The sequence below is a fragment of the Schistocerca nitens genome, chromosome 8 (assembly GCF_023898315.1).
Source record: "Schistocerca nitens isolate TAMUIC-IGC-003100 chromosome 8, iqSchNite1.1, whole genome shotgun sequence".
Lineage (NCBI taxonomy): Eukaryota > Metazoa > Arthropoda > Insecta > Orthoptera > Acrididae > Schistocerca > Schistocerca nitens.
In genome coordinates this window covers 421,526,866-421,671,044 of record NC_064621.1, presented here as the reverse complement: position 1 = coordinate 421,671,044, position 144,179 = coordinate 421,526,866, and positions in this window count along the sequence as shown.

Genomic DNA, 144,179 nt, shown 5'->3' with positions numbered 1-144,179 from the left:
GAACTGCTTAAAAGTGTGTGTAGTTGCGGAGAAGAGTATAAGAAACTACACAAAGGGATCGCAGGAAGAAAAGCGGTTTGTCAACCGCATCACCACAAGGCCGTAAATAAAATTGCAAGAAAGGTAGCAGAGCCACAAGTGGAGCCGAAGGTCATAGATGCTGGTGCCAGCATGGGGCTCCATGGTGCCAACATGGAGGTCATCTTCAAGCCCCTATACACGCCATGTGTAGATAATCAGGCATATTGATACTTGCATAACTCGATACGTCAGCATTTGAGTTTCATGAACTCATTTTTGGAGTGTTTACTTCTAACATCTGACAAGTCGTCGAAGTAAACACTTCAAAACCGATTTCACGGAATCCAGTTATTGACAAATTCAGTGATGCAAATATCGATATATCTGACTCTCTATATATGGACTGCACAGGGGCTTGAAGATGTCGTTAATGAGTTGCCGAAATCTGTCGTCTAAATATAATAGCTACTGCAAACATACGGCTCTTTGGCGACTTTTCTTTAGTTAATATTTGTCTTAAAAGACTTAGAGGAACTACATTAACCTCGAATATAGCTCCAGAGCTGACGTGTTCTCTGCGTATATTTTCTTACTTTACAAAGTTTTACAAATATTTTGGTTCTGGGAACAAAGATCAACAGGTAAACTGAATCCCAGTAAAGCCAACGATTAAAACATCACTCGCTCACCCATCGCTTTACCTCGAGATCAGGTTCCCCAATGGTGGTGCTACCTGTTTGGCAAATAGCGGAATAACCGGATAAGGATAGTGGATCAATCCTGATTATGCCCTTCCCAGAATGCAGAGCGTTCTATTCAGAACGATCAATCTATGTGCCGTGTACGGGAGGCGTCGACTCCACTGTGCGCCATCCATAGCACGTCAGAGGAGTGCAGCAAGCATTTCGGTGTTCGCTGGCTGGGGATCAATGCGGCCGTTATCTTCACGCTTCAATGGCAGCTGAGCTACGGAAGTGATAGCAGTCATGTTATGGGTTGTCTACGAGCCGGATGACGTTATCGGGATACAAACATCCGCGAAACGTAGTCCCTCCACCGAGGCAACGCTTTGTGGTAGGAGATGCATATTTAGATAGACGCTCTGGGATTTGTGACAGCACAGTTCTATAAACAAACAGTACACGAAAAAAAATTCTCTAACGGCTTTGTACACTTTTTCGCTTACCGAGCTACTTCAGCTACGAGTTAAAGAACTTAAAAGAGCAATACTGAAAATAGGTCTAAATACACTCCTGGAAATTGAAATAAGAACACCGTGAATTCATTGTCCCAGGAAGGGGAAACTTTATTGACACATTCCTGGGGTCAGATACATCACATGATCACACTGACAGAACCACAGGCACATAGACACAGGCAACAGAGCATGCACAATGTCGGCACTAGTACAGTGTATATCCACCTTTCGCAGCAATGCAGGCTGCCATTCTCCCATGGAGACGATCGTAGAGATGCTGGATGTAGTCCTGTGGAACGGCTTGCCATGCCATTTCCACCTGGCGCCTCAGTTGGACCAGCGTTCGTGCTGGACGTGCAGACCGCGTGAGACGACGCTTCATCCAGTCCCAAACATGCTCAATGGGGGACAGATCCGGAGATCTTGCTGGCCAGGGTAGTTGACTTACACCTTCTAGAGCACGTTGGGTGGCACGGGATACATGCGGACGTGCATTGTCCTGTAGGAACAGCAAGTTCCCTTGCCGGTCTAGGAATGGTAGAACGATGGGTTCGATGACGGTTTGGATGTACCGTGCACTATTCAGTGTCCCCTCGACGATCACCAGTGGTGTACGGCCAGTGTAGGAGATCGCTCCCCACACCATGATTCCGGGTGTTGGCCCTGTGTGCCTCGGTCGTATGCAGTCCTGATTGTGGCGCTCACCTGCACGGCGCCAAACACGCATACGACCATCATTGGCACCAAGGCAGAAGCGACTCTCATCGCTGAAGACGACACGTCTCCATTCGTCCCTCCATTCACGCCTGTCGCGACACCACTGGAGGCGGGCTGCACGATGTTGGGGCGTGAGCGGAAGACGGCCTAACGGTGTGCGGGACCGTAGCCCAGCTTCATGGAGACGGTTGCGAATGGTCCTCGCCGATACCCCAGGAGCAACAGTGTCCCTAATTTGCTGGGAAGTGGCGGTGCGGTCCCCTACGGCACTGCGTAGGATCCTACGGTCTTGGCGTGCATCCGTGCGTCGCTGCGGTCCGGTCCCAGGTCGACGGGCACGTGCACCTTCCGCCGACCACTGGCGACAACATCGATGTACTATGGAGACCTCACGCCCCACATGTTGAGCAATTCGGCGGTACGTCCACCCGGCCTCCCGCATGCCCACTATACGCCCTCGCTCAAAGTCCGTCAACTGCACATACGGTTCACGTCCACGCTGTCGCGGCATGCTACCAGTGTTAAAGACTGCGATGGAGCTCCGTATGCCACGCAAACTGGCTGACACTGACGGCGGCGGTGCACAAATGCTGCGCAGCTAGCGCCATTCGACGGCCAACACCGCGGTTCCTGGTGTGTCCGCTGTGCCGTGCGTGTGATCATTGCTTGTACAGCCCTCTCGCAGTGTCCGGAGCAAGTATGGTGGGTCTGACACACCGGTGTCAATGTGTTCTTTTTTCCATTTCCAGGAGTGTATTATTTGCAATAACAGTAACGTACTGTATAGCCAACGTATCGAAAAATTTCTAGAGGGTCCTTATACGAATTTTATTTAACAGAAACACCCCCAAGAACCATGGACTTTGCCGTTGGTGGGGAGGCTTGCGTGCCTCAACAAAACAGATAGCCGTACCGTAGTTGCAACCACAACGGAGGGGTATCTGTTGAGAGGCCAGACAAACGTATGCTTCCTGAAGAAGGGCAGCAGCCTTTTCAGTAGTTGCAGGAGCAACAGTCTGGATGATTGACTGATCTGGCCTTGTAACACTAACCAAAACGGCTTTGCTGTTGTGGTACTGCGAACGGCTGAAAGCAAGGGGAAACTACAGCCGTAATTTTTCCCGAGGGCATGCAACTTTACTGTATGGTTAAATGATGATGGCGTCCTCTTGGGTAAAATATTATGGAGGTAAAATAGTCCTCCATTCGGATTTCCCGGCGGGGACTATTCAGGAGGACGACGTTATCAGGAGAAAGAAAACTGGAGTTCTACGGATCGGAGGGTGGAATGTCAGATCCCTTAATCGGGCAGGTAGGTTAGAAAATTTAAAAAGTGAAATGGATAGGTTAAAGTTAGATATAGTGGGAATTAGTGAAGTTCGGTGGCAGGAGGAACAAGACTTCTGTTCAGGTGAATACAGGTTTATAATTTTTTTTTTTTTGTCATCAGTCTACTGACTGGTTTGAAGCGGCCCGCCACGAATTCCTTTCCTGTGCTAACCTCTTCATCTCAGAGTAGCACTTGCAACCTACGTCCTCAATTATTTGCCTGACATATTCCAATCTCTGTCTTCCTGCGCAGTTTTTGCCCTCTACAGCTCCCTCTAGTACCATGGAAGTCATTCCCTCATGTCCCTTCTCCTTATCAATGTTTTCCACATATTCCTTTCCTCTCCGATTCTGCGTAGAACCTCCTCATTCCTTACCTTATCAGTCCACCTAATTTTCAACATTCGTCTATAGCACCACATCTCAAATGCTTCGATTCTCTTCTGTTCCGGTTTTCCCACAGTCCATGTTCCACTACCATACAATGCTGTACTCCAGACGTACATCCTCAAAAATTTCTTCCTCAAATTAAGGCCGGTATTTGATATTTGTAGACTTCTCTTGGCCAGAAATTCTTTTTTGCCATAGCGAGTCTGCTTTCAATTTTCTCCTTGCTCCGTCCGTCATTGGTTATTTTACTGCCTAGGTAGCAGAATTCCTTAACTTCATTGACTTCGTGACCATCAATCCTGATGTTAAGTTTCTCGCTGTTCTCATTTCTACTACTTCTCATTACCTTCGTCTTTCTCCGATTTACTCTCAAACCATACTGTGTACTCATTAGACTGTTCATTCCGTTCAGCACATCATTTAATTCTTCTTCATTTTCACTCAGGATAGCAATGTCATCAGCGAATCGTGTCATTGATATCCTTTCACCTTGTATTTTAATTCCACTCCTGAACCTTTCTTTTATTTCCATCATTGCTTCCTCGATGTACAGATTGAAGAGTAGGGGCGAAAGGCTACAGCCTTGTCTTACACCCTTCTTAATACGAGCACTTCGTTCTTGATCGTCCACTTTTATTATTCCCTCTTGGTTGTTGTACATATTGTATATGACCCGTCTCTCCCCATAGCTTACCCCTACATTTTTCAGAATCTCGAACAGCTTGCACCATTTTATATTGTCGAACGCTTTTTCCAGGTCGACAAATCCTATGAAAGTGTCTTCATTTTTCTTTAGCCTTGCTTCCATTATCAGCCGTAACGTCAGAATTGCCTCTATCGTCCCTTTACTTTTCCTAAAGCCAAACTGATCGTCACCTACCGCATTCTCAATTTTCTTTTCCATTCTTCTGTATATTATTCTTGTAAGCAGCTTCGATGCATGAGCTGTTAAGCTGATTGTGCGATAATTCTCGCACTTGTCAGCTCTAGCCGTCTTCGGAATTGTGTAGATGATGCTTTTCCGAAAGTCAGATGGTATGTCGCCAGACTCATATATTCCACACACCAACGTGAATACTCGTTTTGTTGCCACTTCCCCCAATGATTTTAGAAATTCTGATTGAATGTTATCTATCCCTCCTGCCTTATTTGACCGTAAGTCCTTCAAAGCTCTTTTAAATTCCGATTCTAATACTGGATCCCCTATCTCTTCTAAATCGACTCCTATTTCTTTTTCTATCACATCAGACAAATCTTCACCCTCATAGAGGCTTTCAATGTCTTCTTTCCACCTATCTGCTCTCTCCTCTGCATTTAACAGTGGAATTCCCGTTGCACTCTTAATGTTACCACCGTTGCTTTTAATGTCACCAAAGGTTGTTTTGACTTTCCTGTATGCTGAGTCTGTCCTTCCGACAATCATATCTTTTTCGATGTATTCACATTTTTCCTGCAGCCATTTCGTCTTAGCTTCCCTGCACTTCCTGTTTATTTCATTCCTCAGCGACTTGTATTTCTGTATTCCTGATTTTCCCGGAACATGTTTGTACTCCCTCCTTTCACCAATCATCTGAAGTATTTCTTCTGTTACCCATGGTTTCTTCGCAGCTACCTTCTTTGTACCTATGTTTTCCTTCCCAACTTCTGTGATGGCCCTTTTTAGAGATGTGCATTCCTCTTCAACTGTACTGCCTACTGCGCTATTCCTTATTGCTGTATCTATAGCGTTAGAGAACTTCAAACGTATCTCGTCATTCCTTAGTACTTCCGTATCCCACTTCTTTGCGTATTGATTCTTCCTGACTAATGTCTTGAACTTGAGCCTACTCTTCATCACTACTATATTGTGATCTGAGTCTATATCTGCTCCTGGGTACGCCTTACAATCCAGTATCTGATTTCGGAATCTCTGTCTGACCATGATGTAATCTAATTGAAATCTTCCCGTATCTCCCAGCCTTTTCCAAGTATACCTCCTCCTCTTGTGATTCTTGATTAGGGTATTCGCTATTACTAGCTGAAACGTGTTACAGAACTCAATTAGTCTTTCTCCTCTTTCATTCCTTGTCCCAAGCCAATATTCTCCTGTAACCTTTTCTTCTACTCCTTCCCCTACAACTGCATTCCAGTCGCCCATGACTATTAGATTTTCGTCCCCCTTTACATACTGCATTACCCTTTCAATATCCTCATACACTTTATCTGCTCATCTACAGCTTGCGACGTCGCCATGTATACCTGAACTATCGTTGTCGGTGTTGGTCTGCTATCGATTCAGATTAGAACAACCCGGTCACTGAACTGTTCACAGTATCACACCCTCTGCCCTACCTTCCTATTCATAACGAATCCTACACCTGTTATACCATTTTCTGCTGCTGTTGATATTAACCGATACTCATCAGACCAGAAATCCATGTCTTCCTTCCACTTCACTTCACTGACCCATACTATATCTAGATTGAGCCTTTGCATTTCCCTTTTCAGATTTTCTAGTTTCCCTACCACGTTCAAGCTTCTGACATTCCACGCCCCGACTCGTAGAACGTTATCCTTTCGTTGATTATTCAATCTTTTTCTCATGGTAACCTCCCCCTTGGCAGTCCCCTCCCGGAGATCCGAATGGGGGACTATTCCGGAATCTTTTGCCAATGGAGAGATCATCATGACACAAAATCAAATAGGGGTAATGCAGGAGTAGGTTTAATAATGAACAAAAAAATAGGAGTGCGGGTAAGCTACTACAAACAGCATAGTGAACTTATTATAGTGGTCAAGATAGACACGAAGCCCATGCCTACTACAGTAATACAAGTTTATATGCCAACTAGCTCTGCAGATGACGAAGAAATTGAAGAAATGTATGATGAGATAAAAGAATTTATTCAGGTAGTGAAGGGAGAAGAAAATTTAATAGCCATAGGTGACTGGAATTCGACAGTAGGAAAAGGGAGAGAAGGAAACGTAGTAGGTGAATATCGATTGGGGCTAAGAAATGAAAGAGGAAGCCGCCTGGTAGAATTTTGCACAGAGCATAACTTAATCATAGCTAACACTTGGTTCAAGAATCATAAAAGAAGGTTGTATACATAGAAGAATCCTGGAGATACTAAAAGGTATCAGATAGATTATATAATGGTAAGACAGAGATTTAGGAATCAGGTTTTAAACTGTAGGACATTTCCAGCGGCAGATGTGGACTCTGACCAAAATCAGTTGGTTATGAACTGTAGATTAAAACTGAAGAAATTGCAAAAAGGTGGGAATTGAAGGAGATGGGACCTGGATAAACTGACTAAACCAGAGGTTGTACAGAGTTTCAGGGACAGAATGAGGGAACAATTGACAGGAATGGGGGAAAGAAATACAGTAGAAGATTAATGGGTAGCTCTGAGGGATGAAGTAGTGAAGGCAGCAGACGATCAAGTAGGTAAAAAGACGAGCGATAGTAGAAATCTTTGGGTAACAGAAGAAATATTGAATTTAATTGATGAAAGGAGAAAACACAAACACGCAGTAAATGAAGCAGGCAAAAAGGAATACAAACGTCTCAAAAATGAGATCGACAGGAAGTGCAAAATGGCTAAGCAGGCATGGCTAGAGGACAAAAGTAAGGATGTAGAGGCTTATCTCAATAGGGGTAAGATAGATACAGCCAACAGGAAAATTAAAGAGACCTTTGGAGAAAAGAGAACCACTTGTATGAATATCAAGAGCTCAGATGGAAACCCAGTTCTAAGCAAAGAGGGGAAAGCAGAAAGGTGGAACGTGCGTTTCTAGGCGCTACAGTCTGGAAGCGGGCGACCGCTACGGTCACAGGTTCGAATCCTGCCTCGGGCATGGATGTGTGTGATGTCCTTAGGTTAGTTAGGTTTAATTAGTTCTAAGTTCTAGGCGACTGATGACCTCAGAAGTTAAGTCGCATAGTGCTCAGAGCCATTTGAACCATTTTGAACCAGAAAGGTGGAAGGAGTATATAGAGGGTCTATACAAGGGCGATGTACTTGAGGACAATATTATGTAAGTGGAAGAGAATGTAGATGAAAATGAAATGGGACATACGATACTGCGTAAAGAGTTTGACAGAGCATTGAAAGACCTGAGTCGAAATAAGGCCCCGGGAGTAGACAACATTCCATTAGAACTACTGACGGCCTTGGGAGAGCCAGTCCTGACAAAACTCTACGATGTGGTGAGCAAGATGTACGAGACAGGCGAAATACCTTCAGACTTCAAGAAGAATATTATAATTCCAATCCCAAAGAAATCAGGTGTTGACAGATGTGAAAATTACCGAACTATCAGTTTAATAAGTCACAGCTGCAAAATACTAACGCGAATTATTTACAGACGAATGGAAAAACTGGTAGAAGCCGACCTCGGGGAAGATCAGTTTGGATTCCGTAGAAATGTTGGAACACGTGAGACAATACTGACCTTACGACTTATCTTAGAAGAAAGATTAAGGTAAGGCTAACCTACGTCTCTAGCATTTGTAGACTTAGAGAAAGCTTTTGACAATGTTGACTGGAATACTCTCTTTCAAATTCTAAAGGTGGCAGGGGTAAAACATAGGGAGCGAAAGGCTATTTACAATTTGTACAGAAACCAGATGGCAGTTATAAGAGTCGAGGGGTATGAAAGGGAAGCAGTGGTTGGGAAGGGGGGGAGACAGGGTTGTAGCCATCCCCGATGTTATTCAATCTGTATATTGATCAAGCAGTAAAGGAAACAAAAGAAAAATTTGGAGTAGGTATTAAAATCCAGGGAGAAGAAATAAAAACATTGAGGTTCGCCGAAGACATTGTAATTCTGTCAGAGACAGCAAAGGACTTGGAAGAGCAGTTGAACGGAATGGACATTGTCTTGAAAGGAGGATATAAGATGAACATCAACAAAAACAAAACGAGGATAATGGAATGTAGTCGAATTAAGTCGGGTGATGCTGAGGGAATTAGATTAGGAAATGAGACAATTAAAGTAGTAAAGGAGTTTTGCTATGTGGGAAGCAAGATAACTGATGATGGTCGAAGCAGAGAGGATATAAAATGTGACTGGCAATGGTAAGGAAAGCGTTCCTGAAGAAGAGAAATTTGTTAACATCGAGTATATATTTAAGTGTCAGGAAGTCGTTTCTGAAAGTATTTGTATGGAGTGTAGCAACGTATGGAAGTGAAACATGGACAATAAACAGTTTGGACAAGAAGAGAATAGAAGCTTTTGAAATGTGGTGCTACAGAAGAATGTCGAAGATTAGGTGGCTAGATCACGTAACTAATGAGGAGGTATTGAATAGGATTGGGGAGAAGAGAAGTTTGTGGTACAACTTGACTAGAAGAAGGGATCGGTTGGTAGGACATGTCCTGAGGCATCAGGGGATCACAAATTTAGCATTGGAGGGCAGCGTGGAGGGTAAAAATCGTAGAGGTAGATCAAGAGATGAATACACTAAGCAGACTCAGAAGGATGTAGGTTGCAGTAAGTACTGGGAGATGAAGGAGCTTGCACAGGATAGATTAGCATGGAGAGCTGCATCAAACCAGTCTCAGGACTGAAGACCACAACAACAACACTTGTAATACCTTTTGTACAGCATCAGACTTTGATACACAACACGAAATTGAGACTGGTAGTGGTTGCAAAAGTGAATGTCAGACAAGAAGAAATGGTTGTTAGTCTGTGGAGATTTCCATGTAGCTTTCTTGAAGAAACAGACAGAAAAAATTAATTGGAATTGTTATTTGAGTAGTTCAACGGAAAATGTGCATTCGACAAGTTAAGGTTTTTTATTTACCTTGTGCAATTAATGTGCAGCATGCAAAAGGCGTTGTTCTTTTCAACTACTGTATATTATATAGTGTTATCCATTGATCGTGACCAGGCCAATTGTCTCACGAAATAAGCGTCAAACAAAATTACTACTAAGAATGAAACTTGTCTAACTTGAAGGGGGAAACCAGATGGCGCTATGGGTGGTCCGCTAGATGGCGCTGCCATAGGTCAAATGGATATCAGGTGCGTTTTTTTAAATAGGAACCCCCATTTTTATTACATATTCGTATAGAACGTAAAGAAATATGAATGTTTTAGTTGGATCACTTTTTTCGCTATGTGATAGATGGCGCTGTAATAGTCACAAAAATATGTCTCACAATTTTAGACGAACAGTTGATAACAGGTAGGTTATGTAAATTAAAATACCGAACATAGGCATGTTTGAACATTTTATTTCGGTTGCTCCAATGTGATATATGTACTTTGTGAACTTGTCATTTCTGAGAACGCATGCTGTTAGTGCATGATTACCTGTAAATACCACATTAATGTAATAAATGCACAAAATGACGTCCGGCAACCTCAATGCATTTGGCAATACGAGTAACGACATTCCTCTCAACAGCGAGTAGTCCACCTTCCGTAATGTTCGCACATGCATCGAAAATGCGCTCATGCTTGTTGTCAGGCTGTGTCGGTGGATCACGAAAGCAAATATCCTTCAACATTCCCCACAGAAATAAATCCGGGGACGTCAGATCCGGTGAACGTGTGGGCCATGGTATGGTGCTTCGACGACCAATCCACCTGTCATGAAATATGCTATTCAATACCGCTTCAACCGCACGCGAGCTATGTGCCGCGTATCCATCATGTTGGAAATATATCGCCATTCTGTCATGCAGTGAAACATTTTGTAGTAACATCGGTAGAACATTACGTAGGAAATCAGCATACACCGCACCATTTAGATTGCCATCGATGAAACGGGGCCAATTATCCTTCCTCCCATAGTGCCGCACCATACATTAACACGCCAAGGTCGCTGATGTTCCACTTGTCGCAGGCATCGTGGATTTTCCGTCGCCCAATAGTGCATTTTATGCCGGTTTACGTTACCGCTGTTGGTGAATGACGCTTCGTCGCTAAATAGAACGCGTGCAAAAAATCTGTCACCGCTCGTAATTTCTCTTGCGCCCTGTGGCAGAACTGTACACGACGTTCAAAGTCGTCGCCATGCAATCCCTGGTGCGTAGAAATATGGTACGGGTGCAATTTGTTGACGCAGCATTCTCAACTCCGACATTTTTTAGATTCGCGAGTCTCGCGCAATTTGTCTGCTACTGATGTGCGGATTAGCCGCGACAGCAGCTGAAACACCTACTTGGGCATCGTCATTTGTTGCAGGTCGTGGTTGACTTTTCACATGTGGCTGAACACTTCCTGTTTCCTTAAATAACGTAACTATTCGGTGAACGGTCCGGACACTTGGATGATTCAGTTCAGGATAGCGAGCAGCATACATAGCACAAACCCGTTGGACATTTTGATCAAAATAGCCATACATCAACACAATATCTACCTTTCCCGTAATTAGTAAACGGTCCATTTTAGCACTGTCAATGTATCACGAAGCAAATACCGTCCGCACTTGCGGAATGTTACGTGATACCACTTACTTATATGTTTGTGACTATTATAGCGTCATCTATCAAAAAGCGAAAAATGTGGTCAAACTAAAACATTCATATTTCTTTACGTACTAGACGAATATGTAATAAAAATGAGGGTTCCTATTAAAAAAAACGCAGTTGATATCCGTGTTACCTATGGCAGCATCATCTAGCGGGTCAACCATAGCGCCACCTGGTTTCCCCCTTCAAGATAGTCGAGTTTCGTTCTTTGTAGTTTTTCGTTTGATGCTTACTTCGTGAGATATTTGGCTCGTTCACTATCAATGGAGCACCCTTTATACAGCTGCTGCGAAAACGGCCAGCACATGAAACTTTTTATTATTTGAGTGTTTCAGCCTAATTTCTGTGGTTAATTTTCGAACTTGTTTGCAGCAAAATAGAACGATCCCAGATGATAGCATTCCTATAGACTCTGCTCCGGAAATTAATGGAAATAAATAATATGGGACCTATTGGTAGCTTCACACACAGCAGTAAGCCTTATTTATGAGATCAGAACACAGCGTTTCAAGAGTAAGTTAAAGTAGTTGGTATGGGATGAGGCATACATACAAAGAAACGCAATGTCAAAATCCACGTATTGCATAACAAGTTTGTTTCAGTATTTTAAAGAATCTTCGTCACAAACATCATCCACAAGACCTATTATAAAAACAATTACGTGATGGATAACTAACAGAGCTGAAATCTGATGTAGGGGGAAGAGAGAAATCCATATGAAGGCCAGAAAAAGATAAGATCCTATAGTGTTTGCATACTGTAAGTAATATTGCTATATTTTAGGGAAAGTCAGCGAAGACACTTTTTATGTTCAAGATAACACTTAGACCTCTTTTTCAGACAGGTGCAAGTGTCATCCTCAGATCTTTAACATAATTCATGTACATGTACGACAACTACCATTATTATTTTTGTTAGACAGCTCAAATAAGGAAATGGCAAATAAGTATTTACATACCTTCAAAAACATGTTTGGTTGTACGTCATGTTACAGTGTGCATTCATTACTCATATCATGTTAAGTCGTTAGTGAACGGTGTATTTCACTTAAATCTTAATGCAGCATGAGTAATGAACACACAAAGGAACATGACGTACAGGCAAAACTGTTTTTGAAGGTATGTATAACTGGTATTTCCTCATTTGTTGTGTCTAAAAAGAAATAACGGTGGTAGATGTGATAAATGTAAATGCATTATGTTACAGATCTGAAGATGACCCTTGAATCTGTCGAAAGCGGTCAATAAGAATACTTCTGAAGGCGACCTTGGCTATAAAACGTTCCTTTCCATTTCTCAATATTTAAAACTTCAGTCAGAAAGTCATTAAAAAGTCTGAAGGTATGAACAGAATGACAGAAGTGAATAAAGCAGATAATTAGATTAAAAATATATTCAGTATTATTAAATGCGGTACAGAACAGCCACTCAGTACACATTAACCGTTGAAAGGTAGCTAAGTCTTTGGGCTCGCTTCCTTTCACCTTTCATAAATAACCATAACAGAATCATTACAGCCATCTCAGTTAGATAGTGATCCGTCGAAGCAATAATATGAATGTATAACATGGGATGACAGAGTTTGTTTTCCGATAGGATTAATTGTTGGAGGCAGTAGTGTATCTTTTCTTGTATCGGCGAGTGCGCCTGGGAGATGAGTCCATAACACTGTGCAATGGGACGGACACATGGATGAGACGGCAAACGAGGGATGATGTACACTTCTTGGAAGGCTCGGAGAGGCTGTGACAAAAGCAGAGGTAACACCGCATTGTGCGGACTGGCGGCATCCCTGAGTTTTGAGGTTTCCAGATCCTTGCGCGGCAGGTTGTCGGTACTATGAAGGGCATGGATGGGCGCCTTACGTTTCACTACGGGACGAATTGCCTGGATCGGGCCGTGCGACGTTCTGGCACCTTAAACTACCGCTCTGCGAGTAAGAGCATTGTATGCCTTGGGGGACAATTTCTTGCTCGTTTTTTCTGGCGCCAGGATTAGCGTGGGAGTCAAATTCCCGCAGCAACGTTTCTGACGTGGGACGATCTCCGCGCGCGCGGAATTATATCACGCCCTGATTGGAGGACCGACGTTGACTCAAAACTCGTTGCGGAGAGGATTGCAAGTCAAGAACACTTTATGGCTTTTCTAGGAGGGAGCTCTCTCGCAGTGTTATGATTACGCCATCGACAGGAATTTCGATAGCTGCATGTCGATTGGAGACGATAATTTTTGGCGATGCTCGACGTGCAGCGATAGTACCGATAAGAGAAGGAAGGAAAGCCTTTTCTTGGCAATCAGCAGACGTCCGTCTAGGAGGACTGATTTTCCAGTGGGCAGAAACCGTGATTCTCCACTCAACTTCACTGGTTGCAGCATTAGTAGTTGCACACCTTCGAGCAAGTTCCACATCACACACTGAGCAGTACATTGGTGAGCATATCTGCAGCCGGTGCACATTAGGAATTTTCTTTTGTGGAGCTTAGTCTTCACTGCAGCGACTACATCTGACCTGTAGCATCTGTACTCCAGGCGTTACATCTGATACCGAACATCCAGTTAGGGATTCTCAATCTCTGTGAGTTACACACACACACCACATATATCAGTCAGATAGCGTTCGTTGCGATTATTTTGTGGGAGGCGTCGAGATAACTTGATCCCCCATTTCCCCTCAACAACTTTGCCATCCTTCAGTACCATATATGACCGGTTAAAGCGGTATTGAATAGCATATTTCATGACAGGTGGATTGGTCCGCACGCGAGCTATGTGCCGGACATCCATCATGTTGGAAACACATCTCCATTATGCCTTGCAGTGAAACATCTTGTGGTAACATCGGTAGAACATTACGTAGGAAATCGGCATACTTTGCACCATTTAGACTGTCATCGATAAAATGCGGGCCAATTATCCTTCCTCCCACAATACCGCACCATACATTAACCGGCCAAGGTCGCTGATGTTCCACTTGCCGCAGCCATCGTCAATTTTCCGTTGCCCAATAGTGCATATTATGCCGGTTTACGTTACCGCTGTTGGTGAATGACGCTTCGTCGCTAAATAGAAGGCATGCAAAAAATCTGTCGTCGTCCCGTAATTTCTCTTGTGCCCAGTGGCAGATCTGTACACGACGTTCAAAGTCGTCGCCATGCAATTCTTGGTGCATAGATATATGGTACGGGTGCATCGATGTTGATGTAGCATTCTCAGCACCGACGTTTTTGAGATCCCCGATTGTCGCACAATTTGTCTGCTACTGATGTGCGGATTAGCCGCGACAGCAGCTAAAACACCTACTTGGGCATCATCATTTGTTGCAGGTCGTGGTTGACGTTTCACATGTGGTTGAACACTTCCTGTTTCCTTAAATAACGTAAGTATCCGGCGAACCGTCCGGACACTTGGATCATGTCGTCCAGGATACCCGAGCAGCATACATAGCACACGCCCGATGGACATTTTGATCACAATAGCCATACATCAACTCGATATCGACCTCTTCTGCAATTGGTAAACGGTCCATTTTAACACGGGTAATGTATCACGAAGCAAATACCGTCCGCACTGGCGGAATGTTTCGTGATACCTCGTACTTGTACGTTTGTGACAATTACAGCGCCATCTGTCACAAAGTGAGAAAAGTGGTCCAATTAAAAGATTCATATGTCTTTACGTACTACACGAATATGTAATTAAAAATGGGGGATCCTATTTTTAAAAAAAACGCAGTTGATATCCGTTTGACCTATGACAGCGCCATCTGGCGGGCCAAGCATAGCGCCATCTGGTTTCCCCCTTCAAGCTAGACGAGTGTCGTTCTTTGTGTGTGTGTGTGTGTGTGTGTGTGTGTGTGTGTGTTGTGTGTGTGTGCGTGTCTTAGAGAGAGAGAGAGAGAGAGAGAGAGACAGAGAGTGCTTCCATTTCTGACGTTTCAAACGCAAATTCATAACACTTCAGAACAAACTATCTTGACGAATACGTATAATACTTTTGTCAGTTGCTACCTTCGGTGAACTGAGTGCGTAATTTTTATAGGTATTTACAAACCCAGTGGCTACCTTTATGATAGCTAATGATGACGATGATGAAGATGACGACGGTGAGGATACGATGGTGTTAATCATGTCTCCCTCGAGAATACCACAGAAGATGAAGCCGTAGCGTAAGTTGGGATTTCAAAGCAGAGTTCAGTCTTTGATTTTGCATTTGTTCACAGTCGCCAACAGAGAACGACGGCCTGTTTGTCTCCAAGGAGCTATTGTAGGATATGTAATTAGTATCAGTTTCAGGCTTCCATATCTGAAGTACTGCAATAATAGTACTGTAAGTCCTTTTATATTTTTGAGATCGGTCTTCTGTCAGTTTGAAGCGGGCTGCCACAAGTTCCTCTGCTGTGAGAACCTCTTCACCTCACAGTAGCACTTGCAATCTACGCCCTCAACTATTCGCTGGATGTATTCCAATCACTGTCTTCCTCTACAGTTTCTGCTCACTACAACGCCCTCTGGTACCATGGAAGTCGTTCCCTGATGTCTTAATATGTCCTATCATACTGCCCCTTCTCCTTGTCAGTGTTTTCCCCATATTCCTTTCGATTTTGCACACAGCCTCCTCTTTCTTTTCTTTATCAATCCACCTAATTTTCAACATTCGTCTGTACCGCCGCTTCCCAAATGCTTCGATTCTCTTCGGTCTCGGTTTTCCCATTCCCCATGTTTCACTACCAAACAATGCTGTACTCCAAACGTACGTTCTCAGAAATTTCTTTCTCATATTAGGGCCCATGTTTGATACTAGTTGACTTCTCTCGACCAGGAATGCTTTTCTTGCCACGGCTAGTCTGTTTTTGACATCCTTCTTGCTCCGTCCGTCATTGATTATTTTGCTGCCTAGATAACAGAATTCCTTAACTTTTTCTTCTTCGTGACCATCGATCCAGATGTTAAGTTTCTCGCTGTTCTCATTTCTGCTACTTCTCATTACCTTCGTCTTTCTTCGATTTACTCTCAATCCACATTCTGTACTCATTGGATTCTTCGTTCCATTCAGCAGACTGTGTTATTCTTCTTCACTTTCACGCAGGATAGCATTGTCATTAGCGAATCATATCGTTGACATCGTTTCACCTCGAATTTTAATTCCACTCCCAAACCTTTCTCTTATTTCCGTCATTGCTTCTTCGATGTACAGATTGAACAGTAGTGGCGAAAGACCACATCCCTGTCTTAAACACTGTTTAATCCGAGTGTGTCGTTCTTTTAGTTTCGTAGACGACAATATTCCCTCTTGGTTCTTGTACATATTGTCTCTCTCTATAGCCTACTCCTCCTTTTTCACAGATCTTCGAATATCTTGCGCTATTTTACAGTGTCGAACGCTTTTCCAGATCGCCAAATCCTATGATCGTGTCTTGATTTTTCTTTAGTCTTGCTCCCATTATCTAGGGCACCGTCACAATTCCTTCTATGGTGCCTTTACCTTTTCCAAAGCGAAGCTGATCGTCATCTAGCACATCCTAAGATTTCTTTTCCACTCTCCTGTATATTATTCTTGTCAGAAACTTAGATACATGAGGTGTTAAGCTGATTGTGCGATAAATCCTGCACTGGTTTGCTCTTGCAGTCTTCGGAATTGTATGGATATTATTACTACGAAAATCATAGTATGTCACCAGACTCATACATCCCACACACCAACGTGAATAATCGTTTTGTTTCCGGTTCACTCAATGATTTTAGAAATTCTAATGAAATGTAATCTATCCCTTCTGCCTTATTTGACCTTAAGTCCTTCAAATCTCTTCTACATTCTAATTTCAATACTGGATCCCGTATCTCTTCTAAATCAAGTCTTGTTCCTTCTTCAATCAAATGAGACAAATCTTCCTCCTCACAGAGGCTTTCAGTGTACTCTTTCCATCTACCTGCTCTCTCCTCTGCATTTAACAGTGGAATTCCCTTTGCTCTCTTATTGTTACCACTCTTGCTTTTAATGACACCGAAGGTTTATTTGACTTCCTTGTATGCTGAATATGTCCTTCCGACAGCCTGTTCTTTTTTATTATTATTATTTCTTCACATTCTTCACGCAGGCATTTCGTCTTAGCTTCTCTGTACTTCCTATTTATTTCATTCCTCAGCGATTTGTATATCTGAATTTTCCTGAACATCTTTGTACTTCCTTCTTCCATCGACCAACTGAAGTATTTCTTCAGTTACCCTTGGATTCACTACTGCACCTATGGCTGACCTTCAATGGGAGGGTGGGTCCTCCATCTGGACACCTGTCACCGCTGGCGATGGGGCATCTGATGACCTCCCAGGGAATTTGCTGTTCTCTGTCCCATCTGGACATGATGTGGTGTGGATCTGGCATGGCTGGCCCCACTGACACCCTCAGGTCCCGGTACAAGTATAGTCCAGGTGCTCCTGCTCGTCCCCCGTCAGCCACCACGGCCCTGCCATCAGTCTCTTGGCCATCCTGCATTGGCATGACACAGCACACCCTATGCCACCCCTGCCAGGCACCTATAGTAACCTCTTCAGCCGCTGTCTGCTGGCCCACCACCAGCCTGCACTCCGCCAGTCTGCTCGCCCTTGTGTCACGTGATGACGGATTACTTGCCGCCATCCACCTCTCCCTTGTGCTTTCTGTGCCACTGGCTCTTCCTTCCGGCATGCCAGAAATTCCTCAATCCAGTGGCGGCATCTCACAATACTCTGTTGCCCCTGCTGTTCGCCCCCAATCCCATACAGCCACGTGGTCCTTCATTCCGTCTACCTTCCTGCCTGTTGCCAACATTCTGCTTCTTTCTTCTACACCTACTTCATTCCCTGGGCATTTTCTCCTCTGAACGTGACTTTGTAGCACGCCATGTGCCTTCGCCTTAACCCCGGTATGTGTGGTTAAACCCACGTTGAAGATCCTGGGTCCTCTCCTACATCCTCCAGGATCTTCTCCACTGTGAAGAGTGCAGGAACGCCCAAAATTCCAACGTCCCTTTACGATTATATTTGTAAGTGTTCTTGTTCTCTGGGTGCTTCTACCGTATGCCTCCACCATCTCTTCCATTGGGAGGAAGAGTGTTGTACCTTTGTTTGTAGTCTGCAACACAGCCACTGTCTACGCTGCGAGGTGGCTGTACCATTTCCTCTGAAGGGAAAGTGAATATGGCATAGTGCTGGTGCCTCATGATTCACCAATATTTTATTACTTAAGGCATGGAATATTTGGTGGGTGAATGTATAAACAACATTCTCTGCTGAGTAAACCTTCTGGAATCTGAAGTGTCATATGGTAAGAAAATTGTTTCCATTTAAATTTGATACTGCACTTGAGTACATTCCTTTGCAGAATATTTTTGGGAAAGATGTTATAAAGGAAATTGGCCAATGGTGGCCGAGCAACTGGCTCGTCACAATACGCCAGTCACTACTCTTGATGAACTGTGGTATCGTGTTGAAGCTGGATGGGCGGCTGTACCTGTACACGCCATTCAAGCTCTGTTTGACTCAGTGCCCAGGCGTATCAAGGCCGTTATTACGGCGAAAGCTGGTTGTTCTGGGTACTGATTTCTCAGGATCTATGCACCCAAATTGCGTGAAAATGTAATCACATATCAGTTCTAGTATAATATATCTGTCCAATGAATACTCATCTGCATTTCTTCTTGGTGTAGCAATTTTAATGGCCAGTAGTGTATCACTAAGGACATTTCATATTAAGCTGGATAAAACTGTCATAACCCTGAAATTCCATTAACACAACATGAGCTTTTGTACTGTATATGTTTTATAATTCAATTAATTTACGTGTACGACGTTGGTGCTACTTCTAGTGGCTTAATATGTCGTGTAATGTTTTATTTAATACATGCTAAGAAAGTGATTGTTAAATGTGCTAGCATCTTATCAGTCATAACACAGTCATTTAGTTTAATTGTTACGGTACAAAACATTCACGGTGGCTTGGAAATCGTAAGAGGTGAGATGATTTTTACGTTACTCGGATATCTGACCCAGAAACTCCTGCCCACTTCAAAACCACTCTTAAGTCTCACCACTGACAATATTCACACAATGGTCTACACAACGGAAATGCTCAAACTGTGCCCTCTGATTGTGCCCTAAAGCTGATTTTTGTAGTAGAAAGATCCTTCCCTGCTAACGTATCCTCAACTCAGAACAACATTAATAAATGCATTAATGATCGTTAACGGAAAAGGAACAGAAATGAACAATGTTTTGCGCTATCTTACAAGTGGATGTATAGAACTAGAACATTGGTCGAAAATAAAAAGCAAACACGAAACAAATTCAGAGTCAGGAAAAGTAGTCCGAGTTGTACAGAGGATCTTACACGAATACAGTCAACTGATCCACATATTCAAAACAGCACTAGACCGAATGATTCCTGATGACTATAAAGTTATAACTGAAGTCGTCAAAAGACCACATGGAGAACACGAACGTTGATTTAATGAACTTAAGATAAACGACGTCACCATCGTAGGTGTGGACAAAGAAAACACAAGCCATGAAGAAATTGTTCAACGAAAAAGAGAATGACTACAACACATTGCAGAGACAAACCCTTCATATGATGCCCACCAATATAAATTAATATTTCTGCACAGAGAGGACAGATATCATTTTATGTGAGACAAATCCAACCTGAAACAGGCGCAGGAATAAAAAAAAAACAAAAAAAGTCACTTCCAGATAGTTCTACGCTTATCACTTAATGATCAGAGACACTCTCCGTTTATTCCAACAATTCCAGGTAGACATGTATTCAAAAACAGAAGCTGACCTGAAGCTCTACAAAAGACTGCCTCAGAAGGAACTACAAACGGAATGATACATCCACCTTGGAGACGGCAATCATAAATGACGGAAACACTGACGATATTGGAACAGTGGTAATCTTACCCTCACCATGCATACGAAGTCCGAGACGCATACACGAATAAACTCAAGATGCGATGACCTAAATAAGAAAATATGAACCACCTGACCTCTTCATAACCTTCACATGCAACTCGTCGTGGACATAAATCACTGAACAACTAAGATACGGACAAATCCCCGTGTATTGGCGCGACATAATAGCCCGATTTTCTGACAAAATCTAATGAGACTTATTGAAATCATCACAAAATACCGCATCTTTGAAACTGTTAGATGCTGGATGTACACAATCGAATGGCAAAAACGAGCATTCCCTCACTCACACAATATCATATGGCTACAAGACAGAATTCATCCCGCAGGTAACGACAAAATGATCCAAGCTGAATTTCCCAATCCACAAGAAGATCCGGAACTCTACTACGTAGTAGTGAAAAACATTATTCACGGATCATGTGGGCCATTAAATCCCAATTCGACATGTATGACTGATGGATGGGAAATGTGCAACAAAATACCCAAAACGATACTTGGAGACACACAATCCGGAATTGATGGCTGTGAAAAATATAGAAGACGATCATTCAAAAATAGTGGTTTCAAAGCAAAAATACGAATACGAGCCAGCAACGAACTGGAAATAGATATCAATGGATAGTACTAAACAAAGCACTCCTTTCCTCATTGTTCCAAGCATACATAAACGTAGAATACTGCAATTCATTAAAACACATCCAATATGTCTGTAAGCATGTGAACAAAGACAGTGACGTGGTACTATTTCTAATAGTCAAAGACAGCGAACAACAAAACAGAAACGATGAGATCCTCATGTACCAAATGGGGAGATACATCACCAGTAACGAAGCAGCGTGGCTGATTTTAGGTTTTCCCATACACGAACGTGAACCAACTGTGCAACGTCTAGCAGTACATTTGGAGAATGTCACAACCAGAAAAACTGCAGCGTACCATCTCTGAACACAACATGAGCAGCTTTCTACCAAATGTGCCAAACGGATCCATTCGCGAAAACATTACTGTATGTCGACGTTCCTACCTATTATACGTGTAACACAAAAATCTTTCAACGACGAAAACAAGAAATTCCAGTAGAAGGTCATCTAGGAACCATGAAAATCGGTGCACTAGGCCGAGTACACACCGTACATATGAAATACGCCGAAAGTTTCTGTCTCCAGATGTTGGTACACGAAATACGGGGACCAACGTTTCGCAGATTAAAGGCTGTTAACGATTACCTGTGCTAGACGTACAGGAAGCATGCCAACGCTCAGGACTAGTGGAAGCGACAACCATTGCGAATTAACACTACGAGAAGCCTCATTCACAGCCTCAGCTGAACAAATGAGAGACTTATTCGCCATAATTCTAATAACATTTAACTCATTGAATCCAAAACAGCTATCTAACTCCATCAAAGAGAGTATGAGTGATTACATACTGCGCCAGATCCGACAAGCTCATTGTGGACTGACCATCAAATTCAACGACGGCATCTGCAATGAAACACTCATTTACCTAGAAGAAAAATATTTAGCAATAAACAACCAGATCATAGTACAGCTTGAGTGGGAAGCACCACGAAAATGTGCTATCACTGTGCTAAATTTTGAAATTACACCAACGAAATGCTTCAGTAGATTGCTCACTACAAATCACTCGGCAGTGAAGAACAAATGTAAATTTAGAACGTTATCATGGACCGGATAGATAAAAACAGTTGCGGAATCATTTACTTCGACGGACCAGGCGGCACAGGGAAACGCTTCTAATACAGCTATAGCTGGAGGAAATACCCTAAGTGATCAAAAGTATCAGGATACACCCCAGAACATACGTTTTCATATTTGGTGCACTATGCTGCCACCTGTGCCAGGTACTCCATGTCAGTAGTCATTAGACATCGTGAGAAAGCAGACTGGGGCGCTCCGCGGAACTCACGGACTTCGTACGTGGTCAGGTAATGGGGTGTCACTTATGTCATACGTCTGTATGCGAGATTTCCACACTCCTAAACATCCGTAGGTCCACAGGTTCCGACGTGAGAGTGAAGTGGAAACGTGAAGGGACACGTAGAGCACAAAAGTGTACAGGCCGACATGGTCTGTTGACTGACAGAGACCGCCGTCAGTTGAAGAGGATCGTAATGTGTAATAGGCAGACATCTATCCCGATCATCACACAGGAATTCCAGACTGCATCAGGATCCACTGCAATACTGTCATAGTTAGGCGGGACGTGAGAAAACTTGGATTTCATGGTCGAGCGGCTGCTCATAAGCCACACATCATGCCGGTAAACGCCAAACGACGCCTCGCTTGGTGTAAAGAGCGGAAACATTGGACGATTGAACAGTGGAAAGACGTTGTGTGAAGTAACGAATCACGGTACACAATGTGGCGATCCGATGACAGGGTGCGGGTATAGCGAATGCCCGGCGAATGTCATCTCCCAGCGTGTATAGTGCCAACAGTAAAATTCGGAGGCGGTGGTGTTATAGTGTAGTCGTGTTTTCATAGAGGGATCTTGCGCTCCTTGTAGCTTTGCGTGGCACTTTCACAGCACAAGCCCATATTGATGTTTTAAGCACGTTCTTGTTTCCCACTGTTGAAGAGCAATTCTGGGACCTCGATTGCATCTTTCAACACAATCAAGCACCCGTTCATAACGCACGGCCTGTTGAGCAGTGGTTACTGGCCAGCACAGAGTCCTGTCCTGAATCTTACAGATCATCTTTGGGATGTTCCGGAACGCCGATTTCGTACCAGGCCTCACCGACCGACATCGATAGCTCTCGTCAGTGAGCACTCCGTCAAGAACGGGCTGCCATTCGCCAAGAAACCTTCCAACACCTGATTAAACGTATGCTTGCGAGAGTGAAGCTGTCATCAAGGCTAAGGGTGGCCCAACACCATACAGAATTCCAGCGTCACCCATGGAGGGTGTCACGAATTTGTAGCTCATTTTCAGCCAGGTGTCCGGATACTTTTGATCACATAGTGTACGTGCTAGACACCATATCACAGTTGCACAGGTATCATCCAGCATTGCAGCCACACACGCTGGCCGTGGTAGCTAAGCGGCTCTAGGCGCTACAGTCTGGAACCGCGCGACCGCTACGGTCGCAGGTGCGAATCCTGCCTCGGGCATGGATGTGTGTGGTGTCCTTAGGTTAGTTAGGTTTAAGTAGTTCTAAGTTCTAGGGGACTGATGACCTAGGAAGTTAAGTCCCATAGTGTTCAGAGCCATTGCAGCCAGACTTATGGAAAGAGTACGAACTGTCCATTCCGCCCCACAACTACCGTTGAATATAGCCGAAGAACAATTCCTTGTATTTAAAATCTCAAGAGCCTGTTGACGGAGTGAACTTCCAAAGGAACCTGAAATTATCTTTCGGGACGAACGCACAATGCCACATAAAAAATTACTCAAAACCGGGGACTGAACATTAAAGGACTTGTGAGGAAAGTGTGAAGTGATGGGAGGAACTGTGCTAATACTCTCGGGAGATTTTCGACAAACACTTCCAGTTATTCCCAAGTCAACACAAGCAGACGAGATCAATACAGCCTTCAAATAATCATATCTCTGGCCACACATTCAAATACTACGAGTAACAAGAAATATGAGCGTTAAACAATCGAAAGACGTAACGACATCACGTTTTGCTCAACAAAATTTTCTATTAGGCGAAGGCACATATCGAACTGACCAGACGATCGGCCTCATTAAACTCAACAGTGGCTTCTGGACTACAGCCGCTATTGAAAACGAACTCATCAACTTAATTTATTCAAACACTGTTCACAGCTCTACCTACTCGAACCTGTTATTTGAAAGGGAAACTTTGGCAACTAAAAATAATATTGTCAACGGTATCATCTTTAATAATCAAAAGAAAAATGCCGGTAAAGAGAGAACATACAAATTGATCGACACAGTGGTATACGTTGAAAAAAAGTGTGAACTTCCCAACAGAATTTCTGAACTCATTGTAAGTACCGAGAATGCCAATACTCTGATTCTGATTTATAATTGCATCTCAGATCATACTACTCAGAAATCACAACTCACCAAACCTATGTAATGGAACAAGGATGGAAGTCAAACAGCTATCGAATAACATTACCGACGCCGAATTTACGACTCTAAATTAGAAAGGACACAGGCTATTTATCGCCACAATACCACTCATCTCTACTGAATTGCCATTCCAATTTAAAAAATCTGCAGTTTCCAATCTCATTAGTGTACAGTTCTACAATTAATAAATAGCAAGGACAAACTTCAAAATATTGCGGCATCAACTTCAAAGACTTCTGTTTCTGTTACAGGCAACTATGCGTAGCGAGCTATCGAGTAAGGAATTCGAAAATTTGTACATATATACCCCAGCTAACAAAATGGGGAATATTGCTTATAAATAAGTACTGTAAATAGTTACAATATGTTTTCAATAAAAATTTTTACCTCTTAGGTTGATGCTTTTATTCGAACCACCAAACAATCTCGTATCAATTGCCTGAGCTAAGCTGGGTACCCCGGCTAGTGATATAATATTTTAACTTTGATGACAGTACCTTGTATGTGCAAAGCTTGTGTAAAACTATTTGTTAAAAGTTCCACGAGGAGTTAATATCGTACGTGTTTTTTTGCCAACTTTCTTTTTTTTAAATCACCTCAGTTTAACGGCATCAGCTATTTTCTTGACGGAGATATTCGCCTTTCATCATCTTCTATGTATTTTACATACTTTCGGTAAACCGAAATAGTCAGGAGCTATTTTCGAATAAACGTGATCCATGCCTTGGCAATGCACTATAGTTTCTTGTCAGTTGTCAAACAAAGCTATGGTCTACAAAAAGAAAAAAAATACTCTCTCATATATATAGTTAACTTCCCAATATGAGCAGCAAAGCAAATACCTTGTTCTTTCCTTGAGTGCCGTCTCTTTAGAAAAGGTTGATGACTAACGGGTTCTTCATCTGTGTCTTCAATTATTCTAATCGTTACGTAAGTATCTGAGATGTCGCACAGCTCTTGGAGGCTCTGTAACCACGAAACTCATCTCCGACCAGCCCCAATTTTATGCATCCTACCTCATATTAACCTGGACCCACATTCGCGAGGACGACGGTTCAAACCTACGTCAGACCATCCTGCTTTCGGTTTCCTGTGACTTACATAAATTGCTTAAGGCAAATGCAGGGGTTTCTTCGAAATTGCATGACCGCTTTCATTTCCATCCTGCCCTAATCCGAGCTTGTACTGCATCTCTAATGACCTCGATGTCGACGGGACTATAAACACGAATCTCCTCGTTCTTCTCTTCTTAATTCGAAATGAATTGTAATGTGATACATGTGTATGTTACTCAAAGAACACTCACAAAATTTCGGAAACTTATAAGCAAATTTCGCAACCAATGGACTAGACTAATATTGGCGAGTATTTTGATTTCAACATTGTAGGTCATTTTAGTGCCCAGTTCTGTAACACACTTTCCGTAATTGGGTTCCAAGAGAAACAGTAAAAAGGAAGTAAGTATGAAGGAATTGTAACCCTACCCCTCTGTATTCCACTAACAATAATTAACCGTCTTTATGTTGTCTGACATTTAAGGGTAGCCTTAACTGAAACTGGGCTTTCAGTGTTGTGGATTAAGAACCCCGTTCTCTAAAATTCAGAGCACCTAATGTTATTCCTATTATATGCAAAGTTTTCTTCATACTGTTCTATCAGCCAACAATTATGAATACGATGGATTGATTCTCGCTGTAAAAATGACCCGATGAGTTGCAGACAGGCTTAACGAAAATGCTGTTTCACATTGAGCTTTTGGCCAAAGCCTCCTTCAGAAAATAAAGAAAAACACACACATATTCACACATGCAGGGACACATGACTGCTGTTTCCGTCCTCCCTCGTCAGACTACAACTGTTGCGTTGAATGAAAGCATCTATTTAGCAGTGTGGCAGGGAAATGGGTGGGATAGCAGGGTACAGGTAGGGAGAGAGGGAGCAGAGCGCTGTCTGGCGGTGAAATGAGACGAGGAAAGAGGGGAGGCGCCAAAGTCAGTAAATATACGTCGAAGTAAGTATGCGTTGGCAAATGTGTAAAAAATGTACAAAAAACGCAAATAACGACCGAAGGGATCAGGCTTGGGAATATGCGCTTGTTGCGATAAGGGAAAAGCGAGAGGGAGAGTGGTTGGTTATGTCAAAGTACACAAGTTCGTGTGGTGCAAGTCGGTGTAGAAAACAGCATGTGAAAATACGTGTGGATGACGGAGGAAATAGGATCAATGGAGATAACTTAACTTACTTGTAGGGAGAATTTAGAGTATGAGAAACCGCAGCAACATTATGCATGATCGCGTTGCCTCATGCTGTGCGTAGACGAGATCGTTAACAGAGTGTGTCTCAGATGTCAGAGTGTGTGCAGTTTGGAAGGCAATGATAATAAAACCAAGGGAAACAGGATGGCTTCTTCACAATAAGTGTCATCTGGGTCCTTCCCTCCATCATCACCTTTATGAAGTGTGCAGATCAAAGTAATATTTACAACACTCTCTCCTCTCCTGAAATTATCCTGGCCACAACCTAAAGTAACCTGTTCTCTCCGCGTCCTCCACCCGACAGTTTCCACTCCCTCTGTCCTGTCACCTTCTCACAATTCAGACCCACTAGCCCTCATTGTGCTCCACCCTATCCCAAAACACTTACCTGTCTTTTCTCCACTCTTTTTCTCTCCTTTTCCGCACCATGTCCCACCCCCTCCCTCACAGCCTCTTGACGCTGCAGCTGGCAGCCTTGTCCTGCCGCCTTCTAGTCCCTGAATGCTCTGTCATTCGGCGCTCTTCTTTCCTCCTTTTCTTCCAACCCCAGCTTTTGTTCAATGCAACAGTTGCATTCTGGTCAGGGCGTCTGGAGACAGCACTCATGTGTGTGTGTGTGTGTGTGTGTGTGAGAGAGAGAGAGAGAGAGAGAGAGAGAGAGAGTGAGAGGGAGAGAGAGATGTGCCTGCTTGGGTGAATATGCAGTGTGTGTTTTCCTTTCGTTTCTGAAGTAGGTTTTGGCCAAATGCTCAATGTGTGAGAGCCTTTCCTTGAGCAGACCTGTAACTCAAAATGACATCCATTCAGTAAATAGCAATCTATCCTCATTTTACTAAGGTTTGAAGCTTATCTTCACGTTTCTCTTTGTTTGCGATTTAAAAATTGGGTTGTTTTGAAAGTCAGCCTGATGCAAACACAATAATTTATGTTTTCTATTTTTTTGTGTTTGCATAAGGCTGATTTTCAAAACAACCCATTATTTAGCAGTCTATCCTTTTCATAATTTTCGATTTCCAACCTGGACTTTCCATTGTATGATTTTTGCCTAACAGCTTTTGTTCCTGCCCAGCAATGCTGTAATGTTTTCTTCGTCACTATTCTCTAGAGTGTTACTCTACTCACTGTCAATACTCTCTTCTTACCTGTGAATTTTCACTGCCTTCCAAATCATCCACACTCTGACATCCGAGTCACACTGCATCACTGGTCTCGTCCACGCACAACACACAGCTATGTGGCCTCCTGGGTTATTGGTGCAGCCTTTCATAGTCCAAATTCATCCTGCTGATATTTATAATTACTCATATTGATCCTATTCATTCCCTCCTCCTTGCCAAATCCTTCACTCACCTCTCTCTCTTCCCTTAACCCATCACGCTCATATTCTCATACCAGATATGTTGTCGTTTTCTCTACAATTTCTTTTTTCTACATGTACTTTACATTTATTTTGACGTATTTGAGCATATTTCTACATAATTTAACATATTTGGCCGTACTTTTGAGTATGTGTACGTATTTTTAAGCGTCTTGTTCTGTTATCCGCCCTCCTTACAACCCTTCACCTGCCCATTTTCCAATCATATTCAGTTCCCCCAACTGTATCCCTGCCACAGTGGATGTCTGCTCCATTTTTCTGCACCAATTGAAAAGAGTATACCTCTCTGTGGCTAAAATCCAGGGCAAGATTCTCATCTTTAAAAGCTACCTAAACAATGGAATCCGCAAACCGCCTAACCATAAAAACTACTTTCTCTGGATCCCACCACTCCTTACATAATGACCTTCCTTTTGATATTCCGCCATCCCATGTCCTTCACAATCCTGGTTCCACAGAAACACATCTCTGTGGCACATCTCTGTGGCCCCTCTCCCTCTGTAAGACACTGCTACTGTTCAATCCCTCCTACATACTTCACATCTCTGATACTGAAGGCCTTGCTCTCCAGAACATGGAAGAGCATTTCAGGTACTACATCCATAACTTATCCAATCTGCTGTCATCCTATTGTCGCCTTGGGGCATCACTTTGCAGGCTCTATCCTAACTACAGTGCTTTTCTTCCACAGCCCCTCGTAGCACCCAGCTGACGTTTTCGATTTGAAAAATCCTCGAAAACTCCAAACCGACACGCCACGAATTTTCGAATCGAAGCAATCCCAGAGCACATGTGTTAACATTTCCACCAAAATCCTGAACCCCACAGAAGTTTCAGTCCTATCCAAAAACCCCACTTTCAGATTAACATCCAAATTTAAGCACCCCCTTTGCCCTGTAAAAGAAACATCTCTTTGCAACCAGTCCCTCCAGACATAGCCAAACTAATCTCAACATTGAACCCCTCCTTTCCCAATTCACACCATCATTCAACCTTGAACCTCCCCCCCCCCCCAAAAAAAAAAAACCAGTCAACCCCTGGTCACCTTCCGGGAATTCTGTATGTTCAGTCTGGCTTCACTATCCTTCCACGAGACCCTTCTTAGGAACACCAAACTTTCACCAAATGAAATGACAGCCATACACAGCTTCTAAACATTTACTGTCAATATAAATTGCAGCCCCTATCTGTCAGAAGATCTCTAACAAGTCTCTGATTCCTCCACCTACAAACTTTGGTAGAATCATCTGATTCTAGACGTTCAGCATTACCTCCAATGCTAGCTTAAAGCCAAAATTATACTGATTGTCAGTACTGACTATTCGCGCCATTGTAGAAGTATATGTCATGTAACTGTTACGAATGAGAGTCAAGGGAGATTTTTTAGGTACTGCAGTGATGTCAATACACTATCCGATAATCGCAAGAGGACGATGTCCACTTATAAAATGTCTGCAGACACAAGAGGACACCAGCTGAATTACACAATGTATGCGAGAGTTTCTGCTATCAGATATGTAGCAGTGAGGTGTGTCACTGACCAGGTATAGACTCAGATTATAATTTAGTAATGAAGAATAGGCTTAAATTAAAGAAAATCGCCTGTCGATGTATTGAATAATGGTGTAATTTTGAAGTTCAGTGGTTCTGTGATTTGGCTCTGAGCACTATGGGACTTAACATCTATGGTCATCAGTCCCCTAGAACTTAGAACTACTTAAACCTAACTAACCTAAGGACATCACACACATCCATGCCCGAGGCAGGATTCGAACCTGCGACCGTAGCAATCGCGCGGCTCCGGACTGAGCGCCTAGAACCGCTAGACCACCGCGGCCGGCGTTCTGTGATTTTTCGACAGTAAATACCGCAGTTTTCAGATCACTGATGTCACATGAAATCTTGGATCGCAAAAAGAGGTAAATGTGTCGTAAATGTGACACTTCAATTGACTGACAAAAGTAAGAAGCACAAAATGTTAAGGAAAATAAAAAATACAACAGCGTAAATCATTAAGCCACGAAATCCAAAGAAAAAGCAACGAACATGAAGTGAACTGGCTGCGGGAAAAATGTTAAGTAATTGAAAGCTAAAGAATTGTCGAAGGACATGTTCAACACACAGGACAGGCAAAATAATGTTCTGAGAAATTACAAGAAAAGAGTTCAGCGTAAGAAATGGAAATGTATTCCACTGTTTAAAGCAGAGGAGACAGCAGGTAGCTTAAAAGGCTGGCAGAAGTCATCTATAAAGATAATAAAGTGTCTGTCAACACAGATGAAAGTTGTTCTTAATTTTAAAGAGACAGAGCATCTAGTACTGGAGCCAGAGCTGGACAACACAACTGTTTATAGGAGTCAATAAACATTATTTACGTAATTGAAATCAATAAATATTATACAAATACATGTATATATACACTATGTGATCAAAAGTATCCGGACACCTGGCTGAAAATGACTTGCAAGATTGTGGCGCCCTCCATCGGAAATGCTGGAATTCAGTACGGTGTTTGCTCAGGCTAACCCTTAATGACAGCTTCCACTCTCGCAGGCTTACTTTCAATCAGGTGCTGGAGGGTTTCTTGTGGAATGGAAGCCCATTCTTCACGGAGTGCTGCATTGAAGAGAGGTATCGACGTCGGTCGGTGAGGCCTAGCACGAAGTCGGTGTTCCAAAACATCCCAAAGGTGTTCTGTAGGATTAAGGGTAGGACTCTGTGCAGGACAGTCGATTATTAGAGGAATGTTATCGTCGTGTAATCACTCCGCCGCAGGCCGTCCTTTATGAACAGGTACTCGATCGTGTTGGAAGATGCAACAGCGATCCCCGATTTGCTCTTTAACAGTGGGAAGCTAGAAGATGCTGAAAACATCAATGTAGGGCTGTGCTGTGATAGTGCCACGCAAAACAACAAGTGATGCAAGTCCCCTCCATGGAAAACACAATCTCACCATAACACCACCGCCTCCGAATTTTACTGTTGACACTATACACGCTTGCAGATGTTCACCGGACAGTCGCCATACCCTCACCCTGTCATCGGATCGCCACATTGTGTACTGTGTTTCGTCACTCCACGTAACATTTTTCCATCGTTCAATCGTCCAACGTTACGCTCCTTACACCGAGTGAGGCGTTGTTTGGCATTCACCGGCGTGATGTGTAGATTATGAGCAGCCACTCGAACATGAAACATATGTTTTCTTACCCCCCTGCTAACTGTCATAGTAGTTGCAATGGGTCCTGATGCAGCCTGGGATTCCTGTGTGATGGTCTGGATAGACATCTGCCTATTACATATTACGACCTCTTCGACTATCGGCGGTCTCTGTCAGTCAACAGACGAGGTCGGCCTATACGCTTTCCTGCTGAATGTGTCCCTTCACGTTCCCATTTCACTATCAGATCGGAAACAGTGGACCTAATGATGTTTAGGAATGTGGAAATCTCGCGTACAGACGTATGATACAAGTGACACCCAATCACCTGACCACGTTCGAAGTCCGTGAGTTCCACGAAGCATCCCATTCTGCTGTCTCAATATGTCTAAGGACTACTGAGGTCGCTGATATGGAGTACCGCGAAGTAGGTGGTAGCACAATGCACCTAATGCGGAAACATGTGTTTCTGAGGGTGTCGGGATACTTTTGGTCACATAGTGTATTATGTTTCACATCTCCTAAACCACTGGGCTCATTCCAACCAAACTTTCTACATGTATCACAGATTTTCTGGAAACAAAGGTGGAGTTAAAAACTACCTACCTATCAAAGATGTGGGGATGGGACGAGAAAGTATGATAGCCCATCCGGGTGAATACGCATATTTTACTTATCGTATTTTAGAATGAGAGCACTTAGAGACTTGTAACAAACATTTGACATAATTCCAAACATTTAAGAAACTATTTCTCGCTGACAACACTCACAAAAGGATGAAAGGAATAATGTCTATCGCCTGCTATAATTTCGCTGCTGATGCGTCAGAACTACCTCATGAAACATGACTTTTTAATTTTTTAGTTCCTTACTATTAACTGTATTGAGACTCATTGTTCACACAGCATTTTCACACATCACTAAAGTATCAGCAAATTTTTATCTTTGTGCAACACATAGTTCAAGAGGTACGAGATCATAATAACTGAGATGCGTGAAGTACTACCGCATCATGCATAACGTTTAAATTTGTTGCTTCTTTACTACAGACTATATTCTCAAAACTTATCTCGGGAAGTATCAACACAGACCGCCAAATGAACCACAAAAATGTGCCATTGTACGATATGTAGTTCAGCCGATATGAAGTTAAATACAGATTACGTGAAAAACTGCCACATAGGATATGGTGTTTTAATTTATCATTTCTTCACTACTAATTCTATTCACAATATAATATGCAGACATACATACCTCCAGATGTACACTCGACAGCAAAAAAAGTGGGTCACCCCTGAATTCCAACATGTAGGCGGCACCTGAATGTATGCAACCAACACTGCACATCTGTGTTGTACGACGTCACAACCCTCCACAGTACAGTCGTTGTAAGATACACAATGGGTGCCGCTAGAGCCTACTAGAGAACACCGGTCTTTATGACAGTCCATCCAGATGTAAAGTAACACCACGATAGTACAGAAGAAATCAGACTGTCCTTAACGTTTGTAAACTAATCTTAATTTACAATAAGTGACATTTCAAATGTTATGGGACAACTAGTTTTGTCACATAAATCGTTTGCTAATCCTTAGGCACAATTAAATATTTGAAACAGCATATGGATTTATAAAGTTGTATGGCAATTGGAAACACCAACACATGCTGACTGTCGTTCAACGTTCAACAGGGAGTGGATTCGCATCAACTTTATGTAATACTAAGCAGTTAAAAGAAAACGTGATTAACGGCGGCAACCACTCTACGGAAATCCCAACATTAACAGCGAATCACAAGTAATATCATTGTTCACATTACTGATCGACAGTTACTTGTACGCGAAGTTGTACTTTAAATGACATGACCAACGTCTTTGTTCTGGATCCGGATGCAAACCCAGAACGTAAAGCCATTGTTAACCAAGCAAAGCTTTGTGCCTTATCGAGACTCGATCACTAGGCAGAAAGAGACGTCAAATATTGACGTTTGCACCAGTATCAGTTATCAATTCTCAATTTGAACGTAAATGACGATAATGTTTGTACGAAAGCAGGAACCCTAACATGACAATTACCTTCTTGGTAATTAACCTCGAAAGACGTTGTATAGTGTTGCATTGTCAAGGAATAAAGGATGGACATGTCTAAAATTGAAATGCCATCATGTACTGCTGGGGACAAGGATGCGAACCGAGCACCTAATCGGATTGTTGAATAAGTACGAAAAATCATAATGTAGATATCACAGTTTGTCACCAGTAGTGGGGGTTGGAACCTTAAATGACGACTGAAGTTGTATTGCCTGACCGGGATTCGAACCCGGCGCCTACCGCCATCGTTGTCTAACCAGGAACAGACGAGAAATTTCCAATGTTGGTCCACCATCAGCGAGATGTGCACACGTTTAACTAGAAATAAGGTGACGAAAACGTCTATGCTGACTGAGAGTCGAACGCCGCACACATGGTTCTGAAGACACGTTAATAATCAACTTCATATTCAGTAGTAGCTAGGAGTAGCATGTTTAGTTGCAAACCTTAGTAACGTGTTGCGTAATATCTGCGGTGATATGATGTTAATTTACAAGTGGATTGACTGCCGTAAAGAGCAATGTTCTCTAGTAGTCGTGTATCATTGAGATGTAAATGAAGTGCGTCAGCAGAAAGTAATTTCCGTCGTGCAGCACGTATTGTTTCAGAGACACTGAGTACATGTTATAAGTGCACAAAACGTGTATTATATACTAAGTATACACTATTATTTGGAGGAGCTGCCGCCAAACCTGTTTACTCTTACATTCCGCTTAGTTGTCGTGGTTGAATACAGGTTTTCTTAAGGCTACATATAATACACAGTGCTTACAAGAAAGTATAGTTTGCTGCGTCATGCTATTGCTAGCTAGGTGAAATATTTTGTGGTAGCTATGTTTAAAATGAATGTATTTTTGAAAGTATTATTCGTCAAATATTTGAATAAATCGTCAACTGTAGGTGTGCCTACACATGTTATAGCATTATAGCTGTAGCTGCGTTAGTTTGTACTACAGAATTGGGTAGGTGAGGTGTAACTTTTGATCCTTCAAGGGGTGATCGTGGCCATGCGGCCCGGGTCTGTACTAGCCGCGGCTCGCGAGCTACGGGCCAGCCAGGCTGGCCGAGGCGAGACGCAAGTGAGCGAGCTGGCGGTGACGTTAGTGGGCCAACAGCCCGGGAAGAGCCAGCACGGCTGCGCCGCATGCCTCTGCCTCTGCCGTTCCGTTTCACGTAAATATGTTTACCTCCTCTCCTGGAATCAGTATAAGAGCGGCAAGCAGAAATACACATCAGGAAGGTCTTTGAATCCATCCTCTCCCGCCGTATCCATCAGCACCTTGCTCAACACCACCTCCTACCCCTTACCCAGTGTGGCTTCCGACCCTCCTTCTCTGCTGACGACCAACTCCTCAACCTTGTTCACCTTCTGTCCCTCCAGCTCAACTCCCATCGCTCCGCCATTTTTGTTTCCCTTGACCTCCAAAATGCCTATGACGGTGTATGGCATCCCGGTCTCCTCTTTAAACTCCAAACCTACGCCCTGCCTATCAATTTTGTCCGTCTGATCGCTTCCTTCCTCTCGCACCGTCCTTCCTATGTCACCCTCCACAACATCAACTCCCGTATCTTTTATCCCACGGCTGGCGTCCCCCAGGGTTCTGTCCTCTCCCCTCTCCTCTATCTCTTGTATACAGCTGATATGCCCAAGCCACCCCCACCAGTCCACCTTCTCCAGTATGCTGATGACACCGCCTTCCTGGCTCTCTATCCTACCCTTCAACGGTCTCAACGTACCCTCCAAACCCACCTTAACCAGTTCACCACTTGGTGTAACCAGTGGTTCCTCCGTCTCAACCCCTCCAAAACCCAGGCAATCATCATAGGCCGCACCACTCGCTCCTTCCGCCTCCATGATTTCTACCTCACCCTTTATGGTCGTCCTATCCAACTCACCCCCACCCTGAAATACCTTGGCCTCACCCTTGACCGCCACCTCACCTGGACCCCTCATCTCCTGACCATCCAGCAGAAAGCCCATTCCCGCCTCCGCCTTCTGAAACTCCTGTCTGGCCGGACATGGGGCTTGCATCCTTCTACCATCCTCCACACCTACAAATCCCTCATCCGTCCTATCCTCTGTTATGCCAGCGTTGCCTGGATCTCCGCCCCCACCCGCTTTTACAAGGCCCTCCAAATCCTTGAACGCCATGCGCTCCGCCTTGCCTTCCGTATCCGCCTTCCTTCCCCCACACGGCTCCTGTATGAACTGATCCCCTTCCCCCACCTCCTCCTGTTCCTCCAACATCTCCGCATCCTTTACATTGTTCGCAGGCTTGATCCCCCCCACCCTCTGGTTTCCTCCTTCCTCTCCACCCCCCGCCCGTTGCCGCGCCTCTATCGCTGTATCCCTCCCTCTCTCCACCTCCACACCCTCCATCTCCTTCGTCAGGGCAATTTCCAACGCCTCCCCCTCCCGGATGACGAACTTCGCCGTGACATCTACCCTTCCTTCCAACTATAACCTGGCCTTGTTCCCCCCCCCCACTCCCCAGGGCCCCTTTCCCTCTTTCCTCCTTCTCCCAGAGCGGATTTTCCTCAGTCCCCCCCCTCCCCTGAGACCCTGCACCCCTACTTGCCTCTCTCCTTCCCACATCCCTCCCTCCCTGGCCCTCCTCCACGCGCCCCCCGGTCACCTCCCCCATCTCTTCCCCTCCCTCCCTTCTTCAGGTCTCCCTCATCTCCTAGCGCCTGGCAGATCCTCTGTGTTGCTCTTCATCAGTGTGCCACATCAGTGTTGTTTAGTGCTGTCTCTCGTGTGCGTCAAGAGGTGTGATTTTAATTGTGTCCTGCCTTGCGGTTCGCCGTCAGTGTTACATTATGTGCTATGCCATACGTCGCTACCTTTATGCTCCAGTCATACTGTGCCTCATGTTCTTTTAACCATCGCAGTGTGTGGCTTTTTGTGTGTGCTACTTTTAAACAGTTTTTTATCTCCATTTTACAGTCACCCCGTTTTTTGTCTATTGCCTTCCATGATGTTCCCCTTTTTTATATCTATGTTCACCTTATTCTCTCCTTTGCTGTTTTTAAATGTCTTCTATTGTTTTGTTCTATGTCTTTCGGCTGAAGAGCAGCGCCTATGCTGCTGCCAGCCCGCCCCGATGGGGAATTGAAATACAATAAAGGAAAAAAAAAAATACACATCAGGCTGTCTGCCGTAATGGCTCACTGGGAGAAGTCTATTCGAGGTAGAGTCAAAAAATGGTTCAAATGGCTCTGAGCACTATGGGACTTAACATCTGAGGTCATCAGTCCCCTAGAACTACTTAAACCTAACTAACCTAAGGACATCACACACATCCATGCCCGAGGCAGGATTCGAACCTGCGACCGTAGCGGTCGCGCGGTTCGAGACTGAAGCGCCTAGAATCGCTCGGCCACTCCGTCCGGCCGAGGTAGAGTCGTCGCTCTCATTGAGGAAGGAGGATGTAACATCAGAGAAGCTGGCAGATGGTATGGCGTACCACATACCACTGCAACGAGATGGTGGAGGATCTGCCTTGAAAGAGGCACCACCAACAGGGCTCCTGGCTCAGGCAGGAAGTGAGTGATCTCACAGCAGGAAGACAGGGACCTAGTGTCTAGGTGCAGAGAAAATCCCTTTCTGAACGCGAGGCAGTTGCGGCGGGAGACCAACTTCCCCGGCTCCAGTGACACGATTCGCCGAAGGCTGAGGGACGCAGGACTGCATGCACGACGGTCCGCCGTGAAATAAGAGCTCAACGAAGACAGCGTTTTATACCGGCTAGCATTTACGGAGCTCAATCTGAGGGCTTCGTGCCCGCATCTCGTGGTCGTGCGGTAGCGTTCTCGCTTCCCACGCCCGGGTTCCATTCCCGGCGGGGTCGGAGATTTTCTCTGCCTCGTGATGGCTGGGTGTTGTGTGCTGTCCTTAGGTTAGGTAGGTTTAAGTTATTCTGGGTTCTAGGGGACTGATGACCATAGCTGTTAAGTCCCATAGTGCTCAGAGCCATTTGAACCATTTTTTTGAGGGCTTCGTGGGACAACGTCATTGTCACTGATGAGAAGGTGTTTTCCACCAATAACGACGGTCCACGAATCGTTTACAGGCCGCAAGGGACTCGCCATCGACGCGAATATGTAACCACGACGAGAAGAAGTGGCCGGCTATCTGTTACGTGCTCGGGTTGGAATTTTGCGAGAGGGGCGGGAATTCTTCACAGGATAGAAGGAACTCCGGACAGCGCGCAGTATGCCCACATATTGGAAAATGTGATGCTTCCGTCAGTGCGAATTCTGTTTGCAAAAGGGGACGTCACAATGGAAGAGGACCATTCTCCCATTCACAAGGCTGCATTTGTTCAGCAGCGGCTCTCCACGATTGGCGTCAACGTCATGGCCTGGCCGCCACGGGCGACTGATATGAACTCCATGGAAAACATGTGGGCTGAGGTAGCCAGAACATTAACAGAGAACTGGCCACGAAACCAAACAACTACTGCGGACGCTCTTTGGGACTGCGTCCTGGAAGCCTGGGAGGAAGTTGCTTCTTCAGGCTGTTACGTCCGACGGCTTATACATTCTATGCCAAGACGCGTGATAGAAGTACAAAATAATGAAGGATTCTGGATAAAATATTATAGTTCTTAAAATGTTTTGTTATGTCTTCTTTTTCGTCATTTTTCCTCATTGAGAGCTAGTGGAAGATCGCGAGGCAATAGAAAAGATACAACATGGCTTAGCTTTCCTTTGAGTTGCCCTTTTAATTCAAGTGGGTTTCTTTTGAATATACAGCTTGTTAAGTATTCTATTTTGATTTCATTTATACCCTGTCTACATATTTACAAACTAATCAGCGTAGATGGACTCTGTCACAGTAGTTTTTGTTATTTCAATTACGTCTCTCTCTTCCCCTCCGTCCATGAATACACCCTCCGTCCTCCACACAACACGCCAACGATTTCATATTATGTTTACTCGCCTCGCGGGATTAGCCGAACTGTCAGGGGCGCTGTAGTAATGAACTGTGAGGCTGGTCCCGGCGGAGGTTTGAGACCTCCCTCGGGCATGGGTGTATATGTTTGTCCTTAGGATAACTTAGGTTACGTAGTGTGTAAGATTAGGGGCTGATGACCTTAGCAGTTAAGTCCCATAAGATTTCACACACATTTGAACATTTATGTTTACTCGTTGTTAATAACTCCTCTATTGTCTCTCACACACTCTCTCTCTCTCACACTATCGCCGCAAGTGCCCTTCTATTCCACTCCCCCAAAACTTTATAAACAAATCTAGCGGTTTCCAATGACGCTACATTTTCTCTTTTAATTGCTGCTGTCTTTACTCTCTGTCATTCCTCTCACCACCTATGAAACCGTATTCTTTGATCTCCCCTTCCCTATAACCCATTCTTCATTGTGAGAACAGTCCTTCCTTATCTCTCGGTCCTAAGATAAAATGAAGTGTGGCACACTTCTAAGTAAGCATTTCACGCTTACATTTTGCACATCTGCACTTCTGCACTTCTATCCATTGCCAGATCCCGCCCTCCTTCCTGTTACGCGTCCCTTGACATCTTCATCTACATCTAAATGAATGCTCTGCAATTCATAATTATGTGCTTGGCAGGGGGTTCTGTGGTCTGATGGATTAATCTCGTATTGATGTGTAAACGTGTAGGTTCACATCTCACGTCAGGCGTAGATTTTTAACACACCCAAGTAGCTCTCCTTCAACCCTAGTAACGCCAAGTGCAGAACGCCAGTAAGCTTCGTAGTTCAATATCCGCAGTAAAGATAACATCCCTTCGCTGCCGACTGGGGCAGAGTGGAATTCGTTTGAGCAGTGACAGGTGGAGAAACCCCGTAAGGCAGAGAATCTGTCACCAGCAAGCCGTCGTAAACTAGAAAACGTATTTCATTTAACGAACCAATGGCCATGTAAGTTCAGAAGGCTCTTAATTTACACTCCTGGAAATTGAAATAAGAACACCGTGAATTCATTGTCCCAGGAAGGGGAAACTTTATTGACACATTCCTGGGGTCAGATACATCACATGATCACACTGACAGAACCACAGGCACATAGACACAGGCAACAGAGCATGCACAATGTCGGCACTAGTACAGTGTATATCCACCTTTCGCAGCAATGCAGGCTGCTATTCTCCCATGGAGACGATCGTAGAGATGCTGGATGTAGTCCTGTGGAACGGCTTGCCATGCCACTTCCACCTGGCGCTTCAGTTGGACCAGCGTTCGTGCTGGACGTGCAGACCGCGTGAGACGACGCTTCATCCAGTCCCAAACATGCTCAATGGGGGACAGATCCGGAGATCTTGCTGGCCAGGGTAGTTGACTTACACCTTCTAGAGCACGTTGGGTGGCACGGGATACATGCGGACGTGCATTGTCCTGTTGGAACAGCAAGTTCCCTTGCCGGTCTAGGAATGGTAGAACGATGTGTTCGATGACGGTTTGGATGTACCGTGCACTATTCAGTGTCCCCTCGACGATCACCAGTGGTGTACGGCCAGTGTAGGAGATCGCTCCCCACACCATGATGCCGGGTGTTGGCCCTGTGTGCCTCGGTCGTATGCAGTCCTGATTGTGGCGCTCACCTGCACGGCGCCAAACACGCATACGGCCATCAATGGCACCAAGGCAGAAGCGACTCTCATCGCTGAAGACGACACGTCTCCATTCGTCCCTCCATTCACGCCTGTCGCGACACCACTGGAGGCGGGCTGCACGATGTTGGGGCGTGAGCGGAAGAGGGCCTAACGGTGTGCGGACACGTAGCCCAGCTTTATGGAGACGGTTGCGAATGGTCCTCGCCGATACCCCAGGAGCAACAGTGTCCCTAATTTGCTGGGATGTGGCGGTGCGGTCCCCTACGGCACTGCGTAGGATCCTACGGTCTTGGCGTGCATCCTTGCGTCGCTGCGGTCCGGTCCCAGGTCGACGGGCACGTGCACCTTCCGCCGACCACTGGCGACAACATCGATGTACTGTGGAGACCTCACGCCCCACGTGTTGAGCAATTCGGCGGTACGTCCACCCGGCCTCCCGCATGCCCACTATACGCCCTCGCTCAAAGTCCGTCAACTGCACATACGGTTCACGTCCACGCTGTCGCGGCATGCTACCAGTGTTAAAGACTGCGATGGAGCTCCGTATGCCACGGCAAACTGACTGACACTGACGTTGGCGGTGCACAAATGCTGCGCAGCTAGCGCCATTCGACGGCCAACACCGCGGTTCCTGGTGTGTCCGCTGTGCCGTGTGTGTGATCATTGCTTGTACAGCCCTCTCGCAGTGTCCGGAGCAAGTATGGTGGGTCTGACACACCGGTGTCCATGTGTTCTTTTTTCCATTTCCAGGAGTGTATTTGAAACTGAGACGTTGAAAATTGTGGTGCTGGACTGGGTTTAGAATTCGATTTCACTGTGGTCCCGAAGATTGAAAACTCTCCTAGGCGTCCTCGAATGGCACCTATCAGGTTTCGAATCCTGATCAACACAAAATATTGATTATTTCATTTCAAGCCCTAACATGTGCACTCCGAACTACTGGTGAAAAATAGTTGCAGTTTCAACGTCTCTTCGTGCGTTGTCAGCTGTAACGTGTTCGTTTCAACTCACAGCCACATGATGAGCTTTCTATCACAACATTATAAGATCAAACGTTTCCTTACATGTTTTCAAGTGTCCTCTCCATCCTACTGGTGCAAACAGATTTGAGTTAGACGTTGTGTTCGTTGTGATCACCAACGGCGACATGTTGTGCAATAAACTTCTAGCCAGCAGAGTATTTTCTATCACATCATTGAAAGTACAAACATGACATTCCTAGCTATTATTGGAAAAGAATTTGATAGTTAAAGTTTCTTCATGACAACGTGTGCGGGGTTTGAATTCCATTCAGCACAGAACGATTCGTCGCCTAATGTCTAGCTAAACATGCGCCCATCTCGCTACTGGTGAACAAACAATAGCTATCTATCGTCTGATCCTGGCTAGAAAACGACGGTGCTAGATGCTGGGTTCGAATCCCAGTCAGGCAAAAACAATTCTATCGTCAATTAAGGTTCCAGCATTTCACTATTGGTGAAAACATTTGATATTTAACTTCTGATTTTATGTACAGTCGCGCTCAAAAGTATCCGAACGACCTGAATTGCATTTCACCTGATTCCCATGCGACCTAGATACGCAGCTGTCTAGCAGGTCCTCTAATCACTCCTTGGTACAGTCGTTTGACTATTGAAAATCACAACAAATCACCACTAGAAAACATAGCTCTGTATCGCAATAACTCAAGATGTAAAGTAATACCACGATACTACAAATATCTGGGAACACATCACAGATAAGACTGTCCTCAAGGATTGTAAGCTCACATTTATTGCAATAAATGACATACCTGAAATGTCAACACTTTCATTATTATGTCAGATAGGTAATGCACGTAGTAAGTTCGTCGTATTCATGATTTCCTCTACAAAATAACATACCATAATTGTTATTGGTTAAGTCCCATAGTGCTCAGAGCCATTTTTTGAATTGTTATTGAACACAAAAATCATTAAAAATTTACATTATTCACGACCAGCTAGTTGAGAATATGTATGAACTTCAAATGACATGACGAACCGCCTCGTTCTGCATATGGATTCAAACCCAGGTCATGCAGGCTAGGCCGCGCTGGCCGTGCGGTTCTAGGCACTTCAGTCCGGAACTGTGTGATTGCTACGGTCATAGGTTCCAATCCTGCCTCGGCCATGGATGTGTGTGATGTCCTTGGGTTGGTTAGGTTTAAGTAGTTCTAGGTTCTAGGGGACTGATAACCTCAGATGTTGAGTCCCATAGTGCTCAGAGCCAGTTGAGCCAATCATGCAGGCTAAGATTTCGTGGCTGACGGAAATTAACAGTCATTCCTGACTAGGATTGATAGAGTGATAAACCTCATTTTTGGACAGTATCAGTTAGTAAATTTCAGCTTTAAATTACAGAGCGTAACTTTTTTAACGGACGCGAATTCCTACCCAGCATCTATTGTCCCTGTTAACGAACTACGAGAGATGTTAAATATTGCATTTTCACAAGTAACTTACTTGAAATGCAGTGAGGTAAAGCTTTGTGTTGGACAGGGATTCGAACCCAGAACCTAATCGGATTGTTATCGAAGCATTATCAACTTTGACATATCTGATTTTCTCAGCAGTACCTAGAAGTATTAAATGAAATGACGAGACGAAACATTAATTTTTCCTTCTCAGGACTCCAACCCGGCACATATCGCTGTTATATTCTAGAGAAAGGGAACGTTAAGTATAGGTTTGTTACAACAGCAGCGACATGTGAGCATGGTCGAACTAGAAATAATATGATGAAGTGTTCAGTGCTGACTAGGAATCGAACCCCACACATATCGTTGTTGACTACACACAAAGAGTAGTCAGCTACCGAATTTATCTCCACCAGCAGCTCGGAATAACATCCTTTAACTTACAGTAATCTCGGAAATAGTTCTGCGTCTCACTGGGAGTCAAAAACGTCAGATATCGTTAGTGTTGACAGCGAATGAAAATGCATTAAAAATAAAACTTATTATCCGCCAGCAGTTAGGTGTTCTGATGCTAGAACTTGATAATACGTGGTGAAAAGTTTGGTGCTGGGCCAGGATTCGAACCCATTCATGAGCAATATGTGGAGATGTTGAGGAATCTGCAGTTTTGAACAAACAACAAGTTGTAGTCGAGCTGTATTGTCACGAAGGTATAAAATTCCGCGTTAAAGGCGGTCTGAGTCGCATTCCCAGTTCTGAACCAATTTTATCGACATACAGAAGCTCAAATAAAAGATGGATTAAGTGTCCTGTGACCTTACACAGGGTTTGTTTCGTCACTAGAAATAAATAACTAGTATAAGAAAGGTTACTTGTGCTGGAGTTTCTACATGTCGCCACTCTTTACTGGTTCCACCTAACGTCTACTTGATAGAGATGGAATATCATGTTTAATGTGATTTTCAGACCACAATGCCATTAGACCTTCTTCACTTGACGTAGCCAGAAGAGAATAGAATCTACTCTACCTATAAAAAAAAAAAAAGTCGGCAGAAGTTGTAATCAAAACGAGACCATCATCATATGAAACTATCATCTGCTCTATCATAACACGGTTGCGGCATACAAGATGAGAATTCTGACACACAGGCTCCCTGTAGTGGTTTGCAGGATGTTCAGTACATTCATTTACTTGGTTGACCGAATCGCTATGAACCAGCTGCCTTGGCTACCCGGTCCATACATTCGACTCTATTTTGTAATCACCGAAGGTTTGAGCTACTCTATTGCGCTATCTGTTTGTTGAAACCATCGTGCAGTGCAAAAGAAATGCTGTAACTGTCTGTCTCTCAGAAGTCTAGATCCGGCCATATGCGTTATCTCACAGCACTGTGGAATGCCGAAGTTCTAGAGGAACTATTGTTCACTTCCAGAGGTGCTGCAGTTACGTCACCGCTAGTAACGTAACAGTAAGCGTCGCGCACTGTTGATAAAACGTCGCGTGTTGTATTACATTCGCTACTACACTTTTTTTAAAACGCAATTCTGCTGTCTGCTGAAGTTATCAATTTAATGGAACTTTGAACATAATTCTCTTCACTTCTCAACCCAAAATAGTCGCATGTGGAAAAAAGGCTAACTTCTGCGTCATTTTGTTCTTTTCAGGTTTAATAGACGGCCAGGCAGCAGATGCATCTCGAAGCTTTGGTATTATGTATGGGGAGAGCCCATCGTGCCAAAATAGTTAGAAAAGTATTTTCTGCATTAGCTGTCGTCTAGTAGTAGCCTTTTATTCTTCATCATACCTTGTTTCAAATCTTTAACTCAGAACAAGTTTTCTACATGCATGTAATCAATAAACTGCATTTGCATTGCCAGACTGTTATAGACAACATCAGAGAATTCGCATATATCGGTGATGATTAATTTCTCTCTCATGTTTAGTATTGTTTTAACAACACTAAAAGAAACCTTATGAAAACTGTGCACTGTATTGTAAGAAATGAAATAAAACTACTCACGATAACCTTACGACGAAAGTCTGTTTTAACAAAACTGGGTATCTGTACACAAGCGTGCCTCTATCTGCACGAATTAGTAAAATACTACTCACTTAGATTTCGATTGGATATGTGTTTAAATATTATGCTGTGTCATACTCAACAGGTATGCAAATGTGGCATTTCATACATAAAGTTACGTATTCCTAGAAACCCAAAATTTGCTTGTCAGCAGCGGAAAGAGGCGTTACCTGTTGTGCAGCATTGAAAGTTTTTCACCATTGCACTTTGAGCTGTCTTAAGTGAAGAACATTATTGAATTTCGTATCGTTGACGGTCGATTCGAATTTCTTCAGAGACGCTTGTATTGTATGGCAGCTTGGCAGTCAGAAAGCCGAGAGCTACGACCATTAACACAACTTACTGAGTCGAGCTGCCAAGAGGATTTGATGTGTAATGATTTTCTTCTGATTTTTTACAGAATTTTTTCTATGAATTCGCAGCTCCATGAAGTATTACGCAAAAAGAGCTCGCACGCGCTGCTCCTACCACGGTTGGAACTGACGATATTCTTAACTGTTTTTTTTTTTTAATGTGTGCCCCGACCGGGACTCGAACCCGGGATCTCTTGCCTACATGGCAGACGCTCTATCCACCTTTTTCTTTCTTTTTTTTTTAATTAAGCGAGACTCGAACTCGGTACCTTTGCCTTTCGCGGGCAAGTGCTCTACCATCTTTTTTTTGTTCATCAGTCCAACTTTTTTTTTTAGTGCGCTACGCTTACCGTTACGCAACTTTTCTTTTCTTCATAAGGAAGGAAAGTAAACGTTTGCTCCAATTTGTAATGAGAATAGAATGAACAAAGTATATATCATTTCTAGGCTGCCGTTGCGCAATATAAGAAATGAAATGTGTTCTAGAGTTTGTGTTTTTTTTTTTTTTTTTTTTTCGGCCAGGTAGTAAACAGAAATTTTTATGGTGCACAAAAGACTATAACTTCATAGTTGAAGGAAAGTTGCTCCACTGCTCTGCGAGAGAAAGGAAATGTGAAAACGAAAATGGTAAAGAAAAAATCCCTTCTGCATTGGTGAGCATCTGAATAGTATCGTAAAATTCCGACAAGAACTAAAGTCCCAGGAAGCAAATAGGATTCATACATACAGGTCACTGGCAACCTCCGCTATCCGAAATATTGTATTTGAGGCATTTAACCGTTAATTATACCGAGCGAGGTGGCGCAGTGGTTAGCACACTGGACTCGCATTCGCGAGGACGACGGTTCAATCCCGTATCCAGCCATCCAGATTTAGGTTTTCCGTGATTTCCCTAAATCGCTTCAGGCAAATGCCGGGATGGTTCCTTTGAAAGGGCACGGCCGATTTCCTTCCCCATCCTTCCCTCACCCGAGCTTGCGCTCCGTCTCTAATGACCTCGTTGTCGACGGGACGTTAAACACTAATCTCCTCCTCCTCCTCCTCCGTTAATTATGAATTTCAGCATATTCCTAAATATCCTCCTGTAGTCACAATGTTGTCTCACTTTAAAGTGTTCAATTTCTATGTAAGAATAATAGTCGAGGAAAGTATCATGCCTATTCTGAAAAATAAACGATGCTGTGTGGCCCATGATCCACGTTGCAGCGCTGTTTTTTGCTCGTGGATATCTCAGTTTATGTGGCTGAATGATCTCTAACAGGTCTACACCACAGGGCGTCGTACGGTCTATCACCGACAATCGTTGGCGAAAAAATGTAGTAATTTCTTCTGCATGTCCGCACGTGAACCTATGAAGAAGCGTATCAACTCTTCCGCATGCGTCACAGTTGGGCGTTGGATGAATGCCAATTTTATGTAGCTTTTCATTCGTTGCTACTTTATTGTTGACTGTTAGATACCACTCGGCTATGACGCGTGACGGTAACACGTCGCTGTGCACATTCCGCCATACCATACTCCAATGTGTATGTGGATGTTTTTCTTCGAGACGATTCCTGTGGTTTGTTGTCATGAGCAGGCCATAAAGCTTCCTGTTCGTCAGGCCTCCGTTATCGACGATGTTGTGTCGAATGTAGCTCATTTTCATGTAGTACAGTCGCACATGTCGGTAAGAAAGTGGAATGCCGGCGATATTAACGGGTGGGTCAAGGCTATGAGGCTTCTACCGCTGAATGAGGTTTGTGATGATACTGGTCCTCCGGGTACGGAACTCCTTCCTGATGCGATTTAGGAGCAAGGTGACACATTTTATGTGTACTTTAATGAGGTTAAGGCCACCTTTGAACGAAGGTAAGGTTAAAGTATCGAACTGAACTTTGAAAATGTGCCCCATAAAAAGAAACCAACATACCTCTTGTTGTATACTCTTGGCTAGATTGTCGGAGATTGTAAGAATTTGCGCCAAATAATTCATCTTGCTCGTAATGGCGATCTCGATGGTCTTAACTTTCTGCAGTATGTTCAAGTCACGGTCGGAGTGAAGTATCAAAGCAGCACGTAATTTATTAAGCATGTGTGACCAGTTCTTCGTCAGGAATTTGTCTGGTTTGGCCTCAAAGGTAACACCGAGGGTTGTGTGATAATCCTTGACCTTGCACCAGGTAACATGGGATATGTCTCCGATACCGCCACCGATCTGCAAAGCTGTGGTTTTAGTTCTATTTAATATTGCTCCTGAAAGAAATGTGAATGTTTGTAAAAGAGTTTCCGCTGAAAGAAGTTGTTTCGATGATGACACAGTTACGCATATATCGTCAGCAAACGCAATGCAAGGGATAGTGACAGACTCGACGCGAAGCCCGATCCCGCTATGCGCTAAGTTGTTCAGTAGCGGCTCTACTGCAATGGCGTACAAAATCATTGACAGAGGACATCCTTGGCGGATGGATTGCTCAATAGAAACTTCTTTTGTAAAATGGCCATTAATGAGAATCCGTGAAGAGGAGTTTGTAGTAAGTTTGCGAATTATTTCTATGAGGTGAGGTCCAAATCCTAGTTTCTTCTCAAAATCTAGAAAGATCAGAGCGCCCTGTCCTTTGGTTTCAACATATGAACAGATGATGTCCCTCAAATCGCAGGCAGCTGATATTGCACTTCGGCCTTGTACTGCACTGTACTGGTAACTGCCCAAAACCTTGTACATAACGGTTTGCATCCTTAGCTTAATCGATCTGGTGATGATTTTGAAATCGGCATTCAGGAGAGTGATGGGTCGCATGTTTTCGACCTTCCTGCTGTTCCCCCCCCTTTTTTTTTTTTTTTTTTGGTAAGGGCAGGATGATACCTTCCGTAAATGCCTTGGTATAACTTCCAGGTGCCAGAGTTCATTCGCTATCTCGAGGAGTGTCGGACCGAGGAGGTTCCAGTAACGCTGGTAAAACTCAGCGCTGAGACCGTCGGGTCCTGGTGACTTCCCTTTCTTTGCACTGTGGACTGCCAGTCGGATTGCGTCCTCTGTGAAAAGAGATTCCAGATTTGCATTATCCTATTATGACAAGCGACAGCTCAAGGTCCTAAGAAAATCGTCGCACGAGTGTTCATCAACGGATTGCTTCTTGTAAAGTTGACTATAATAGTCGTAAACGTGCGAGATGATGTCACGTTGCTTCGTGATGGCATTCTCAGCGTCATCAACGACGGCTTCAATCAACATGGCTTTACACCGTTTCGTCGTTCTCAGGATGTGGTACAGAGAGGCCCGTTCTTCGGCGGCGACGTCCTTGGGGTGGGATCGCACGATGATGCCCTGCATTCGTTGGCGTTGTATCGCCGTGATTTTCGCTTTAAATCGTTTGATCTTTACGTCGATATCGCTTAGTGCGACTGTACAGTTCTCTCAAACAGCGATAATAAAACTCAATAGTCTGTTTCTGCCAAAGGCTTTTTTGTCGGGCGTAGCTCATGAGGGTGAGGCGTAATTTAGGCTTAGCACACTGAATCCACCACTGGAGAACGCTATCGTAACGACGTCGTTGCCGCTGGAGCTGTTGCCACGTTATGTTCACCTCCTCTTCAAGTTGGGCATCCTGCAGAAGGCTGACATTCAATATCCAGTAGCCTTTCCCGCGGTATATTTGCTGGCGTTGTAGGTTAAGGTAACACTGATACGCACAATGGTCGGAGATGTTGACAGGAGCTATGTCACAGTTTACAGTGTGTCGCTGGAGGGCATCGGACATATAGATCCTATCCAGCCGACTGGCAGAATGACTGGTTACGAAGGTGTACGCTACCCGTTCACCGTGCAGTTGTTGCCATGTATCGTGAAGACGCATGCCATGAAGTAAATGGTCAAGTTCGATACATCTGTTCGTGTTAGAAGTTTGGTCTCTGTCGTTAAGCACACAATTGAAGTCACCTCCGAGGATGAGATGTGCACGATAAGCGCTAAGAAGAATGGGAACCTCGTTTTTATAAAATTTTGAACGATCTCTCTTATGAGTGCTACCTGAAGGGGCGTACACGTTAACAATCTGCACACCATTCACTCGAAGAGAAATGCCACGACCACTAGGCAGCCGCGCACATCCGTAAATGGTATACCGTCGCGCAGAAGTATGGCAGTGCCTACAGCATCCTGGAGATTGATGTTATCAATGAGAACATAACCGGGCACATCTAAGACTGTGACTACCTTCTGCAGGAGAGCAATGTCAACGCTGGTACCATACAAGAAATCAGTTAGCGAACGGAGTTTCACCGCACTTTGAATTCTATTGACGTTAAGTGTGGTAACGTTGTAGGTTTGGCTATCGCACATGATGGTTCAGAGGACAATGAGCTCTAGTGTTGGATCGTCCTTCTCGACGGCTTTGAACCAAACTCGTTGGGAACGTCTGGAGTACGAAACGAAATGTCAAAACCAATAACGGGTCAGGGAGTGGAAATGTCGCAGCGCGATGGTCATGCGCGAGAGCAGCTACTGCTGCATCTCCTCGCTCTGCTGCCACCACGGCTCATTGCTGTCGGGGTGCTGCGCGGTGCGCGCGCCGGCCTGCCCGCCACCGCCGGCTGAGTCTGTCAACGTGGTCGCATCCGCCTGGCCACCACACGGGGCTGCGACTGACGTCATCGAGTTCCTGCGGGAGCGCTGCTGCAGCTGCTCGCTTCTCTGTTCGCTCTTCCTCTTAGCCGTTACGGTGCTCTGTTCCCTCTCAGCGCTCAGTAGTGCCTTCAGGTGTTTGGTTTGTTCACGGATGCGTTTTTGCCTCGCGGTGTCCTCGCAGCGCACTGAGCAAGAAGATTGAGGTTCAGTCACGCTGCCACTTTCTGACATGTGTACGGGTCTCAAATCATCCGACTTTTCCTCTTTGCTACTATTCCCTTTGCTTCTCCTTCGGCGGCCTTTCTTCGTTTCTGCTGCAGTCTCTACCGATAGGGGTGGTTCAGGCAAACTGATCTGCACCCTCTCCTGTATCTCACACGGCTTAGTTTCAAAGGTGGCTGGCGCATCGTTGCTATCCAGCGGTAACTGCCCCGCTGAGGATGACGGTGCCGAATCGACGTCCGTCCTACCGCGAATGGCTTTGGCACTGAATTCCACCTGAACTGGCATCTCCGCCTCGCTAACACGTTCCGGCTGCCGGGGTGGTGGTATAGTCCCTGCGACTACCTCACTCAATAGCGGAGCAAGCTTTTCACTACCATCTGCAGGACGTTCCCGTGGAAGTTGAAATGGACGTCGACGTGTACAGTTCATCCGCAGATGTTCCGTTGAATGGCAGATCGAACAGGTAGGGGGTTGTCCAATGTAAGTTACCTGTGCACGACATCCGCCAATGGCAACATACGAAAGTATATGCTTTTTTAAGTCTACACGTACACTTCGCACCCCGCTGTTAACTTGGTAGCGATATGCACTCGACCATTCTCCGTTTGTAACTGACAAAACAGCGCCGTACAGTGATAGAGAACGTGCAATCAGGTCATTAGGGCACTCAGGTGGCACATTAAATATCCTGACGGTTCACACTCCGTATCCCGAAGGCACGTTTTGGACATTACTAATACTGCCATCATTATGACGAAATGGTCTCACACCAGCATGCTCCTCAACGAATTTCTCATAAGGGTCACTCGAAATAAATTTTATAAATAACGAGTACTGCACAAAGTCCAACTGGAACGTGTCGACTATATCTTCAGGCAATTTCAGATCCTCAAAGATCCACTCATGAATTTCAAAAGCCGTCGGTCGCAAGGCAGCGCGATCGAAAACACACTGAACGCTGTTCGCTCTGTTAATTGTCGACATCTTACTTAAAACAATTATACAGAAACAAACGTTAACAGCGCTCGCACACGCTGCTCAGCTCTCCTCCTCAGCACTGCTCGCGACGTAAACACTGGCCCGCGCTACCGCCCGTCACCGCGCGATGTGCACTGGCCGAGTGCCGGAGCACGACTTACCGTTGGAACACGAGACACGGGCGGTACCACGGGGCTACGGACACACTGCTGCCAGCACGCCACTCTCGTCATGGTATTGGCCGCTCAGCCTCATTACGCATCGTGAAAGATATTAAAAGTTGTCACTTATGTGAAGAATAGCATTTCTTTAGCCAAAAAATTGAAATTTCTGTCTCAGTGTCTTAGTTTACGTGAGGTTTATATACCACGAGTCATTCAAATGTAAAGGGAATATCAAGTGAATTTAGCGAGGCAGTTCAGTACCATACGCGGAAGTGATTGCACTGTCACAGTGTTGCCAAATGTTTGTGACGATGTTGCCAATTCTCAGCTGTGCTAGGAACAGCTCTGTAGCGTTATGGGAGGAGAATCCCGTGCTGGTGTCGTAGGAGGATACGGAGAGGAGGCTCTGGGTTTGGTTTATATGCAGCGTTTTCTCCTACCAGCTGTGTCAAACATTCGGGTGTGTAATCTTCCGTCACGATTACAGTTTCCCACAAAATATATACAAATAACACACTTACCTTGTTACTTTGTTACAAAAGTATTTTCAGTACAATAAAAAGTCTTTGGAAATCAACTTTTCCAACCATTCACTAAAAGTAAGATAACAAACACTTTGCACCTCGAAATCGATTGCATCTATGTGCAGTCTTGTGATCATACAAGTAGAATTTCATGAATTGCACGAGAATGTAGAAAAATGTTGGTGCGAAAGGGAAGCTGTAAGAAACAGAGTTACCTAATTATTCTGTACCACGTAATAATCAATTCATTTGGTAATTCAGAAGAGAAGAAACTAAACATTATTCCCATTAAGACAGAAACTAAAGTGCAGATGCGGGCACTGTGCAGATCTGCGCTTTTTCATCTTCAGATCTATACAAATAATGTATATTAACCAGCGTATTCATTGCTTTGGTAATGTTTCCCTCTTGTTTAGTCTTCTTATGATGAATTGGATCCACACCCACGAGACTGATTTTTTCTTTTTACCCTTCCATCTACTATCTTTGTGTGTTATTGTTCGGTGTTCAAAAAGCAAAATATTATGCCTGCTCCCACGAGGTATTAAAATGAGGTCGCAAAAAGGCTAACGAATTATAATCAAAATACAGTGAGACGCCAATTTGTCTGTCGTCATGGTGTTAAGTGGACAGAAATAGTTGGGTGTTAGTGTCGTCTTTTCTTATTGAGATTTTCATATTACCCTGACACAAGAAGCCGAGATAAATGTGTATATTCTCCGTGACGAAACATCTCACATTCCATTCATCCTGATCCATTCGTTACGTGCATCGGCGGCAATGAGTGATAGGGAAGCTCTTGTGGGGTGACGAATAACAATAACAATGGTAGTAATTACAAATCAATAATCAAGGATGTTTACTGCATTACAGACGATTAACAAAATAACCAAGAATGGCTGAGTGTTTAATTGGCGCACTGAGTAGGTGTTCTTACCACTTTCTTACTGAATTCTGTTCTAGTTGTTTGCAGAGAGAAAACAGAGAACCCCGTAGCCATACATATCGCTAGTACAACGAGATATTACCTATCAATTATCCTTGCTTTAAATCACGAGACGAACATGGCGTCACTGAGCTGATATTTGAAATACATTTCTGTTTTCTCTCTCCGTCTCTGTCTCTCTCTCTTTATTTTTATTTTAATTTTTTGAGGAAAGCATCGAGAAACGCGATAATAACCAAGTAGGCATATAACCCGTTTACAGTTATTTTCATCGGGATACACAATGCAAAAATACAACTTTTAAGTGTTTTATTGCGTAATTTCAGTTATTGACAGTCTATTCGTGAGCTTGCTCGCATTCAGTGGGGTGAAACCTATCACAGAAGCAAGCAAAACACAAATATTTCTTGCACCATGTGCAACACATAAACGAAATCTCGCTCCACTGACGTGTTGTCCGATATATTGCACGGAAAACATATCTGATTCATGTTGCTAAATACAGCTCTATCAGATATCAATTTGGAAGCGTACCAAGTGTATAAAAGTATATCTTGAAATACGCAGAAAGGCCCATAGAGGTATTCGACTGAAACATAGCCATGAGCAAAATTGTAACTGGGGTCGACAGCATCGTCGTCTACCACCTTGACAACTCGAACGGTGACAGTGCTCGGCCGGTTACTTACATTTACTGGTAACAAAGGTACAGCATGAAAACACAAAAATGTTAATAACCCGAAGATCATTAGTTTTGGAACCCATAGAAAGTAAAGCAGTCATCAGTCGCAAGAGTCATTTGAACACCACAGTGCTTTAATAAGCACGGTCTTGTTGGAGGTGGTATGCTGTTGCTTTCATCCGACCTTTGAGTTGACTTACCTAGCCAGTTAATAGGGGAACCAACAGTTTTACGTGGCTTTCGGACCACAGTGCAACTCGGCATTTTTCACATCAACAAACACTGCCCCAGGGGAAATATGTGTAAAACGGCACATAAAAATCGTGGGACTGGTGAGGGATCGAACGTGAGACCTTCGTATCCATAGCCTTGCTCTGTATCACCTTGCCACCATGCAGCCAACACTGTGGTTTCTGCTTGCCATTAAAATTAAGCATCTCTCGTTTGTGCCTGCGTTGGCAGTTGCGTGTCCCTTAGGAGACCTTAACTTTGGGATTACCCTCGTGTACGTGTGTGTAAACCCTTCCAATGGCCACTCAAGGAAGACAAGGATACCTAGTCTAGCTTCAATATTACAAATACGCCTCAGTTTGTGGATGAACGCAGACTTGGGTTGATAATCATTTTGAATATTTATCAGTACTGTACCCATTGGTGTGAAACTCGTTTTCTACCAATGATTCCCACAGCTACAGGAACACTACTTTAATACCTCTTACACAAAATACTTACGCAGTGCTATCAGACGAAAAGATCAACCTGACACAAACTGTGGGAAGTTTGTTTTACAACCTTCCTACCTGTATAAAGAGCTTTTCCTATTTCAGATATCGGTGAACGTTGCTGCATAAGACGATTTAAGAAGAAACTAAATTCCTTCAGCTACGCCAATGTTTAAAGAAATCGTGTTAACGGCACTAAATCGTGGTTTGTAAATCGTTTACCTGCCGTACTCTGCCGCGTTTCACTGGTTCGAAGGCAAAAAGCTTAGTGACAAATTTCACAGAAGGAAAAGGGGGACGAAATGTCACCCACTGGAATATCATGTTATTTTATTTAAATGATTACAAAACCAGGTAAAACGAATAGTGAGGTCAGTAAAAGCACATTACTGTTGTCAGTATGATGTTGCACTGCCCAGGGCCTGTAATGATAAAGGGCCCGTTTAAATCAGGCATAATGCATACAGAAGTGGAAGAGAGAGCACCACGATATTCAACAATCCGTATGCATTGCACACAGAAATTACTGTTACAGTGTATTTATGGAGCCCAATGGGTTAATATCGTATTTTCCGGTGAGAAAGAGCACTGGCAAACAGTATTCTCTACATTAGGTTACTTAAACTGGTGTCAATCTGAGCTAGAATTTAGAGTCAGCGTAAGGTCAATGGGTCGGATGCGGGTTTTGCAACTGTGAAATACTTTCCCACATTACAGAAGCGAATATTAAATGTGAACTAATACTGCGAAAATTTTGAACTTAGTTAGCTTAGAATGAAGGTCTTTCTGTTTATAGCAAAGGAAAACAATTGATTTTCTAATACATTCTCTGTCACGCACAACTTGAAACAGGTCACGACGACCAAATCATATGGGAGAACTGACAGCGTGGCTGTGAGGTTCTAGGCGCTACAGTCTGGTGCCGAGCGACCGCTCCGGTCGCAGGTTCGAATCCTGCCTCGGCCATGGACGTGTGTAATGTCCTCAGGTTAGTTAGGTTTAATTAGTTCTAAGTTCTAGGCGACTGATGACCTGAGAAGTTAAGTCGCATAGTGCTCAGAGCCAATTGAACTGACAGCGACGTATATCGGAAGGCAGTAAGATCCCTTGGCTTTTGGTTTGGCAGTATTCGACAGCCATTTCTAGGCGCAGGTAAATGAAGAGAGACAGTGCGTTTTTGTTATCAAATGACATCTTCATCAATTTCAAATGGTTCAAATGGCTCTGAGCACTATGGGACTCAACTGCTGAGGTCATTAGTCCCCTAGAACTTAGAACTAGTTAAACCTAACTAACCTAAGGACATCACAAACATCCATGCCCGAGGCAGGATTCGAACCTGCGACCGTAGCGGTCTTGCGGTTCCAGACTGCAGCGCCTTTAACCGCACGGCCACTTCGGCCGGCCTTCATCAATTACTTAAGTTTTAATGTAATCTACGAGTAATTGCTGATGTTTGATATTAACATGAAAAGTATTCCGTAGACAGGGAAAGAACCTGTTCTTGGACAACTACTTGTATAATGACCAAAAGGCCTTAAATGATCTCCAAGCACATGTGTTCCAGCAGCGGTGTGAAGAAAATGATAGTAATAATGACGGTGATAATCGAATTATCCGGTAACTTCACACTTCACAGTGGATTTTCTCGAACTAAGAAATTTCCTGAATTAGTGAAAATTTCAAAATGGCTTCAAATCGAGGCTATGACGCCAATAAGAGTCTTTACATTCTGCTGACATGAGAATAGCATAATCTCCACGTCAGAAGCTTGCTTCTACTTAACCATTTAATAGACTCGCGTTTTTTCCCACCGTGACTAGTTTAGTAACCTATGCACATCATCCATTACAGCGCACTCCTGGGGCTGGAAAATGTGTCCACAATGGTCTGGTGGAACGAACTATCACAAGTGCAATGCGTGGGTTCAGGCATTTACTTTTTAGAGGCACAAACAGATTTACTTTACCTCTGGTAACCTCAAGAGAAAGCTGTTATAATCCAGAATCCGCATTAAACATCACGTTCCTTCATTCCAAACTGGGCAGAGCCGGTTTACGTTGGAAAATGACATAGGTGGAGGTCAGAGTAAACAGATATACTGTCACCAGTAAACTTACTTACATTTGAAAATTTTATTTTATTTGATGAACTGATAGCCATCTAAAGGAACAGGGCTCTTATTTTACTTGTACTTGATTGAACTAGAGACGTTGAAAAATTTGGTGCTGGACTGAGATTCAAATTCGTATCTCCTCTTTCGAGGATGTGAATCTCTCGGAACAGTATAGTTCAATCATTTCATTCCTTTTCCCAAGACTGCAGTCTTCTCTAGGTCTCCTCCAAAGGTAAATATGTGGGTCCGAATCCTGATCCAGTACAAAAATATTGATAATTTCATTTCAAGCCCTTTCACGTGCCTGCTAGTGAAAATTAACGTGCGTTTTTAATGTCTGTTCATATTGCCAACAATTTCTGGTCAAACACGCACACATATTACTGTTGGTGAGTAAGCAATTGAAACTTAAGCAATATTCGTGGACAATAAGGAAGAACGATAAGAGTGCGGTTCGGTTGTCGCTTAGGCACAAAAATTTGTGTCCTTATTTTAGATTCAAACACCTAGCAGCTGGCAAGAAAAACCGATACGTATCATTTTATTTTACTTAGTTAAGCATCCGATTACGTCTTGGGTTCGTATCTCCGTCGCAGAACTTAACATCATGCGCTTCATCTCTAAATGCATACACACTTCGTTACTTCTGAATTGAGGTATATCAGACATCTTTCATGGTTAGTTAACAGGGATGAAAGGGTCTTGATAGGAGTCCCGGTTTATTACAAAAACTGTCGTGTTTTATCTTCAAATTTAGATTTGGTTACTGATGTAGGCGAAAATTTCGGTACTTCATGACTCTTCATGGATAGTCAGCAATATGATACGATTAGATTAGATTAGATTAATACTTGTTCCATAGATCATGAATACGACATTTCGTAATGATGTGGAACGAGTCATTTTAATGAAAGATTTCTTTACATACCAGCATTCAATTTCTTTACAAAAATTTTTTACTCTCTCTCTCTCTCTCTCTCTCTCTCTCTCTCTCTCTCTCTCTCTCCCTCTCTCTCACACAAATACACACCCCCACATACTCTTTTTATTTTTATTTGTTTGTTGTGCTCGACTATCGGCGAGGCACGAAAACGTCCGTGAATGAGTTTCTTAGTTTTGAGTACAGTTACGAAAGAAATATAAGAACAACTATGAGAGTTACTGATTTATGATGCTTAGTAGCAGTCAGTTCTGAGTATTATTAGTAACTAAGCTCCAGTACCTAAACCTAGTTACAGAAATGCGAATCAGACGCATTACGTATGCCAGGCCGTAGCAGCCGCGTCTTTGAGGCGCCAGCTGTGGTCACTTCCCAGCCCGCTGTAGGATCACATCGGTTCGTCTTCTTCCTGTTGGTAATGTAACTGAGATTTGGCAACAACGCAAGGTATGTTTGGCAACTCTGTGATCGACGAATTACTTACTGGTGTGCACAGAATTAAGCCTCAAAGTTCACTTGATTTCTCGTGTCATTTCCATTGAATAACCTGAGTTGTTATCGCCTGAGGTGTAACAGAAGATTGTAAATTTACGGTTTTCATCCTAGCAAAATCATTGAACGTGGCAATCGCAACTATTCTCGTCCTGTAAATAGCGATTTACGAGTTCTAGCCACTATTGGCCTCGTAAGAGGAAAGCCCGAGCCATATCTATCCGCTAGCTCTGTGTTGACGTGCTGACCTGTAAAAACGTGACTGTTACGGTTCGCGGTTCCAGTCTCGCAGAATGTAACGTTTTATCCCTTCTGTGTAAGAGCTGCAAGCAGTCAGATCAAACATCGATATGCAAATAGTAAGAAAATACTTTCAGCTCATAGTGCAATGGTGAAAAACTTTCAATGCTGCACAACAGGTAACGCCTCTTTCCGCTGCTGACAAGCAAATTTTGGGTTTCTAGGAATTCGTAAGTTTATTTATGAAATGCCACGTTTGCATACCTGTTGAGTATGACACAGAATAACATTTAAACACAGACCCAATCGAAATCTAAGTGAGAAGTATTTTACTAATTCGTGCAGATAGAGGCACGCTTGTGTACAGATACCCAGTTTTGTTAAAACAGACTTTCGTCGTAAGGTTATCGTGGGTAATTTTATTTCGTTTCTTATAACACAGTGCACAGTTTTCGTAAGGTTTCTTTTAGTGTTGTTAAAATAATACTAAACATGAGAGAGAAATTAATCATCACCGATATATGCGAATTCTCTGATGTTATCTATAACAGTCTGACAATGTACATGCAGTTTATTGATTACATGCATGTAGAAAACTTGTTCTGATTTAAAGCTGTCAAACAAGGTTTGAAGAGGAATAAAATGCCACTACCAGACGACAGCTAATGCAGAAAATACTTTTCTGACTATTTTGGCACGATGGGCTCGCCCCATACATAATACAAAAGCTTCGAGACGCATCTGCTGCCTGGCCGTCTATTAAACCTGAAAAGAACCAAATGACGCAGAAGTTAGCCTTTTTTCCACATGCGACTATTTTGGGTTGAGAAGTGAAGAGAATTATGTTCAACGTTCCATTAAATTGATAACTACAGCAGAATTGCGTTTGAAAAAAAAATGTAGTAACGAATGTAATACAACACGCGACGTTTTATCAACAGTGCGCGACGCTAACCGTTACGTTACTAACTGTGACGTACCTACAGCACCTCTGGAAGTAAACAACAGTTCCTCCAGAACTTCGGCATTCCACAGTGCTGTGAGATAACGCATATGGCCGGATCTAGACTTCTGAGAGACACACAGTTACAGCATTTCTTTTGCACTGCACGATGGTTTCAACGAACAGATAGCGCAGTAGAGTAGCTCAAATGTAGAGGAACACTTCCTATTTAAATTTCTGCATCCTACACTGTTGGCAGTTCTGTGTAGGTGGCCGTTACGTCATTTTATGTCGGTCATTACAAAATAGAGTTGAATTTATGCACTGGGTAGCTAAGACAGCTAATTCATTGCGATTCAGTCAACCAAGTAAATGGATCTACAGAAGATCCTGCAAACCACTACAGGGTACCTGTGTGTCAGAATTCTCATCTTGTGTGCCGCAACGGTGTTCTGGTAGAGAAGTGAGTCGTAGCGAAGAGGGTTTGGTGGTCTGTTGGACTGACGATAGTTTTATATGATGATGGTCTCGGTTCGATTCCAACTTCAGCCGATTTTTTTTTTTTTTTTTTGATAGGGAGAGGCAGATTCTATTCTCTTCTGGCTACGTCAAGTGAAGAAGGTCTAATGGCATTGTGGTCTGAAATTCACATTAAAAATGATATTCCATCTCTACCAAGTAGACGTTAGGTGTAACCATAATAAACTAAAGAATGGCGACATGTAGAAACTCTATGACATGTAACCTTTCTTATACTAGTTATTTCTTTCTAGTGACGAAACAAACCCTGTGTATGGTCACAGGACACTTATTCCATCTTTTATTTGAGATTCTGTGTGTCGATAAAATTGGTCCTGAAATGGGAATGCAACTAGGACCGCCCTTAACGCGGAATTTGATCCCTTCGTGACAATACAGCTCGACTACAACTTGTTGTTTGTTCAAAACTGCAGATTCCTCAACATCTCCACATATTGCGCATGAATGGGTTCGAATCCTGGCATGCACTAAAGTTTTCACTATGTATTATCAAGCTCTAGCATGAGAACACCTATATGCTGGTGGATAATAACTTTTATTTTTAATGCATATTCATTCGTTGTCAACACTAACGATATCAGACGTTTTTGACTCCCAGTGAGACATAGAACTATTTCCGGGATTACTGTAAGTTAAAGGATGTTATTCCGAGCTGCTGGTGGAGATAAATTCGGTAGCTGACTACTCTTTGTGTGTAGTCAACAAGGATATGTGTGGGGTTCGATTACTAGTCAGCACTGAACTCTTTGTCATATTATTTCTAGTTCAAACATGCTCAAATGTCGCTGCTGGTGTAACAAACCCATACTTAACGTTCCTTTTCTCTAGAGTACAACAGCGATATGTGCAGGGTTGGAGTCCTGGGAAGGAAAAATCAATGTTTCGTCTCGTCATTTCAGTTAATACATCTAGCTACTGCCGAGAAAATCCGATATGTCAAAGTTGATTGTGCTTCGATAACAATCCGATTAAGTTCTGGGTTCGAATCCCTGTAAAACACCAAGCTTTACCTCACTGCATTTCAAGTACGTTACTTGTGAAGAAGCAATATTTAACATCTCTCTTAGTTCGTTAACAGGGACAATAGATGCTGGGTAGGAATTCGCGTCCGTTAAAAATGTTTACGTTATGTAATTTAAAGTTGATATTTGTTAACTGGTACTGTCAAAAATTGAGGTATATCACTCTCTTTATGCCTACTCAGGAATGACTGTTAATTTCCGTCAGTCGCGAAATCTTAGTTTGCATGACCTGTGTTTGAATCCATATGCAGAACGAGTCGATTCGTCGCCTCATTTGAAGTTCATACATATTCTCAACTAGCTAGTCGTGAATAACGTAAATTTTTAATGACATTTTGTGTTAAATAACAAGTATGGTATGTTACTTTGAAGAGGAAATCATGAATACGACGAACTTACTAGGTGCATTACCTATCTGACGTTATAATGAGAGTGCTAACATTTCAGGTTTGTCAGTTATTGCAATAAATGCGAGCTTACAAGCTATAAGGACAGTCTAATCTGTGATGAGGTGTTCCCTGATTTTTGTAGTATCGTGGTATTATTTTACATCTTGAGTTATTGCGATACAGAGCAGTGTTTTCTATTGGTGACTTGTTGGAACCATTTTCAATAGTCAAACGACTGTATCAAGGAGCGATTAGAGGACCTGATAGACAGCTGTGTTATGTGGGTTGCATGGGAATCAGGCGAAATGCAATCCAGGTAGTTCGGATACTTTTGAGTATGAGTGTACTTCGTTAACAATCCGATTAAGTGCTGGGTTCGCATCCCTGTCACAAGCTTTATATGACGGCATTTCAATTTTAAACATGAGCATACCTTGTTCCTTGTGAATGACACCATATTAAACGTCGTTGGGGGTAGTTCCTTGGACGGTAACTGTTATGACAGGATTCCCAGTTCAGTATAAACATTTTCGTCATTTACTTTCAGGATCTGAATTGATAACTGATACTGGTGCTAACGTCTATACTTCACGTCTCTTTATGCCTAGTGATCGGGTCTCAATAAGGCACAAACAAAGCTTATCTTACTTAGCAATGGCTATAGGTGCTGGGTTTGAATCCAGGACCAGAACGACGACGTTGGTAATGTCATTTGAAGTTCAAAATTGTGTACACGTAGCTGTTGATGTGTTACGAGAACAATGATATTACTGGTGATTCTCTGTTAATGTTGAGATTCCCTTAGAGTGCTTGTTGCCGTTAATCGAGTTTTTCTAGTGGTTCGTCCAATATCCACTTTCCAGAGCCACTCGCCGTTGAGCGACCTTCAGCATGTGGATGGAAAACCTTTTAGACAGCGAAAAACTTTTTTCCAGTTGTCGTACAGCTTTGTAACTCCATATATTGTCTCAAGTATTTAATTTTGACTGAGGATTACTGTACGATATATGTAAAATAATCCGTTTTCTCAGATATATTGGAATGTCACTTGTAATTAAGGTCAGATTATGAGTGTTATGGGGTGTCTCAACGCTAAAAACGTGTTTTCTAATATGTTTTGTATGACAATATTAGTTGACACTTAGACTGACTGCCATAATGACCTTTGGTCTCTTAGTAGTCTCTTGCGGTACCCATTGTGTGTAGTCAAACGACTGTACCCCACGGGGTTTTGGTGTTTAGAGGACCTGCAACACAGCTACGTTATGTTGGTTGTATTCGGCAGTGACCCACTTTTTTTGCTGTCAAGTGTACCTGCAAATTTCTATCATTGTACTATACACTGCGAAGGAGATACTACGACATAAACATTGAGCCGCATGAAAATAGAACTGCACTGGGAATTTCACTAGAGACACAGATGCGCACAAATACATGTGCGATGTTTGAGATGTATGTGCAATATATTTAAGTTGTACTTAAGTGGGAAGAGTTACCGCTGAAAAGCTCATCCTAAACTCTGGAACAGTTTCAATAAAATATCATAAACACATTATTTAGAATCTGGAAAGAAGTACTGTGGCGCAAGCCTCCTATTGGGGCGGGACTGATAATGTGGATAGAGGTGGACAGACAGAGGGTTGGAAGGAGCAGAGGAACTCAGCTAGGAAGTGTGGGACGAGGGAGATAAAAGAAAGAGGAGAAAGGGAAAATGGACAGAAAGAATGGCCACTGAAGAGAAATGGAGGAGATTGTCAGTGACAGATGGGAGGAAGAAATGAGTAGGAAAATGGCAGGGGGGGGGGGAAGGATATGGGCAGAGACAGGGCAAATGATAAGATTGACGGAGACAGAAAAGGAGTTGTTGTGCAGACAGAGTAGGGAGGAGGAGATGAAGAGCGAGAGGGTAGACGAGAAGAAGGTATACGTAAAAGCTTTGCAAGAGCAATTTAAAAGTTCATGCCTCTGGGTTGACCACAAGAGTAGAGGAGATCAGAAAAGCATAGATCTCTTAGATGATTTCATTTATCTTTCATAGACGGTAATGGCGCCTCAGATCATTTCTTCCGTTGCACTCTATTTTGGAAGCAAGACATAAGACAGATAAAGAGACTTTCATAGGAACTGTGACCCATACAATTTATAAAAATGTGCAACATGATATAAAAGCTCAGGTAAACTGCAATAGTAGAATATTTGTAGTTACAATAACAATGGAAGGACAATGGGGATGTCCTTGGATTTAAGAAAGATGTAAGTGTGGGCTCCAGTCTATCACATCCACCATTCAACCTATCTACTGAACAAGCAGTCAAGGAAATAAAATAAGCTTTCAGAAGTGTTACTGAAATTCAGGGAAAACGGAAATAAGGGAAACGATTCGCTGAAGATATTGATGCACGTTCTAAAAGTAATTAAGAATTATATCAACTTGATGAATGGAATGAATGATTTTCTGACCACAAAGGATGGACTTACGGTGGCGGTTTTTTCTTTTATTATTATTATTATTCTTATTATTATTATTTTGTTTTGAAATTATTATTTATTTTTAAATATTGAAATTTAGGAATTTAATTAAGACCGTGTTTTTTAGCTTTGCTTCCCTACCGGGATTGTCTGTTGGCGAGTATAATTTTGGGACGTGATTTACGCCTAAAAGCTATCTGACTTTGTTTTGCTAAAAGTGTTCAATTTCTAAAGCAAACCAAACGTATTACACTGATTGGTGACGTTAATACGCGATCACTCACCAACAGACAACCCTCAAAGTAAGCCACATTTACTTTTCAAATTCATGAAAAAAAAGATGAGGAATGAAGGTATGATTATTCTTAATTATAGTTCAAATGGCTCTGAGCACTATGGGACTTACCTTCTGAGGTCATCAGTCCCCTAGAACTTAGAACTACTTAAACCTAATTAACCTGAAGACGTCACACACACCCGTGCCCGAGGCACGATTCGAACCTGCGACTGTAGCGATCGCGCGGTTCCAGACTGAAGCCCCTGGAACTGCTCGGCCACATCGGCCGGTATTATCAATTGTAATGTTGCCACCACGCGAGGGTAAATTGATGAAATTAATGATAGGTTTTACACCGAAATGATGAAAATGCAAAACAAGGTAGAACCTTTAGTAATTATTGAAGTTGACGAAAAAGTATTTGGTCTAAAAACAGAAGTATTAACTAAACACAACACCGAAACGGCTCAAATGAGATAATCGGTGGCGGATTCCGAAAGAGAGTTGCGTAAGCAAGTAACACACTGCGTACAGAAGCGCGAACAAAACACTTCTCAGATTCAAGGTAAAATGTGTGACCTTGAAAGAAAGATAAAAGAAAGACCTAATTATGTTACCAGAAGGACGGATTATAGCAAATTACTAGAGGGCGAAGAACGTTTCGATCCAGCAAAAAGACATAATGGATGGCATCCTCTAGACTTTCTGAAAAATTGCGAAACAAATTTACCTGATTACTTGATAGATATGGAGTAAATGAATGTAGTGATTAGTGCTTTAGCAGGTGATGCTAAAAGATGGGGACTGAATTTAGGAACAGATCGGATGTCATTTGAGGAATTTAAACAAAAATTTATTGAGGAATACTGGTCCAAACAAAGCAGGACTGTTTGTGGTGGGGATTTAATATGGCAAGGCTGTACGATAGTAGGGACAGGAATTCCATGAGAATTATGGATGTCGCGTAAACATGATACAGAGAGACGGAGGTAGAGGACGCGGTAAAGTTTCATATCGCGGTAGGGGATATGCACCGCGAAATTTTCAAAATAGCGATGATACGATAAACTAGGGACTGCGTGGATTACGGGCTGGATCTAAGCAGACAATGACTTCAGGCCCAAACGAGAGAAATCATACAGAAGTAATAAAAATTAATGTGTGGAATGAGCTAACGGGAGGAACGCGGAACTAGTCGGTGCACGCTGGGTGACAGATGCGTATGAGTCACGATCGGGCGGCAACACAACAGGCAGGCACTTGCGAAATAAGCCTCAGCATGCGATGAACCTTGTGAAGCGTTCAGCTGACCGCAACGATAACGAGATAGCTGTGGTGAAAAGAGATGAAGAAATTGGTGGCTTCAGTTAATAAGTTTCGGTAGTATAAGTCTCCGACGCAGATCGTAGTTCAGGCATATTAACTAACCGAAGTAATGAGAGAGAAATGTTGTGCATTACGGAGTTGTTAAGGAGTGAAAAAAGAGCGGGATGATGTAATTAATGTTGAAGAAAGTTATGCGAGCCCTGATGTAATAAAGAGATGAAACTGCAAAAGAGATAAGATAAGATGCGCCACACAGGGTGTGCGTGCAGCGAATTCAGTAGAAGTTAGGGGAAAAATGAAGGCACCACGCAAGATATGCGAGCTGCTGTTATTAAGGAAAGTAATGGAGAAAATGATGAAATGGCTAGCATAACTAGAAGTAGGGCCGAGGTAGAAATCCTCAGCAGTATGGATGAGGTTATGAGTGACGAAAATCCTGCATATACAATTGTCAGCGGTAGTGAAAATGAGGTTGAGTCCGACTATAACATGTGAATCACTGAAATGCATAATGATTACACCAAGTATGAAATAAAAGCCGAAATAATTCAAAGTGATTTTGAAGAAGTGCCTGAAACAGTAGATCAAATGCAGCATTTAGGAAATGATCGAAAAACTTAAAATAATGAGACATCAACTGAAGATTTAGCTCATTGTCTCAAGGTTGCATTCATGCTTGAGTCAGATAGTGAAGAAACACTCAGTGATAGTTCTGAGGAAGAATACATAGAAGTAGAGGAAAAGAAACAATTCTTTACTGAATTAGAATATGAAAGACCTAATGAACTTTTTTTCCAAACAAAACCCAGCATTCGAAACTGAATCGAGAAAGAAAGAGTCTCTAGATGATACAATACTAGGGCAAGTTTTGATTACTGTCATTAAAATTTTGAAATTTCAAAACCGAAAAAGTCACCTTACAATAAGATAGCAGGGCAGGTACTAAGAATTGCTTAGGATGTAGAAATCAAAAGACCGAAAAAGACCCCAGATATTCAGCAATTGTCACTTGATAACATTTCTTTTAACAATCTGGTGGTCAAACAGGATTTGTTATGGGAAGAACAGGAAGATACAGAACATAGAATAATTAAACAAACCATTATTCCACTCAAAATTTATGATATGGAATTATAGGTCTTTTTCATACAGGTTCACAGATTAGTACTACCTCAGAATTCTTTTTGAGCATGAATAGGGTAAAAATTATCGTGGTAACTGGCAAATCCAGTAAGCCTATCCTTAAACAAGCACTAGTAGATTTTGAAATTAAAGGTCGAAAGTTTGAACATGGCTTTTTAGTCGTACCTGAGTTAAGTGCTGAAATGATCCTGGGTATTGACTGGCTATTTTTAGATTGTGGGAAAAGAATTGTCAAAATTAATAGGGGATCCGATAATCTGGAAATTAAATTTGCAGAAAACGAAACTTTATGTGATGCTAATGCGGAATCACTAGTGCTAGAGCTGTACCCAGGTAATGATGGTTTGTCCAACCTGTATCGACGAGTGATACGAAAACGTGAACTTGTAAAGAAATTGTTGACGAAATTCAAGAACATATGTGAGAACAAAAACTGACTTATTTGGCATTTTCACTGTTAATCAGGAAGTGTTCTCTGATAAACCAGGTATGGTAAAGAACTTTGAATACCTCATCATTGAAATAGAAGACGAACCATCTTTCGTCAGACCTTACCCAGTGCCGCTAGCAAAGAGAGAAGCAATTCAGGCACAAATAGAAAAAATTATCGAATTGGGAGTTATAGAAATAAATAATAGTGAATGTAACAGCCTGATTATTCTTGTAAACAAGAAGAACAGAGGCGTGAGAGCTGTAGTTGATGCATGAACACTAAATAAAATTGTAAAAAGAGAAGTAGACCGACTAGAATACTTGGACTATCTGCAACCAAAACTACCTAATGTAAAATATTTAACTAGTTAAGACCTCACTGCAGTATATTGGCAAATCCCATTACACAAAGAATCCCAAAAATATATAGCATTTCTATTCGCAGGTAAATGGTACCAGTAAAATTTGTACCTTTTGGTCTAAATACTTCTGTTTCTGTTTTCTCTAGAGCATTGGATTGTGTATTGGGAAGAGAACTTTGTGTTAGGTTGACAATCTATGTGGACAATTTATTAATTGCCGCCTATGATTGAAAAGAACACTTGAATTATTGAACAAAAACCCTTACTGCTCTTCAAGGAGGTAGAATGACTTTGAAATTTAGAAAGTGGGAATTGGTAAAACAACAAATAAAGTTTCTAGGGCATATTACAACTACGTCATAGGTTGGAAAGGACCCAGAAAAGTTGAATGCAATCGAAAAATGCCCACCACCTAAGAACCGAAAGCAGCTGAAAGCATTTCTCGGTCTTTGTGGATTTTATCACAAATTTGCGGAAGGACAAGCATATAGCAGGGTTTGTTAAAGAAAACTAGTGCATATATTTGGACACTAGCATGTCAAAAAGATTATGAGGAGTTGAAGAAAGAATTAATTAGAAAAAGTATTTTACATCACCCAGTTTTGAGTGAACCATTCCACATGATTACTGACAGTAGTGCATATGGTATTGGCATATAAATTTTCCAGGAGAACACGGAATCAATAAGACTAAAACGTAAAAAGATACCTTTTGCTAGTCAAACCCTGACTAAATATGAGAGGAATTATTCCATTTCAGAGAAAGACATACTAGCCATTATATGGGGTTTGAAAAAATTTCAGAATTATTTTTGGGGGCACAAAACCATTATTCATACAGATCATAAGACACCGACTTTTCTAAAAGACTGTCGCCTATTTATCAGCAGATTAAGTCGCTGGGCTCATATCTACAGCAATTTGACTATGAGTTTTTCTATATAAAAGGCAGTGATAATTACGTAGCAGATGCTTTGGCCCAATTACCTGAGGACATGAACAATGTACCTGAGGAAAGCAATGAGAACGGTACTTTTCACATGACGTACTTTAAAGAAGTTCAGGGTAAAAAGAAGATTGAACGAATTTGCAACAATATGCGATGTTATTAGAATGAAGACGAAGTCTGGAAATCTGTTAAAATAAATTTCAGTAGCCCCAAGTGTCCTCAAATATGCAAGTTATATAAGACACTTAATGGTATTTTGTACAAAAGGAAAAATGTAAATGTAGATGAGTGAAGAGTTTGCTGGCCATCTCAGTATGATACCACGGTTATTGACTATTTCCACCTCACTCTAGGACACTGTGGTCCGAAAGAATGTGTTGAAAAACTAACCGATGTAATAGTAATAAATGTGGATGTTACAAGGAAAATAACAGATAGAATCAAATCGTCTGATATTCGTCAAAGAGCGAAAGTTGCCAACCGAAACAACCAAGATTGAATGCAGAACACTATACTGGAAAACACTTTTTAATTATTGTCAGTGGATTTCTATGGACCTCTCCCAAAACTTCCAGAAATTGTACAAATATTGTTGTACTCTTGGAGGTATTTTTTAAGTTTTTAAAATTATTTCCCATCAGAAAGGCTACTGCAAAAGCAGTATTCTATAAAATGACCGAACACTTTAATTCGATCGGAAAACCAGAGCGGCACTATCCAGTAATGGGACTCAATTTATCTCGGATTTATGGAAGGAAGGAATGAAATCCAATGGCATACAAGTAAAATATATTTCGGCCTACCACCCAGCAAGCAACCCGGTAGCATGGTACATGCATGAATTAGGCACGTTGTGTAGAACCTACTGCCACCACAATCAGAAGACTTGGGGCAGGTTTGTTACAGATTTTGAAAACATAATGGACATCCTTTTTCATGAAACCTATTAAATCGTGAAAGTACAAGTGTAATTGAAGAAACTTTGCAATTTCCAACCATTATAGGTCTTGTTTTAGTAAAAACGCATTAAGAATCCAGCGAAATTAACCATTAAATTTCTAAGTTCAAATATATTTTTAATGCTCCCTTTAAAGTGAAAGTAACTCCACACACCAATGCATATTATCTTGTGTACCCCAAATCTAAAAGACCGCTAGGGGTATGCAATATTGTCGATCTAAAATTGTATGTTCATTCAAGTGAGTAATACAAGGTGGCCTCAGGGGAAGCGCATTCTTTGCGTCGTCAGGTGCTTGAAAAACACTAGGCATCCCCAGATTTTGGCAATACTTCTTCTTTTTCATTTCATGTTGTCAACCTAACCTTTCATCATGCAGAACTTTTGCTATCATCTTTCCTTCTTCCCTATCGTAGTAAGTAACAGGGGAAAACTATAATTTGATGCTCTTAGTGTATATTGATAGATTTTCCGAGGAACAATGATAATCAAATATGAAATCTCCAAGTGTTTTCTTGTGAACTCTTAACAATGCTTTACTCACCAATGTGTTGTCTTATTAGGTTGTAAAATCAACTTTGTAGTAAAATAATCCCCAGCCAGAGTGAATTTCAAGATTGAAGTAATTTGTCACTATAGTTGTTCTAATATCAGATGTACCTGTCTTTATTGACAGAAGCCTTGACTTAAATTTCAAAGCTTGTATATATATTTCAAAGCCTGTATATAATTGTTAAATCGAAATTTATTACCAACTGTTGTCATGTTTGAAAGAGATTATATGTTACCAGACTTCTAATGCCTGTCTGTAAATTTCAAATTCAATATAACAAAATGAAGTGTAATATATGTGAGGGTGTGTTTTATGAGGACTGTGCTAAGGCAACGTTGCAGTGTGACTAGAGGGACTGCCAAATTTCTGGGCAGACAATCAATGACGAAAATTATCGAAAATTGTGAAGGACAGCCTTGAATACAAAGTAGGCAGTAAAGAGGACTTGCCAACCTGGACAATAAAGTATTTATTTATCTTTGACTGCCATACATCAGTGATGGGCAGTGTATGAAAAAATTGAAATTGTTTTGACTGTTTTCTATGTTAATGTATGGCTAAAAACATGGACTGCCAAATTCTCCTGTAGGCAACAAAATAATGTGATTATTGAATTAAATGTTGTTGTGTATATTTTGATACGAGTTTTCTAAAATGGTCTATTTCTATTGAGCTCAGTGACAAATAATGTTAGGCCCTATGTAGTTGTATGATGCTCTTAGTGTATATTGATATATTTTCTGAGGAATAATGATAATCAAATATGAAATCTCCAAGTGTTTTCTTGTGAACTCTTAATAATGCTTTAATCACAAATGTGTTGTTTTATTAGGTTGTAGCTGTATGTATGTCTGTGTAATTAATGAGAAATGGACTGCTGTTAATGAAACCAGTATTGAAAATTTTCATACTTGATAGTTTGCACCTATGTTATAGAGTGTATATAGTGGAAACTGTAAAATGTTTTGTGCCACTGTTGTGTGTATTCTTGTGTGTGGGTACCTACATGTTTCTTGAATGCTAGATATTTTCCTTAATAATGTATGAAATATGGTGTATCGCTTAACTTGTCACTTCATAAAATGAGAGTGGATTGTCATATGTATATGAGAATGGATATTGATGTTATACTTTGTTTCAAAGTGATGTGTATAAAGTGTATTGTTTCTTAGGGTGTTTATTGTACTCTGTGACATTTTTTTACGCCACACCCTGGTTGGATGGATTTTTTTTATGCTTAACACCACATAGGTTTTATTGATGTTTCATTGATGTATCCCTGTTGGGAAACCTCAATGAAACATGGGCATGTGTAACACCGTTATCGATTATGAGTAATTGGTACAGTGTAATTAAGTGAACATAACTATGAAGTGTTTATTCTTTTCACATTAAGTTCTTTGAATTATTGGCGGGAAATGGAACTTTGTGATGTATAATTTGTTTAAAGTAATAGTGAGCTTTAATAATGAAACTTTATTAAATATGTCTGTTTATGATAACAAAATTGTATGTAAATAATGGGTTCACACTTCGGGAGTTGTTTTGTAAGGAAAGAGAAGATGTAGGGAACCTCCTCCACTACAGAAGGGGCTGGGCGTGCAAGAAAATGTGGATGTGGCGGTCATTCTCAGCGCCAAGAGAGAGAATACTTTCGGTAGTCAGCAGCATAGTCAACACTGCAGGTGCCAAGTGAGGCGTTCTCTAACCAACTCTATAATGGAATGGCCTCGGATGTGGTTCGAACTGTAAAAAGGGTGCTCTCGTATTTGTAAAAGCTCTAAAGATGATGAATATGCTGCAAGGAGAATTAAACAGAGCTTAAAACCGCCAGAAGGAGACCTGATAGCCACCACGTGCTTGCCACCAATATTGCACAACTGCGTCAACAACTTTGGGAAACACGTATGTATGTCAGTACGAACCAATGTGCTTGTGTGTGCTTTTGTAATAATAATCAGTGGTGCAACATACGTGTTTAAATTTTTTATTGCCCTCTTCATGATCCCAAGTAGGGTCCTATCCTAATAGTGCAAAAAACCAAATATCCTAATTAAGAATAAATGCAAATTTGTTTCCATTTAAATGTGCATAAGTTCAGTTGTAAGGCACATCAAAGTTGCTAGTTAAATCATTTGTTTCACAGATAAGAAAAGAGGTACATAATATTTAACTGATGAAAAGTTTTAATTTGCTATGAACTGTTTTAATTTGACAGTGAGAAAGTTTTAGTACTAATGAACATGGATGTGGTTAGTTGAAATCATCTGCTTCACAACTTGTGTTATGAGGCACTAAAATTTGATCCAATTTGAAACTTAAATTGAACTTGAATTTATTTCCAAAGCTTAATAAGAATATTGCTAGTGTAAATTGTTTTGAAGCATTGAGGGCTAAATAATCTTAGGTGGAGTTGTAGTTCAGCATTTACGTGATCCAAAGTGTTTATGAAATGTATGCATAGTTACTTATAAAGAAAGAGACAGTTTAAGGGCCCCACTTAAATCTTCACTAGCAAGGGAAAGTCAATTTGAATCTGTTTTGAAAATGAATCCGGAACATCGCCACAGTGGTATGGCTATGAAATGTATTATTTCAGTGTTATATTATTGCATTCGTGATGTGTATATGTATGTTAGTTAAACTTGAACTCTTGTCAGGTACTACATAGTCTCGTGTTGTCCTTGGGAAAAATTTTTTATGCTGAATTAGTCAAAGGTTGAAGTGATGATTGCAGTTAACATGAGTAAAGTTTCCTTTACATTTCTGTGATTGCTAACCTAAGCTGGTGATAACTACTGCTACATCTACATCTACATCTATATCAATACACCGCAAGCCACCCAACGGTATGTGGCGGAGGGAACTTTACGTGCCACTGTCATTACTTCCCTTTTCTGTTCCAGTCGCGTACGGTTCGCGGGAAGAACGACTGTCTGAAAGGCTCCGTGCGCGCTCGAATCTCTCTAATTTTACCTTCGTGATCTCCTCGCGAGGTATAAGTAGGGGGAAGCAATATATTCGATACCTCTTCCATAAACGCACCCTCTGGAAACCTGGCGAGCTAGCTACACCGCGATGCAGAGCGCCTCTCTTGCAGAGTTTGCCACTTGAGTTAGCTAAACATCTCCGTAACGCTATCACGGTTACCAAATAACCCTGTGACGAAACGCGCCGCTCTTTTTTCGATCTTCTCTATCTCCTCTGTCAACCCGATCTGGTATGGATCCCATACTGATGAGCAATACTCAAGTATAGGTCGAACGAGTGTTTTGTAAGCCACCTCCTTTGTTGATGGACTGCATTTTCTAAGGACTCTACCAATGAATCACAACCTGATACCCGCCTTACCGACAATTAATTTTATATGATCATTCCACTTCAAATCGTTCCGCACCCATACTCCCAGATATTTTACAGAAGTAACTGCTACCAGCGTTTGTTTCGCTATCATATAATCATACAATAAAGGATCCTTCTTTCTATGTATTCGCAATAAATTACATTTGTCTATGTTAAGGGTCAGTTGCCACTCCCTGCACCAAGTGCCTATCCGCTGCAGATCTTCCTGCATTTCGCTACAATTCTCTAATGCTGCAACTTCTCTGTACATTACAGCATTATCCGCGAAAAGCCGCATGGAACTTCCGACACTATCTGCTAGGTCATCTATATACATTGTGAAAAGCAATGATCCCATAACACTCCCCTGTGTCACGCCAGAGGTTATTTTAACGTCTGTAGACGTCTCTCCATTGAGAACAACATGCTGTGTTCTGTTTTCTGAAAACTCTTCAATCCAGCCACACAGCTGGTCTGATATTCCGTAGGCTCTTACTTCGTTTATCAGGCGAAAGTGCGGAACTGTATCGAATGCCTTCCGAAGTTAAGGAAATGGCATCTACCTGGGAGCCTGTATCTAATATTTTGTGGGTCTCATGAACAAATAAAGCGAGTTGGGTCTCACACGATCGCTGTTTCCGGAATCCATGTTGATTCCTACAGAGTAGATTCTGGGTTTCCAAAAACGACATGATACTCGAGCAAAAAACATGTTCTAAAATTCTACAACAGATCGACGTCAGAGATATAGGTCTATAGTTTCGCGCATCTGCTCGACGACCCTTCTTGAAGATTGGGACTACCTGTGCTCTTTTCCAATCATTTGTAACCTTCCGTTCCTCTAGAGACTTGCGGTACACGGCTGTTAGAAGGGGGGCAAGTTCTTTCATCTACTCTGTGTAGAATCGAATTGGTATCCCGTCAGGTCCAGTGGACTTTCCTCTGTTGAGTGATTCCAGTTGCCTTTCTATTCCTTGGACACTTATTTCGAGGTCAGCCATTTTTTCGTTTGTGCGAGGAGTTAGAGAAGGAACTGCAGTGCGGTCTTCCTCTATGAAACAGCTTTGGAAAAGGGTGTTTAGTATTTCAGCTTTACACGTGTCATCCTCTGTTTCAATGCCATCATCATCCCGGGGTGTCTGGATATGCTGTTTCGAGCCACTTACTGATTTAACGTAATACCAGAACTTCCTACGATTTTCTGTAATTCGGTTTATAGAATTTTACTTTCGAATTCATTGAACGCTTCACGCATAGCCCTCCTTACGCTAACTTTGACATCGTTTAGCATCTGTTTGTCTGAGAGGTTTTGGCTGCGTTTAAACTTGGAGTGAAGCTCTCTTTGCTTTCGCAGTAGCTTCCTAACTTTGTTGTTGAACCACGGTGGGTTCTTCCCGTCCCTCACAGTTTTACTCGGCACGTACCTATCTAAAACGCATTTTACGATTGCCTTAAACTTTTTCCATGAACACTCAACATTGTCAGTGTCGGAACAGAAATTTTCGTTTTGATCTGTTAGGTAGTTTGAAATCTGCCTTCTATTACTCTTGCTAAACAGATAAACCTCCCTCCCTTTTTTATATTCCTATTTACTTCCATATTCAGGGATGCTGCAACGGCCTTATGATCACTGATTCCCTGTTCTGCACTCACAGAGTCGAAAAGTTCGGGTCTGTTTGTTATCAGTAGGTGCAAGATGTTATCTCCACGAGTCGGTTCTCTGTTTAATTGCTCGAGGTAATTTTCGGATAGTGCACTCAGTATAATGTCACTCGATGCTCTGTCCCTACACCCGTCCTAAACATCTAAGTGTCCCAGTCTATATCTGGTAAATTGAAATCTCCATCTAAGACTATAACATGCTGAGAAAATTTATGTGAAATGTATTCCAAATTTTCTCTCAGTTGTTCTGCCACTAATGCTGCTGAGTTGGGAGGTCGGTGAAAGGAGTCAATTATTAAGCTAGCTCGGTTGTTGAGTGTAACCTCCACCCATAATAATTCACAGGAACTAACCACTTCTACTTCACTACAGGACAAACTACTACTAACAGCGACAAACACGCCACCACCGGTTGCATGCAATCTATCCTTTCTATACACCGTCTGCGCCTTTGTAAAAATTTCGGCTGAATTTATCTCTGGCGTCAGCTAGCTTTCTTTACCTATAACGATTTCAGCTTCGGTGCTTTCTATCAGCGCTTGAAGTTCCGGTACTTTACCAATGCAGCTTCGACAGTTTACAATTACAATACCGATTGCTGCTTGGTCCCTGCATGTCCTGACTTTGCCCGCACCCTTTGAGGCTGTTGCCCTTTCTGTTCTTGCCTGAGGCCATCTAACCTAAAAAACCGCCCAGTGCACGCCACACAACCCCTGCTACCCATGTAGCCGCTTGCTACGTGTAGTGGACTCCTGACCTATCCAGCGGAACCCGAAACCCCACCACCCTATGGCGCAAGTCGAGGATTCTGCAGCCCACATTGTCGCAGAACCGTCTCAGCCTCTGATTCAGACCCTCCACTCGGCTCTGTACCAAAGGTCCGCAGTCAGTCCTGTCGACGATGCTGCAGATGGTGAGCTCTGCTTTCATACTGCTAGCGAGACTGGCAGTCTTCACCAAATCAGATAGCCGCCGGAAGACGGAGAGGATTTCCTCCGATCCATAGCGACACACATCATTGGTGCCGACATGAGCGACCACCTGCAGATGGGTGCACCCTGTACCCTTCATGGCATCCGGAAGAACCCTTTCCACATCTGGAATGACTCCCCCCAGTATGCACACGGAGTGCACATTTGTTTTCTTCCCCTCTCTTGCTGCCATATCCCTAAGGGGCCCCATTACGTGCCTGACTTTGGAGCTCCCAACTACCAGTAAGCCCACCCTCTGCGACCGCCCAGATCTTGCAGACTGAGGGGCAACCTCTGGAACAGGACAAGCAGCCATGTGCGGCCAAAGATCAGTATCAGCCAGAGACAGAGCCTGAAACCGGTTCGTCAGACAAACTGGAGAGGCCTTCCGTTCAGCACTCCAGAATGTCTTTCGCCCCCTGCCACACCTCGAGACGACCTCCCACTCTACCACAGGTGAGGGATCAGCCTCAATGTGGGCAGTGTCCCGGGCAGCCACAGCTGTAGTCCGATCGGGGGAGGTGTGGGACAAGCTGGCTGTCCCTGACAAACCACCATCCAGACCCCCACAGTGATGCACATTGGCAACAGCCTCAAGCTGTGTGACCGAAGCCAACACTGCCTGAGGCTGGGAGCGAAGGGATGCCAACTCAGCCTGCATCCGAACACAGCAGTTGCAGCCCCTATCCATGCTAATAACTGTTGTGCAAAGAACGTCTGAACTAATCTACAGAGAGCACAAACAAATCGACACAAAATTTAAACGGTTATTAAAATACAAGATTGCCTTGCAAATGCAGTAATGCTGCTACTTGTGCACTGCTGACACACTGCTCGGCGGCGGAAGGAGACTACGCGATTTTACACTGTTCAGGTACTAAAACGCGATGCTACAACTCTCAAATACTATAATACGCCCGAAATTTATGAATTAAACAATGCAAGTACCAAAAACACGCAAAGAAATTAACAATTAAACTATGTAACAAATAAGTGAGCTACGAGTATACGACTTTCTGCTGGCAGCTGCTTATCCACGGGCGGCAGGGAGCACACTGGCTGTGACCAACCGACACTGGCCGTTCAAAATAAAAACTGAAGACAAACGACTACGCGAATTTACACTATTCAGGTACTAAAACGCGATGCTACAACTATCAAATACTATAATACGCCCGAAATTTATGAATTAAACAATGCAAGTACCAAAAACACGCAAAGAAATTAAGAATTAAACTATGTAACAAATAAGTGTGCTAGGAGTATACGAATTTCTGCTGGCAGCTGCTTATCCACTGTGTAGTTCGTCTGGTTGTTGTAGGTGATCATTGGACTTTACTAAGAGAGAATTTATGAAAGTTCCTTTTGAAAAAACCATTGAGAATATTGTTTGCACATTATTATGCCTAATTAGGCTGGCGATCGGTTTTTTGTTTCATTTGCGTAAATTTTCTCTACTTTCATTGTTTTATTAATTATAGTATTTCTGCTTTCTACTAACTGCCATTCTTACGAAATTCACTTTCAATTCTCTCTTTGGTTTAATGCATGGACACACATTTCAAAATACCTCCCAGGGGGCAACGCTTACTGCATGTTAAGGTCATATTTGGCACATTTAATATTCCTGTGACAGGACTAGAAATTGTGTAAAAATGGTTCAAAGGGCTCTGAGCACTATGGGACTTCATATCTATGGTCATCAGTCCCCTAGAACTTAGAACTACTTAAACCTAACTAACCTAAGTACAGCACACAACACCCAGTCATCACGAGGCAGAGAAGCATAGTGTCTGTAGCGTCATAAACTTATTACTCATTCCTTGTCGGTACTTATCATGGGCTCAAAGAAAAATCCCACAACCTATATACTTTGTTGTAGGCACGAACTATATCATTTACATAGTGTTTATGTTCTACAGCTTTCTAACGTTTTCCTCTTACAATTCTTCGTGTCATTAATTTCGGTGTGTGGCTATTTACGGTAGTGACGGCTAGCTTTACAGTGTTTCTTCAGTATTTAATTCTAGTTTATCCATTACTACTGGAGCTACGGATATCACTGTCTGTTTTTGCCTCATACAAACTGGTGTGTACCGTCGAAATTAGTCGCGAGAATTAGTGCAGAATAAGAATAAGCTTATGGCACAGTGTTGTCATCACTACTATCGGACTAAAATCTCAATAGTTTTATCACTTCACTTTAAAACACGAATGACAGTAGCTTGATGCTTATGTTTGCAAACTATGTGCTAGGTGTAAACAGAAATCTTACTAATCATTGCATGTGTACAAAACTTAAAATCTACTGACAGAAAATCTTTATCATCTGTATGGCCTCTGCCTTACTTTCTTTACTTAGAGCTGCATAGCAAAAGAAATGGAATAATTGCATCAATAAAAAAGGTACTAAGATTACATCAAAATTAGGTTCTTCTTACTTTTCCCTTGAATATATTGATGAAATGACTTTACTTAAAAGATTATTTCTGAACTTCTACTACTAATGTGGAAGTCTGTTATTCAGCAAAAGGTTTACTTAAAATCTACTTATGCACAAGAAGAAAATAAATTTGTCTTAAGACTGCTATGTACACTGTGAAAAGTCTTATATACTAACATATTTACAAATTCTCATAATATTTACACAGGTACATCCACTCCAAGAAATGTTTACCTAGTAAAACATTTCCTTTCATCTTGTTGTAACATGCTACGGATTTCATTCGATAGCCGGCCGGAGTGGCTTTCTTCGCAAAGTTCATCACTCAGATTTTTTCTCTGATTATGTCTTATTAAATACGCGCTCTCACGATATTTGCCCCCTACTTCTTCCGCGACCACCATATGAGGGCTGCATGAGGTCGCATTTGTTTTAATGCCTCTGAAGTGCTGTGCGTAGTGTTGCCCACCACTTCTATAATTCTTACTGGTGGCTGTAGCCTCCAGTTTTGTTTAGAACTATTGTTTGTGTTCAGCGGCACTGTTCGGTGGTGCAGGAGCTCCAGCTGATTCTGTATTGGTTCCTGTGTTACGATGCCAATTACTCTTTGACTGCTGTGGTATCGGTTGCCAGCGGTTTGGTTGATTACTGCTATTACTAATGTAATTACCGTATCCTTGATGATACCTGTAGTCTTGTCTATGCCTCTTATTAAAAGGAGGAGAGTTTCTTCAAACGCTTTGTCCTAGGTTATTATTACCGTTGTAGGATTGAGGCAAAATATTATTATTATTGTTGCCATTACCGTTTTTATTGTGATATTGGTAATGGTTATTACTGTTGTTTCTCGAGCATTACTGCCACCGTTCAATTTCACTTCTTCATGCAGCAGGTCAATAGAATCAAGCGTTGACAGGAAAAGTTCTACATCTGAATCTGGTACATGAAGTAGTTTTTCTTTTATTGAGACTGGTATTTTTGATTTTAAAAGCCATATGACTTCTTGTTTGGGCATGGTTCATCCCACTATTTCCTCTTGTTCATATACGTCTCAAAATATTTAAGCAGTGTACCTGCTTTACTACTGTACATCACGGGTTTATATACGTCACGCCTTTAACGTTCTTGTGTTTCTGCTGACAAATACTCATTTAGAAAAGCTTTCTCCGATTTCTCTTAAGTATAGCAATAATCTATTATTTCACTCGTCCATAAGGCTCCATCACCGTGAATATGGGTAGTGACAAACTGTATTTTCTCTTTATCATTCCACAATTTTGGTAGTATACCACACAAGCTTTCGATAATAATGACAGGATGTGGTATTTAGCGATCAGATGTAAAACTTTGGAATTGTCTGTATTTTAGCAAACTCTTTTCCACAAGTACGTTAGAAAGAGAACTGGCCGCCCCCTGTTCACAAGCTACGTGAATGGGTTGCGGACTGGGCATTGTTGCCGAACAGCTGTTTGGTGTTGCTGCTCGAGATGTCACTTTCTGCGTCTCTGGCAACTTATTGACACGTAAATCAGCCTAGCCTGCTGCGTTTTATCGCTGCCAGCTCTCTTTTTAACGTGTCTACTTCTTGAGTAAGTGTCTGTTTCCAGTCAGAAACCTGTTCGCTGTTTTCACCTAACATGTTTGCTGCAGATAAAGTTTCGTTCGTCGCTTTCTTTACGTTTAAAGGTAGTTCGTTCCGTAAACAATCTCGAAATTGTTCGTCTTTCATGTTCAACCAGTTTACAAAGTCAAGAGCAAATTGATTGCCTTTCCCTACAAACTCTGCTTCTACAGAGTTCTCCTGTTCGGTAGCGACAGCCTGTACCAGTGTAGCTATTTGCTGCACAGAATTTTCTAATGTACTCTATGCTGCATTAACTTGCGTTACCTGCTTGTTTACATCATTGACAGCTTCGGGCAAATGCTTGTATGTTTCTCGCATTTCGTCAAATTCATCACTAATATTTTTGAAGTTAGTTTCAATTTTATTCAATTTTCTACCAAGCTCGTCACGAATTTGTGTGGCGGCATTTTATTGTATCTGTTGGGCAATGGCGTTCAAATTTTCGTTTACTTATGTTGTTATATATTGTTTTGAATTTCAGTGGCCGCAGTTTGAAGTTTTCTATTTTAACTGTCAGTCTGATTTTGAAGTTTTGCGTCTAACCTGTCAGTCACATTTTGTACTTTTGCATTTAAATTGTCAGTCAGTTTTTGCAGTTTTGCGTCTAAACTGCAACTCATACTAGTTTTGATTTCGGTGGCTGCAGTTTGCAGTTTTGCATCTATACTGTTTGTTACTTTTTTCTGAACTTCTATGAAGTGTGCATTTGGTTCATGAAAAGCGCGATGTAAACCTTGCATCCGTTCTCTGAAAAATTTTCCGCGAAATTAATAGATACTGATCCACTGACTTTTGCACACCAGGGCAAAGGAAAACAGTAAGGTACTTCCTTACTGTGCTTCAGCAACGTCTCGAGTCGTGGTGTTTTCTTTTAAGGATCGTACTCCAGGTCTCATATTACCCAGCTCGCTGAAAATGTCTCGTATCTCGAAACAGTGGTTTTTTATGTAACTGAAATATACAAATTTTTCTTAGATAGCAAATTTACAATAATACATATATATATACATCTATATGTACATAAATAAGTCCTGTACTAAAGGAGCCATTTTATGGTGGCGGTTTTTCTTTTATTATTATGATATTGTTTTGAAATTATTATGAATTTTTTAAATATTGGTATTTTGGAATTTAATTACCACCATATTTTTTTATCTAGGCTTCTCTACTGGGATTGTCTGTTGGCGAGTATAATTTTGGGACGTGATTTACGCCTAAAAGCTATCGGACTTCGTTTTGCTAAAAGTGAAATTTTAGATGCAGGTTCTATTTTGAAAGCAAACCAAACGTATGACACTGATTGGTGCCATTTACACGCGATGATTCACCATCAGACATCCCCACACAAAGTAAGCCCCATTTACTTTTCAAATTGATGAAAGAAAGCTGAGGAAGGAAGGTATGATTATTCTTAATTACAAACACGATGAAATTAAATAATAATAATTATAATTATTACGCAAAAGGAGCACAAATTACACAATCTCTACTTAACTGCTACCGTACCAGACAATGGCTGATGAAGAAGAGAGTGAACAAAAGGTTGCCTGTCCGGTTCATTAAAGTTACAAAGATACTATTTACAGAGAGGTTTTATTGTGATCGCAGTATCTATCAAGCAGCGATAAAATCGTCTCAGCGCTACTGTGCGAAAATAGACAGTCACGAAATCGCTAACACTTAAGTATCAAGGAAGGTGAGAGTGCTGTGTGGGAGAAAAAGTGAATTTAATGATAGTCAAAATTGGGGAGCACATGGCTAAAAAAATGAATGTATTTCTGAAAAAAATTATGATGGGCGAAGCAAGGACAAAAGAAACAAATCACATGCCCAATGTACGTTCCTTGTTGAGAAAAGCCTACTAGTTTCAAACCTAGTCCTCTGATTGAGGAACTTATTTCTAGAAAGCTGGTCTGGAGCGCGGAATTGTTGTTGGGGTGCCAGGCGAGAAACCGTTGATGTACTTGAGATGTGCTGCTACAGAAGGATGCCAAAAAATATACTGGACAGATAAGAAATGATAACGATATATGCAGTGTCGACGAGGAAAGGTAAATATATATATATATATATATATATATATATATATATATATATATATATATATATATATATGAATTTATGTCGATGTATAATTGGTTTGTTTAGTAAATATTATTTGTATTTTACGCTGGGTCTTGCCTAGGGAAAACTGTGCTATCGAACGAATACATCGATAGGTCGTGTGAAGAACGAAAGTGTGTAGGATCTTTGGTAGTGTTAACTCTGCCCTCTGCCGTGTGGAGCGTGGGCAGCGAGAAGGAGTCTGGTTGGAGTAGTGCGATTGAGCAGGTGTGTTGTGTGACGCTCCCGCAAGTTGCCGGGCTTTCGGGGTTTGGCAGCATGTAATTGCGATCGACTGGCTGTGGTAGTTTCTAGCACGGTGTCGCGGACGGGAAGCATTAGCTGGCACACATCAAGAGCCCGTTTCGCCTGGTGACCGTGTCGAGAAGAAGGCGCGCCAGCATCCAGCTTCTGCAACAGCGACGGCCGACAATGAGTGACTGTCGCCACCTCCTCGATCGGCGACTTCAAACCTTCAATCAACCAACAAGGAAGACTAAAAGCACGTAAAGTTTCAGAACTGTATGGCAGACCTCTGTTTTTAAAATTGTTGCGTCACAAAATTACGGCAACTTAGCATGAACCTTTGTTGCTCATTGTCCCAATTGCATTGCCAAGCAGGGTCCCTTCCTTTTCCGAAATGAACCCGAGTGTCGTTGAAATTCAAACGCCGGCATTAAAATAATATAATTCAATTTCACTGCTTTAATTTCAAAGTTCAGTTAAAGTATTTATATCTGGCTACAATATTTAGATTACATGAGCACAAATTAAGAGTGCGAGTTTTGTTAGCATATTTTAGCTTACCTGTGACTGCAGCTCAGCTTGGTACGTACAAAATTTTACTATTGTTAATTGTTCAGAATCATTTAATTCAAGTTCAAAGTTAAATCTCTTATTTCTAAATTGCGTAGAGTCAAGTTGCTTTTGAAACGATTGTTGAGGTAGTCCAAGACTAACCGTATTTTACTGAATTTCGATGTGCTTCAGAAAGAAAGCTCACTATTAACTTCAGTCACTAAATTAACTTTCGATTTTCCGGTTTTTTTAATTCTTTTGCTAAATTAAGTCAGAGTGTAGCGAAATTTATTACTTCTGACAAACTTTCAGTTTTCACACTACACGTGTCAACCTTCAGTTGCCACGCTTCAAGTGCTAATTATATGTGTAATAACCTTTCTTTTTCATTTACTATAGTAATTGTCCTTAGGACTGGCGACCATAATTTCCCACAAAACTCAAATATCTAATTACCGCTAGTTAACTGTTAACGTAATGGCCGCACATTTACTTTCTTTATTAACTTTACCCCTTTTCAAAATTAATTTCCACCAGTTTCATTTGCATTTTTCCTTTCATTTAGATGTAACCCTTTCCTCCCTCTTTACCAACAGATTAACTTTGGTGAAGATTGCTTTCCCAAATTTCCTTTAGGTACACGCTGTTTAATTTTTCACTGTCGTTAAGGTTGATAAGTGAGGGGGAGGTTACAAACTAATGTTTAGTTACTATTTATCTGCGTAGGCAAGAGCACATATTCATCATATAACTCTTGGATAGACTCAAGCATATGATATGTCATGAGTAATATCTTCTCCTTGTGAGTATTGCACTTTAATCTGTCACTGAAAATAAGCGAGAGCATATGCCAGCTTCTACAATACTGGTGAAGGAGATAGGCTGCATCTCTGTGAATGTATCTGTCTGAGGCTATTCGGGCTAAATTGGGAAAAATGAAACTGCCGTTATTTGATTTAAATCTTACTCCCATCCTTTCTGGAAGTAGACTTAGTATGTAAACCTCTCTGCACCTTTGCTGTTTATATGGTTGTAAGCGCTCAGAGGTATCTGCCTAAGATCTGTAGTCCTTTTAAGGAAGTTAGTAATAATGAAAAGTGCTGCTCTTAGTGACAGAAATCAGTATGTAGCAATAAAGCTCCTAACACAAAGACCTGTAAAGCGCCTATATTTCCCATTTCTTATCTATATCATTTAGATATCGTCGGCTAGCTTGGATGGGTCACTGTCTGGGTCTGCCAAGTGCTGTTGGCAAGTGGGGTCCACTCACCCCTTATGAGGCCAGTTGGGGAGCTACTTGCTTGAGAACAAGCAGTTCCAATTATGAAAGCTAACAATAATGTGTAGACCGGTCTACAGACTACATGCCCCTTTGTAGCCACATCCAATGATGCCTGTTGGGTGAGGATGGCATGGTCGTCGGTCGGTACCGTTGGGCCTTCCGACGCCTGTTCGGTGGTGTTTATTTATTTATTTATTTAGATACCGAGACATGATATGTGCACAGCAGGTTTTTTATGTCTGAGTCGAGTCTTTTCAGATCGCATAGTGCACACAGCTGATGAAACAGAACAGACAAATTTACATAGCATGACAAATGTTGCATTCTAAACTGACAAAGTTACTGCCGGGGTCTTAGTAGTGGGTGACTTGGGTTTATTACCCCTTGGACAGCGACCTCTTCATGACAAAAGAACTAGTTGTGTGTGTGTGTGTGTGGCTCTGTTAACAAGCAAAACTCAGTCGCCGTGAACGCCGAAGTGGTCCCATATAAGCTGATTAGATTTGCTGTAAATACTTATTATTTTTCAGTTTGAATAAAATCAATTTCATTGGCGTCATTAGCTTGACTTAAAATTAAATTCAGCGAAAAAGTAATACTGTTGGTTAACTGAGTGCTGAATGAGAAATAATCATGTACGTATTTACTGCTCGTACAAATGAAATTATTTTACAGAAGATTAATTGGGCTTTGAATTAGGTTGCAGGTTCAACTTTCAACAAATAAAATAACTTAAGACTGACGGCTTAAGACGCTCGATCGTTGCAAGTCACTTCCAACCTAATTTAAACGGCCACTTGCATTTTATAATTATAACTAGAAAATTGCGAGTTGATCATTTTACAAAAGGAAACAAAGATTAGAATATAATGCTCCATTTACTATTGACAGAACATTATAATGAAAGCACCTACTTAGGTAATGAACCACTTGCACAAAGGGAAGAAGGAAACAATCTGATGTTGCTTTTATCGTAGATACAGTAAATAAAACTTTGCAGAAGAAAGATTAGTACCACTTAAGGGGTTTACAGAAGTTAAATTTTCTGACCTTGTCTTTTTGTCATACAGTTAAAAGAAGTAGTTCCTTACTGTCCACTCAACGCTGCTACCACAACTTCGCAGATAATTTAATTGAAATAACGTCAGGGGTTATGACATAGGAGTCCGTAAGCAAGAATATGACTTTGCAGTTTCCTCAAAAAATATTCACGCGGTCTACAGTAGCGGCAAGCGTAATGTAATTTTTGTTAATTTTAAAATGCCCAAGAAATCAATGAAAGATATTATATTAGATTTACCGATGAAAAGAAATCAGACTGTCATTTTTACTATCTCAAAGGAAACAACTCGCACTTGTGAACAATAGACAGTGCTCAGAAGTGTAGTTTTTATTCTAACATTTACAGAATGTGTAAGGACAGCTAAGGGCTCTACAGGGTTATCGAAAACTTTGGATGAGTCGTCCAGGGTTGATGGACCATGTCATTGTGTGCAATTTTTATTAGAGAAAAAATGTTCGCTGAGCTTCGCACTTACGCTAAGCGTTATGCAGTGTTCGCCAATCACGGGGCGACGAGATTTCACCCAGGGCTGCTGCAAAATAGCAACTCCAGTAAATGGATAGCTTTATTAGCCAGGGGTATAAGTTCGTAGATTTTTGCGTTAAGTTCAATAAACTCAACATACACGTAACAAAGAATTTAGTCAACAATAATATAGTCTCTTTCACTATTTACAACGCTGGAGTAACTTGTCGATTCCGCGACTGTAGAAATCACGTGGTATTGAGGCGAAGAACTCTTCGAGCCATATTCGGATCGCATCTTCATCCGGAAAGAAAGTTCCTTGAATGTTCGTTCGATAGGAGTGGGAAAAGAGAAAATCCAAGGGCGGAAGATCAGATGAATAAGATGGGTGCGGAATGTTTCCTGTCAGTCTAGCAAAATGCGAGCGTGCGTTATCGTAGAGTGGCATCGCTTCACGTAGTCTGCCTGGTAGTTGCTCTTGGATTGCGTCTGCAAGACATCTCAGTTGTTGACAATAAATGTAAGCAGTGATGGTTACAACTCGGAGAAGCAGTTCGTAGTACACCACACCATCGCTCTTCCATTAGATGTACAACATTAGGTTTTTGGATGGGCGCAGATCAATGTACGGGTAGTTTCTGCTTTGTTTGGGCTCAAGTAATCCTTTTGATAGCATTTATCGTCGCTGGTAAAGATATAGGTTAGGAATGGTAAGTGTTCTTCACAAGACAATTGATGACGAGTAAGCAGAGATGCACATACTGCCATCGATTTTTGTGATATTCGCTTAGAGCATGCGGTACCAAAACGCCGGTTTTCTGAAATTTCCCCAATGCATACAAATTCGCGCTATGGTAAATGATCATAGTTCACCATATTAGCCAGTCGTCGAGTAAACGGGAGTGGATACTGACGATTAACGCGTTTCAACGATCTCCATCAAACACTGAGTCTTCCGGAGCGTGGAGAGTCACTAATGTCGAAACGATACTCCTTAATATCAGAAAATCATTCTCTTGCCATGCTCTGTCCAATCGCATTATGCTCACACACGCTGCAAATGTTTATGGCTACCTCCGCTGCTGATCTGTTGAACTCCAACAAAAGAATATGTAGGAAAAATTTTGATTCATCCACTTAGCACTTCACAGCTCCACAAACTACCTCCAAATGACAAAATGACAACATCTAAACTGAATCGCAAAAGCGAACGACAAATGAAAAATTACGGATAGAAGAGTTTGACAGTCTTAAATTCCTGGGATTACAACTTGATAATAAATTCAGTCGGGAGGAGCACACCACAGAACTGCAGAAACGCCTCAACAAATCTGTATTTGCAATTCGAATGTTAGTAGACACAGGCGACATAAAAATGAAAAAGCTTACATACTTTGCCTATTTTCATTCCATAATGTCGTATGATATAATATTTTGGGGTAACTCTTCAATTCAAACAAAAGTTTTCAGAGTTCAGAATCGTGTAATACGTATTATTTGTGGTGTAAATTCACGGACGTCCTGTAGAAACCTCTTCAGAGAACTGTGTATACTAACTACTGCCCCTCAGTATATTTACTCCTTAATGAAATTTGTCCTAAATAATGTACCTCTTTTTCCAACAAAAAGCTCAGTTCATACATACAATACCAGGAACAAAAATGATCTGCACAAGGACTTAAAATCACTTACTTTAGTTCAAAAAGGGGTCCACTACTCAGGAACACTCATCTTCAATAATTTGCCAACAAACATAAAAAATTTTTTTACAAATAAAGATCAGTTTAAAAGGAGCCTGAATGACTTACTAGTGGCCAACTTCTTCTACTCCACTGACGAATTTTTTAATAGAAAGAAATGATGTATATATTCATACTATTAGTATTGTTATTTCAGCTTAAAATAAAAGACATGTTCCACATCCACGAGGGCTCCTCAACACGGATCTATGGAACGTAAAACTAATCTAATCTAATCTAATCGAAACAACTGATAAATTAAACCATAGCAACTGGAATACTAACATGCAAACCAAAAGCGCTACTAATTTAAGCACCAAGAAGATCTCACAACGAGTTTCTCTAAAAGGAATAACGCAGTTTAGAAGCGAATAACGAACTTCTACCTCGTTTGGCCTATCCCCAATGCTTCTGGAGCTGATGACGGGATTACAGACAACATTAAGACACACGCCCGCCGCAGAATCTGTACGCCCTGCCGCCTCTCATGGGTATTAGTGCTACGAAAGGACGCCAGGAGTCGCCGAAAATTGTCAGCGAACACTTACTCTCTAACAAAAGTTTTCCCGATGACGTGAACTAATCACATCTACACGTATGACGCAAAGACTACTAACCTCTCTCTGGATGTGGGCGGCAGCCACATCAGCCTTGCTCAGTTCGCTTTCCGAAATCAGTGAATAAACACATTTGCTGAAGAGTGACGTGCGGGTCGCAATTAAATGATGAGAACTCTAGGGATATTCCTGCAGGGGTTTGGACTTTGAAGTTTCTCGACAGTCATGCTCTGAAGATCAGAGTAGTGCTAAAGACTTGCATAATTTCAATATTTTGAAGAATTAGATGGTGTGAAAATGTTTTAAAATTTCTACACTGAGTTGCGGATTTTATCTCTGAACTACAGACTTGTAATATTAAACAATTGAAAATCCAGGATGGAATGTAACAATACAATGAAAGGAATAGTTGCTGCTCACCATACAGCTGAGATGCTGAGTCGCAGAAAGGCACAAGGTCTTGTTGACAGAAAGATAATTTTCCTACAGTCCTTTTCTTGTGCATTTCTGCGACTCATGATCTCCGCTATATGGTGAGTAGCAACTATCCATTTCATTAGACTTGTGGTATTTCTGCATAGATTCATAAACCTATTAGGATACCGAATTTCCGAACTTCACCTATAAAAAACACCTTGTTTTGCCGGACGTAATGCACCTTACACGAACTACTCTGTCGAATCTCGCAGTGTTAATCAAGGGTCAACGAACATTTTGTTTCGAAAAATGTTCAAATGTGGGTGAAATTATGTGGGACTCAACTGCTAAGGTCATCAGTCCCTAAGCTTACACACTACTTAACGTAAATTATCCTAAGGACAAACACACACACCGATGCCCGAGGGAGGACTCGAACCTCCGCTGGGACCAGCCGCACGGTCCATGAATGCAGCGCCTAAGACCGCTCGGCTAATCCCGCGAGGCAAACATTTTATTTGCTCAAAAGTATCCAGTTTCTGTTAAGGACATTTATTCATTCCGTCAGCCATAAACATGCCTCCAATTTAATCAAGTTATAGCAAGTGCCCCTCAAGCAATCTACAATGAACTCCGACACGGCCGGAAGAATCGTCCTGCAAGTTCCACAGGCACCAAGAATGTACGAGTACCATAGGTCAATAACTAAGCTTTTCCTGTAAGCTCACAGTACATAGTATTAATTCATCGTCCTAGAAACCAGCAAAAGAACGGGCTCCAAAGTTTCGACTTACACCAGCCATACAAATTCGACGCATTTTGTGACATTATCAAAGAAGAGTGTACCTCAGCTAAGGATCTGATAGTTATTGTCAACGTAAAGTCTTTGTATACGAATGTAACAATGTCAGAGACCGTGAAGGTCGTAGGGAAACGCTTGGCACCGTATATCTGCGAGCCACTGTTCCACTGATTAACGGCCATCTATTTCAGATGCTAAGGGAAATTCTGTATCTGTTTCGATTGGTTTTAGTGAGCGAAAGTGAATTTGAAAGTGAATCTACATCTGTAACTAGCTTAGCACTAGCTCTTGGTGACGAAGTTCAACTGCGCGAGTGCAACGATAAATCTAACTGCGAGAATCTTAAGAAAATCATGCCCTGTCTGATACTTCATGTAATCACAAAATCTGAATATGAAATTGAACAAAAGAAATCTGAACTGAAAGTAAAGATGCTTCTTGTGAAATTTATTTAAACAAAGTATCTGTTCTCTATGCATTTTGTCGTACCTGGGTGCAAGTTGCTCTCATAGCCACAGCGCGTCTCGATAACAGAGATGCCAAATCTAGCTGCATAGATTCACACAGGTGCTATACGTTCTCTAAGAATATTACTATCATTCTTGGTTCATAATTTTTTGAAAATAGTTGTTAAATAACTGAGAATTAATTGACCCTTGGGATGTGGACCATGTCTCTGGTTTAAATGAACACAATTCAAATTTCATTTCCTTAACTTAATAATGTTTAAAGAAATTTAAAAAATACTAAGCTTCCTCTGAAATGGCATACCAGTAATCCAAGAATTACGGAAATCGAAGTTACAAAAACTGAACTTCACATGTATAATCCATCATTCAGCAAAATTCCAAAATCCAATCCTTAAATTCATTTCTCTCTCTCAATAATCGATAATACCCAACAAAGAAAAAAAAAGAAAAGCAACAAGATTCCTGATCTGGATAGCTGACGAACCACGATCGCTGCATTTTCAAACCGTTGCCGCAAATCTGACAAGCTTAATCGTTGTGTATAATCCATTCTTCACAAATGTTGACGTACCAATTTAAAAATCCATTGTTTTTCTCTCTGCAATAAGTCTTCTGCAGATTCATAGTACAATTCCAAAATCAATTCACCCTATGCCTCCAATTATATCCAGTGAAATTTGTTGCATTTTCAGATATCACTGCGTTCGGCTTTCCAATGTGCGGAATGTAGTCATTGAATAAACGGTTTAGAATTTGCGCTGCTGTAGTAGTTTTCATTGGATAGAATTTGACATATTTTGTAAATATGTCCAAGAAAGCTATATTGTGTTTACAGCCTCCTCTGGCCCTTGGTAATGGTCCACATACATCCACTGATAAAATAGCTAGCGGCTTTTCCGGATTAATGGAATGTGACAAGCCTTTATTGCCCCTGTTATTTGGTTTTGTTTTCTGACATTTTACACATTTTCTTAGAACTCTCCATACTTTTCTATGTAAATATGGGAAGTAATAGTACAATCTCAGTTTGTTTGCACACTTTCCAACACCAAAGTGTCTCCAAGTGTTGTGAGTATATGTTATCAATTTCTCCTCATATTCCTCAGGTATACTTACACACCAATTCTGACTCATATTACTCCGATGATGGTACAGTACATCATTGACTACATTATAGTACTGATTTATTTTATCTTCTTGTGGATCTTCTAATTTCTGTCGAATCTTCATCCATCTTGGATCACTTTGTTGGAATCTCGTCACATCACCTTTTTAACTCCAAACAGCATCTTCCGTTTGTTTGATCTCTCATCAATAATAATGGAAATTCATCTTCATTTTATGCAAAATGATGCCTTCTTCTAATTATTCTGGAAGATGGGATAACGCATCTGCTATTATATTTTTCCTTCCCTTGTATGTACACAATATGAAATTGGTACTCTTGAAGAGCGACTGTCCATCTTCATAATCTAGCATGTAATAGCTTACAAGTTTGTAAAAAGCTAAGAGCTTGATGGTCACAATACACAGTGGTTCTTGCACCACATAAATAATAATTAAACCTTTTGAATGCCCACACTACTGCAAGAGCCTCTTGTTCTCTGATAGTATACGATCTCTCGCAACTTGACAGTGTGTCACTAGCGAAAGCTGTTGGGCAAAAGGTGTGCTTGCCATCTGTTAATCGAATTTGGAACAAACAAATGCCCAAAACAGCCACTGGACATCTGTCATTAATCCAGATTCCAAGGACATATCAGGATGACAGAGAATCTTTTCATTAGACAAAGCTGGTTGATTGCTTCGAATGCTCATTGACATTCCTCAGTCCGATGCCACTGCACGTTCTTCCTTAATAAATTTAGTAATGGCGCATCGACTAATCCCCAATGAACCGACGAAAAAAACGATGCAAGATCTAAAAATCCTTTTAACTGCCTTTTTGATCTAGGAACAGGAAAATTTTTAATTGCTCTTATCTTCTTTTTATCTGATAAGATGAATCCTGAATGTATTAAATGCTCTAAGAATATTATCTTCTCCAGGCAAAAATGTGACTTTCGGAGATTAGCTGTTATTCCCACACCAGAAAATCTCTCTCTAATATTTGTGTCAGTAGATTCACATGTTCTTCCCAGTATTTTTAGCTGTCAAGATGTCACTCACAAACAATGTTAGTTGACTCTTTACTTCATGTCCTAATGCTACATCCAATGAGGATATAAATACTCCTGCACTGATATTCAAACAGAATGGAAGAACTTCGAAATGATAACTTCTTCCGGCATATACAAATGCAGTATACCTTCTCGACTCTTCATCTAACTAACCCGCCAATACGAAGCAAGAAGATCGATTGTTGTAAAATACTTCACTCCACTGAACTTTTGGATCAACTTATCTATATTTTCTGGGTGAGTACTTACAGGTTCAATAATTGTGTTAATTACATGAGCATCGAATACAACATGTACCTTTTCACCTGGTTTTCGCACAATGAGAAGCGGACTGCATTAAGTACTGTTTCAAGGTCCAATTAGATTTCAATCTAAGATCCTCTGTATTTCTTGGTCCACTGTATTGCTTTGTTTCCAAGGAATGGGATAGAATCTGTGACAGTATGTTCTGCGTGGCTTGACATTCAAATGACATGTATAACCCTTAATGATACCAGGTTGTTCTTCAAACACTCTCATATACTTGCCTAATAGGATAAACAATTGTGTCCTAAGCTCATCCTTAAGGTGCTCTGGCTCGCTCAACTTGTGTTTTATCTGCTCCAATATTTCTACTGCTTGGATAATTTTAATCAAACTTGTTTTGCATTGCTGGCACTCTTTCATTATAAATTGCAATCTTGCCCATCTGCAGTATCTTCCATGTTTTCTTTCTTTCCTTAGCAAAACTACCTGGGCTAGTTCTCGCAGCTAGTTTCTAGTACCAGAACACAGCCAACTATTAATTTATACACTACTAGGAACACGTATGTTTTCGGTGCATTTCCTAGATCCAATTTTAGTATCATCTGTGCCTTCACAGGTTGTGATCATGTGCCAAACCATCCTAGTATTTTACAATGCTACACAGGAAATGTCAGTAACGCGGTCTTCTTCATTATCTTATTAAATAATGTAATTGATATTGCACTTGCTGACGGCGCCCGTATTCTAAACAACCATTACTAAAATATCCACTATTTCAACTTTTATTACAGAAATGCGTTCTGATGAGTATTCCTCCATACATTTACTTGTGTCAGCACAAAGTTCCTCTCTTCGGAATCAGTTTTTGGAGTGGGATTCATTTGCATGAACCGCACCCTCTCTCACTTCTGTAGTAACCGGTGTTCGTTGCCTCCAGGCATTATCCATCTGCCTATTATTGTTTTGCCAATTCATAGATTTCGAGTTCACATTATAACCAGGATTGTACTTTCTGTCGTGTTGATTCTGTCTGTTTTTCCCGTATCTGAAATCGTTTCCATTACCGCTATGCGGATTTCGATGTTGGTCGTAATTATTGCAGTGCGTTGGAGCGAGATTTCCATTTGTCTCCTGAATCAGCTGATTGCTTGTTCAGCTGCCGGAAATATTACTCGAATGTGAGTACGTGCTGTATCTGTCGGGTCTTGCCTTAATATCTTCTTCGATCAAATCAGTGGAGTCCAAGACAAACATGAACTCTTCTACGTTCTCCTCCGATTTGTGTATTAATTTCTATCTCTCGTCTCAGCCAGAAGATTTGCCTTCAAAATCCGCAGAATATCCTCGTGTGTTATAGGTTCACCCCATTATCTTGCTTTACTTAAATACTTCTCGCAGTATTGCCAAAGACTTCCTGTTTTTACACAGAACGGCTCCGGGTTAACGAACTCTTTTCTTAATCGTTCTTGCACACCCAGTGACCAATACTTAGCAAGAAACGGCTTCTCAAATTCCTCGTATGTCTTGCATGTATCCATCATACACGTTGTCCATAACGCACCATCACCTTGAATATATCCTGAAACGTAACTGATCTTTTGCACTTCAGTCCATGCCCTTGGTAGTACTCCACGGAATCTTCGTATAAATACCTCTGGGTTTATGGATTTTTGGTCAGGTGAGAACGTCTGAAACTGCGTATGTTTCAAAAATTTTTCCTCCTCTAGCATTGCGACCTACACATTATTAGCTTGCTGCTATTCATACATTCCGGTATAATTTATATTTTCCTACAGCGAAACATGTCCATTACCATAATACGATTCTTGAATTGAGCCCTGCATTTGTTCTACTTCACGCAGCTGGTTTCTATAGTCTTTTACTGCCCCTCGCATCTGTTCCATGTCTCTGCACATATTTTCAACAGAATGGAATATTTCGTAGTTCCATTGTTCAAAATTCGCCCCTAATTGCTCTTTTACCTCTTTGTTCTCTTCTTTAATATCTTCTGCAATTGGTAAGCTTTCAATAGGAAATTTGCTTACTGCTTCTTTTATACTTGAATCTACACATAGCATCACCTGGTATTCCTTAGCGGATGCCCATTCATCTAGTTCATTTAAGAAATCCTGTTGACGTTTACCGAAATTCTCTCGTATCAGTTGATCACATCCAGAAGCTATGGCGTCACAGTTTCTGTTAATTCCACTACAGAAGTTTCTACTTCCTCCTCCTTCGATTTCATGTTTTGCATTTCTTCGGTAATCCTTTTGGTTTCCAAAGGAATCTCTTTTGCGCATCTCGCAACTCGGTTATTCATTTGTCATTTCTTGTTGCTCCCTAACTAATGAATGCCTGAATTGCAGCTGACATGTCTGTTTGCTTTTGAAACAAGTCTGCTTTCTTGTGTGTACTGTTTGTACCACCAATGACATATCAATATTCTTCTGTGCCATGACTTCCTCCTTTTGTGATACAGCTTGTACACACCTGACATAGTCGTTACCGATACTGACAAATGTCTTAGTTGTCCTTAGATCTGAGACATAAGATTTTCCTCCTGTCGAGACGAAGCTGCTATCTCCTCTACACACGTATTTTCACCAATTTCCTGAACAGCTAACACTTTATCAATTTCAAAATGTGATCATGATTTGACCATAACAAAATTAGAAAACACAAAATAGCTGTACGTTTTTACACACATAATTACACTATCTCATATAAAAAATCCTACTGAAAAGAATGCACCAAACAAGTGTCAATGCTTCCTTCTAAAGAGAATACGGAAATAAAGTGAAAATATAAAACTATATTACACTATAAAGATTGAGCCTATTCAGCTTAATAGACCAGATTGAGGCGAGACTGCTGATAGTTGGGTGTGTTTGCCTCATCCAACTTGCAGCAATGTGAAGTTCTGCAGTGGGGATCGGGACTGCACAGCTCACACACCCGGACTACACCAATTATATTGTACATGAAACACACGCACAATATATGGATTAGTACACGCACAAATTTATGAAATACACTACTGGCCATTAAAATTGTTACGCCAAGACGAAATGCAGATGATAAACGGGTATTCATTGGACTACTATATTACACTAAAACTGACATGTCATTACATTTTCACGCAATTTGGGTGCATAGATCCTGAGAAACCAGTACCTAGAACAACCACCTCTGACCATAATAACGGTCTTGATACGCCTGAGCATTGAGTCAAACAGAGCCTGGATGGCGTGTACAGGTACAGATGCCCATGCAGCTTCAACACCATACCACAGTTCATCAAGAGTAGTGACTGGCGTATTGTGACGAGCCAGTTGCTCGGCCACCATTGAACAGACGTCTTCTGTTGGTGAGAGATCTGGAGAATGTGCTGGCCAGGGCGGCAGTCGAACATTTTCTGTATCCAGAAAGCCCCGTACAGGACCTGCAACATGCGGTCGTGCATTATCCTGCTGAAATGTAGGATTTCGCAGGGATCGAATGAAGGGTAGAGCCACGGGTATTACACATCTGAAATGTAACGTCCACTGTTCAAAGTGTCATCAACACGAACAAGAGGTGACCGAGACGTGTAACCAAGGGCACCCGATACCATCACGCCGGGTGATACGCCAGTATGACGATGACGAATACACGCTTCCAATGCGCGTTCACCGCGATGTCGCCAAACACGGATGCGACCATGATGATGCTGGAAACAGAACCTGGATTCATCCGAAAAAAATGGCGTTTTGCCATTCGTGCTCCCAGGTCCGTCGTTGAGTACACCATCGCAGGCGCTCCTGTTTGTGATGCAGCGTCAAGGGTAACCGCAGCCATGGTCTCCGAGCCGTTGACAGTCCATGCTGCTGCAAACGTCGTCGAACTGTTCGTGCAGTTGGTTGTTGTCTCGCAAACATCCCCATCTGTTGACTCAGGGGTTTGAGACGTGACTGCACGATCCATTACAGCCATGCGGATAAGATGCCTGTCACCTCGACTGCTATTGATACGACGCCGTTGGGATCAAGCTCGGCGTTCCGTATTACCCTCCTGAACCCACCGATTCCATATCCTGTTAACAGTCATTGGATCTCGACCAACGCGAGCAGCGATAAACCGCAATCGCAATAGGCTACAATCCGACCTTTATCAAAGTCGGAAACGTGGTGGTACGCCATTCTCCTCCTTACACGAGGCATCACAACAGCGTTTCACCACGCAAAGCCTGTCAACTGCTGTTTGTGTATGAGAAATCGGTTGGAAACCTTCCTGATGTCAGCACGTTGTAGGTGTCGCCACCGACGCCAACCTTGTGGGAATCCTCTGAAAAGCTAATCATTTGCATATCACAGCATCTTCTTCCTGTCGGTTAAATTTCGCGTCTGTAGCACATCTCCGTGGTGTAGCAATTTTAATGGCCAGTAGTACACTCCTGGAAATTGAAATAAGAACACCGTGAATTCATTGTCCCAGGAAGGGGAAAGTTTACTGACACATTCCTGGGGTCAGATACATCACATGATCACACTGACAGAACCACAGGCACATAGACACAGGCAACAGAGCATGCACAATGTCGGCACTAGTACAGTGTATATCCACCTTTCACAGCAATGCAGGCTGCTATTCTCCCATGGAGACGATCGTAGAGATGCTGGATGTAGTCCTGTGGAATGGCTTGCCATGCCATTTCCACCTGGCGCCTCAGTTGGACCAGCGTTCGTGCTGGACGTGCAGACCGCGTGAGACGACGCTTCATCCAGTCCCAAACATGCTCAATGAGGGACAGATCCGGAGATCTTGCTGGCCAGGGTAGTTGACTTACACCTTCTAGAGCACGTTGGGTGGCACGGGATACGTGCGGACGTGCATTGTCCTGTTGGAACAGCAAGTTCCCTTGCCGGTCTAGGAATGGTAGAACGATGGGTTCGATGACGGTTTGGATGTACCGTGCACTATTCAGTGTCCCCTCGACGATCACCAGTGGTGTACGGCCAGTGTAGGAGATCGCTCCCCACACCATGATGCCGGGTGTTGGCCCTGTGTGCCTCGGTCGTATGCAGTCCTGATTGTGGCGCTCACCTGCACGGCGCCAAACACGCATACGACCATCATTGGCACCAACGCAGAAGCGACTCTCATCGCTGAAGACGACACGTCTCCATTCGTCCCTCCATTCACGCCTGTCGTGACACCACTGGAGGCGGGCTGCACGATGTTGGGGCGTGAGCGGAAGACGGCCTAACGGTGTGCGGGACCGTAGCCCAGCTTCATGGAGACGGTTGCGAATGGTCCTCGCCGATACCCCAGGAGCAACAGTGTCCCTAATTTGCTGGGAAGTGGCGGTGCGGTCCCCTACGGCACTGCGTAGGATCCTACGGTCTTGGCGTGCATCCGTGCGTCGCTGCGGTCCGGTCCCAGGTCGACGGGCACGTGCACCTTCCGCCGACCACTGGCGACAACATCGATGTACTGTGGAGACCTCACGCCCCACGTGTTGAGCAATTCGGCGGTACGTCCACCCGGCCTCCCGCATGCCCACTATACGCCCTCGCTCAAAGTCCGTCAACTGCACATACGGTTCACGTCCACGCTGTCGCGGCATGCTACCAGTGTTAAAGACTGCGATGGAGCTCCGTATGCCACGGCAAACTGGCTGACACTGACGGCGGTGGTGTACAAATACTGCGCTGCTAGCGCCATTCGACGGCCAACACCGCGGTTCCTGGTGTGTCCGCTGTGCCGTGCGTGTGATCATTGCTTGTACAGCCCTCTCGCAGTGTCCGGAGCAAGTATGGTGGGTCTGACACACCGGTGTCAATGTGTTTTTTTTTCCATTTCAGGAGTATATAACAATTTTAATTGTTTGCCATCCTGTACTCGGACGCCATTTTATTATATTTTAGTTAATTAATTAATTTATTTAAGAAATTTTGTTTAAGAAAATTCTCTGCTTCATATTTATTTTATGGTATTTTCAGTCGTGATTTCCAGTGGTTTTATTTAGGTTTTAGCTTCAGTCTTTTAAAATCTAAAGAAAATCAGTCTCTGGTTTTAAATACCGCAGGAGAGTGGTATGTCCCGCAGCGTCGATCTCGCTGATACTCCTCAACGGAACTGTCCCACCTGAAATCTCTAAAATGTTTATTTCGCTACGAATATCATAGGTGCTATGTTGAATGATGCGTATGGATTGATATGTTTAACTTTTTTATCAACGACACGTTTATTGCTTCTGAGATACTCTCTCGAAGAATATTGACCGTGATAAGATACAGGCTTGCACTATCATTCCAAACTGCCCCTCCAGTCGATGCACATCACGTGATATCTGAAGAATGTGAAATCTTGTATAAATTGATAAATATACGCCTTGAACGCATATTATTTTCTGCAATTTGTTTATTGTGCCATCGACAAGATCGCCGTTTAACAATCAGAGCAGTGTCTGAGTTAACAGGAGTGTCGAACAAGTTTACCGATTTTTTCAATGTTTGCATCAGTTTTTGCTGACAATGGTCTGCCAGTGCGAGTGTCATCACTGGTGTCTTCGCGGCCATCTTTAAATCGTTTAAACCACTCAAACACTTGTTTTCGCGATAAACAATCATCGCCGTACACTTGTTGTAACATTACAAACGTTTCACTTGCAGATTTTCCTAGTTTGAAACAAAATTTGATGTTAACACGCTGTTCTTTCTGTACACTCAACATTTTCCGACGCACAGACAAAACGTCAACTACTTAAAACAGACGCCACGGGCAGACTGAGTGCAGGAGGCAGATGAAACTCGAGCAGTAGGCGGAGCGAGAGTCACGTGACAGGCCACGCGACTTTCAGCCTTATTGCATTCGTTTTATTGTTTCACCAGTACTAGTCCGGTTTTTTTCTAGCCACACCTCGTATGTACACACAGTATTGCCACTCCACAGATGGCACTAGGCTTAAGGAAAACAATGCTTCGCTGTAACTGCCGCCCGTTATCACTCACCATTGCCACCAATGGCAGGATATAAAGTAAACACCAAATAAGTGACACCTAGCATCCTTCTTCTTTATCCTCAATACTCTATCAGTTTACAAAAACGGCCTCTTCAACTTTTATATAATAACTAAATGTTTTATCATTCAGCAGTCAGCAAAAGCCCTGATAAAGTCCGTTTGCAAGAATGGCTGAAACGTCGGAGACTTTTAAATACTGACAATGCGTACACTTACCCAGAATAGTTTCAATGAAAACTTAGAGGAAGTTAAGTTTATAATATAACAGATGTGTTGCTGTCCCTTATACACACAAAATCCAACGAAAGTAGTAAGACAAACTTATAGTAAGCCCTTTCACACAAAGAAAAGAAAGTGTTAGAACGTTGTGTTGTGATGAGATTCGGCAACCGTTATGTTCCAAGGAGCAAAATGTTATGTTATCGTTGCAAATCATAAATGGATGGAAGGTTGCCAAAGGATCTGTCACCGTAGGAATCAGGACAGACAATCAGAAAACTTATTCGCATAAAAGCACTATAAATAAATAAATTCTACTCAACTTGTGGGTGAAGAACTGCACATGCGGCTAGCTATAAGCAGAGGCCCGACACGGGCGTTCGCCTATGGACACTGAAAGTTTGCTGGCAGAGCTAAATATCAGCAACACGATATAACGTTCGGCACAAGCTCGCAACACGGAAATAATCTGTACTATAATCTGGTGCTCAGGAGCCAACCGCTTATATCCTGGTGGTCTTTGTTAGTTGGCGGCATGCAGGTTCTTCATTGCTGGCGATGTTAAAAGTTCGGTCGCGACGCCTGCGGGAATCTTCGAGGCGCCGGCTCCGGCATTATCGATAGGCTACGCTACAACACGTTATACCACTCTGCAAGTATATAGACTCCTACTGCAAGTCTTATTCAGGCGTATAGATATGTCAGTGATTGTTAACATTAGAAAAACCTTTTTTTAAACTATTTTTGATATAAAAAAACGAAAATTTGCAAATTTCGGCAACATCAACTTTCACGATCCCGTGGTCTTTAGAAATGCCGAGGAAAAAATTCCATCTTATACCAAAATGACAAGATAAGCGTCTGTTAGTGCTCTACAGTAAATACTCGGTAGTAGTTGCCATCTAATGGACAACAGGTGAGCGACTGTTCTGTCCAAAGGTGTTAAACCTGAATGGCCTTATAAGACATGTTAACTCGAGATTGTAGTTTCTGCTGGATATCAGCAATTAAATTTACTTTAGGATGCTTCTAAGGAAAATATTTTTGACGATTATCTGGATTCAACATGGGGAAAAGCAGTTACTCAGGAGCAATGGTAGTTGTTAACAAGTAGTTAGACAGGTGGGATTCGAAAAGCATGCTAAATAATAAAAAATAAGAACAAGCCCAGACTCAACGCTGTCAAACTGCCATGAGTGAAGAGAAACTTTCTTACACTCCTATAAGACATGTGGTCTCTGCCTCTGACGTCTGACACTGAAACGAACAGGCATATTTAGCTGAGGTGAATGATGTAATTATTTTTCCGCATATAAGGTAACTTTAACGTTGTTGTGATGTTCAGTTCAGAGACTGGTTTGATACAGCTCTCCATGCTACTCTATCCTGTGCAGGCTTCTGCATCTCCCAGTACATACTGCAACCTACATCCTTCTGAATCTGCTTAGCGTATTCATCTCTTGGTCTCCTTCTGCGGCTTTTACCCTCCACGCTGCCCTCCAGTACTAAATTGGTGATCCGTTGATGCCTCAGAACATGTCTTACCAACAGATTCCTTCTTCTAGTCAAGTTGTGCCACAATTTTCTCTTCTCCCCAATTCTGTTCAATACCTCCTCATTGGTTATGTGACCTACCCAGCTAATTTTCAGCATTCTTCTGTAGCACCACATTTAGAAAGCTTCTATTCTCTTCTAATCAAAAATAATTATCGTCCATGTTTCACTTCCATACATGGCACTCCATACAAATACTTTCTGAAACGTCTTCCTGACACTTAAATCTATACTCAATGCTAGTAAATTTCTCGTCTTCAGAATCGCTTTTCTTGCCATTGCCAGTCTACATTGTATATCCTCTCTACTTCGACCGTCATCACTTATTTTGCTCCCCCAATAGCAAAACTCATCTGCTACTTTAAGTGTCTCATTTCCTAATCTAGTTCCCTCAGCATCATCCGATTTAATTAGAGTACATTTCATTATCCTCGTTTTGATTTTGTTGATGTTCATGTTATATTCTTCTTTCAAGACACTGTCAATTCCGTTCAATAGCTCTTCCAAGTCCTTTGCTGTCTCTGACAGAATTACGATGTCTACGGCAAATCACGAAGTTTTTATTTTGTCTCTATGGCTTTTACTTCCTACTAAAAAATTTTCTTCTGTTTCCTTTAATGCTTGTTCAATATACAGATTGAATAACATTGGGGATAGGCTACAACCCTGTCTCACTCCATTCCCAACCACTGCTTTCTCTTCATGCCCCTCGACTACTATAACTGCTATCTGGTTTTTGTGCAAATTGTAAATAGCCTTTCGATCCCTGTATTTTACCCCTGCCACCTTCAGAATTTGAAAGAGAGTATTCCAGACCACATTTTCAAAAGCTTTCTCTAAGTCTACAACGTGTTCCAACGTTTCTACGGAATCCAAACTGATCTTCCCCGAGGTCGGCTTCTAACAGTTTCTTAATTTGTCTGTAAAGAATTTGCACTAGTATTTTGTAATTGTGACTTATGAAACTGATAGTTTCACTTCTGTCAACACCTGCTTTCTTTGGAATTGGAATTATTATATTCTGCTTGAAGTCTGAGGGTATTTCGCCTGTCTCATACATCTTGCTCACCAGATGGAAGATTTTTGTCAGGGCTGTCTCTCCCACAGCTGTTGTCTACTCCCAGGGCCTTGTTTCGACTTAGGTCTTTCAGTGCTCTGTCAAACCCTTCACACAGTACCATATCTCCAATTTATCTTCATCTACATCCTCTTCCGTTTCCATAATATTGTCCTCAAGTACATCGCCCTTGTACAAACTCTCTATACACTCCTTCCACCTTTTTGCCTTCCCTTCTTTGCTTAGAACTGGGTTGCCATCTGAGCTCTTGATATTCATACAAGTGGTTCTCTTTTCTCGAAACGTCTCTTTAATTTTCATGTAGGCAGTATTACCCTAATGACATATGCCTCTACACCCTTGCAATTGTTCTCTAGCCATCCCTGCTTAGAGACTTTCTGTCGATGTCATTTTTGAAGCGATTGTACAGCTTTATGCCTGCTTCATTTCCTGCATTATTTTTATTTTCTCCTTTTATCAATTATATATAATATCTCTTCAGTTGCCCAAGGATATCTACTCGCTGTCATCTTCTTACCCACTTTATCCTCTGCTGCCTTCACTATTTCATCCCTCAAAGCAACCCATTCATCTTCTACTGTATTTCTTTCCCCCATTCCCTTATACTTCAGCTGAAACTCTGTACAACCTCTGATTTAGTCAGTTTATCCAGGTCCCATCTCCTTAAATTCCCACCTTTTTGCAGTTTCGTCAGTTTTAATCTACAGTTGATAACCAATATATTGCAGACCTGGAAATGTCTTACAATTGAAAACCTTGCTCCTAAATATCTGTCTTACCATTATATAATCTATCAGAAACCTTCCAGTATCTCCAGGCCTCTTACATGCATACAACATTCTGTCATGATTCTTGACCTAAGTGTTAGCTATGATTAAGTTATGCTCTGTGCAAAATTCTAACAGGCGGCTTCCTCTTTCATTTCTTACCCCGAGTTCATTTTCACCTATTACGTTTTCTTCTCTTCCTTTTCCTACTATCGAATAGCAGTCACCAATGACTATTAAATTTTCGTCTCCCATCACTATCTGAATAATTTATTTTATCTCATCATACATTTCACAGCAGAGCTAGTTGGCGTATAAACTTGTACTACTGTGGTAGGCGTGAGCTTCGTGTCTATCTTGGCCATAATAATGAGTTCACTATACTGTTAGCAGTAGCTTAACCGCATTCCTATTCTTTTATACGTTATTGGACCTTCTCCAGCATTACCCCTATTTGATTTTGTATTTATAACCCTGTATTCACCTGACCAGAAGTCTTGTTCCTTCTGCCACTGAACTTCACTAATTCCCACTATTTCTAACTTTAACCTATCCATTTCCCTTTTTAAATCTTCTAACCTACCTGTCCGATTAAGGGATTTGACATTCCACAATCCGATCCGTAGAACGGCAATTTTCATTCTCCTGATAACGACGTCCTCCTGAGTAGTCCCCGCTAGCAGATCCAAATGGTGTCTATTTTAACTCCGGAATATTTTACCAAAGATAACACCCTCATTTAACTATACAGTAAAGCTACATGCCCTCGAGAAAAATTACGGCTGTAGTTTCCCCTTGCTTTCAGCCGTTCGCAGTACCAGCACAGCAAGGCCGTTTTGGTTAGTATTATAAGGCCAAATCAGTCAATCATCCTCTCTGGTGCCCCTGCAACTACTGAAAAGCCTTTTGCCCCTCTTCAGGAACTACACATTTGTCTGGACTCTCAACAGATACCCCTTCGTTGTGGTTGGACCTACGGTAAGGTTAACTGTTGCGGTGAGGCACGCAAGCCTCACCACCAACAGCGAGGTCCATGGTTCGTGGGGGTGGAGGGAGACTTTAATGTTACAATTTAGATTTATTTTTAATTTTTTATTGTCCATTGCTTAATAAAAAGTAAAGTACACAGGTCCGTATTCTTCCCTCTTCGTGCTCGGATCGCCGTACAAAAATCTCGTGTATAAGATTGTCACGTAATTTAAAATGAAATAATACTGATTTCCACATTAAAATGTGTTTATTTCATAGTACTGTGTTTCTTAGCATTCACTAATGATGTTTAAACCTTCTGTATATTTTTCAGCCTGTTAAATACGTTGGACGTGGTCGGTTTGGTGACGCATCGATCGTGCGTCATCAGTGGAGTATTGTTTACGCTTTTCAACATTTATAAATCGAATCTGCAGCCTATGTCTTTAGAGAAATTTAATTATTATCGTTTATTATCATCACGGTAATTATTTCGTTGCAGTGAAACTTAACAGTAACATGGTTGTGGATCACGAAGCTACCAGCTTCCCAACGACGACTTCTGGCATTGAAACAATTCAACATGGTGCGAAAGGCGGTCTAAGCAGTGAAATCAGGCAAGCAGTAGAGGAAACAATTCATTTAATGATGCGATACATTTCATCTGAATTATATGCCTATATCTGCATCCAAAATTCTCTTGCTGCTGTCAATTATAGTGACTTCCATCATCAACATTTTACTTCCATACTTTAAAGATTTCAAAGAAATGCAGTCAATACACATCAGGAATGCAACATTAAGCGTGTGAACTGCTTTCAGGTCCCTTAGTTGAATAATATTCTTCGTATTAAACATTATTTTGACAGCACTGTTACCAATTTTTCGTATCTGATTTATATACAATGAAAATGGTGAATAACGGAAGAAAATGAGGTTGAAATAAAAGAACAACAAGTAAGCTGGAAGTAACAACAAGTAAGCTGTTAACAAGAAAGTATTAACTTAAAATTGTATAGTATTTTGGTAGTACTATCCATGACCTCTATTACAACATGCGTATCGTGTTAGTTGCCTATAAAATTAATCATTCATGCTCAATTTCTTACCCAACAATTAATCACTGGAAATTTCGTAGTTACGTGTAATAATCTAAAATGGACTGTACAACATTGTACACGGAATGGTGCAGAACTTCTTCACTGTTTCTACAAATTAACATCATCTTTGCAGGAAGTTCATGTTAAGCAATAGTGTTTGAGTGCTGATATCAAATTAAAATATGTGAGTTTACATGCATAAATTCAGTCAGATTTTCTATTGAGGTGAAACTAAGGAAGCCTGCCAAAACGGACTCACCGACACTTAATGAGATAGAATAGAAAGCTGGGGATAGTGCATTCACGTATGCGACCATTGACAAATTTTAAGATTCAGCTCACGAAATTGAGTAAAACACTGAGAGCGAGGAAGTTAATGTAACTGACACCCACACACACAAGATCCATTTACGGTTTGGTATCGTAGTTTGGGGTTATGTTAAAAACAGTTTTTGAACATTTATCATTAAAGCAAGATATAATGGCATCTGATATGGCATCCAAATTAAATGAAATGCAACTAATCCAAATGATAAGTCGTCAAAACTGATACGCTTCTCAAATTATATAACAAATTTTTCCTTACAGCAAGTTGCTGTGTCGTCCAACCTTACAAACTTCTCATCACAAAAAAAGTTTCATGACTGATATCGAGGAACTAACAGTTAAATGTCACCCCAGCTAAAAGAATGTGTTTCTAAGCTGAACAGAAAAGTGGGTAACGCTGGATCTAAACAGGAAGCTAAAATTAGAGAACAGTTCAGTGTACAAAGAGAAAGTTTCTCCCTGGTGTTTTCACAGTGGATTTCACTTAATGATTCAGAACTAAGAGGTCTTATACAATCAGCTGCCGCTGAAGTCTTGCCTTAGACAGGCGTTTCAGGATAAACAGTTAAGAAACAGTTCAATAAAATTAAAACTTCCTTTGCTAGAGATTTACCGGAGTGGCAAGATAATGTGACATCTCAAATTAATAATATGCAAGAGGAGCTTTCGGTTTTTAATCAGATAGTGACACACGTTCCTCCATTGCGATATAGATCATATTGGTACATCATCTAACCACATATCATATGTGGTGAAGGCCATACCTAGTTTATCATCTGAGATTATTAACATACAAAAAAGTATCAGGCTTTTTCAACTGACAGGAAAAATATTCATGCTGTTACGTTTATCAAATCATTTAAAGGCGTATTACAAAGATTATAGACAGATTAGGAAAACAAACGTTTCACTGCTGTTTTTCTATGGGAGAAACCACGGTTTGCGCCAATAAGACCGCTGAAAATTGTCAGAGTTACGAGCAAGGCGTTGTTACCGAAATACTTGTCCAGTTATATGCAAGAAGACTCTGAAGGGATGTACTGAACAAAGAATTATTTCACAGTAAGGAAGCAAACCTAGAAAAATAGAGAAGTACTTGAATAAAACTCGGTATTGAGATGAACATATCATACAACACAGGCACATTTTGCGAATCTTACAAGCAAAATTTTCGCTGGTCATAAGAGACAAATTAATTCATATGTTGCAAACAAATCTAGAGCACTGCATGTCTCTCTCTATTAGCTACACACAATCTGATACATCAAGATTCAAAAATTAACAATAAAAAAATTCCTCTTTACCATTTGGTTTGTGTCATGTTACCATCATGGAAGGACAAGAGACGGTCATGTCAACTTCATGCCATAGCCTCCAGTGCATAAAGCTCAGCCTGTTGACTGCGGTCCACCAAATTTTAATAGCAGATGAGGAAGTGATATAGATATCAAATAGTCTGCTATGGTAGTGAGACATGGAAGTTGTAGAACATTAATAATAATAATCAGTGATATCGTCAAATGGGAAATCAGCCATTCATGAAGAGTAATTGCAGGCTAGAAGGTGATGTACAAAACCGCACAGTTGATACAAACTGGCGAACACTAAATCCAGCTGCAAATGTTATTGAGGTGGCAGAAGAATCCCACACAACTACAATGGGTTCAGCGAACTAGATTCGGCGGCATTACTCCCTTATATGACGGTCATGGTATGAAGTGGGTGCAGAGAAAGTAATACTGTAAATATTGAGATGTAACAACGACACATCATTAGAAAGGAAATAACTATGATTACAAACCAAGGTACTGTACACAGTATTGTCGGTAACGTGCTAACTACCACTGTTCTGGATACAGGTGCTACAGTGATTATTACTTCAGCTTATTTAGTTAGTAAGTTTCATGACATCACAATGGTAAGTACATTTCCCATACTGAATTTTAATATTACTGCAGCAGTTGTTATCAGGTTGTGATATGCCATATGGGAGACGCAGTTTGAAGTAGTAATAGAAAATAGAACAGTAGCCTACCTGTTCCTAATTTATGTGAGTTAATTGTAGAGGTCATTTTTGGCATGGGATTTGTATGGGAGAGAGATGCAGTGATAGACTTGTCCTGAGCAATTGCTTTGTACACATCGATGGCAAAAATATTGTGACAGATTAGTAAAAGGATAGACTGAACTTGGTTAACACTGCCAAGGTTTAAAAGTAAATTTCACGAAAATGAAAGTTGCGCAAATCAATAACACAGCTCTCCAGTGTAGTTCGGTTGAGAATTATGAAAATTACATAAGATTATAGAGTTTTCAACCAGTCACTCGTTGCATCAGGCAGAGCTAACAAGATTGTGGATTTGCTTTTAAAGTATCTGTATGTACCAATATGAAATAGAAGTACACCCCCACAAAACACACCCTCAGAATATGTAACCCATCCCACTGATCGAACGAGCAGTTATCAAGACTGAAGTTACTTGCCAGCCTCTACTAGAACCACCAATAGAAAAGTATTGTACTCACATCATGACCAAAATCTACGAGTAAGAGGCCTTGAGATTATCGTTAACAGAATGGACATATAATAGTATTTAAATTTTGGTTTATAATTAAAAATGTGAAGATAATATGTCACACCACTCTGCAAGTAAGCAGTTTTCCATTGCAAGTCATACAGGCACGTTTTCATATGTCAGTGAGCATTGTGAGTGACAAATTCTTTTCTTTGCTTCCTTTCAACCTATGCCTTTGATGGTTGGGACCATTGTTTGTTTCGTCCTATAGTATAATGTGTCGTTATGATTACTTTATCTATGTTTTAATATTCATGATTAATAAATATGTTTGTTCTTATTTGAGAGTACCCAAACATTTTATGTTTCTATCTTTTTTGTAATATATTTGTTAAATGTAACAACTAAAACTAAATGGCGTTCACAGAACTATTAAACTAACTGCAAAACGAGAGAAATATTGAGAGCTTGAGTCGAACAAAGAAAATCAGTGGGTGTGTAGCTCTGTGTGCTAGCAGATATGAGTATAATGTATTACTACAGCGTCGGAAGAAACACCAAAAGTATACTGCTGGCCTCTTATCTTAAGGACGCAACTTCTGGATACTGATGTGAACATTATGAAAGCAATATGTTACACTGTTCGAATACTGAGAGTTTCATGAGGTGCTATTAACATCGGTTACAATGCACATGCGACTGAAAATTGATTGTTGTCGAGAGGATCAAAGTGTTTGCAGATAAACAAGTTGTATGAACTAATGTGCTTTAAGATTCTTGATGTATCGGCAACATCACGAACTTCTGCAGGCCTTAAGGGGTTCCGGAAAGGATCAAAATCGTAAAATATGCAATTTTAATATTTGTATTTAAAAATCTACATAGATTTTCCTTTCAAGTTACTTTTAACTTTTCAGTTCAGAAGGCTACAACTATTTTTTAATTTTTTTTGAAATATGTTGTTCATTGGGCGTGACCTACTGTGGTGCTGTTAAGCTCTGTTCAATGTTGTAGTCGTGAATCTGCATCCTCATTATGTACATTTTATTGATATTTACTCCTTTGTACTCCTGAAAATATCTCTAGTGAATTCTGTTCATTGAAGTATCTGTTTTATTGAAGGATAATCGTGGGTAAACGTGAAGTGATTAGAAGTCCTATGAAGGCTTTTAAAGAAAGGAGAAATGTTGGAAAACCAAAGGAAGAAGTTATTACCGTAAGCACAGTATATCCAGTTTTCTGTGGCATGATGAATCTTCTAATTCCCCCCTCCCCCAACCAAGTTTACGAACTATAATAGATTTATACAGTCTAAAGTAGAAGATGTCTGTATAGAACCTACAAAGTAGGCTGTGGAAGACGCAGTAATAGAAAAAAGAGGTAATAGAAATTTGACTGCCGCATTCTATGATACCTAGCGCAAAAGGGGACATACATCTCTTCAAGTTATAGTATCTTCCACCAGTACGTATAGAGGGAATGTTTTAAATGGAGAAGTAATGTCACAAGAAAATACAGGTACAGATGAAAATAATTGCACAGCTAACTATAGTGGAAGTAGTGGAGGAATGGAAGTGGCTGATGCTGCTAGTATATTTCAACGTTCTGTTTCGTGTAATAAAAGTGCGATATGTGAATTACCGTGTTTACGGTGATTCTAAAGGTTTCAGACATATTCCGATCTGAAGCCCTACCGAGATGACGCTGTAGTGGAGAAATTTGAGTGTATTGGGCACGAATGGGATCAAGACTTCGTACCAAAAACAAAAACTCTTTGAAAGGATTGGATGGGAAGGGAGTAAATTTGACAAAATACAGGACTATTATGGAATGCAGTTAGGCAAAACACACATACAGTGTCAAGGAAATGAACAAGACTGTTTGGCTCTTCTTTTTTCATACATTTTCAACCGATGAAAGTCCCCATTATTATTTGTCTCCCAAAGGAAAAAACAGTTAGTGTAACTACAACAAGGGATCACTAACTGGTGAAGTTTATGCTCATAAACACCGTCTGCCTAATGCGATAATGGACGTGATAAAACCTATTTTCAGAGACTTAGCAGCATCTGAACTATTGAGCAAGTGTGTTAATGGAAAAACTCAAAATCCTAATGAAAGTGTAAATTGTGTTATAAGGTCAAGACTCCCCAAGACTGTGTTTGTTGGAAGAGAAACGCTTCACTTTGTTGTGTATGATGCTGTTCCTACTTTCAATGATGGCATCATGGTAAGGTGCAAAGTATTTCGAAATATGGGATGAAGATAGGTTTCAACAAGGTATGAACGATGCTAATTTCAACATGGTAAGAACGATGCTTGCTTTATACACGGAACGTCTTCGGACTGCTCACAGGGCTATAAATAGCCTTGAAATACAAGCCAGAGTAAACAGGAGGAGAATGAAGAGGAAGCTTAAGGAGGAGTTTGAAGACGATGAAAATATAACATCCTATGGACCTGGAAGACACTAAAAAGGTAATCCAAACTTTGTCGCTCCGTTGCCAAAAGTTTTATTTTTTCATACAAATTACATGTTTCCTCAGGATCTACCTAACAGACTTGCATTTTCAGGAAATGTTGTTCAGTCCCATTCACTTAAATTAACACACCGTTTTTCCAAAAACCTGTATATTGTTGAATTTATGAACAAAAAATGGCACAAAAATAGTGAATTTTCATTACAATAGAAAATTTTAATCTCAAACAACTGAATTCATTTTTTTTAAATCCGTTTATTAAGTTGTAGCCAATACTGAAATAAATAACATGTATAAATTTCAACTTCCTAACTCAATACTTGCTGAGAAATCGTGTCATTTATAAGCGCTATTTTAACTTTGGAAATATTGGGCTTTCCAGAATCCCTTAAGTATTTAATTGTCGCTACAGTTAGAAATAATTTACTACCTATGATACTGAATGGTTAAATAGTGAATTTGCAAAGATGAGACGCACAGTAAAAATTGATAAACTATCGTCGACGAACAGCGAGTAAATGGATTTTGCTTTCTGTCGAAGCTGTTTATTTCATGCTAACATTTCTACTGAGTGGGTCAGTAAGTTAATAGCCTACATTTACGGCGTCCAAGCCGAATAGCTGTAACAACTGAGGCCGATCAACATATATTCAAAAGGAGATGATGGGAGGATAGTACCAAACCCGAGTCGATACCAGATGAGAGGACAGACAGCTTTATCTCAAGCGGGCCCAGTTTAATTTCGCCGTTACTGCTGCCGAGAAGCTGTCAACTTCACGGCTCAGCGATTAAGCGCATATAAGCTGCAATTTAACGCTCTCTCTCTCTCCCTCTCTATGAAGACACAGAAAGTACTTTAAATAGGTTCAGTTGTAATTTCTGTTCTTTCGTGACACACGTTTTTCCATCATCGGGTTTTCCATTGATAAATGCTGGTTTTTGTTTAGACTGTTCACAATTCATTGTTGACATTCTTCGTCCTATTATTAGTTGTTGCCATTACTATTTACTACCTCTGTCTTTGTCTTTATTTTTTATTGCATGTGCTTCTATGTATCTTTTGGAGGGGTGTGTTTCTACAAACGTATGAAACGGTTGTGTTAGATAAATTTACGTATACTCAAGTACGGTATTTGGAACATTGAATGATCTGTGGCGTTCAAGATTAGCTTCCGAGCAATAGAAATAAAGCTACCTACTTATCATTTCCGCAAGGCACCTAATCGGTGAAACCTTCACATTTGGCGGTTTCCAGCTATGGATCCTGTGTTTATATTTTGTAGACCGTCATATTGCAACAGATGAACCACCATGTGGGAGTTTATTTGTTAATTTTTTATTTTTATTGTTTTTGTTTATTTATTGTTAGAAGCAAACGACATTACATCTTGTTTCACTACTGATTACAAAGCTATTACAGGATTTTTGTACATATACATTTGCCTTTTGGTTACCAATTTATGACCCAGCTCATTTCAGGTACTTCGGTAATGGAAACGGGTACCTTTCAGTCTGAAATAATTAAAATTCACTTCGCTAACTTTTCTCAAGTTAATGTGCAGAAAAATACACGGTAAAATACTCGGTAACTAGTTCTTCTGTGAACATTTTTTATTAAAGCTGTTGTTCACAACGAAAGAAATATTTCAAAGAAAGTTATTAATACGTATTTTAAAGAATAATTTCCATCAATTCAACTCTTGTAGTGTTATTTGTTATTGGAAATTAACATAGGATCATTCAGGAGGAAAGGTACATGCTTTGAGGGGTGACACTATTAGTGATACTGAATAAAAAGCTTCACATGGAGTTATGCCCTACTCCAGGTGGTTTTCCGAGATAGACTTTAATATCCATTGTTATTTATTTTCTGTACTTTCAAACGTTGTCACTGTTTGCAATGTACTACAGTAGTGTAGAGCAAGTGGAGACACATGTGGCCTATCAAGTCGGGAAACTATCTCAAATCGGCCTACAAAAACTATGTAAGCTACAGCGCATGCGCGTCGATCGAGTTTTTCAGCATGCTCTCCCTAGGTCTAGAGAAAAAAATGAATAGGACCTTTTTTGCAGGAAATTTAATATAGTTTTTGTACTGCGACACGTTTTCGCTGGAGGGTGAGGCTTTCAAATTATTCAAGAAAAACGTACGAGAGTGATATTAAATGTGTTCTATCTCGCAAACCATTCGGAATAGGGCATAGGTCCATATGAGGCTTTTTTTTTTCAGAATCGCTAATACTATCACCTCTCAAAGTATGTACCTTTCCTCCTGACTCACTCTGTATATTTTTGTTGTATTTCTTTAAAAATTTTAAAATGTGACATTCGTCCTTGTAAACTGGATCCCAAAGCTTGGCATCCTCGCAGATTCACTTAGTAAAAAATACAGAGAAGCATCAATTCACTCTTACTAAGTAAAGGAACACCACAATGTAATACATTTGTAGTGCTGCTTTCCAGCTTCAGTGATGGGTTCGAACAGGCCAGCCGCTGCCTCTAATGAATCTCCTTGCGAGAGTTGCTTCGGCGCCGACCTCCCATATCGGCCTGCGTGTTAGCAGCAAATCCCGTCCCACGCATGGCAGTTTAGACTCACCATACAGTGGATGTTTGCGGGTCACGAGTTGCAGAGAGTGTACATTCCACAGAGGAATAGTATCATTGCAGGGATAGGGTAACACTGTTGCCGTCAAGGCAGCAGCCCACTGTGAGGCCGCCGAAGTCGCACGGCCTGGTGTCAGTATCAGAGAGTGCTGCTATGAGCCAACATCAGCCAGCGTCGCCTGAGTGACGCCTGTCTGCCTCTGATTACGGTCAAGGTGATGTGCACTTAAAAGTTGAACAAAATAGTTCTTTCAGTGAGCTGTGTGTCTTCGGGTCCAACGGTTTATGGTCACCACCAGTAATCCCACCGAGTGCCGTCTGTACTCTACAGAGTGACGTCAGCACAGACTCTTGGAGCCATTCACTATGCCATTTGGTGACAGCAGAGGTAGCAACTTTGCTTAAAACCGCCATCTGTGGATGAAGAAGATAACACGAGTACAGCAGGATGTAACTTCATCGACACATTGTGGAATGAGTGAAGTATTTTTGTTTCCTTTTGGTGTAAATGCGAGGTCATGGCAAGCCAGTGGATTTTGCCAGGGGTTAATTTGTGCTTGTAAATTCAGTGCATGAATGGATGGTATCTTGAGAAAGTGTAAATATAAGTGTCAGTTTTCAATTATTTGATATGGGCAATATGAGTGTCCTGAGCAAGAGGTGTAGCTCATTGTCTAGTAGAATATAAACTATTAACCACGAGTAGTGGTTGAGAGATTGAAGCTCAGGGTAGATGTCGTTTCGATTTATAGTAGTAATTATGAATAACCACTCAGCCGAGTTCAGTGAAATTGTAGTAAGAAGTAATCTGCTCATGTTCCACTTAAGTTTCTTCGTAAATTGATTTTGGTTTGTGTCGATCAAAGGATGTGGCTCAGTATTTTAAGCATGTAACGTTGTAAGAAGCTTAAGGATAGTAACCTCTTAATTAGTTCTTTCCATTGTCTACTTCTAATTGATAAAAGGTAATTACGAGTATATCATGGTCATTACCACCTGTGAAGTCTTTTCAGTACCACATGGGGCTACCACACAGAAAGTGTTGGGTATTTCAAGAGGCCCATCACCATACACAACAAATTAATGAACTCTGGTTTATGATGAAATAATCATTGATCACGGAAGCCCTAAACGAGATGTACTCATAGTCACTGCGAAAACTATCATAAGTCGAACTTATCCCACTCTATGAAGAGCTCAAGTAACTGACATGTAACATTATATTATGAAAATACATTAAATATTGATGTTTAAGAATGAGTTGACAGGGTGAAAGCAACTGATGTGAGAGATATTGTACATTACAGAGGCAGAAATATATTTTTGTCTCTAACTATGGTCATTCGGCAGCTGCAATTGTATTTACGATTTGTTGGTTCTTAAGCTATTCAAACATTTCCCAAAGGTTTCAACAGTAACACCATTTGTGATTACTGATTCACGTGTTTTGGATTATTGATGTTTTGACTGTTCCAATTTTCATATATGGAAACAGAATACATTTCGCAATAATAGTTTCTTTAAGCAAGTAATTAATAGTTTCTAAGTAATAGTGATTTTATCATTAATAATGTAATCTAGATATTCCCAGTGCAACTTTTTTTATAACTAACTTTGACTGTTGTTCAGTTTCACTTCCTACGCCAACAGCAGTTTTATTCTTTGCTTTATTCAATTATGATGACATTAGTTGATTAACTGTGGTATTTTCCGTTCACTAAATGATACTGAAGAATCTTACTGGTGTATTCATTTCAGATATGACTTTATTCTTTTCCTATTACTGCGTACTTAGTGTTCACCCATAGTCAATAATGGTACTTTCTTTAATGGAACGTCATGAGGAGTAGTGTTGTTCTGAAACTACTTGAGTAATTAAAGTAACTTATATAAAGCACTAACATTGCAGGTTGAAATGAATCATGACGACTATAAAACCCATTTATTTCAAATCTGAGACGTGTGCCATGTGTTGCTAAGATGGTTCCCAAGTGTTGATCTCACATAATAGTTATACTAAATCAGCAGGCCTCGATTTACTCGACGTACCAGGAAGATAACTAACGCAATCCGCAGTAATTATGAATCATTTGAGGAACTGTCTCCTATCGGTGTGCTACGGATAATTATATCCACCACTCGCAAACATCTGGTTAGAAATAAGACCACTTCTGTTCGATAGGGTAGTTATATTTTCCACTCAAAGTCGGGAGCTGCACAACTTCATGTTATTAGTAACAGACGGGTTGCAACGCATCAGTATACTGGAGAACAAACAGAATCTCTGTATGACTAACTGGTGGCCCATATAGTGTATTTCAGAATACCGCTACTCCGCAATAGTACATAAAGCTTTCTTACATAAAATTAATTTATATTTTTCAATCGCTACTTCAATTCCTAGCTCAATATAGCGTCGATGTGGTTCACACACGGTCACATCGCCACCAAGCCATTAAGATTATATTTTTCCGTAACATCCCGAAATTCCCTTTGGGCTGATAATAGGGCGACTCATTTGAAAAGGACACGGTCAATTTTCTTCCCTTTCCTGTATTCCAAGCTTGTACTCCATCACTAGTGATCTTTCGCTTAGGAAACTTTCAACGCTAATGATTCTTTCACCATTGAACTGTAAGTAAAATTGATCGAATTTCGTTGTATATTGTCGTTAGCTCTTGTATTCTCCCTGGAACAAAGTACCACTTGTGAAATACATCGAAACGGTGCAACGTGCATCTCGCCATAGCCGCCACTATGCATGGTACGTCAAGAACCACGTTCCTGAAACAGCTGAGCGCAATCAGCTACATCGCAGACGAACAACAAGCTCGGCGCACCGAAAGGGTGTCCAAGCAAATGCTTTAACGTTTAAATCGCCTGATACTCTTCTCAAAACGATCACGGCCCCTTGTCGCTGATCCTCGTTACCCAGACTAGCAGACTGTTGTTTTGCTGAAGACATCTAGAGAAATCGAGAACCTGATGATACTATGGACAAACATTTTGTCTCGAAATTCTTCCAGCAGTCCGCATTTACAGAATTCCCGCTGCAATTTTCAAAAACTCTTTGCAATGGGTGATACATTCTCGTGACACACTCTAACAGCAAGTAGCTGTTATATTTTGAATTATGACCAAAGTATGAAAGTCCTATTTATCACAAGGTGTGTCTGAAAAGTTTGATGAACGGACCTAGGAAAGAAAAGAACCAAGCGTTAGAAACAAACTACCTTTACTGGCCTTCAGAGTGATTCTCGACATCGGTTGAAAAGCTGTTGGAAACTGTCGGCAAACGCTTTTTGTGGGACCACTCGAAGCTTCGTGGTAACGCGTTGTTGGATACCACACCATTGAAGGTAATGAAACTTGATGTTGCCACTACGATCCGAAGACCAAGCTACAGTCAACCGCATAGTATTCGACGTCTTCCCTGTCTCTTTGGGTAGAAATTCATGATTCTTGAAGCCGATGTTGTAGAAAAAGATGATCATCTTATCTTAGATTTTGTCAGACGACTTTTTCTGTGAGGCAAGGAAGACGACGAGCACAATGACACTGACTGTCGAATTGTCTCGGAGTAGTACTGGTAGCACTAGGTCTCATTTTCTGTAAAGGTGCTGGTATCCAATAACGCGTGACTTTGGTGCTTTGAGTGATTCCAGACGACGCGGTTACTGACAGTTTACAATAGCATTACAACTGACATCGGAGGTTTGTTGTAACTGAAATTGATCACTCTGACGACCAGTGAAGTTACTTCGTTCGTAACTCTTGTTTACTTTATTTTCTGAGACCATTCATCGAACTTTTCAGAAGCATGTTGTATGTGTTTAAAGGCAACTGCAAGCCGACCAGCAAGCGTGACTACATGACAAATCTCGGATCTGCCAAGTGCACACCAAAACTGTATCCACAACACAAAAACAGTTCATAATACACACATCAAAGAAGGTTTTGCATCACTCCGGTTCCCAGAACTTCTGAATATAGATGTTGACTGTGGATATTGTATCACAGACACAGTCCCTTTGACTGTTCACAGATGTCACTAAACCCGCCGAAAGATGTAAACAACCTTGCATGAGCAGCTCCTATTAGACGGAGGGGATCCGACAGCCGATCAGTTCCAGTCATTCCACCAGGAAGGAGGTACACGGCTCGTGTTGTCTGTAGTTCAACCACGCCTAGACGGTCAATACCGCGGTTCGATCGCGTCCGCGTTGTTACTTTGTGCCTGGAGGGACTCTCAAAAAGGCAAGTGTCCAGGGGTCTCGGAGTGAACCAAAGCGATGTTGTTCGGACGTGGAGAAGATACACAGCGACAGGAACTGTCGATGACATGCCTCGGTCAGGCTGCCCAAAGGCTACTACTTCAGTGGTGACCCCTACCTACGGATTAAGGCTCGGAGGAAACCTGACAGCAACGTCACAATGTTGAATAATTCCTTTGTATAGCCACAGGACATCGTGCTACGACTCAAACTGAGCGCAATAGGCTGCATGATGCGCAATTTCACTCCCGAAGTCCATGGCGAGGTGCATCTTTGCAACCACGCCACCATGCAGCGCGATACAGATGGGCCCAACAAAAAGCCGAATGGACCGCTTAGGATTGGCATCACGTTCTCTTCACTGATGAGTGTCGCATATACCCTCAATCAGACAATCGTCGGAGACTTGTTTGGAGACAACCCGGTCAGGCTGAACGCCTTAGACACAGTGTCCAGAGAGTGCAACATGGTGGCATTATGTGGGGCCGACATACGCCCCTGGTGGTCATGGAAGTTGCCATAACGGCTGTACGATGCCATCCTCCTGCCGAAAGTGCTACCATACCGTCTTCATGGACGACAATTCGCGTCCCTAGCGTGCGCATCTTGTGAATGAATAAGATTGTTTGGCACATTCAGCCGGTAATTAAGTTCCAAAAATTAATGCTGTATCTTTTTTTTTTTAATTTTCTTGGCTCTTGTAATGTTTGGTCAAATAAATAAAGTTGTATGTTGGAGTGTAACTGACATCCGCTTATTTTGGCCCTTTTCCACAATTTAAACTAACTGTCCTGTTCTGCAGGTTTAGCAGGGCGTCTCAAGTTTGGCATAAGATGTAATCACATCCGTGATCCTCTGCAAGTCCTCAACCCCAGATGAGTGTGAGGAACTCTTATATGTAAGCATTGTATTGTGTGTACAAGACTACTGTGGGGAAACAGTAGATGGCCACAGTATATGTGGTTGACATAAGCGGCAATTATGTCTGCGTCGTTCGTGATTGTCGACGTTGAACAATGGGCATTTAGCCATTATTGACTCAATGTGTGCAGTGCAAATTTTGAGACTTAGCCCTATAAGCACACTCATCTGCAGAATGTAGAGTACATTAACTTTGACAAGTCTGACCTGTTAAATGTACATGCTACAGTCACTGATTAAATGACAATAATTTAATTATATACAAATTATGTACAGGTCGATGAACAAAAGCGAGACCTGCAAGGCTAAAAAAAAACAAAAAAATGGAAGACGAGTCCCCAATAAAACGACACATTTGTTAAATGTATTCAAATAATTAACATTTTTTTGTTCTTCTGTAAATTTTTGTTATGTGCCATGAGGTTTCCACTTCAGAACCACCTCATGTAAGTCTTATGTAATGTGTCTCTGATACAAGCGCACAACTGTCCCCTGTAATTTGTGTATGACATGCTGGCTGACGTCTCTGTGAAATGAAACTAACTTATGCTTGGCCTGTGACCTTCTACCCCTTCTTCTTCCCGGCCATTCAGATCCCTATCTTTCTACATACGGTCCTGCTGCTGACAGTCGAAATTCCCTTCCTGTCTGGTATCCATCTCATATCATCTCAACACGAAACATCACACGTCGACAGCTACCATCCAAAATGTCCAAATGTCTTGAACCAATTGACGTGACTTACATACTTGCTTGTGCTTTTCGTTTGCATTCATTGTCACATTATTGCGGAATATGAAACAAACAAAAGTACTTGACTCTTGAAGGATCTGAATTCATCTCTTCTATGATGAAAAGAAAATTTTACTTCCACATTAAGCACAAATGTGGTGTACTTCTAAGAATTATTATCAGTCAATGATCTATATTGAATTTACTTATTTGTCTCTGACATACATGTTGAGCAAAACTGTATGTTCATTTCTCATGGACAAAATTAAAAATTTTTTGAATGCTGTATTCACAGAAATCTCTGCAGTTTTACAAATATTGTTTGCTCCATATGAATTTAATCAAAAGCCATAGACTTCTACTGGTTTTCATGTAACTTAAATTGGTTGTTTTGTTTGTAAAATAAACCCTAGACTTAATGTCCCATGCACCTCCTGTACACCATGATCTATAACACTTATAATAATGTATGATATTAAAGCCGGAAGCTCTTAACCAGTTTTCATCTTGTGGTTCCCTTGAAATTCACATGAATATCGATGAAAACAAGTTAAGTATGATCCAGAGCGTTGATACAATAAACCAGACTTCAATAATACGTTATGGTCATTAAACACCTAATGCAAACTTGATAATATATGTAACTAGGTGAGGTGAGGTGAATACCATGCAATAGAAATACTCTAATGTTAATGTTTGTTTCTGTCTAGTAATTGCCTTATCATAAATACTGTGTAATTAATTACAATAGCTAAGTGACTAATATATACTGTACCTTTCTCAGTATATTTATTCCTAAATGAAGTCTGTTTTAAACAATACATCTCTTTTTCCAACTTACTGCTCAGTACACAGTACCAATACTAGGAATAAGAACAATGTACATAAAGATTTAAAGTCACTTACTCTTGCCCAGAAAGGTTAATTTTCTTTAATTTTTGACAATTCATGGTTGTAATAGCCAAGTAACTAGCTACTGTGTGAATGATGGATTTAATGAAAGCAGATGTAAGTATTAAACCTATAAATATTAGAAGTTTAATTTTAATTCAAGTACATAATTTTACTTCTCATTGACTGAGGATCATTAAAATTAATGAAACTCAAGTTATTCTAATTACATTTTTGTAATGTGTTTATCTGTCATATTCCACCCCCATGAGGATCCCCTCTTTTGTGGGTCTATAGAATGAATAATTAATCTAATCTAATCTAATCTGAAGTTATTGGTAACAACCAAAGTGAATAACATGTATTTCAAAAGTGGAAGCCATTATTATCAACATTGCCTCCACCATTCAAAAGGGCCATACAACTTATGGTTTGATAAAGATGCAAGGGTGAACCATTGTGTCTAATTCAATAAACTTGAAGTAACATGATAGTAACAATGTCAAACGATATTCCTGCTTGTAGACTGCCACGAAACTGCAGCTAATATTGTTCCAGTGAATATGTTTGTAAGTTTATGTCAACTCTATTGGATGACATCAAAAAGTCTATTGTATCTCATGTGGACCCCTTACTTTGAAGCCACAGTCTTATTAGAGGACATGCAAGTATAATGTAGACAGTTTCGTTAGCAGACCTGTTGCTTCTGTTTTCTGCTAATATAAAGCTGTCTTAAATTTGCCTCCCTCAAATATTATATACGTGAATGTTCGAATTTAAGTTATTCATAAATTTTGTCACTTAATATGAACTGACAGCTTCAAAAGTTGTGGGATTTATCGAGTAATTGAAATTTAATAGAGTTCTTTTAGTACCCATGCGGACTAAATCACTCTTTTCCCTGTATAGAGTCAACTGCCACTTTTCTCACCGTACACATATCTTGCCTCAATCGGTTTGCAGTTAGTTTTCATCTGCTCGTGAGTTTACTAAACAGCAAATGACAGCACAATCTGCAAACCATTCGAGATTATGGTTCAGATTGTCTCCTGATTCGTTTAAGTAGATTAGGAACATCAGAAGCCCTACAACACTTCCTTGAAGAACACCTGATATCACTTTGTTACATTCGACGATTTTCGTCGATTTCTGCGAACTGTGATCTTTCTGCCAGGATATCAAGACTCCACTCATACAGTATTCCACACCCAAGCTATTAATTTTGAATTCGCTTGTGAGGAATGTTAGAGCAGGTTTGACGGAAAGAAACACTTCTAAAGATTGTGTAATCTCAGTATATGTAAGAGATTAGACGATGATGCACAAACTATTTGCCACTGAAACCATCCCATCATTAGTTTAAGGTGTTCTCAATGTATATTATATTAGTAACCTCGATCTGTCAATATATAGGTCGTTTGTTTTAACTTCGGACAACTAAATATCTCGAAAACGTCGCATTGTTCGAAAAGAATGGTCTATGTGAAAAGGTAAATGGGACATATTTATGTGCTATAATTGGACACATCTTAACCACACCTCCTGCATGGGCGCGGTCAGCTTTCTGTTTCCAGATGGCCACCCCACATTTTTATTGGAGATTCTACACCAAAAAATACGTACTGTTTACTCAAACCACTGTTTCCCAATCGTGGTAGATGGTGCTGTAATCGACAATTATCAAAAGTGCCTTTTTCTGCAATTAAGAAACGAAGCATTTGATTCTACATTTACAATGTAAATCTTTGTGCCCCAGTGGTTGATACTGACGTTCAGACGTTTCTTGAGTGCTGCAAACGTTATTGTACGCTACAAATAATATGGCTAGACACAGAAATTTATGGCGTATAAACTACTGGTACGGTACCGTAGTTTTCTGTCCCCGCAAGGTCGGTTGTGGTGAGTATCCGAAAGAACTCAATGCTCTTGAACCTTGTCATCAGGGTGACTGATTTCGGTTTGTGTTTCCATCCAACTGCCGAAGTTGCCGCGGTGGCCACGACGCGGCTACTGTTTGAATGCAAACCAGAACCATAGTAATAAGTTAAATTGTTTCTAAGGCATCTGCCATGGATACTCACCATAATCAGGCACCGCAATGGGAAGAGGCAAAGGCACTTACCGATATCAAGCATCCCGATGGAAGCAGAGCACTATTACACCCATTTAGATGTTCCTCGATCACGCGAAATATAGCTTCTAACCAGACAATGAAACGCCCAATGATATTGTACCTAACGATATTGTACCGTACAATTAAATTTGCAACACTAAAGTAAATTTCGAACATAAATATCAACCGCTAAGAATTTATATTTATCGATTACAGCGCCAGGTAGATCGAATGAAAAACAATGGTTTGAGTAAACCGTACGTATGTTTCGGCGTAGAATCCCAATATGCAATAGAAATGGGGAAGTTCTCGTTCGAAAATACAAAGTTTGCCCCATACTAGCAGGACGGGTTGTTACGAGGTCGCCAGTTGTATTAGAAACAGATATCTGCTTGTACTAATATAAGTTTTTCATGTAGAACATTTTTTCATTCAATGGGTCATTTTTGAGATATTTAGTTGTCTCAAGTTAAAATTATCACACACTATATTATAAGAGCAAAATTAAAATACATATATTTTGCATCCACTTTCTTCTAACTGAGTTATTTGTTACAAGTCGGTAGTTCAACTCAGAAAAATATGCTAAGCTCTCTGAGCAAGAGAACGCCGTAGAATTCCAGTGCTGAGGTTTTCTTTTGCCGCTTATAACCGTGTAACTTCGCGAACTCGCGGCTGAGAATCCAGAGGGCAAAAAGCAGTAGTCTACCGCTCAGTAAGTCCACCAGGCATTAACTGTGTTCGTCTTTGCAGGTCTTCTTAGAGGCTGGTGGCGCAGCAGTTTGCGGCAGTTTGTCCCCTGTGCTGCGGGCAGGTATAACTGCCCTTGCAGCTGTTTACTACCACTGGTACTACGGGCGGCACCTGCTCCCACTGCGACAACATCTCTAGCGGACAATAGAACCACTTACGTGCTGTACACCCACAAACAAGCAGTTTTTCCTCAAGTGCTTCGCTGTTGTGTTTCCACGTAATAGGGTGTGTGGTTAAGTGTACGTACGTGAATTCTAATATGGGTTCTACAATTACGTGTATGCTCCACAAGCTACATTTCCGTGTCAGGTACCGGCTACTTTTGGGACTACCGTTCTCCTCTTTCGTGTTTCGTTCATCCCAAGTGTGAAGAAAAATGCCTGGCGGTAAGCCCCCACAGTAGCTCCAATTTCTCTGACTTTCCCCTCATTGTCATTGTGCAGAATGTGAATGGGGAAAGTTATATATTTCCTTATTCTTCTTGGAAACACGCTTTTTACCGTAAACGCTTGCTTTTTATTCAGTGCCTCCTTCGTAGTGTCCTCCACAGAAGTTTTTTCAGAACGTCTGTAACACAACTCGCAATTACGGAAGACATGGACAAATTGTCACACTTTATGATTTTAAATTTTTTTAAGATTCTGTGTTTATATTTTTCCTATTCTTCACCAGTATATATCGTGATATCCTGCCTAGGATATATTTTTCCAGACGTATGAGGCCATAGCCGTGGATTGTTTTTCATTAAAAAGTATTGAGAAAGCTATTGTGACAATCTGTCCCGGTCCTTGGTCTGTAGTTACTATAGGACTGGCTGACACAAGTTGTTTAGACGGGAGAAACGAAACTATTTATTAATAAAAAGTGGCATCAGGAATGTGAAATTCAAAGAATAACATTTATAAAGCACTTAAATATATTGAAGACTAATTTACGTTTGAAATACTAACTTAGTCACGAATATGTGTTATAGTAGCCCCATCACTGTCCTGTATTAGCCTAGTCACTTTCGAAAGCACTCTTGCAATTTTGACATAAACAGATGTTGTCTGGGCCATGATAAATGAGTCGTGACCTGACCTATTACATTAAATAACCTGAAACCATTTTTTCTTAGTAAAGAAAATATATCAGTACAAACTAAACCAAAATAGTCCTCACAAAACTCTCCTTCAATGAGATTTTTCTTTCTTCCTTTACTACTTTTCCAAATTTTTACGTACTTGCAGTACACAGTTTTCCTTTCTAGACGGTAACGCCACTGATTTCTTTACTTGCACCTAGCGTTAGTTCTTCAATCATGCTTCTAACTTCTGAATCTGTCAAAAGTATTCTAACGCATCTTTAGCAGTTAATTCTATGAGCATTTTTCCTATAACGAGGCTTTGGTGATATTACTACAAGAGTCCAACTACGCACTTTGCTGGGCTCGGATTGATTGAGATTTGAGACATCTTTGTAAGCTGTTTCTTTTGCCAAACTGAAAGCTGCAAGCTTCTCTGTCATCTCATTCGTAAGCTGCTCCGTATCAGCCACATAGCTTGGTGCAAAATCCATTTTTGTGAATATGTCACTATTCAATGTATCTCTCCGTACGTACCGAAATTCTGAAGAAATATCCGATGAAGTCAGTGCAAGAAGGTATAGAAGAGAAACTAGTTGTAATGTAACGTAAATTGTCGTCGGCTTACCTGGGTCGTTAATCATTCAATCGTTACAATGTGAGATGAATTTTCGAAAGGTTCATAGGCAATGCGACCAAGAGCTGGATCTTAGGTTTTCAAAGTGAAGGAAATGGTAACATTTGATCTAGCGATACTGAGTCTTTGTTTCGTAAGGCAAAACTTTTATTAATAAATTTCGATAGCTGATTTTGTATTTAGTCATATGTAGCTTTCTGAAATCATAATCTCTCCTTTTTTGCCTACATCACAGGTGAAAGCATGACGACCGAGAGTGCAGCAGAGAGACAACGTATGACTTCATATAACGTGAGACCAAATTTGTGCCAACGAACGAAGCCAATATCACCTCACCACATAACAAACAGTCCGAAAGCGTCAGTGGCGTGTTGTGGACGGCCGATTCACACAAGTGGCTATTCAAACTGTTAGTCCGTATGTTCAAATGTTCAAATGTGTGTGAAATCTTATGGGACTCCACTGCTAAGGTCATCAGTCCCTAAGCTTACACATTACTTAACCTAAATTATCCTAAAGACAAACACATACACCCATGCCCGGGGAGGACTCGAACCTCCGCCGGGACCAGCCGCACAATCCATAATTGCAGCGCCCTAGACCGCTCGGCTAACCCGGGTGGGATTAACATTCAGTGTGAAAGGACTTTAGTTATAAGATTTACTGATGAGATCGCTATCATCATTGAAAATGAAGAAGAACTACAGGATCTGTTGGAAGGAATCCGCATTAATGGGCACAAAACATTATTTTAGAGTAAATCGAAGAATGCTGAAAGTAATGTGATGTAGCAGAATTAAGATCAGCGAGGACCTTGATACTATAATTTTGAGAGTCGCGAAGTAGACGAAATAAAGGAATTCTGCTACCTAGGTAGAGTACCGAGGACATAAAGAACACGCTAGCGGTGGCAAAAGGGGCACTCCTGTCCAAGGAAATTGTACCAGAATCGAACATACGGTTTAATCTGAGAGAGAAATTTTTGAGAATGTATGTTTTTGAGCACATCACTGTATGGATTGCCGAAAAACTGGAACAAAAGGGAATCGAAGTGTTTGAGATGTCGTGCTACAGTAGATTGTTGAAAATCAAGTGGACTGATGAAGTAAAAAATGAGGTGGTTCTCCAGAGAATCGGTGAGGAGAGGAGTATATGAAAAGCATTGACAACAAGAAAGGACGAGATGACAGGACCTGTGTTCAGACACCAGGAAGTAAATCCCATGACACTAGCGGAGGCTATAAAGGATAAAAACTGTAGAGGAAGACAGAGACTGGAATAAAACAAATTTCCTTAACTGCACGTCTATGGTGACAGTTTTTTTTCATCACACAAAAATGACTCTTGTATATACTATCATTTATACATTTTTGACGATGCTGGAGCTAATTTGGTGTTTCGCATTCGACGATGCCAGAATGGCTCCAGTATATTGGGACATGGTTTTACAAAACAGATCTGAAGATGGTCATCAGAGACCGAAACCGGTAATCTGATGACAAAAAGTTTTTGACCATAGACGTGAAGTAAAGGAATTTTTTTTCTATTTACGGGTCACTGTTCAATTCGCGACCATGTCGCAGCTTGTGAGACTGGAATAAAAACAGCAAATAATTGAGGACGTACATTGAAAGTTCTATTCTGATATAAAAAAAAAGTTGGCACATGACGTAAGTTCACAGCATGCCGCATCAGACAAGTTAGAATAGTGATGACTGAAAAGAAAACTGGCGGAGCATACTGAAAAAGTTGAATGAGGGGCAGCTCGTTTTGTATTATCGGAGAGAGCGTTTCACTACTTTGGTGTTATGGTTGACGTGGCAGTCATTTAAACAGAGACGTTTTTCGTTGCGACAAGGTCATTTCACGATATTACAGTCACCACCTCTTAGCTCCGAAACTGAAATTATTTTGATATGTCCGACTGCTTAGGAAGAAAAGACAGTAATATTAAAATATGAGAAGTCATAACTCACATGGGAAGCTTTATGTGTTCGGTTTTCGTTATTCGAGAGTGGAACAACAGAGAAATATTGTGAAAGAATAGTTTGTGAAAGGGAATATTGTCCGTAGTAGACTACACAATCATATACTTTACTCACTATACAAGTGGCAAATTTCGAAACTAAATCATTTTAAGTACCTCCATAAAAATATTTCAACATTGAAGAATGTTACCTTAAATATATACATCATGGAAAAACATTAAACATAAAAAGAACTGTGACTAATTCTACAGAAGGACTCTTTCTTACTTATACATATAGAATACGGAATACGTCGAGTATTGTGGCGTAAAAGTGCTAATGTGTGAATTTCAGAGCAGTCATGTAGAAATAAAGTATCACTCGAAAGTAATTTCTAGTTTCCCTAGTAGTTTGGTAGGGGTATTTATCCATACGGAGAATCAAAACAAACCGGTTGTTCAAACAGAAGACTTTTTGAGCTCATCGCGGTTACATGTATTGATTGCTGAGTACGGGTAACCATGGGCTTTAGCCGTAAACTGTGTTTCCAAAGGGTTCATAAGAATATTGTAGAATGGGAAGACTGCAAAAAACCTAAGTACATAAAGCAAATCTAATTATAATACTTTTGTTTACTTACAGCAACGCCTAAAACTGATGAATATTCAGTAGATTTCAGACATGCCGTCTTAACAGCACTGAGTCTTGGGGAAACTCAGTCTTTCGTGCAAAGTTGTTTGGCATCTCGCAATAGCTTGTGAGTGTCTGGGATCATCCGAGGGAATAGATGGCTGACCCTAAGAAATCAGCCCGGGCAATAAGTGATGATATCTAGGTAAAATACGGTTGAAGGTCAATGTTTAGACAAACGTTGCTTACCATCTATACATCTGAATGAAAGTCGATCCTCTCGAAAACCTACGATAAGTGCGAAAAATAGGAAGGTCAAAAAATCTATGGAGTAATAAAAGCTAGTTTAATCTCTTCTCCTCAGGTGAGATATACTACGTTCGGGAAAAGGAAGAGGGACGAATGAGAGAAAGTACCAAGTATCCACTGTAGAAAGTATGACGAATAGTGACATATCAACAAACCATGTGACACCTCAGGGAAAACGAAATATATCTCGTCGCTGGAAATACCAGTATGATAAAAATCAGAAACCCAGTTCTAGCCATTTGAAGACAGTTTTGAAGCAGCACGAAGTAAAAGTATTCGAATGAACAAGCCACAGTCCAATCTTAAACAACATAGAATGTCTATGGGACGAGCTGGAAAATAGGTTCGCCTATAAAACTGCACCAACAAGGAGATTTTCTAAAAGGAATTGTATGTGTAATGAAAGAAGATTCCTCAGGGGCGATTGGCCAAAGTTCTGGATTCTACACCACCCAGGTATACTGCTGAAAAACGCGCAAATGGGTAAGCCACTGAGTATTAAGCCGAGAGTATCAGACTTCAAGACTTCGTTGATGTTTTTCTTCTGTTTAGTTTTAACAAAAACTTTGCCCCTATGTAATTTCTTCGTTTGTATTTTATTATTGACGCAAATACATAGCATTTTATAAAAATTGTACGAAAATAAAGTGCACATTGTAGGTGCTTAGTAATTAAGTCCTTTGATTAAAGGTTTCTCCTACAAAATTTGTTTTCCCAATTTATTTTCTCTACTAAATACTGTTGAGCGTTATTGTAGAAGCATCAGAAAACTTTACGCAGTATGTTTCAGGTTCAGTAACTGCACCTGAGTTCTGGCTGTGTGTGAAAAATTTGTGTTATTCTCTCGGTAATATGGCGAAACTTCTACAATTACATGAAAAATTTTGCAAGTGGTAGGGTGGTGCTCTATCGAGACTATGATTTATCGTTCCTACGAGTATATGTCTCGTTTCGATGGATTTCGCGAATGACATGCGAATTTTCAGTCAGTAGCTCCAGAAGGATCGTGTTCAACGCAGTAATATATCACAGGTGGCTTACGTGACTTGCGCTCCCGAGGACGGGTGTATGGCTTTCCCGCCTTACAGGACAATACGTATACGTCAAGATCCTTGGTTCAAGACATGAGCTTGTTACCTGACAGATTGGTACCCACATGGATAGTGAGGCAACGTATGGCTCACCATGTACTGTCAGCACCGGGACCATTCTTATCGCAACAGAAAGAGGTCAGCAGATAGCAGTGTATCCATTGATAGCATTAGGCATAGGGGTGGTAACACATCGTCTTTCCACACGCAGAGCGGTTCGTAGTGCAGCATTACGATGGACGCATCCATGATTCGACAATACGACGACCGCAAATGTTGTCAGGTTGTTCTGTTTATCGACGAAGTGGCGCAGTATCTGGCGCAGTGATACGAGGCGCAACTAGCTGCACTACCCGGTCACGTCTGGTTCGTATAGCCCGTAATTTTGACAAAAACCGTAACTTTTCAGGCCCGGCGACTGTGCCATTTCCTCGAGGAATCCGTCGTGTTACTTTTCAGAGTTGTCTCCAACACTGGACTATTTGCCACTAAACATAAAACGATATAGAACCAAAGGGAAATGAATCATTATTGAGACCATTGTTGCTGTCAACCCAGAGAAATGTGTTCTAAGCTCACGTAATGCTATTATTTGTGGAGTAAGATGACCATTGTTGTAAGTCTCATCTACTAGCAACGGGGTGAGACCTTATTACCACCTCCCTTAAAGTTAAATTTTCTGATTAAGCTTAAACGAAAAATGTAAAATCATCATAGAATCTGGAATAAGAGTTCATTAAAGACAATCGTATTTAGAAAATTTAAAAAATAAAGTTCCTAAGTAGATTTCAATATTTTCAAATGGTGGGCATAAAGTCTTACCGCTCCCTTCCCCCCCCCCCCCCCCCCAAGTCCCCCTTGGTATTGCGAGGGTCAATATAGATGAAGATGGTGCAAAACACAGGTTTGTTTGTGTTTGTGTTTGTGTGTGTGTGTGTGTGTGTGTGTGTCAGAGAGACACAGAATGTGAAATGACACGCAGAATACCATCATTGCCCACCCAATCGTTCGTGCGTAGTGACAATCATCTCTTCAACTGGCCATCATTGGCCTACATTACAGTATCCAGGAAGTAACGGCCGCCACCCAGTCAGTTGGTCATCGTCATCCTCACCAAATTCAAATGGCTCAAATGGCTCTGAGCACTATGGGACTTAACATCTGTGGTCATCAGTCCCCTAGAACTTAGAACTACTTAAACCTAACTAACCTAAGGACATCACACACATCCATGCCCGAGGCAGGATTCGAATGTTGAGCTCTATCTGCTAAGGACCCCACACCACACCAAACTGCAGAAGAGAACCTACACTCAAAGTGTAGGCGGTGTAATGGATTTGTTGCGTCTTCAAAGTGCCTTGAAAATAAAACCTAGTCTTTGGTTCGCCTTCCCCACATAATTTTCTATGCAATAGTTACAATTTAAATTATTAGCAACAGTAATAATATTTAAATCCATGACATTTAAATTTATTGTACTAGCCTAAATTTGATGTATCTTTATTCTAAAGTTTGTGTGGAAAATATCACATTGGATTCTGTATGTCTTTATTACATTAAGATTCAATGGTCCCCACACGGAGCCAAAAATGTCACATCTTCGATGATGGTCTGGATAAGCTGTAGCCTTCATTAAAGCAGCGGAAAGATCACGGGTGAGACTGACCGCTTACAGGGAATGAAAGCAAGTCTCCTGTGTTTTTTCTGGTGAAAATACAATGATCAGTGCAGCGGTGTGTTCTTTAATTGTTCCGAAAGGAGAGCGAGTGGAAACCCGACCGCGGAAAATGTTAGTTCCCTTATTACAATAGAGATATGAAAACTTACATAATTCTGTACAATCCACCTCCACAGGACTGTTCTAAATGTTCGCCACTCTTTCTGAATATTAAAATACACGCCTGGAAATGGAAAAAAGAACACATTGACACCAGTGTGTCAGACCCACCATACTTGCTCTGGACACTGCGAGAGGGCTGTACAAGCAATGATCACACGCACGGCACAGCGGACACACCAGGAACCGCGGTGTTGGCCGTCGAATGGCGCTAGCTGCGCAGCATTTGTGCACCGCCGCCGTCAGTGTCAGCCAGTTTGCCGTGGCATACGGAGCTCCATCGCAGTCTTTAACACTGGTAGCATGCCGCGACAGCGTGGACGTGAACCGTATGTGCAGTTGACGGACTTTGAGCGAGGGCGTATAGTGGGCATGCGGGAGGCCGGGTGGACGTACCGCCGAATTGCTCAACACGTGGGGCGTGAGGTCTCCACAGTACATCGATGTTGTCGCCAGTGGTCGGCGGAAGGTGCACGTGCCCGTCGACCTGGGACCGGACCGCAGCGACGCACGGATGCACGCCAAGACCGTAGGATCCTACGCAGTGCCGTAGGGGACCGCACCGCCACTTCCCAGCAAATTAGGGACACTGTTGCTCCTGGGGTATCGGCGAGGACCATTCGCAACCGTCTCCATGAAGCTGGGCTACGGTCCCGCACACCGTTAGGCCGTCTTCCGCTCACGCCCCAACATCGTGCAGCCCGCCTCCAGTGGTGTCGCGACAGGCGTGAATGGAGGGACGAATGGAGACGTGTCGTCTTCAGCGATGAGAGTCGCTTCTGCCTTGGTGCCAATGATGGTCGTATGCGTGTTTGGCGCCGTGCAGGTGAGCGCCACAATCAGGACTGCATACGACCGAGGCACACAGGGCCAACACCCGGCATCATGGTGTGGGGAGCGATCTCCTACACCGGCCGTACACCACTGGTGATCGTCGAGGGGACACTGAATAGTGCACGGTACATCCAAACCGTCATCGAACCCATCGTTCTACCATTCCTAGACCGGCAAGGGAACTTGCTGTTCCAACAGGATAATGCACGTCCGCATGTATCCCGTGCCACCCAACGTGCTCTAGAAGGTGTAAGTCAACTACCCTGGCCAGCAAGATCTCCGGATCTGTCCCCCATTGAGCATGTTTGGGACTGGATGAAGCGTCGTCTCACGCGGTCTGCACGTCCAGCACGAACGCCTGTCCAACTGAGGCGCCAGGTGGAAATGGCATGGCAAGCCGTTCCACAGGACTACATCCAGCATCTCTACGATCGTCTCCATGGGAGAATAGCAGCCTGCATTGCTGCGAAAGGTGGATATACACTGTACGAGTGCCGACATTGTGCATGCTCTGTTGCCTGTGTCTATGTGCCCGTGGTTCTGTCAGTGTGATCATGTGATGTATCTGACCCCAGGAATGTGTCAATAAAGTTTCCCCTTCCTGGGACAATGAATTCACGGTGTTCTTATTTCAATTTCCAGGAGTGTATTTTACCTTACTCTTCACTTGGCGTACATAGACATAATTTTCACATTTAAAACTGAGCATAAGACACCAAATACACACAGGTGCGCTGTCTACGGCGATGGTATCTTCTCAACGTTGATCGTTAACCGGGCTGAGCGTCGCCCTGCTCGGCTGTACATCGGCGTCTCGGTGCGGTGGCGCTGCGAAGCTGAGCGAGGGTGTGGCTTCGCCAGCGACTCCCATTCGTCGTTTAGTATGCAGTGAGACTTGGTTATCTCCTGTGGTATCGATGCAAAGTTATGACGTTGTTACCAAGCCGCTGTCTTTGGACGATCTTGTCTCCTTCAATTCCTTCATGATTAACTGATTATTTTCTTTCCTTGAACTTACTCCAACTTGGGAATTACTGTACTCATTTTGACGAATCAGTTTCATGGTGTGTTATAGGCTGGCCTGTTGAAGTTACCGTGGAATAGGACACGATGTGTGTGGACAGTGGGCTGCGATGGCAAGCATATAGGGACTTATGTTAATTACGTCTGGTAACAAGACCTTGGTTCTCAACCAGGTCAGTTGGAGACCTGCAGATTCATCAGTTCTTCTTTATACGGTTTTCTTTTCGGTCATGTAAAGTTTGCCTTATTTGTTTTCGTTACGTAGTAAACAGACGGTGGTTTCATTTAATTGTGTTTCTAATCACGACCTTTTGTGTATATTGGATTGCCTTGTAAATATGCTGCTCGTATTGTACTTTAGTTTTGCTTACACCCGTAATATTGGGTAACATAAGCCATCCCTTATTTGTTTTTATTTTATATTACTGAGTATCTGGTTTCGTCACATGTACAAAATAAATTACACAATGCCTGCACAGAAAGTATTCATTAATTAGCAATCTGGCTCAAACACACAGCATAGAAATAACTGTGGGATAAACAGACAGAAAACTTTTAAGAATGCGGGTTAACGAAGTGGAAACCAGTAAATTATTGAGATAAAATTAGTCTCACACAAAGCTACAACATGTAGTATGAAGAGTCCTAAGGTGAGGCAGATAGCTCCAAATAGCTTTTCTTTCTGTCTAGACCTAAAATGCTCACCAAAGACATCCAACAAGCGTCGGTGGCTACGTGAACTCGAAAAACGCAAAGTAGGAGATAATGGTCCAGCTTCGTCTTCCAGCAAGTCCGAACTAGGCACTACGCTAGCGTATAGGTTGACAGAATAGTGACTCACACATTAGCTCAGAATGCAAATTGGGTCAAATGGCTCTGAGCACTATGGGACTCAACATCTGAGGTCATCAGTCCCCTAGAACTTAGAACTACTTTAACGTAACTAACCGAAGGACATCACACACATCCATGTCCGAGGCAGGATTCGAACCTGCAACCGTAGCGGTCGCGCGGTTCCATACTGTAGCTCAGAAAGCAATTTAGGCTATTGTTCATAGCGCTGTCGATCTACGCCAGTGCTTGTCCTCGGATGCCCGTCCTCCATTTACCTATGGTAATCGACTGAGAGAAAACTCCCGCAAATCGCCGCCGCTAGACTGCAAGCCCCCAGGCAGGTCGCGAAGGAGTCGGAGGCTCAGACACACAGGCAAAGAGATAATATCGCGCTTCTGATATGATGTCGAAGCACCGCACTGATCTAAGACTTTCGAGGAAACTGTGGAGCACCGTGAATTTAGTAACCTGATAGAGGTTAAGTGTAGGAAGATATATGACGTATCTGGATGGCAATGCAGAGTGCATGGCGTTCTAGGCGCTGTCGGCCCTCTGCGCGAATAGATTTGTAGGTATCCATCCCAGAAGCGATCTTCCCAGCGCTACTACCCATAACGGCAACGTCCGCTGGCCTGGCTTGAGCAACGTGTCGTGCTGACTGACCTGGGGTATGAGGCAATGTGGTGCAAATAAAACTTGAATCGGCGTCTGCGGCCACTGAAACACTGAACATTAGGTTAACTGAAAGTCATGCATGCAATATTTCCATGTCTTTTTAGCTGACTTAAATCAGTCTGATGTTGGAGCTGTAATACCTATAAATGTAATGCGAAAAGAAATCCTAATAAAGGTGACTGGCTACAGCAGTTTATATACTCAGTTGATTTACACACATCAAAAATAGTTTCACATCACCTCGGTTCTGAGAGTTCCGGAACCTGTACAGAAAATTTGATAAGAGATTAACTAAACACCATTTCTTCCATTTTTATTGCATCCGAAAACCACATATTGCAAGTTGTACCACCATATAGAGAGACTTCAGAGGTGGAGGTCCAGATTGCTGTACACACACCGGTACGGCTAATACCCAGTAGCACGTCCTCTTGCATTGATGTGTGCATTTATTCGTCGTCGCTTACTATCCACAAATTCATCAAGGCACTGTTGGTCCAGATTGTCCCATTCCTCAACGGCGATTCAGGGTAGATCACTCAGAGTAGTTGGTGGGTTACGTCGTCAATAAACAGCCGTTTTCAAACTATCCGAGGCATGTTGGAAAGGATTCATGTCTGGAGAACATGCTAGCAACTCTAGTCCTGTGATTTCGTTATCCTGAAGGAAGACATTCACAAGATTTGTACGATGGGGGCGCGAATTGCCGTCCATGAAGACGAATGCTTTGCCAGTATGCTGCCGATATGGTTTCACTATCGGTCGGAGGATGCATTCACTTATCGTACAGTCGTTACGGTGCCTTCCATGACAACAAGCGGCGTACGTCGGCCCCACAATATGCAACCCCAAAACAGGAGGGAACCTCCACCTTGGTGCACTCGCTGGACAGTGTGACTAAGGCGTTCAGCCTGGCAGAGTTGCCTTCAAATACGTCGCCGGCGATTGACTGGTTGAAGGCAAATGCTACACTCATAGGTGAAGAGAATGTGATTCTAATCTTGAGCGGCCCATTTCACATGTTGTTAGGCCAAACTATACCGCGCTGCATAGTGTAGTGGTTGCAACGATGGTCCTCGCCATAGGCGTCGGGAATGAAGTTCATGGAGCCTATTGCGCACAGTTTGGGTCATGACACGACGTGCTGTGGCTGCACAAAAAGAATAATTCAGCATGGTGGCGTGGCTGTCAGGGTTCCTCCGAGTCATAATCCGTAGGTAGCGGTCATCCACTGCATTAGTAGCCCTTGGGTGGCCTGAGCGAAGCATGTTATCGATAGTTCCCGTCTCTCTGTATGTCCTCCGTGTACGAACAACATCGCTTTGGTTCACTCCGAGACGCCTGAAGACTTCCCTTGTTGAGAGCCAAAAAATGGTTCAAATGGCTCTGAGCGCTATGGGACTTAACATCTATGGTCATCAGTCCCCTAGAACTTAGAACTACTTAAACCTAACTAACCTAAGGACAACACACAACACCCAGTCATCACGAGGCAGAGAAAATCCCTGACCCCGCCGGGAATCGAACCCGGGAACCCGGGCGTGGGAAGCGAGAACGCTACCGCACGACCACGAGCTGCGGACTTGTTGAGAGCCGTTCCTGGCACGAAGTAACAATGCGGACGCGATCGAACCGCGGTATTGACCGTCTAACCATGGCTGAACTACAGACAACACGAGCCGTGTACCTCCTTCCTGGTGGAATGAGGGAACAGATTGGTTGTCACACCCCGTCCATGTAATAGGTGCTGCTCATGCCTGGTTGTTTACATATTTGGGCGGGTTTAGTGACATCTGTGAACAGTCAAAGGGACTGTGTCTGTGATACAATATCCACAGTCATCGTGTGTCCTCAGAAGTTCTGGGATCCGGGATAATGCAAAACTTTTTTGGTGTGTGCATGTAATGGGCCTTAAGAATCTGATCTAAAACGCCCAAGTTTAAAGTTACGTTTACATGAATGAGTGGTATCTGGTCTTTTGGGCGTGATGCAAAACGTTTTTTGATATGTGTATGTAATGGCAATTATGATCCTGATGTAAAATGCCATTGTCTAAAGTTACTTTTACATAAATGAGTGGTATCTGTTCTTTAGGACATGTCCGAAAGACGAAACACCACGCATTCATATAAATCATTCTCATCGATGGGCAATGACCTCCACCACCTTCAACGCAGAAGCACAGTTAGAATCGGAGGACATGTAGGAGACTGTGGGTAGGCGGTGCCAGATGGGAATGTGAGTCGGCCGGAAGGCGTACCGAGACAAACCGCGCAACTGTGATAAATATTGTGTTTGATGGCCCTGTCGATAACGTAACTGCCTCGTAAGCAGGTGATCCCGGGTTCGTATCCGTCAAGTCTAAACAACCTTAAGTGACTTCAGAAGTAAGGAACTGCACTGCTAAACGCATGTGAAAGAGCGGATATAAGGAAAGAGTGCACTGAAAGCCTCTATTGAGATGTGGGACTTGGCTGATGACACAGATGAAGAAACTGGATGTGGATGACATAGGGGGATCCAGTATCAAAGCGAAATGTAATTAATCTGCGGTAGATTTTGAGATGAAATAATGTAGAAGGGATTATAACATTCATCTACATCTACATCTACATTTATACTCCGCAAGCCACCCAACCGTTTGTGGCGGAGGGCACTTTAAGTACCACTGTCATTACCTCCCTTTCCTGCTCCAGTCGCGTATGGTTCGCGGGAAGCCACCGTACGCGCTCGAATCTCTCTTATTTTTCATTCGTGAACTCCTCGGGAGGTATGAGTAGGGGGAAGCAATATATTCCATACCTCATCCAGAAACGCACCCTCTCGAAACCTGGACTGCAAGCTACACCGCGATGCAGAGCGCCTATCTAGCAGAGTCTGCCACTTGAGTTTGCTAGCCGGCCGATGGTGGTCGAGCGGTTCTAGGCGCTTCAGTCTGGAACCGCGCGACCGCTACGGTCGCAGTTTCGATTCCTGCCTCGGGCATGGATGTGTGTGATGTCCTTAGGTTAGTTAGGTTTAAGTAGTTCTAAGTTCTAGGGGACTGATGACCTGAGATGTTAAGTCCCATAGTGCTCAGAGCCATTTGAACCATCTTTTTTAGTTTGCTAAACATCTCCGTAACGCTGTCACGCTTACCAAATAACCCTGTGACGAAACGCGTCGCTCTTCTTTGGATCTTCTCTATCTCTTCTGTGAACCCGACCTGGTACGGGCACCAGACTGATGAGCAATACCCAAGTATATGTCGAACGAGTGTTTTGTAAGCCACCTCCTTTGTTGATGGACTACATATTCTAAAGACTCTCCCAGTGAATCTCAACCTGGCCCCCGTCTTACCAACATTTAAATTTATATGATCATTCCACTTCAAATCGTTCCGTACGCATACTCCCAGATATTTTACAGAAGTAACTGCTACCAGTGTTTGCTCCGCTACCATATAATCATACAATAAAGGATACTTCTTTCTATGTAATCGCAATACATTACATATGTCTATGTTAACGGTCAGTTGCCACTCGCTGCACCAAGTGCCTATCCGCTGCAGATCTTCCTGCATTTTGCTGCAATTTTCTAATGCTGCAACTTCTCTGCATACTACAGCATCATCCGCGAAAAGCCGCATGGAACTTCCGACACTCTCTACTAGGTCATTTATATAAATAGTGGAAATCAATGGTCCCATAACACGCCCCTGTGTGACGCCAGAGGTTACTTTAACGTCTGTAGACGTCTCTCTATTGAGAACAACATGCTGCGTTCTGTTTTCTGAAAACTCTTCAATCCAGCTACACAGCTGGTCTGATATTCCGTAGGCTCTTACTTCGTTTATCAGGCGACAGTGCGGAACTGTATAGAACGCCTTCCGGAAGTTAAGGAAAATGGCATCTACCTGGGAGCCTGTATCTAATATTTCTGGGTCTCAGGAACAAATAAAGCGAGTTGGGTGTCAAACGATCGCTATTTCCGGAATCCATGTTGATTCCTACAGAGTAGATTCTGGGTTTCCATAAATGACATGATACGCGAGCAAAAAAGATGTTTTAAAATTCTACAACGGATCGATGTCAGAGATATTCCATTGGAATTTCTTAAATCATTAGGAAAATTGGCTAGAAATCGATTTTTACGTTGCTGTGCAAACTGTATGAGACCGGCGATATACTCGTACCACGTCACTTTTGGAAAAATATCGTGCACCGATTACGGAAATAGATATAACCGAAAAATGTGAGCTCATGCATATAAGTTGCCAACTAGAATGTTGTATAAACGAATGGAAAGGAAAATTGACCATCTTTTAGACGTCGATCAGTTTGGCTTTATCCAAGGTAAAGGCAACATAGAGCACAATTGAAGAAAAATCAAGGAAGGTTCGTGGGATTTTCGACATGGAGAAACATTCGACAATGTAAAATGATGCAACGTATTCCAAATACTGATAAGAGTAGAAACAAGCTAGGGGGAAAGACGGGTAACATACAACATGGAAAAAAAACGAAGACGGAAGACAAGAATGAAATTCTCGGATTAAAAAGGGTGTAAGACGTGGTTGCAGTCTTTCGCCCCTATTGTTCCTGCTGTACATCGATCAAGGAATGACGGAAATAAAAGGAAAGTTAAAGATGGAGGAAAGATATAGAGTCGCTAATAACACTGCTATCCTCAGTGAAATTGAAAAGGAGTTGAAGGATATGTTGAACGGAGTGAACATTAATGAGTACAGAAACTGAGAATTAGCCAGAGAAAGATAAAGGTAATAAGAATTAGTAGAAATGAGAATGTGCGAGAAACTTGAGATCAAATCTGGTGATCACAATGTAGACGAAGTTAAGGGGGTAGGGCGTCAATCGAGCCGATTTGGCGCAGGACAGGCACCACAGAATATTTTAATTTTCACTATCTATACTTTCATCAATAAATTCATAAAACTCTATGAGCATGTCGTGAAAGGATTCAGAATTCATACTCATAGCAGTGCAAGTTCAAAAGCATAACTCAATAAATATTTTTACATGTGAAATTTCATCATATTTTTCACGTACTATTGGCTGCATTTGTTGTTATAAGTACACTTTTCTTCATAAGTAAGAGAGTTTCTTCGATAAATTTTGCACAGCATGCAAGCCATATTTAAAGTTATATGAGACTCTACAATTTTAATATATTTGGAAAATTCTAGAGTTTTCCATAGTAGAGCACGTGTTTAATAAGCATACCAAATTTGAATGTAATAGGTTATTTATTTTGGATGTTACATGTACCTAAGTACAGAAATTTGTGTGTTGTGGAAAATGGACTTAACGCTTCTGCTTTTATTTGGCATTCTTCTAGAACTGTCCAGCACACTGAGCATTTTCTTTTTCATTTACTAAATAGTTTTATTCCTTTCCACATTCCTACGATGCACTCTTCTTGATTTTATCAATTCCAAAAATGATATTTCTGTGTTCACTACACACTCCCTTTCTACTGCATACAAAGCTTTGATGCAGTTTGCTCTGGCCTTAATTCCCATTTTCTCCAAAACATATTTTCTGAATTCCACACCATCATTAAAACATCAAACTGCATCACAAAGACCAATAGAAAGTGCATTTCTTCCTCTAAAAATGGTTTTGGCAATCTTTCCCATACACATTTGTTAAAACTTACATTTGGGTTTTGGGTACCGCTATGAAGACATTTCTTCAATAAGTTCCCCGAATAATGGTTTGATGGTTTCCATTACAGCAGTTGGTAGAGAATTCCTGTGATGATGTTCTTCACAACAATCAATTGACCTTTGGTAGCCACACCGTGATTCACTTCTTGGCACAAGTTGTGGATAGGGTTATCGTCTGGGGACATATTGTGGAAGTATGAGACCCAAACTGGTTGCTTCATATTTTTCAAGCACCCTCTGTTCCTTCGTATTGCCAAGCCATAATATACCTGTAGCTTGTCAATTTCTGCTTCCGTCAGTCGCCCTCTCCATTTTTTCCCTTCCCATCAAAGAATTTTTTTTCCTGAAAATACTTACCCCAGCCAAGTCTAGTGCCAAGTCTATTATGTACATGTCCCACACATTCTAACTTCTTGAAAACAGTCTGAGCTCCATAGGGAACACATTTTTTAACCTCAATGAAAGCCTTACTATCACCATCAGCAAGGTGCTTCACATATCACAGGCCACGGGAGGCAGCAGATCTGGTAAACAAGCTGACAACTCTCTGCACTTCTATACCTCCGCCTGAGCCAATATAGTTCACATTACATTCATGATCTGGAGTCTCTTTCACACAAAAATGATAAAGTTTGCTAAACACCTCCACATCTATCACTTTGCCAGTTGTCAACAGATGATGTTGTAACAACTCCTGTACTCCTAGCTCATTCATTTGTTACATAGTTTAATTCTTAATTTCTTTGCGTGTTTTTGGTACTTGCATTGTTTAAATTCATAAATTTCGGGCGTATTATAGTATTTGAGAGTTGTAGTATCGCGTTTTAGTACCTGAATAGTGTAAATTCGCGTAGTCGTTTGTCTTCTGTTTTTGTTTTGAACGGCCAGTGTCGGTTGGTCACAGCCAGTGTGCTCCCTGCCGCCGTTGGATAAGCAGCTGCCAGCAGAAAGTCGTATACTCCCAGCTCACTCATTTGTTACATAGTTTAATTCTTAATTTCTTTGCGTGTTTTTGGTACTTGCATTGTTTAAATTCATAAATTTCGGACGTATTATAGTATTTGAGAGTTGTAGCATCGCGTTTAGTACCTGAATAGTGTAAATTCGCGTAGTCTCCTTCCGCCGCCAAGCAGTGTGTGAGCAGTGCGCAAGTAGCAGCATTACTGCATTTACTAGGCAATCTTGCATTTTTATAACCGTTTCAATTTTGATCGATTTGCTTGTGCTCTCTGTAGATTAGTTCAGAAGTTCTTTGCACAACAGTTTTTAGCATGGATAGGGACTGCAACTGCTGTGTTCGGATGTAGGCTGAGTTGGCATCCCTTCGCTCCCAGCTTCAGGCAGTGTTGGCTTCGGTCACACAGCTTGAGGCTGTTGCCATGGGCATCACTGTGGGGGTCCGGATGGGGGTTTGTCGGGGACGGCCAGCTCGTCCCATGCATCCCCCGATCGGACTACGACTGTGGCTGCCCGGGATACTGCCCACATTGAGGCTGATCCCTCAACTGTGGTAGAGTGGGAGGTCATCTCGAGGTGTGGCAAGGGGCGAAAGACATTCCGGAGGGCAGAACAGAAGGCCTCTCCAGTTTGTCTGACGAACCAGTTTCAGGCTCTGTCTCCGGCTGATACTGATGCTCGGCCGGAGATGGCTGCTTGTCCTGTTCCAGAGGTTGCCCCTCAGTCTGCAAGATCCAGGCAGTCGCAGAGGGTGGGCTTACTGGTAGCTGGGAGCTGCAACGTCAGGCGCGTAATGGGGCCCCTTAGGGATATGGCAGCAAGAGAGGGGAAGAAAACCAATGTGCACTCCGTGTGCATACCGGGGGGAGTCATTCCAGATGTGGAAAAGGTCCTTCCGGATGCCATGAAGGGTACAGGTTGCACCCATTTTCAGGTGGTCGATCATGTCGGCACCAATGATGTGTGTCGCTATGGATCGGAGGGAATCCTCTCTGGTTTCCGGCGGCTTTCTGATTTGGTGAAGACTGCCAGTCGCGCTAGCGGGATGAAAGCAGAGCTCACCATCTGCAGCATCGTCGACAGGACAGACTGCGGACCTTTGGTACAGAGCCGAGTGGAGGGTCTGAATCAGAGGCTGAGACGGTTCTGCGACCGTGTGGGCTGCAGATTCCTCGACTTGCGCCATAGGGTGGTCAGGTTACGGATTCCGCTGGATAGGTCAGGAGTCCACTACAAGCAGCAAGCGGCTACACGGGTAGCAGGGGTTGTGTGGCGTGGACTGGGTGGTTTTTTAGGTTAGATGGCCTCGGGCAAGTACAGAAAGGGCAACAGCCTCAAAGGGTGCGGGGCAAAGGCAGGACATGCGGGGACCAAGCAGCAATCGGTATTGTAATTGTAAACTTTCGAGGCTGCATTGGTAAAGTACCGGAACTTCAAGCGCTGATAGAAAGCACCGAAGCTGAAATCGTTATAGGTACAGAAAGCTGGCTGAAGCCAGAGATAAATTCTGCCGAAATTTTTACAAAGTCACAGACGGTGTTTGGAAAGGATAGATTGCATGCAACCGGTGGTGGCGTGTTTGTCGCTGTTAGTAGTAGTTTATCCTGTAGTGTAGTAGAAGTGGATAGTTCCTGTGAAATATTATGGGTGGAGGTTACACTCAACAACCGAGCTAGGTTAATAATTGGCTAATTTTACCGACCTCCCGACTCAGCAGCATTAGTTGCAGAACAACTGAGAGAAAATTTGGAATACATTGCACATAAATTTTCTCAGCATATTATAGTCTTAGGTGGAGATTTCAATTTACCAGATATAGACTGGACACTCAGGTGTTTAGGACGGGTGGTAGGGACAGAGCATCGAGTGACATTATACTGAGTGCACTATCCGAAAATTACCTCGAGCAATTAAACAGAGAACCGACTCGTGGAGATAACATCTTGGACCTACTGATAACAGACAGACCCGAACTTTCCGACTCTGTAAGTGCAGAACAGGGAATCCGTGATCATAAGGCCGTTGCAGCATCCCTGAATATGGAAGTTAATAGGAATATAAAAAAAGGGAGAAAGGTTTATCTGTTTAGCAAGAGTAATAGAAGGCAGATTTCAGGCTACCTAACAGATCAAAACGAAAATTTCTGTTCCGACACTGACAATGTTGAGTGTTCATGAAAAAAGTTTAAGGCAATTGTAAAATTCGTTTTAGAGAGGTACGTGCCGAGTAAAACTGTGAGGGACGGGAAAAAACCCACCGTGGTTCAACAACAAAGTTAGGAAGCTACTGCGAAAGCAAAGAGAGCTTCACTCCAAGTTTAAACGCAGCCAAAACCTCTCAGACATACAGAACCTAAACGATGTCAAAGTTAGCGTAAGGAGGCCTATGCGTGAAGCGTTCAGTGAATTCGAAAGTAAAATTCTATATACCGACTTTACAGAAAATCCTAGGAAGTTCTGGTCTTACGTTAAATCAGTAAGTGGCTCGAAACCGCATATCCACACACTCCGGGATGATGATGGCATTGAAACAGAGGATGACACGCGTAAAACTGAAATACTAAACACCTTTTTCCAAAGCTGTTTCACAGAGGAAGACCGCACTGCAGTTCCTTCTCTAAATCTTCGCACAAACGAAAAAATGGCTGACATCGAAATCAGTGTCCTAGGAATAGAAAAGCAACTGGAATCACTCAACAGAGGAAAGTCCACTGGACCTGACGGGATACCAATTCGTTTCTACACAGAGTACGCGAAAGAACTTGCCCCCCTTCTGACTCCCGTGTACCGCAAGTCTCTAGAGGAACGGAAGGTTACAAATGATTGGAAAAGAGCACAGGTAGTCCCAGTCTTCAAGAAGCGTCGTCGAGCAGATGCGCAAAACTATAGACCTATATCTCTGACGTCGATCTGTTGTATAATTTTAGAACGTTTTTTGCTCGCGTATCATGTCGTTTTTGGAAACCCAGAATCTACTCTGTAGGAATCAACATGGATTCCGAAAACAGCGATCGTGTGAGACCCAACTCGCTTTGTTTGTTCATGAGACCCAGAAAATATTAGATACAGGCTCCCAGGTAGATGCAATTTTCCTTGACTTCCGGAAGGCATTCGATACAGTTCCGCACTGTCGCCTGATAAACAAAGTAAGAGCCTACGGAATATCAGACCAGCTGTGCGGCTGGATTGAAGAGTTTTTAGCAAACAGAACAAAGCATGTTGTTATCAATGGAGAGACGTCTACAGACGTTAAAGTAACCTCTGGCGTGTCACAGGGGAGTGTCATGGGACCATTGATTTTCACAATATATATAAATGACCTAGTAGATAGTGTCTGAAGTTCCATGCGGCTTTTCGCGGATGATGCTGTAATATACAGAGAATTTTCAGCATTAGAAAATTGTAGCGAAATGCAGGAAGATCTGCAGCGGATAGGCACTTGGTGCAGGGAGTGGCAACTGACCCTTAACATAGACAAATATAATGTATTGCGAATACATATAAAGAAGGATCCTTTATTGTATGATTATATATTAGCGGAACAAACACTGGTCGCAGCTACTTCTGTAAAATATCTGGGAGCATGCGTGCGGAACGATTTGAAGTGGAATGATCATATAAAATTAATTGTTGGTAAGACGGATACCAGGTTGAGATTCATTGGGAGAGTCCTTAGAAAATGTCGTCCATCAACAAAGGAGGTGGCTCACAAAACACCCTTTCAACCTATACCTGAGTATTGCTCAACAGTGTGGGATCCATACCAGGTCGGGTTCACAGAGGAGATAGAGAAGATCCAAAGAAGAGCGGCGCGTTTCGTCACAGGGTTATTTGGTAAGCGTGATAGCGTTACGGAGATGTTTAGCAAACTCAAGTGGCAGACTCTGCAAGAGAGGCGCTCTGCATCGCGGTGTAGCTTGCTCGCCAGGTTTCGAGAGGGTGCGTTTCTGGATGAGGTATCGAATATATTGCTTCCCCCTACTTATACCTCCCGAGGAGTTCACGAATGTAAAATTAGAGAGATTCGAGCGCGCACGGAGGCTTTCAGACAGTCGTTCTTCCCGCGAGCGATACGCGACTGGAACAGAAAAGGGAGGTAATGACAGTGGCACGTAAAGTGCCCTCCGCCACACACCGTTGGGTGGCTTGCGGAGTATAAATCTAGATGTAGATGTAGAACACCATTCAACGAAGTGTGCTCTTTTTTGCCAGGTACCGTTAAAAGCGGCCACAATGTCCCTGTCAGCATCATTTTCGATAATAGATTCTTCTGTAGCACTTTTTATTGATGATTCTGCAACTTCTTTTACAGCCCCAAGCAGTAAGCCATGACATTTCTCAAATTTTGGTGGTGGAGGTGGGACATTCATCACTGCACAAAGTGTTCTTGCTGCCTTCTGTCCTCTACCAACAAAGTGCATGCCATATGCTACCCTCATATTCATATCATAACCTTTGTTTACGATTTTAGATGTCATGCAAGACGTACCAAAGTTGAATTTGCTGAACATCATAGATGAGTTCGTAGTAAGGCCGTCCTTACATTCGCTTCTTCCACCACAGAAACACACTGCACACCAAAGCAATGTTGGCACATTACATTTTTCAATATTAACTGTGACAGTTTGCTAACATCAAAAATAATATTACACGAACCTTCACATTCACAGCCTCCGTTTTTATTAGCACCAAAAACAAATTTTCTTCTCGATGCACTCGGCGGTGGTACGTGTACCGGCTCGGTGAGGTTGCAGCCTTGAGCCACTGGTGTAACATGAGTTGTACCCACATTCACTGTGTATCTTTTACCCTGGTGACGTTGTTTACGATTGAAGCAACGAATTCCAGGCACCTTGTGCAATAATAGGCGACAAACGAACTCAAAACAACACAGCCAAATGAAAATCGTTTCGAAATTCACAAGTACACACTGCAAGCCTTTCAAAACAGAGAACAAACAAAATCAGAGATCAAAACAATGCACGTCGATAGCAGCAGAGAAAGTGTAGATGTCAATAGTCCTTTCCTTCACGTATGACAATCTCAGGTTCAAATATAAACATTCGAATTCTGCAGAACGAAACACACGTATGGCAGAAGAATGCTATGCAAAGGGGTGTGGCGCTGCATCTAGGTACACTTAAGACCAAATAACGTGACTTATTATCTCTGTAATATATATGTTTTCTACAGCAAACTGTTCAGGAAGATGTTCACTACAAAGCGCATATTTTTGAACAATCGATATTTTTTTTTTATTTTTGACGTCCTATCCTCAAAGTTTTCTGCTATCTTGAAGAAAATGATCTATGACTGAGGAGGCAAGGAGAACTTAAAATCCAGATCAGCACAGAAAAATGGGGCTATCCTGGCCAACAGAATTTTATGGCGTCAAATATAATCTTTAAGTTACGGAAGAAATTTCTGAGAATGTACGTTTAGCACACAGCGCTATGTGGATGTGAAGCATGGACAGTGGGAAAACCAGGCAGGAAAAATCGAACCGTTTGAGATGTGGTGCTACAGAAGTACGTTGAAAATTATGTGGTTTAACAAGATAACGAATGAGGAGATTCTCGTCAGAATCAGCGAAGAAAGGAACATATGGAAAACACACTGGAGGGAGCGGCAGAAGGTAAAAACTGTAGCGGAAGACAGCGGTTGGAATACATACAACAGATAGTACAGGACGTACGTTGC